The sequence below is a fragment of the Phalangium opilio genome, unplaced genomic scaffold (assembly GCF_054372755.1).
Source record: "Phalangium opilio isolate 3A_F unplaced genomic scaffold, DU_Popi_V2 ptg000013l_1, whole genome shotgun sequence".
NCBI classification, from domain to species: domain Eukaryota; kingdom Metazoa; phylum Arthropoda; class Arachnida; order Opiliones; family Phalangiidae; genus Phalangium; species Phalangium opilio.
Window position 1 is genome coordinate 38,983 of NW_028324148.1, and position 143,218 is coordinate 182,200.

The following is a 143,218-nucleotide window of genomic DNA, read 5'->3' on the forward strand; positions in this document are numbered from 1 at the left end:
TCACGAAAATACGTAGTGATAAACACAACGAAAGGATTATTTCAATACAACAAGTTACCATTTGGAATATCATCAGCGTCGGCCATATTTCAAAGGCATATGGAATCGTTACTACAAAAACACCCCTCCTGCCTCCCGTTCCAAGATGACAACATAGTCGGAGGAAAAGATGTAGAAGATCACAACCGGAAGTTGGACGACATTCTGACAACGCTTGAAGATGCCGGTCTCAAGCTCAACAGAGACAAATGTCGATTTCTACAGTCGTCCATAGATTTCCTCGGATACCGTCTGGACGCCCAGGGACTTCACCCGCAAGGAAGGCAAGTTAGACGCAATAAAAAACGCACCACAACCGCAGTCCGTAGAAGAGCTCAGGTCGTTCTTAGGGCTAATAAACTATTAATCGAGGTTCTTGCCAAATTCAGCCACACTGTTGGAACCATTGTACACGCTACTCAGCAAGTCTACCAAGTGGGAGTGGGACAAGAAGCACCAGGAGACCTTCGACAAGGCCAAAGAAGCCATTCAAGCATCGGACTTGCTCATTCATTTTGACCCCACTCAGGAAATCATACTGGCGTGCGACGCTTCACCAGTAGGAGTGGGTGCGGTTATATCACACAGAATTGGAAATGAAGAACGACCAATTGCCTTTGCCTGAAGGTCCCTTCAACAAGCAGAACGCAAGTATCCGCAGATCGAGAGGGAAGCGTTCGCGTTGGTATTTGGAGTGACGCGCTTTCGGGATTATCTACTGGGACGAAAATTTATCTTGGTGACCGACCATAAACCCTTGGTCTCAATCTTCAACGAAAATAGACAGATACCAGCGATGGCGGCCGCCAGAATTCAGAGATGGGCGTTGTTGTTATCTGCATACGAGTACAAGATTGAGTACAAGAAGGGTTCTACTCATAACAACGCCGACGCACTTAGCCGACTTCCGTCAGAACAACCGGAAGGAGAACCACCGCTACCCTCTGAATTGGTCTTATTACTACGTACGAGAACAAATGGCTTGCTGGATGTCGTGGGGGTACGCCGAGCGACGCAAAAGGACCCCATCCTATCACAGATTATGACGTATACCAGAGAGGGCTGGCCACTCAACACATCCAGGATCACAAAGGATTTCCAGAGATACCACCATAGACGCTACGAAATATCAATAGCCGACGACGTACTATTGATGGGAAATAGAGTAATCATACCGAGGGACGAGAGATCTAAGATACTGGCGGAATTACACAGTAGCCACCAAGGTGTCCGGTCAATGAAAGAGCTGGCACGCTCAAAAGTATGGTGGCCAGGCTTGGATCAGGATATAGAAGACGTGTCGCATTCATGTAAAACCTGCCGATTGCTTGCACCATTGCCCAAGCAAAAGTATTCACCGTGGCCGACAGCAGATAAACCTTGGCACAGAGTACACATAGACTTCGCAGGTCCTATAGAAGGACATTATTTGCTGATTACCGTGGACTCGTTTTCCAAATGGTTGGAAGTAGACATCACAAAAAACACTACGTCGGCGACGGTAATAGATTGCCTCAGAGGGCACATAGCGCGCTTCGGAATCATGATTCAGTTGGTTAGCGACAACGGCCCGTGCTTTACAAGCGGCGAGTTCAAACAGTTCATGGAGGAGATGGGGATTAATCACACTACAACGGCACCATACCATCCAGCGTCAAATGGTCAAGCGGAGAGATCAGTTAGGACAGTAAAAACGGCACTGAGAAAAATTACGGGAGGAACGTCCGATGAAACAGAACTGATTGCCAACGCTCTGGCCAACTGCAACGAAGGTTCCCTCAAATTGAAACTATCTCGCTTTCTACTCAACTATCGTAGAACACCGGTAAATGGGGGAAAATCACCGGCAGAAGTGATGTTCAACAGAACAATAGTAAAGGCTTTAGACTTATGTCATCCTAGCAACGCGACAACGTCAGGAACATCAATACGCGAACCGGGCGAAAATAGGCAACGTATCTTAGCAAGAAATTTCGGGCGGGGTCCAAAGTGGATCGAAGGAACCGTTGTGAGACGTATGGGCAAAATGATGATGGAAATCGAGACCTCCGATGGAATCATACGAAGACATCGCAACCAGACTCGAAGCGTTTGGACAAAGAGGAACGCAGCAGCAGACTCGGCGTCGTCACCGGAAAGCCGCTCAAGCGTTCCAAGGAAAGAAAATCCCGAATCAATGCCTGGCAAGGATCTAGACCCGGAAAACTACCCAATTGTCACCTTTGGAAGGTGGCAAGAAGACACGCCAACAAGTTGTCACCCACGGAAACAGAGTCCACCCACGGCCATTTTGCCTCGATTACCTATTGCACCAACGGAGCCACATGCAACCAGTACATCCGAAGAACGTCCAGATCAACCAGCAACCGCACATCATCATCAATTCCCGCGCCGGAGCAACAGACAACGCCAACCACCAGACAGATTAGGATTGTAACAAAAAAAAAAAAAAGGGGAAAGTAATGTAGGGTTGTAAATAGACATAGAATAGGTAAAGTAATAATAGGTCAATAATAGACAAACAAACATGTAAAAAGATAAGCCGAGATAAGAGACTGTATAAATAAGGAGTTGGGGACGACACTCGTGGGAGAGTGGAACACGCGAGGACGACGACTGTTAATTGACGACAGATCAGATATTGACTGAATAAAGTAAATTATAATAAATACGGGATGTCTTTTATATGCCTAGTTTTAAGCCTAACAATTCAAAGCTTCGAGAGCTAGGACTTTCACAGGGTTATAATACAAAGCTTCGAGAGCTAGGACTTTCACAGGGTTATAATACAAAGCTTCGAGAGCTAGGACTTTCACAGGGTTATAATACAAAGCTTCGAGAGCTAGGACTTTCACAGGGTTATAATACAAAGCTTCGAGAGCTAGGACTTTCATAGGGTTATAATACAAAGCTTCGAGAGCTAGGACTTTCACAGGGTTATAATACAAAGCTTCGAGAGCTAGGACTTTCACAGGGTTATAAAACAAAGCTTCTAGAGCTAGGACTTTCACAGGGTTATAATACAAAGCTTCTAGAGCTAGGACATTCACAGGGTTATAATACAAAGCTTCTAGAGCTAGGACATTCACAGGGTTATAATACAAAGCTTCGAGAGCTAGGACTTTCACAGGGTTATAATTCAAAGCTTCGAGAGCTAGGACTTTCACAGGGTTATAATTCAAAGCTTCGAGAGCTAGGACTTTCACAGGGTTATAATTCAAAGCTTCGAGAGCTAGGACTTTCACAGGGTTATAATTGAAAGATTCGAGAGCTAGGACTTTCACAGGGTTATAATTCATAGCTTCGAGAGCTAGGACTTTCACAGGGTTATAATTCAAAGCTTCGAGAGCTAGGACTTTCACAGGGTTATAATTCAAAGCTTCGAGAGCTAGGAATTTCACAGGGTTATAATTCAAAGCTTCGAGAGCTAGGACTTTCACAGGGTTATAATACAAAGCTTCGAGAGCTAGGACTTTCACAGGGTTATAATACAAAGCTTCGAGAGCTAGGACTTTCACAGGGTTATAATTCAAAGCTTCGAGAGCTAGGACTTTCACAGGGTTATAATTCAAAGCTTCGAGAGCTAGGACTTTCACAGGGTTATAATTCAAAGCTTCGAGAGCTAGGACATTCACAGGGTTATAATTCAAAGCTTCGAGAGCTAGGACTTTCACAGGGTTATAATTCAAAGCTTCGAGAGCTAGGACTTTCATAGGGTTATAATACAAAGCTTCGAGAGCTAGGACTTTCACAGGGTTATAATACAAAGCTTCGAGAGCTAGGACTTTCACAGGGTTATAATACAAAGCTTCTACAGCTAGGAAGTTCACCAACCATAACGGTATACTAAACTTTTACAGCTATTTTTTTTTAACGAAACATAATCCTTTATGATACGAATAGTACGATTCTCTGTAAGATGCCTCGAATCTGTCTTGAAAAAGTTTGTTTCCGAACGCTAAATCTAACTGGCAATGATAGTCAGTTGAAATTTTCTCTTCAAGACCCGGCAGAAGAGACATGTTAAAAGAATCAAAGAACATTTTCAGGGCCGTTTTACTTTTTAAAAAATTTATATTAAAATCTCCAACTACAACTGTCGGAACAGAGGCATCGTATCTAATATCGAATAAAGGATTAAAATCCTCAAAAACTGATCTCAAACTCGCTCCGGGCGATTTGTACAACAAAACAACAGTCATCGGTTCATTTTCAATGGAAACATCCAACCAGCAACGTTCCACATGCGAATTTCTGAAAGGTCTATCGGTTCGCAAAACCCTATTATCCAAATCGTTAACTACATTTTCGGGTGTGTCATTTAAATAAATGGAAGAACCAAACGCAATTCTACGTGCCGTTCTTGGCAGATAAATACCGCCCACTTCCTTAAAAGATGGCACACTAAAATCATCGGTATCTTTCTTCCACGTTTCAACAAAGCATAATAACTGGGCATTTTTTATTACCGTGTCTGCTACAATATCTTCCAAATGCGCGTTTAAGGACTTCACATTATGAACATAAATGTAAACCCGTTCGTTCAAAAACGGTAATACAATACTCTTCGTATCCCGTAATCTTTTAAGTTCCAATTCTACTTGTTTGTTTTAAGGCGCATTTGGAACTTCAAATTTACCCTCAATATACAAACCGGAGGCGTTTCTAGCCCTACTACAAGCAACATATAAGTGAGTTCTTTCCAATTTCTTTCTGGGATTACAATGCACTACTACGGAAGAGTACATATCGCCTTGACTCTTGTGTATCGTAATAGCCTCGGAAATGACCAAAGGAAACTGTCTCCTAGAGACTGAAACATTATTTTGCCTCCATTTTCTACTAAATGCCTTAATAACCTTCTCGACAGGAGTCCAAGTCCTGTTATAGTTATTCTGCTCGTACAATCCAAGACACTTTTGTCTCAACAACTTTCCTACATTAGCATCAGCAAACTCAATCCAAACCCTGAACGGAATTTGTTCCCCGAGCCTATTAGTACCGTACTCTATCTTTCTTAACCAACCTGTCGCACCATTCGTTAGTCCATCAGACGTATCGACATTATTAGTCATCATATATCTCGCACCACAAGCGAGTGTTAGTTCTTTAGGAAGACCATACGTATCTGACGTTGCTAACGTTTGAACTTGGGAAAGAATGTTACTTTTAACTTCGCTACTAAGATCACCATTTACAACATCTACTGAAAATGAAATACACTTTTCCGTACTCATTTTTAATAGAGTCTCTTGGTTAAATTGGTTGACTTCAACGTTAGTAGGGAAAAGATGTATCGCTTCTTTTGGCGGTACACGCTCTCTGTTTACTTCCAAACTTACGAATAAGTCAATATCATCCTGATTCATAGTTCCCACAGCCATTCTATTGAAAGCTTCCACAAACCTCTTATCATCTTTTTGCCTCATAATTTCTTCAAACTCACTAAATTGGAATTCCTCCCATATTGGGTTACCAATTAAAGACGCATATGGATTGTCACTATCACTTTGACTTTGAAAAGCGAAATGATCCCGGACGGGTCTAAGTTGGTTAAAATCTCCAACTAAAAGTACAGAGACACCAACAAAATAAACTGGGCAACCCATTATCTCTTGCATTCTCGAGTTAACTCGGTTAAAAACCTTCGCACCAACCATTGATATTTCGTCAATAATTAACAACTTCACTTGACCATACATCAATCTACAATTGTGAAGAGTTTCACTTTCTAATCTGGAAATGTTTCCGGCAAATTGACTAACGGGTAGACAAAAGGTACTATGCAAAGTCGCCCCACCTATATTAAAGGCAGCCTTGCCCGTAGGTGCGCATCGCAGAACTTTAACCTCCGAGGGATTAGACCCTGGTTGCTTATTGTAAAATCTAGTAACAGATTCAAATATGGCACTTATTAGAACGCTTTTTCCAACACCAGCGCCTCCTGTAACAAATAGCCGTAAAGGCGTTTCTTTGCACTTTAAATGGTGCAGAACTTCATAAAATATTTCTCTCTTTTTCAAATTAAGCTTTCTAACAAGGGCATTGTATTCTGAATCATTAACTAACGTGACTGATGGAGCAACAGTTTTTTCCGCATTACCATCAAGAATATCTCTGTTAATATTTCCTATTGCCTCTTCCACTGTATTAATTAGAAATTCAGAATCTTCAACAATTAAAGACCTATCTATTTCATTTTGTAGTTCCAATTCAGGTTGGATATTAGTAAGATCAGCTTCAATAGCTTCACTTTCGAAATCTCTCACAGCCTGTTCAATAGCTACTTCGTCAATTTCATTATGAAATTCTTTTCTAGATTCCGTTATAATCTCAAGTCTAAGCTCATACTCAGATTTCACATCCTTTGTCAAAATATCTCTACTCTCATCACGCCAAGTTTGTTCGCGATAAAACTGCTCGGGATCTTTCACTAAATTGAATCTACGATACCGTATAATTTTAGAATGACCACGTTTTCTAATGAACCCTGAATCATTTTTCAGTTTTAACCATTTACCACATTGAACTTCATCGTTCTCACCGTCATCAATATGGCTTTGAGTTTTCAGAACTCTACGACTTCTGGAAAATTCATACCAAGCCGCAAATTGAGCTAATGTTACTGCCTCTAAATCATCTGGCCTTTGAGCATAATGGTCTAACATTCCATAAGCGAAAACATCCAAACTATCTTTGGACAATTGTTCAAGCTCAACTTTGCTTTTGAGAATATGAACACGATTTTCGGGCACATTTGTATTAACATAAATGCAAGCCCGACTACACCTGGACACTGAAATTTGTAAAGCACTATAAGCCGCTTCCTGCGCGCTTACCTCGTGCGCGTTCAAAAACTGATTAGCAATCGCCTTCAACTTTTGCTTCACCGTGCATTTATCTGACTTCGCTCGTTTAGCAGCTTCACGCAGAAGCATGGACATACCACGCTGAGATTTCCCTATATAGGACACGATATACATAACCAGAGCGTAAGGATCAAGAACAAACTGAATGTCCATATTCGCTTGCCAAGTGCACGGGTTGTACGGATTAACCCTAGTATCTTTAGGGTGTCTTTTCAATAAAACCACTTTCCTTTTGATATCATACGTAATGGCTTTAATATAATCATCTTCAGTTATACGCAACTTTTCCAACAACTCCTCAAAACTATCTACCCACAATTCTTTTTCTTTCGATTGCAAAAGCTCACGCAATTTCTTGGAATTGTTCTTACACTTAAGTTCTTTGTCAAGAGTACCGGGTTCTCTTAAACTCGGATCATAAATAATAGTTCTAGGCATGGGAGGAAATGGAATTCCAAAACGACAAACTGAACTATCATTAACCTTCTTCCTACACGTTGTCGTGTGTTTATGCATTTGCAATGACGTTAACAAATCCCCATTATCATCGTTCAATTTCCCAGCGCAAGAAATAACTTTATCAATATATTCCTCTACCTCTTTAACATTTGACAAGTCATCTTTAAGCTTAGACGCATCTTTAATCCATATCAACCCATGTTGATGAGGAGAGCCTCTTTGCTGTATTTCAACTCTGAAGTAATAATCTTCAATAACACCAAGAGGGCCTAGCTTTTGCAGAGCTTTAAGAAGAGCCCGAAAACGGTGGTCAAAATATCTAGCACAAGTAACAGGATCATCCTGAACCAACTTTGCCTTTTCCGAAAAACTTAAATTGCCAATATCATCATTCGCTAAGCGATCCTGACCCGAAGTCACCCTCAATATGTTCAAAAGCTCAGGCCATTTGCCTTCCGCAGCTGAAAACGTTATAAAAAAGGTAGCCGTACCAAGCTGCCTAATCATAGCCATTAACTCTTTCTGCCTATGCTGCCAATATGAAGGCGACCCCAGTAGCAAAATCGACGTTGGGCCAACGGAGTCGGCTCGAGATTCAACCGACACTGCCCTATACTGCCGCAAAATGGTCGGTAGACTTTCCTTTTGACAGTCGAAATGTCCTACCCGAAAATGGGTCGGTCCGGCGGTTTTCCGACCTTTTCAAACGTGCACGAAAAATTTTCGGGATTTCCAAAATGAGGTTTCTTTTTTTCCCTTAATTAGACAAGTAATTAATTAGAAATTAGTAATTCTAATTAATTAGTTTGATAAATAAATGGCTAATTTCTAATTTAATTTAATTAGTTTCTATGTTTAATTGCTAATTGGTTAATTAATTATTTCATAAATATTTACCTAATTGCTAATTCTAATTCAATTAGTAGTCAGCTAATTAGCACAGCTCTGGCTATTTCGAGAACTGCTCTACCGGGAACTGCTCATACGAGGTACACCCTTTTTATGAATAGTTGTCGGTACAAAAATTTATAAAATTCGTCATTTCAACCCGTAATTCGAGTAATTAAGAAGTACATTTCTAGAGAAATGTTTTAAAATTGATTGTTACTTTATTTTAAGAATTAAAGCAAAGTAATTTTTAACTTCTTCGTAAAGTAAGGTTTCAGAGGTAAGCATTTCTTTTGCTTCCTGGTAAATCAAGATGATAAATTGAGAAATTTTGCCAGCACTTTAACCGACTCTAAAAAGTAAGCGTGGCCAGCTCTTACATTATCAAACAAAAAGTCGGCTTTGTTATCTGGTTATGGTCGAATTATTAATCTAATTGGGGTCGGCTTTATCGACTGTTATTTGTCGGATTTATGGCTTGTTTGTGGTCGGCTTTATGGCTTGTTTAGGGTAGGCTACACGACTTGATTATGGTAGGCTTTACGATTTGTTTATGGTCGGCTTTATGGATTGTTAATGGTCGGCTTTATGGATTGTTAATGGTCGGCTGTAGAATTTTTTAAAGGTCGGTTTAGAGATCTTTTACTGTAGGTAATGCGAAGTGTCTCTGATGATTCCCTCCCAGTGGACCGATATCCCATTCAACCGAAACCAAAGAAGGGAGATCCCATTGGACCGAATTCCGCACCATGGGCGGTTTACGAAAAGTGGAGATAGCCTTGAAAGACTGCACTTAACGTTAGTGTACACTGCAGTTATCTCCGATAAAAACGAAGTAGCTATGAGTTAACCGTGGAAATGGTTTTAAAGGCTTATGTAACCGTGGAAATGGTTTTAAAGGCTTATGTAAATTTAAGGTAAAGCTAAAATAGGCCGTAAACCGTAACATTTTCATTAATGTTACTTTAAAATGATACTTAAAACAAGAGATTTATATTTATATCAAGGTGAATAAATATATTACACCATATTGTTGATTCTAAGATTTTATTTTATGTTTTGTTTGTAATACAAATCCAAGTATCTTTGATTTGTCTTAAAACATAAGAAAATAATATATAGCTCCCTATAAGTATGAAACGTAGTACATTTTCATACTACAGCATTTTCTCCCAAATTTGGCGCGCTTACGCTTTTACGCCCCGTGGGAGAAGTTTCGGTACTACGAGTAAAAGGGGGGGCGAAACCATCGCCGCCACCTAAGGGGCCCGCGAAAGGCACGATGAGCCGGGGAAATATCGCCGCGCAAGTAGGGACACAAGATACTCCTTACCTCGTACCAGTGTAGGCGAGGTTCGTCAAAATTTCGCGCGATCTATTAATTTATTATGATAATTTTGCAATGTACTTAATCAGATATAATTATCATTATAATAATTTCAAGACCTTTAACTATTTAATTACGATATAAAATTTGAAAATTTTCTAAACAAATATTTCAACTTTTTAACGCCAAAAGCTCTTAATAGGTGGCATTAGAAACGTTTTACAAATTGCAATGGAAGAAAATGCTGTTTACATGGCTTAAATGGAGAGTTTCATACTTATAGGGAGCTATATATTATTTTCTTATGCTTAAAATAACGAAATTTGAAATGTTTAGTATTGGTCGGAAGGTAGTCGGATATGTCGACCTCTCGAACCTTGTTGTAAATTTGATAAAAAACCTATGTTAGTTGGCAAGGCGTTGAGCAGCCGACCTAATCCTTCCATACATTAACTGACTTAAAATGTAACTATCAGCCAACTCTATTTGTTTGTTCTTTACGTCCGATTTCAAAGCGAAGCTAGTAACTGAAGTTGGATAAGAGTCGGACTTTAGTTGTAAGTGGCGATTAGACCATAAACCGACGAATCTACCTCGAACCGACTCAAACGCTTCATTATAAATAAATCTGAAATCTTTAATATGATCGGTAGGTAGTCGGATATGCCGACCTCTCGTCCCTTGTTATTTTGATAAAAACCAATGTTAGTTGGTAAGGAGTTGAGCAGCCGACCTAATCCCTTCTTACACCAACCGACATAAAATGTAACTATCAGCCAACTCTATTTGTTTGTTCTCTCGTCCGACTTCAAAGCGGAGCTGGTATCTGAAGTTGGATAAGAGTCGGACTTTAGTCGTAGGTGCTGACTAGGCCATAAAGCGAAGAATCTACCTCGAACCGACTCAAACGCGGAAGAAGCTTCATTGCAACGAAATCTGAAATGTTCAGTGTGATCGGTAGGCCGTCGGATATGTCGACCTCTAGACCCTTATTGTTATCTTTTATTTGATAGAAACGCATGTTAGTTGGTAAGGAGTCGAGCAGCCGACCTAATCCTTCATTACATTAACCGACTTAAAATACAACTATCAGCCAACACTATTTTATTGTTCTCACGGCCGACTGCAAAGTTGGATAAGAGTCGGATAAGAGTCGGAATTTAGTCGTAACTACCGACTAGACCATAAACCGATGAATCAACCTCGAACCGACTCGAACGCGGAACACTCGTGTTACTGGGGGAGGACTGCAAATTTTCTAATACTCTAAAACCATCATCTTGCTTAATAATTGAATCGAGTGCACCAGCAGACGATAAAAACCCAGCAGTGTAGTTTGAGCCATCTTTTCTCTTGGTTTTTCTCATACAAACTTGTATGGAATCTCTAACTTTCATAGTTTCCAACTTAACAAAAGTGTAAAACAATTTAGACGGATTTTTAGCACAACGCCTATCAGTATTACGAAGCTCCCACTTAGCAATATCCCCAAAACTACCTTTAACCTTAAGGTCTCTCTTCTGACCCACATAAATACTGGGGAATGACAATTCCTCCGCGTCCTCGTCATAAAGTAAAGACATTGGAGTTTGACCTTCACCAGGAGCAAGCTTAACATGCATGGTATTAGTAGGTAGGAAATCAGACAATGACACTAACAACGTGTCTTGATTCCCAACTGGGAATGAATTAACTTCGTTGGATTCATTCCAAATTTCATCGCTATCATTCTCATTCTCTACATTCATTGACCCTTTTGGGTTTTCACTTAATGTATCACCATGGTTTAACTGACGGTCATTTTCGTCAACAATAAATTCAAGTTCTTCTGGAGTTGGATCTAATATATCGCTCCTAACGGTTATCCCATGCTTAATATACAACGGTGTTTTCACCAAAACCTTAAGAGCTTCGTGCATTTTTTTCGGCCTAACAGTTTCGTACAAATAGGGTGTATTATATTGCATTCTCCTCATAAACTCAATTTGAATAGTATCTGTTTCACGAGGTAACCGTGGTAACACTGACACTGTAGACTCTACATTTATAGGAACGTTGACCACGTTTCCCTTAATCCCCCTTTGTTGATCACAACCTAACCTTCTTATTCGCATAAAAGGTATTCTTGGTGAAATCATTCTTTCCTCCAAATTAGACAAATTAACTAGTTCTACCGGAATTTCAGGAAACTCAAAACCATTTTCCCTGGAAAACTTGGGGATTTCGTTTTTCTTTACAGCTTTATTACAAGCACTGCATAAAAATACTCTGTCACTTAGCTCACGACGGTGAATACCAGGGACAGCCAAAAACACCGCAGACTTAATTAAGCTACCAGATGCTTTAAAAAAAGATTTGAAGATCCTTCACATGGCCACGTTGGACCTTCTTTTATGGTATCAAAATACGTCTGCTCTACAACTGAAGGATTTGCCCTCCTTTCTGCCACAGATAATCTGTTTCTCGAACGTTCAGAGTTCCTAAACTCGGCATTTGAACGACTTTCAGCCTTAGCCGACTGATTTTTAGCTGCTTCAGTGTTACTTTACTCTAAATCTTGGCGTTTACTAGCCTTATTCATCTGATTTCTTACACGTTCTGCTTCAACATAATCTAAATCTTGGCGTTTACTAGCCATACCCAACTGATTTCTTACACGTTCTGCTTCAACGTAATCTAAATCTTGGCGTTTACTAGCCTTATTCATCTGATTTCTTACACGTTCTGCTTCAACGTAATCTAAATCTTGGCGTTTACTAGCCTTATTCATCTGATTTCTTACACGTTCTGCTTCAACGTAATCTAAATCTTTGCGTTTACTAGCCTTACACAACTGATTTCTAACACGTTCTGCTTCAACGTACTCAGCATCTTGGCGTTTACTAGCCTTACTCAACTGATTTCTAACACGTTCAGCTTCAACGTACTCAGCATCTTGGCGTTTACTAGCCTTACTCATCTGATTACTAGCACGTTCTGCTTCAACGTACTCTAAATCTTGGCGTTTATTAGCCTTACTTAATTGATCCTTAACTCTTTCGCCTGCTCTATACCATTCATCAAGCCTTTTCATTCGCTTGGTAAGTACACCAACCTCATTTTCCCTTTCACGATATGACTCATTCTCTCGCTTCTTTGCCATAGATCGCGCCTCCTTCATTCTAAACTCTTCATTTTGTCTCAAAATTCTCATTCTCTCTAACGGATACACATTGCCATGAGACGTAGAAGGTAATTGTTCATCTTTCGCTACCATTGTAGAACTAACCGATTTATTATTAACCAAATTCATAGGTTCGTCGGTAGTAATTACCCCGACTCTTACAGAGCTTTCACCTGAACTTACATCTAATACATTATCCTTAGTACTACCGTGGCCAACAGGCGACTCAATAGAACTAACAAACAAATTAAGACAAGAAGTACTAGAAGCTTCACCTTCAGCCTTAGCTTTTTTCTGAGCTGCTAGAACTCTTGTCCTTTCATTTTCTCTCTTCTTAAACTCAGGGTCTGACCTTTTTGCCCTCATCCTTTCCCTCGCTTTACGCTTTCGCATTTCATCCTTACTTTCAACATTATCTTCCTCCATTCTATATAAAAAACGTCAAATACTCACTTAAATCCACAGTACTTCCAACTTTCAACAACAATAATTCCAACTTTCATTAACAATAATTTACTAGTAGTTTTATTGACAACCTACTAGCATAGAAATTCTTATTAAGAATAACTCCGGCGGATTAAAAAGATCTATTTACAACTAGGTGGGCGTATCAACCCTGCCGTCTCGTTAAATTTAAAAAATATTTTTTATATTTTTGGTTTACAGATATATGATTTTTAGTCAAACAAACAAGAAGCATAAACACATCAGTGGAAGCTTTACTAATATTCAATTCATATAAAACAATTTTGCTTACAATATAATGTCTACAAATAGCTTCAAAATGTCTTTTTTAACGCTGGCTAACAGTTTGCACAGTTTCGCAAAGCAATCTTGTAACTAAAATTCATATCATTTTTTTAATAAAGAAAGTCTATTTTGGCCCGAGAAACAGGCTAAAAAAGCAACGGCCTTAATTTTTTAGATTCACACAGAAATGATTAAAGTTATTCGGTTTTCCATTGTCTGCTAGCAATCTACCAATATGGAGCAATATTAAAGGAGTTATTATTAAAATAAATAAGATTTCTAATGACATTTTCGTTCTCACTCCAGTGACATTACTCCAAAGAAAATCGCAATGGAAAAAGGCATATGTTGCTATTTTTTTTGGAGATAAGGCACGTAAAATAAAAACACAAGTTAAAACAATCACGGAGTATGGACGGAAGAATATAACCTTTGACCTTTTTGCATTGTGTTGCATTATACATTTTGTCGTTGATTTCCCGTATTATGAAAGACCAACCGTTTACGGTCATTTGAAAGAGAGCCTGCGCTTGTCATTTATCCCAAAATTAACTTCACTACATTGAATTTAGTAACTAACGATATCAATAAAAAGCACTCGTCTCTACCTCCTACCGTATTTCAGAGAGTCACACTTGAAACTTCATTTTATCATTTATCGCAAATCAATTATTCAATTCTGTTTTAAATAACTAACGGTATCAATACTCGTTCTATATTAACTTTGAAACAAGAATGAAAACTTCAAAGCTATGATCCGATAACGATTTGCCCTTTCACTGATCTAATTGCTACCATGATGCTTTCTTTTATTATAAAATCTAAGTCTGATTACTTAAACGTGTATTTAACTTTCAGCTCACTCTGAACCGTTAATGTCCCTTATTTAGAGACACGATAATCAAAACCCAAAGTTTACTCCACCTCAGGTCTCTATTATTTACTCATTGGTTCGCTAAGCCTATTGCGGATCAAACTTGATTTACCCGAAAGAATCCAGGCCATAGCTTACGTCTTGAAATAATAAAACCAAGGATTATTCTATATACAGATGTAGTATAGCTTAAGTAATATGTAAACAGCCATTTCAAAAAACAATATTAAAAAACATCCTTGCAATATCAAAATGAAACAGAGCTTTAAAGCTACAAAAGTACTAAATGCATCGTAATTACGAAAAAGATTTCCACATATTCACTTTATATTATGGAAAAAGTGAATATTAAGGTTCTGTAGGATTTCTTAACACATCAAAACAAAGCGAACTGCTAACTCGGCGCACTAGTCTGACAACGGACAGACACACACAGACAAAAAAATAGACTGCTGTTTAACTCTTTCCGTATTAATTTTGAATTGAGAAAAGAGATTATCTTAAATATTAAAATAAATATAATTAATATTTAATATTTTCTTCGTTAGTTGTTCGCCTTATTGAGCGTTACATCGTTTTAAAAAAGAATAATTAAACAACCTTGAGAGACTTGACTAAGATTGACGTTTGAGTTGAAGGATATGACTGTTTTTTCGCCTTACTCAAATAGGTAGTATATAAAGGATTCGAATCGCAGCTGTAGATAAGAACATCGCAATTGCGTGAACCTTGGAGGAAGACCCCTCCATTGGAAGGCTAGACGTTTCTCGTAACCCTAGCCGATCGCCGCGTATGTCTTAACCTTAAGGATGATGGTGGTGTTAGAAGCCAGGTGTGCAGACTGGTGTCCATGTGGGATGGACAAAAAAAAAGACCAGAAGATGGTGGTGTTAGAAGCCAGGTGTACAGACTGGTGTCCATGTGGGATGGACAAAAACAAAGACCAGAAGATGGTGGTGTTAGAAGCCAGGTGTACAGACTGGTGTCCATGTGGGTTGGAAAAAAAACAAAGACCAGAAGATGGTGGTGTTAGAAGCCAGGTGTACAGACTGGTGTCCATGTGGGTTGGACAAAAACAAAGACCAGAAAACGCTGGTGTTAGAAGCCAGGTGTACAGACTGGTGTCCATGTGGTATGGACAAAAACAAAGACCAGAAGATGGTGCTGTTAGAAGCCAGGTGTACAGACTGGTTTCCATGTGGAATGGACAAAGACGAGAAGGTGGTGGTGTTTAAAAGCCAGTAAATACAGACTGGTGTCCATGTGGAATGGGCGAAAGACTAGAAGATGGTGGTGTTTAGAAGCTAGTAAGTTCAGACTGGTGTCCATGTGGGGTGGACAAATGAACAGAGTTGTTAGACAGGCAATGGAGTAATAGCCTGTAAGTGGAATACAATTTCCGGGACTGTAAATGCGGTCTGGAAATTGAATACACGTTTGCTCCGATTTGCAAACTGCGAATGCGGTCACGTGGGTGTAACAACGGACAGACAGACAGACAGACACGTCGAAATTGAACCTCTCCGTGGCATACGTCACTCGGAGAGGTAAAAAGTGTCTAAGGTGGATTAAAGCCTGATGATAGAGTAGAGTTAACACCCGATAACATTAAAAAATATCATTCTTTCCCCAAAAATCTTACCATGGAGAAAGGGGGGAGGAGTCGAATTGAGTAGCGTTTCTCGGTCACTATGCGTAGTAAGTTTCACCCCCAAGTGGGAGAAAACTGTGGGGGATGGAATGGGGAAAGATTCTTGCACACCGTGGTAAAACCGCCATGATGCTTTTTTGGTTACATTTATCACGCCCTCTCTCGACAATGTCTCGACTTTGCAAATTCAAAATATAGTGGCAGCATGGTTCCAGTCTTCCATCGTTTTAGATAATGACTTTGGCTGGTTTAACTACATTATAGTAGGATCATGGAGAATTATGTGATTCAAAGGACCATAATTATTGTAAGATCACTAATTTAAAAAAACCCACAAAGGCGCAACAAAGAAAGATTGATTCAGGTAAGAATTCTCTTAAGCTTTGGTTAATATGATGTTGGAGAAAGAGGGCTGATGTGTCACTTGTGTTAATACTTTTGCAGGTATTAAGTTTGATAAAAAATTCTTGAAAGAAAACTTAGCAAATATTCTTTCTAATGCTTCGAACTTAAATAAGGTTACATATATTGGGAGATCAAAATCTGTTATTGTAAGTATTAATGGTAAAGGAAATGGCTGAGGCACCGAGCTACATTAGTTGAGCTACGCGGCGACGCTAAGTGATTCCAACTATCAACATAAATATGAGTTGATTCATTTCAATACTTTATAGTATTTAATGTCTAATAGTCATTCAATTGCAGGATGCATTAGAAGAAATACGAAAAACTAAAATTAGAGAGTTATCAGAAGAAGCATTTGATAAGTTGTCCATTTTCGCCGATTGTAAAACTGGGTTGCTCGATAAAAACCGGTTTACAGCCAAAAGGCACGAGCTTTTGACCTCTGATGAGTTTAAAGATGATTTAAGACAGTCGTTTTATCCAATGGAATCATTCAGGAATCTTAGTCACAAAGATACCTAGTGAAAACAATTTTTTCCCAACGCCTATTTAACGAAATACATTCCAGTTCTTTGGAAAAAAAGAAATCTCTGTCCAGTGTGGATCAGCACTGTGCAGTAAAGCAACCACAAAGGAAGATTTTAAAGCTTGATGAAGCAAGAAGTAGAGAAATGAAAACAATTCATCAGATAGCTGGATACGCAGTAAAATCAATTAATTGGTTTATACGAGTGCCCGAAGTTCTGGGCAAATTGTTTGGTTAAGAAAAGCGAGGCTAAAGAAATATACCACGGCTGGACTACCAAGCAGGATAGAGGGGGCCTATTATACCTTTCAGCACCAGCATTTCAGTTTTTTAAGCACGTATGCGGTCTAATTGCCCATACCGTTAAAACTGAGGCGCATTTAAAGGACAATGAAACATAAAAATCTAAGATTACCGACTATTTGGAAAATGATATTTACGTAATGCAGACTTGGGAACAGTTATGGGCCGATGGAAAAGAAATTCGAAAGCTGCCAGGAAAAAGTGTTTCTCAATGTTCATTAATTGTTATTGACAAGAATGGTTAAGAACGCAGTCCAGATGTCGAAAAAGGATTGCTTAACCAGCAGTGGCATTCGGAAAGAACTGAAAGTTTTATGTTCCCAGAAAAAAAAACCAATAGTTAAAAATATGTTTATTTCATATTATTTTAATTCTCGAAAAGCATCTCGAGCCAATATCCTTCTATTAATTCTTTTTTTGGTCGCTGTGCAATTTCCATTTTTAGCTCTTGGAATTAAAGATTTCATTAGTTTAAGCTTTTTCGATCCTTGTCCATACTGACTAATTGTTGGGTTTTCACGAGATCCGCATGACCCTCGCTGCCGGCTAAAGTAATTTTCCACCAAATCTTGGTTTAGTTTCGCCGTTAAAACGTAAGGTGCTCCTTTTTGGAGCAAAAACTATACAACATCAATAGTTGCGTATACTGAAATGGTCGATTTAAAATTGAAATATATTAATAGTAAAGTTTGTGGTAGTATTAAATATTTTAAACACAAACCAGTTATTCGAATACCCTCCAGAGTTTCCCTGCTAAGGAGCATTTTTGATCGGTCAAAATCTTCATCGACATCTATTTGATTTACCTCGGCTTCCCACTCATCTAAATAACCAAGAAATTCCTCTTGTAGCCACTAAAAATTAATGAACGTCAGAATGAATGGATGTTTAATTTTTCACTGATAATTGCAGCAAAGAGAATGGATAAATAATTCTTAAGTAATGGCGTGTTCAAGGGATTGGGTAACTTAAAACATTTTCTCTAGGAATCACCCTTATTCAGGCAAACAGGTACCTTGCTCTCATTCTCTTTGATAATAGCATTTAGTACTTTTTACCTTAAAACGCCAATCATCTAATCTCTTGAATGGTTCCAAAGCTGGCTTTTTCTTTGTAAAGTATGTATGAGTGTTCGATACATTTAGGATGTCAAAGAAAGTATCGAACAGTCGTAAAAATTTGACAGTTTCTATTGCCTCTTCACCAATCAGTTCTTCCACGGCGTTGGCAGTGGTGGTGCTCAGAACTTGGGTTGCAAGTTTTACCCTCATGCAACTGTGCGGATTTGGATGAACATGATTATAAGTTAATTTAGGTGCTAATCGTAGTAGAGAATTTGAATCTATTTCGTATGTATCGGCTATGTGCTTCCATAGGAGAAGCCTGCTATTCTTTTTTAAAAGTTTAATTGGCTGAAAAGTACCATCCTTGTGTTTTTTCATTTTTCCGCTGTTGTTAAGGGCAGTTTTTGCGGTTTTTATATTGTGACATACGTCAGAAACGAAGTAAAGTTGTTCTCCGTTGTTGAATGGATTTTTGGCTTGATACCCTACTCTATGATTCTTCAGTTTTTGAACACCTTCTGTGCAAAGTTTTATTAATTTCATATTGGTTGAAGCTTTATCGCATACCACTGTGAGAATTCTAAATCCAGCTGCCTGTAGGTTTTCAATAGCTTCCCAAAGTATCGAGTACAGATCATCTGCGTGTAAATTTCCACAAGGAAAAAAGGCGTACGGGTATTTAAAATTTGTCGTCAAACCTCGCACCATCAACTGAAGCACGTGATTTGCCAAGGGTATATTTCCATCATCTGTGGTATCATTTAAGCGATTTTCTAACTCCGATACTTCATTTCTAAATTGGTTGAGCTTGATACCTCCAATTAATTCACCCGTGCTACTGTTGAACACTAAATCCTGTTTGATTGGAATTTCATCCAGCACTAGCGAAAAATACTTTTGGTGTTCCTCTAAATTGACTATATCTATTTTTTCCATCATTTCCAAAAGAACAGCGTCATTAAAGCCACTTTTAGTTGTTAGGTCTACAGTGTAATTGTATAGCGTTCTTTGCGAAGGCAGGGAAAATGCTTGACGATTAGCTTCATAGCCACTAGGTGATTTTGCTTTTATGGAAATGCACCATTGGATGATTGCTGGGTGCCATTTTCTTGGTCTGGATTTTTTGTTTCGAATTAATTTTAATTGCTCGCGCATCAATAGCTTTTGAAAAACTGATTTGCTTTTTTAATGGATTTTTTGCAATAATTTCTTCGAAATCCCGACTCTCTTCTTCAGACATAAAAAATCCATCCTTTTTGAAGCTTTTCTTCACTTTTAAATCCAGCGCTTTAACTTTCTTCTTTAAAGCTTTGTTTCTTGTATTTACTATCAGGAAACGATTTTTGATATTATCTGTGGTCATATAACGTATATTAGTATTTTTCAAACTATGTACTTTTTCTCTGTGCTTTCGATTATGCAAAACAGTCTTTGTAATTCGACATGATGGGCAAATTCTTGTACGTTGGCTAAGAAATAATTTTTGACATTTTTCCGATCTAATCGATTGACTAGTGGAGCAAACATATGCGGGTTTTAAGGATTTCTCTTTGAAACGTGCAAACAATTCACCTTGTATACCTTGACAAGTTTGCCAATTTTCTATTTCATACAATAAGATGTTTAACTCCTTGATACATGAAACAGAGCCACCAAAGTCAACTGAGCTTGACGAAAATAATATATGAGCAGGTGATACTAATGTGTTGCAAAAATACACACTAGGGATTTGAGAATGCGGTATTTCTACCGTAACAAAGCCATTATTCTCACTTCTTCTAAACTTCAAGCATTTTATACTAAGTAAATGGCTCTCTGATTCTTTTAGAATATCCATAGACCAGTCACAAGTATCTAAATTTTCTAGCCGATGACATAAAAACTCCTGTGCAAGTTTCTTCAGAGGATGTAATTCCACCGATGTGTAACACAGCGATGTTGAATTCATAGCTACGTGTAGTGCCATTAGGACTGTTCACGAGCCGAGCTGAGCGAGCTTTTTAAAAGCTCGGCTCGGCTCGATCCTGGCTCGATTAATATATACATGTTTAAAAAAATTGCTACTACGAACGACTATAAATGCCATCCCATGCATGTTTAGAAATGTAGTGGTTCAATAAAACCCGCTCTTTAAATTATGTTCAAGGTTAGAGACGAGAGATTTTTTCCACGCTTTATTTCATGGAAAATTACAACGGAACACTATTGGTGGAGAGAATAAAGGCTAAAAGGAAAGCACTATATCAGTCACTCAGTTCGCGAGTCGTAGTGGCTCGAAGCCTGTCGGCTCGACCATAAAAAAGCTCGCTCGTTAATTAATCGAGCCGCAAAAGTGGCGGCTCGGCTCGGCTCGAACTCGGCTCGCTCGTCACGAGCCCGAGCTGGCTCGAGCTCGTGAACAGTCCTAAGTGCCATACCTTTTGGTGTTGTAACCAATGGCATTGTTGATGTATCCAGCGTAGCTGGGGGAGGTTTTAGGGTTTCCAATGTCGTAGCTGGGTAAGGTAATAAAGTTTCCTGGGTAGAAGCAGGAGATGTTATCATTTCTGACGTGGTAGTCGTTGGCAATATTACAATATCCAAAGTTGATGCAGGAGATGTTTCCATTTCTGGAGTAGCAACCAATGGCGGTATCACAATATCTAAGGTAACTGAGGGAGATGTTATTATATCTGGAGTGGTTACCGGTGGATTTATCACACTATCACACTATCTAACATAGTTGCGGAAGGATTTACAGTTGCCAAACTGATAGCTAGGGGTGAAATATAAAGGTTTAAAACTTAAAACTGTTGATCAAATATGTGTAAATAACTCACCTTTGCCCAGTGGTCTTTTACAATAAGTGTGATCCAACGCAACAGGGTTCTGTTTATAATGTGTTTAAAGAGTAAAATTAGGATAAAATGATTTTGGGTTGCATTAATATTTAAATTTATCGTGACCTTCTGGGCGGATTTAATCGGGCCATGATATTCCTCAGTGGGTTCATCTTCACCTTCGACGTATTGTAAATCCAAACGAACTGAGATCTGTTTATTTTGTAATGTTATGCATGTGATTCAGTCCAAAAATTTTGGACTTACGTAGTTAAAAATATTACCTGTTGGGTGTCTTTAGTTGGATCAGGAAATTTTTCCGTTGGTCCGTTTCCACCGATAAAATGTTTGGAACACACATAATGATGTGTTTTAACATCATCATGGGTCTTTATATCCGCACGATCAATTGCCTTAACCCATCTTATACACTTATCGAAGTTTCTCCTCGGTTTCGGTACAGGATAATATTTTATTCCCTGACTACGCGAATGCTCAGTTGTGTTGTAGTTTTTGCAGCTTTTATACACGCAGTATATGCCATATTCAAATAATACTCCGTTCCTCCGTTGAAATGTACGCGCCACGAAGTAGCAGAAGTCAATTAAATTAAACCCGCCACCATGGTGCCACAGACGGCGCCAGCTACCTAGGTCACGTGTGTTTACCACGATATGGGTGATGCGACCCCCACTATTTCAACCCACCCCATCCTCCCGTTTTTGTGGGAAATTATATCGCGGTACGGGGCAGAGTTCGGCTCAAGATTTCGACTCCTCCCCCCTTTCTCCATGATCTTATTTTTTTACGCCGCCTACATAAAGGCGGTGTTGCTTCTAAGGCCTAAGCTAGCATGAAAAACCCGCTCTTTTTTGAATTGGGACTTGCGTGGTCACGTGATGCGCGTAACCAAGGTCACTAGGTGCGCGTGAACGAATCTCCCATGGGAGAGGCCGAAACCTGAGCTCTAAGAACGGGCAGTCGAAGACTCCTTCACCCCTATATCCTCCTAGATGCGACGCTCTGCGGCCGCCACGTGAACGAAAATCTTATTTACTCTTCTTTCCGGTTTTTTCCCGGAAGCGCGTGTAGTGGAAGCTAGCCAATGATATCGGAGCTATTTAAGCAGCCGAATATTTCGCTCAGTAGCCTCGGTTAAGAAAACAGTGAAGAGATCAGTGGATTGGATTTAGCTCAGTTGTATAATTTTCTGGTTTCCAGTCACAATAACAACTCTTATCTTTAGCATTCTTGATCAATATCGGTAAATTGCATTGAGTTCGTGCATTTTTTTGTCTCAGTACTGACACAAACGCCATGATTTAATGTTAAATTGTTAAAACATAAACATTCACGACTAAAACAACACTCCCTTGGTGAAAAAGCAGCCGACGACTCGAGGTTGAGGAGCCGTACGAGCGGGATTTTTTTGTCGACAAGAGAGAGCGCAACATTCGGATTTTTCCCCGCGCGGGCGAAATGAGAAGAAATCGCTGGATACATTACGCCTTTGGAGCCTGAGTAAATTATAGGGAGCTAACATATTATTCACTCATGATATTCTACAGGGCCGGTAGGCCCTTGTAGATATGACTTGATACCCGTTTGTAATGCTAAACGAAAAAATCACCTTTTTAGGGTTAGCGTCCCATAGAAAAAGCATTACATTTTACCCGGTTTTTTGGGGAAATTGTCATAGGCGATACGGAAAAACTACAGCGAAGTTAGTTTTCGGAATACTTTCAAATTAACAAGCATTTACTAAATGAGAAACTTACCTGCTTAGTTTTTAAATAAATGAAGTCTAATTTTTGTAATTTAACTAATTAATTATGCCTCGAATTCCCTATTTCATAGCAGACGACAGTAAGAAAGTTTATTTCATAGCAGCATAGCCCACTCGATCCTCGCACCCGGACGCTGCGCTGCTCGAGCGCTAACGCCGCGAGCAGCTTGCGTCGTGATGCGCGTGATCGAGTGGGCTATGATAGCAGACGACAGTAAGGCAACGCTAATTAATTTTTTGATATTTCATCCGAGCTTTAACACCTTTATTTGGATTTTCTAATGAACTATAACGCCCTTAAAAACCAAAATTGTTTTATCAGGTCCAATTTTCGTCTAAAAAAGTTATTCAGGTAAATAATTACAGTTAATAGAGGTTTTAATATCGTTTGAAGTAATTTTTCGACGTTTGTTTTGGCCAAGGCTTAAGTTGAATTTTGGTAATCCTGTGCAATATACTCTTTATAGCGTCTTTCGTCCTTTAAGATTATAAAAAAAGCTGATTTTCAGCTCTGTTTTGGAATTTGATATAGTCTGCTTCGTTTCATACTAGAAACATATCCTAAGTTCCTATCCCTAGGTTTTACACTACTAAAATACTACTGGAAAGATGACAAAAAGTGTTTTCCCTTGGCAGTCAACACTTCCATATGAGGTATACAGGGTTTCATTATTTTTAATTATATATTAATTTTATTTTGGCTATTCTCAGTGAGCATTCATATGTTAGAACGCAATTTCGGATTTTTGTGGTCTCCCAAGTCTCCAAAACTGTAAGTTTAACATTTTAGGGCAAATTATTATAATAATCAAGAATATGTATAGATCATCAAGGGTATAAATAGGCAACCTAAGACCCATTAGATTTATGATGTAATAGATCATGTTAGGTTTAGATACAGGGTTAAGCTTATGTTAGGCTAGGTTGTTATGAGCGGCTAAATGTTCACCTGTTTTTGGAATTATCAAGTTTTATCAACTGAATATATTTCCCCGTTTCCAAAATTTTACTAAATTGGATTTGTTTCTACCCCTGATTATTGCCACAAATTTTCCAAAAAAAATGGTATTTTAGTTTTTTTTCTACCCTAAAAAGAGGCGCACTTTTAGCCATTCGTAGGTTGCCTTTCTTTTAGCCATAATCAATGCACCCATGATCTTCTTAGAGGGAATTTACATAGGCTGATTGCACGAATGATTTTACAGACATCTTCTTAAATAGATTAGAGCACATTCCTTTTTTTGTAAAGTTTAACACACGTAACTTTCTCAACACACTTATTTAAGAAGTAAACAGTTCTACGAAATTAAATAGTTAATAATTTTACGATTTTGAAAAGGCTATTAATTTTAATTATTACTCACTAAAATCTCGTGCCATCATTATCAATAATGTATGACAAACCAAAGATGATTTCGATTTATATTTAGGTAAAATAGTAGTATTAGTCCTCCACGGATTTTTAAAAGTTTGTACTCATTTCTGATAGTAAATGAGGTGAGGAACATGATGCCGTTAAAAATTTCTACCGCAAATGATTTTGAAGTTTTTCCCCCCCTTTCAAAATATGCCAATATACTATATGAAAATTGCAATATTTTGGAAGAGGACAAAACTAATAGAAACTGAACGTAACGTAACGTAAAGTAACCTGAACCTAACCTGAACCTAAAATATCCCAAACATAATCTAAACATGTGTATGCGCCCCAAATATCAAATATAAAAACGACCATAAGTAATATGTGCTACCTTTTTTAAAAAAAAAACATTTGCGGTGAAAAATTTCGACGGCATCGTGTTGCCCACCTCGTTTACTATAGGAAACGACTATAAACTTTTTTAAATCAGTGGAGGACTAACACCCGGTTTTCACTGAGCGAATTTTGGGCGATTTTCCCATATTTTCGCGGAAAAGGAAAAAATTATTCCTTCTTTTTTTACGAAATTCGCGTTTTGGCGTCGAAGGTCCTATTTCTATTTTTGCGGTTTTTCTCAGAGCGCGGATTTTTCTTCCCGTAGAGGCAGACCAATCACAGCCGGTCTTAAGGTCACGTTGTAGCGCAAGCCCGGTTGTTTCGTTTTTAGTCGCCATTTTTAAAGTTGTGATAAGGCGAGAGTCAAGGAAGTTAAGTTTAAGCTATCGTGGTGATATATTGATTAGAGAACTCGAAATGACCAAAATTGATTCCGAAGCGATAGTTGAAGAGGTTCGAAAATACCCATATCTTTGGGATAAGAAAAACGTGAGTTACAAAGATATTGTGATGAAAGATAATCGGATGAGCTCCATCGCTACTTTGCTAAAATGTACAAGTACGTATTTGTATTTTTTATTTCTTAATATTCATATCAATAATTTTTATATGTTTCATTAGAGGAGGAACTGACCCTTAAGTGGAAGGGACTAAAAGACCGCTATCTCAAAATGAGGAGGGACTTTCTCAAGAAAAAACGCAGTGGATCTGGCAGTGACGATATAGCCAAACCAAAATGGAAATTATATCCAATATTGGATGGATTTCTTGGCCCAACTGTAGAGCCTCGAAGGTTGTGCTATATTTTAATTACGGACTGGCGTTATTTAATCTGATACCGATGCAAACAAAATATTGATACTTGAGCCGATATCGATAGTGCCCCACTTTTATTATTGGGAAACGTCGGGTATCGGTTCATTGCTAATATTAAATGCATAATAATTTAAATAATTTCATTTGGACGATTTCTTTAGAACTGCCAGTAATTTTGAAGCAATGAAATGTGATAATGATGATTGTGATAAGCCTGATAACGTGGATGAAGGAACTCAGTTGGAGGATGGTGAGGAAGCTAATGTGATTCTTAACAACCTGGCGAATGGAGGACTGTCTCTGTATGTGGTTTTTATTTCATTTATTTTTCTTAACCATGTTTAGCTTTTGGTTTCAACGCTCTTTTGGCAAGGCCATTCAAAGACTCTAACGCTTAATAGCACTTAGTAATATTTAATCTTTTGAACAGGGACCGTGATTTAACGGTTATAGAGGGAGATGAGGAACAATTAATTAATTCGGATGAAAGTTTGCCTTTAAAGACAGAAATTGAAAGGGTTCAAGTGATTAAAAACTCTAGTCAATCCCAATCAAATTGTGATACAATTAAGCCACCAAACGCCAAACGGAAGAAGGTGAACGATGTGGACTATAAAATGATATCATTTTTAGACGCTGCAACTAAAAATATTGAGAAAAAAGAAGAAAAACATAATGAAGCAAATGTTTTATACTTCAAAAGCTTATTGTTTCGGTATGAGGGTCTTGACAAGAAGAAACAGATTAAATTAAGGTATCAAATGGAAAAACTGTTCTTTGACGCAGAAATGTCAGAATAAATGTTGAAACCTTAATTGTCAATCTTCCTCGCGAGTCATTTTTAAATGCGTCACCTAAATTTGTTTTAAAAATTACTTGTTAGGACACTTTAGTTTTCCTTAAAATGTGTTTATTGTTCCTAGTAAAGTTAACTACGTTCCAAAATAAAAGTTTAACTACACAACTGTTTACAATCACAAAACATTGCTCATTTTAATGTGGCTCAAAAAAAGTACAAAGTTTCTTATTGTTTGTTCGCTTGCTCGACTTGACCAGGTATGGCTCCTTCGTTGCAAAAATAGTTTGCTAAAGTATCTCTTAATATACCAGAAAATCGACTGTGTCTATTTGGTTGATTACGTTCAGAAAAATCTTTGATCGCGCAAAACCCTAAATTTTCTCGCCAAGTTCCATGCCTCAATATGCTATTTTCATCTTTGTAATCTGCAAATTTCTCTGGGGCATATTTTCTTGCTGTTGAAGGCTTGCCATTTTCATCCGTCATGAGGTAGTTATGAAGACATATTGTTGCTTTAACTAGTCCATCAATATTATCTGGCGTTCCATACTGAGTACGAGAAAATATCCTCCAACGTACAGCCAAGATACCAAAGGTATTCTCTATCACCATTCTAGCGCCACTCATGCGAAGATTGAATATTCTTTTATTCAAATTTACTTTGCCAGGATACGGCCTCATTATTTCACGAGACAGAGGAAATGCCTCATCTCCTACAATGAAGTACGGAAATCTTGTTTGTGAGAAGGGCAAAATTCTTCCTTCAGGAATATTTAGTTGGTTGTTTTGCATTTGCACACCAAACTCTGAATTTCCAAAAATGCCTCCATCACTTTGGCAACCATAGCTGCCCACATCCACCATCAGAAAACGATAATGTGCATCGCAAAGAGCTAGCAACACAGTGCTGAATGTTCCCTTGTAGTTGTAGAACAATGATCCTGAGTTAGATGGTTTAGCTATTTGAACGTGTTTACCATCTATTGCGCCAATACAATTAGGAAGACTCCATTGGCTTTCAAACCCTTTTGCCACTTCTATCCACTCCTCTTCTGAAGAGGGCATCTTCACATACATAGGAGCCATGGTTTGCCAAATGGCATTACACGTATCTTTAATTATGTTGGAAACAGTAGTTTTTCCCATTCGGTAGCTGTAAGACATGCTCACCTGCATATCACCACTTGCCAAAAAGCTAAAAGAAAATAGTATCAATATAGAAAGCAATAACCAATGCATACCATCAATAAAAATACCGTAGAGTGAGAGCTAATCGTTCTTCAGGTGCAATACAATATCTAAAGTTTGTATCCGCTTTTGTTATTTTGTCCCGAACCAAAAACAACACGTGGTCAAATTGTTCCCGAGACATTCGAAAGTACCTAATGAATATCACATTTTCATAACTTGCATCATTCTCTAAATAACCATAGCATGACCATAGCCAAGCTAAGCTGACAAGCCAAGGCTTAACTTACTCAAAGTGTTTTTCCTGGTCAGAATGCCTCATTTCCTGTACGAGATTCGCAAAATCTCCTTGACGAGACCTTCTCGCATATAAATCACGAACCCAGAATCGTCTAGTGTATTGTTTTTTCTTCCATTTTCGATATAATAAGTAAACTTTGAGCGTATTAATAACTTCAACAGTATTGTCGTCCTCCATATTACTCCAAGTACTCCAGGTCAGTTCAGTTCCAATTTCCAATTCCATATAGCAAACTTAATCACGCGCATTCGTCGAGTGATAGAGGTGGCTATGCCATACGTTTTTCCTTTTCGGCTTTTACGCAGTGAAAACCCAAAAGCGAAAAAAAGAAATACGAAAAAGAATTTTACGCTTTTCGCTCATTTGGCGAAATTCTAAACTCGAAGGAAATCGCCCAGTGAAAACCGAGTGTTATACTACCATTTGGCCATATTTTACTCAAAACCGCTAACTAATAGCATTTTTGGTTCCTTAGATTATAGGGACGGGGAATGACATTTTCAGCCTGTTAAGAGTTGACTACTGCCTTAAGACTGAAGTGACAGATATTATACAAAAACGTCTTTGTTTGGACCAAGACCGAAAAAACCAACGATATGAGTGAGGTTTATCAATTGACTGAAGTTTCAGATATTGAAATTTTTCTTTAAGTATTTTTAGTAGTTTAATCACTATTTAATTAAATCAACTGATTTTTCTCTTAATCGATCTATTCCCTCTAAATTTATTCAAAAAATTGCATATCTCCGCTTTTTCAAGAACAATTCCATTTTCCGAAAACATTTTATCATGAAATTAATTATTTTGAAGGGATTTCGTATCGATGTTCCTTAACTTGTAAGCACCTTGACGGACATTGGTTTAAATGTTAGTGGCTTGAGAAATTTTCCAGTTTGCACCAAAAAATGTTTTTCAACGGTTACAATTTGTTGAGAAGATAAAATATGATTAAGAGTAATTTATTTTGCTCGGACTAATAAAATAATGTCGTTTATCAAAGGAAAAGGAACAACCTTTGTCCCATGTGGTACCTTTTAGTAGGTAGCTCTCCTTTCATGGACGGGAAAAATATTTTATAAGCATAAAAACAACCGAAGGTTAGTGTAAAGATTCCATAAAAAGAAAAAATTCTCAGTACTGTACAATGTCATTTTATATTCTTTTCAGGGGAATTAATACATAAATCAATTCACTCTAAACGAGATATGATATAAAATTTTGCGGTCATCCGTGCTTGCAGTGTATGGGTGCTCTTCTTAGAAATTCAGTAGAATATTTCAAATATTAATTATTGATCCCTCTAAACGTACTCCCTTCAAAATAATTAATTTCATGATAAAATGTTTTCGGAAAATGGAATTGTTCTTGAAAAAGCGGAGATATGCAATTTTTTGATTAAATTTAGAGGGAATAGATCGATTAAGAGAAAAATTAGTTGAATTAATTAAATAGTGATTAAACTACTAAAAATACTTAAAGAAAAATTTCAATATCTGAAACTTCAGTCAATTGATAAACCTCACTCATATCGTTGGTTTTTTCGGTCTTGGTCCAAACAAAGACGTTTTTGTATAATAATAGAAACGCCTTCAACGTGTATATACACAATAGCAAAGGTAGTGAAGTCCCACCGAACACGACAATAATGATCCCAGTAAATGGGGTGAATAGGGGTTTGAAATGGGCAAATAGTGACAAGAAATGGGGTAAATAAAGACTTGAAAAGAGGTGAATAGGGGTTTTGCAATGGTGTAAATTAATGCAAAATAGCACTTGCTATTTTGATATAAGTTAGTTTGTTCATACAATGATCATGAAAGCAGAGTGGCGCAGTGGAAGCGTTCTGGGCCCATAACCCAGATGTCCGTTTATCGAAACCACGCTCTGCTAAACTAATGCAAAATAGCACTTGCTATTTTGATATAAGTTAGTTGGTTCTTACAATGATCATGTAAGCAGAGTGGCGTAGTGGAAGCGTGCTGGGCCCATAACCCAGAGGTACGTGGATCGAAACCATGCTCTGCTAAATTAATGCAAAATAGCACTTGCTATTTTGATATAAGTTAGGTTGTTCATACAATGATCATGTAAGCAGAGTGGCGCAGTGGAAGCGTGCTGGGCCCATAACCCAGAGGTCCGTGGATCGAAACCATGCTCTGCTAAATTAATGCAAAATAGCACTTGCTATTTTGATATAAGTTAGGTTGTTCATACAATGATCATGTAAGCAGAGTGGCGCAGTGGAAGCGTGCTGGGCATATAACCCAGAGGTCCGTGGATCGAAACCATGCTCTGCTAAATTAATGCAAAATAGCATTTGCTATTTTGATATAAGATAGTTTGTTCATACAATGATCATGTAAGCAGAGTGGCGCAGTGGAAGCGTGCTGGGCCCATAACCCAGAGGTCCGTGGATCGAAACCACGCTCTGCTAAGTTAATGCAAAGTAGAATATGCTATTTTAATATAAGATAGTTTGTTCATACAATGATCATGTAAGCAGAGTGGTGCAGTGGAAGCGTGCTGGGCCCATAACCCAGAGGTCCGTGGATCGAAAACACGCTCTGCAAAATTAATGCAAAATAGCACTTGCTATTTTGATATAAGTTAGTTTGTTCATACAATGATCATGTAAGCTGAGTGCCGCAGTGGAAGCGTGCTGAGTCCATAACCCAGAGGTCCGTGGATCGAAACCACGCTCTGCTAAATTAATGCAAAATAGCACTTGATATTTTGTTATAAGTTAGTTTGTTCATACAATGATCATGTTAGTAGAGGTGCCCAGTGGGCAGGGTTGGCAAAAATTAAGTTTTTTTTTAAAAAAACAAAAGTTGTGTTTTTTATTGTTTAAAACACGATTTTTTGTTTTAAACTGTTTTTTAAACAAGTAGAAAAAACAGTAAAAAAACACACAAAAAAAACTAAATCGGGTAAACCAGTGATGCCTTGTACATTACGAACAATCGAACGCAAGTTAAGTACCAACATTCCTCAGCGGGGGTAATAATGTCTGCTTGAACCGCGATTTACGTTCCGGAGTAAATGATTTGAATACTAGGGGAAATGTTTTTTAAAAATTTTTGGCTTTTTTAGAATTGTTTACAATTTCATAATTTTCGTGTTATCTATCCGTAGTGTGAAACGGATTACTCCTCTGATGACGGTATAATAGTTTACCGAAACTAGTCGAATTCATTATTATTTAATACTCGTTTTAAATAAAACATTTCTTGAGCACGGATATTTTCGTTGTTTTATCCTTTAAAAATTAAGAAAGGGAATAGCCAAAAACTTGCTTATAAAACCATGACTTACAATTAACACGAGTACACACTTGTTCCCGCTCCTGGAAGGAAACTCCATTACCTGCCGCTACTACCGCTACCGCCTGCTACTACTGCCGCCAGCTATTGCCACTGCTACTGCCGTTGTAATTATTTTTGGAATATATTCGTTATTAGGGATGAAATTAAGACTTTGGTTTCTGAATACTGTCTTCTAGTGTAATCGTTTTTCTAATAATTTAAACATATTTTATAAAATGCAAATTATCTGATTTCTTTCGTTTTGCGTTTAGAACCATGGAGACGTAAGTAATATGAAATTGAGAGAATGAGATAACGGGGGTCTGGGGTCCGTTTACCGAGACCCCAAAATGACTACCGGCGTGTCAGTGCTCTTTTTACGGCGATACCCTTGATCCCCAAACCGTGCTTTTATATATGGAAAATCAAAAATTTCAACGCCGTGATAATTCTTCGCAAATACCGATAGCATTTTATCAGTCAACGACATAAAATCACCCCCAATTCGAACGAGGAACCCAAGAGAGCGAAAATTTTCCCGGGAATTTGGTGTATCCAAAGGCGGTAGCGTGAAAAGTTTATTTCTCGAGATTATTTATAAATAGATTGTTTATCCATTGAAATGGAACTAATACAGTAAAGGGTGGAAGAATGGTTTTCAGATATTGCGATGGGGCTCTGTAAAATTGTAGACTTATGCGAAAAATCTTATTGACACCTTTGAGTGTAAAGTAAACAACCGGGAGTATAAAAAGACATGTCATTGAAACTTGAATTCATTCTCTGGACTTGTAAAGAACTAAAAATGTACGTATACGTTATGTATTTAATAAGAGTTTCATGTTTGAATTGTTTTAACTCGGAATTTCTATGCAGGCACACCGCCAAGATATTTCCAATTTCTACACTTAAAGGAATTAGCGTGACTCCAAACTGTAAAATTCAGTTGGGCTGTCTGAATGGAGGTCCCTTAATTACTTTGACCGAACATGAATTCGGTGAACTCTACCAGGAGCGTGGGGAAATTTCAAAGTTCTTTGACGGTGAAACAGTCTTTCCATCTGCCTGGTTTTTCGAGGGATCACAACAGGGTTGGCAAAAATTAAGTTTTTTTTAAAAAAAACAAAAGTTGTGTTTTTTATTGTTTAAAACACGATTTTTTGTTTTAAACTGTTTTTTAAACAAGTAGAAAAAAACAGTAAAAAAACACACAAAAAAAAACTAATTTTAAACATGTTTAAATCACTCTTCCAGATCTAATTGTCTATATCGCCGGTCTCCATTTAAGCCACTACTCCCGCTAGCGCAAGGCGCTTATTTTAACAACCTACTTGATTAAAAAAAGGTCTTGCTTTGGACCAAGACAGAAAAAACAAACGATAACAGTGACGTTTATCAATTGACTGAAGTCCCGATATTGCAATTTTTCTTTATTTATATTAATTTAATCCTTAATCAATATTTAATTCAATCAACTGATTTAACAGTTAATCGATTTATTCCCTCCAAATTGATTGAAAAAACTACAAATTTACGCATTTTCAAGAACAAATTAGATTTTCCGAAATTATTTTATGATATTAATTATTTTGAGCGTTCAATATTGAATAAATTTAGAATTTCAAGTTGTAAGAAATTGTCCGTGTGGAATTAGAACCAGGGACCACTTGAACCCAAAGCAAGTATTATACACCTAGACCAACGAACCACGAAACGTACAGAGAAGTAAAACACGAAAATAAAAATACTCCTAAATTTATAATATGAAGCTCTAAGACGCGACCTTCCGGGATTTAACCTGGTACCACTCTCCACCAGCGCGAGTATCATACCCCTAGACCAACGTACAACGAACATGTACTGCAAAGTCAAACAGGAAAATCAAGAGCTCCTAAAATTTAGAATTTGAAGGTGTAAGAAAGGGTCCTTGTCAGGGTTGGCAAAAACTCAGTTAAAAAATTTTGTGTTTTTATTGTTTATAACACGATTTAAAGTTAGATTTTCGGAAAACATTTTATCATGAAATTAATTATTTAAAAGGGAGTACGTGTTGAGGATACAATATTTAATATTTGAAAAATTCTACTGACTGTTTAAAAAAGAGCAAACGATCTTTTCAAAAGGAAAATATAATTTTTTTAATAGCGGATACAAAATGAGTGTGATGCGTAAATTTGTACATTTAACCCCTAATGTCTAAATGCCTGATTTCTTTTGTGGCCACTATTCAGTCATTTCCGCTTCCGTACTTCCGAGTTTCTTGGTCAGAACTCATCATACATTTGAAACTTCACCACCCCTTACTTATTCGTAGGAGCTCATGTTTTCCGTTATCGGATTAGGCGTATTAATTTTAGCACTGTCAAAGGCCTGGCTTTATAGATTACGCGTAATCTTTTTAGAACAGTAAAATGTACCAACAGTGTAGAGAAACCACATAGGAAAAATGTTATTGCTTTGCTTTAAGTAGATGACAAAATAAGTTATCCTTAATCATATTTCTGAATATCAGTCTTCAATACAGATTGGTAATGGATAAAACAACTGGTAGGGTCTCCAAACAATTAAACACACATTTGAAACAGTCGAATAATTGGAAGGTTTCGACTGGAGCTTATTATTTCTATTATTTAATCTTTTCGCTCATTTTCAAATAAAAAAAAGAGTTAAAAATATTCGAAATTTTCTCTATAAAAAAACATGTTTTAAACTTTTTGTTTAAAACGTTTTAAACAAATTAAAGTTTTTTTTCATGGCTGTTTAAAACAAGTTTTAAACCAAAGTTTAAAACAATTTGTTTAAAACTTGCCAACCCTGCCAGTGGGAGCCTGCTGGACCCATAACCCAGATGTCCGTTTATCGAAACCACGCTCTGCTAAATTAATGCAAAATAGCATTTGCTATTTTTATATAAGTTAGTTTGTTTATACAATGATCATGTAAGCAGAGTGGCGCAGTGGAAGCGTGCTGGGCCCATAACCCAGAGGTCCGTGGATCGAAACCATGCTCTGCTAAATTAATGCAAAATAGCACTTGCTATTTTGATATAAGTTAGTTTGTTCATACAATGATCATGTAAGCAGAGTGGCGCAGTGGAAGCGTGCTGGGCCCATAACCCAGAGGTCCGTGGATCGAAACCACGCTCTGCTAAGTTAATGCAAAGTAGAATATGCTATTTTAATATTAGATAGTTTGTTCATACAATGATCATGTAAGCAGAGTGGTGCAGTGGAAGCGTGCTGGGCCCATAACCCAGAGGTCCGTGGATCGAAAACACGCTCTGCAAAATTAATGCAAAATAACACTTGCTATTTTGATATAAGTTAGTTTGTTCATACAATGATCATGTAAGCTGAGTGCCGCAGTGGAAGCGTGCTGGGTCCATAACCCAGAGGTCCGTGGATCGAAACCACGCTCTGCTAAATTAATGCAAAATAGCACTTGATATTTTGTTATAAGTTAGTTTGTTCATACAATGATCATGTTAGCAGAGGTGCCCAGTGGGAGCCTGCTGGACCCATAACCCAGATGTCCGTTTATCGAAACCACGCTCTGCTAAATTAATGCAAAATAGCACTTGCTATTTTGATATAAGTTAGTTTGTTCATACAATGATCATGTAAGCAGAGTGGCGCAGTGGAAGCGTGCTGGGCATATAACCCAGAGGTCCGTGGATCGAAACCATGCTCTGCTAAATTAATGCAAAATAGCATTTGCTATTTTGATATAAGATAGTTTGTTCATACAATGATCATGTAAGCAGAGTGGCGCAGTGGAAGCGTGCTGAACCCATAACCCAGAGGTCCGTGGATCGAAACCACGCTCTGCTAAGTTAATGCAAAGTAGAATATGCTATTTTAATATAAGATAGTTTGTTCTTACAGTGATCATGTAAGCAGAGTGGTGCAGTGGAAGCGTGCTGGGCCCATAAACCAGAGGTCCGTGAATCGAAACCACGCTCTGCTAAACTAATGCAAAATAGCACTTGCTATTTTGATATAAGTTAGTTTGTTCATACAATGATCATGTAAGCAGAGTGGCGTAGTGGAAGCGTGCTGGGCCCATAACCCAGAGGTACGTGGATCGAAACCATGCTCTGCTAATTTAATGCAAAATAGCATTTGCTATTTTGATATAAGTTAGTTTGTTTTTACAATGATCATGTAAGCAGAGTGGCGCAGTGGAAGCGTGCTGGGCCCATAACCCAGAGGTCCGTGGATCGAAACCATGCTCTGCTAAATTAATGCAAAATAGCACTTGCTATTTTGATATAAGTTAGTTTGTTCATACAATGATCATGTAAGCAGAGTGGTGCAGTGGAAGCGTGCTGGGCATATAACCCAGAGGTCCGTGGATCGAAACCATGCTCTGCTAAATTAATGCAAAATAGCATTTGCTATTTTGATATAAGATAGTTTGTTCATACAATGATCATGTAAGCAGAATGGCGCAGTGGAAGCGTGCTGGGCCCATAACCCAGAGGTCCGTGGATCGAAACCACGCTCTGCTAAGTTAATGCAAAGTAGAATATGCTATTTTAATATAAGATAGTTTGTTCATACAATGATCATGTAAGCAGAGTGGTGCAGTGGAAGCGTGCTGGGCCCATAACCCAGAGGTCCGTGGATCGAAAACACGCTCAGCTAAATTAATGCAAAATAGCACTTGCTATTTTGATATAAGTTAGTTTGTTCATACAATGATCATGTAAGCTGAGTGCCGCAGTGGAAGCGTGCTGGGTCCATAACCCAGAGGTCCGTGGATCGAAACCACGCTCTGCTAAATTAATGCAAAATAGCACTTGATATTTTGTTATAAGTTAGTTTGTTCATACAATGATCATGTTAACAGAGGTGCCCAGTGGGAGCCTGCTGGACCCATAACCCAGGTGTCCGTTTATCGAAACCACGCTCTGCTAAATTAATGCAAAATAGCACTTGCTATTTTGATATAAGTTAGTTTGTTCATACAATGATCATGTAAGCAGAGTGGCGCAGTGGAAGCGTGCTGGGCCCATAACCCAGAGGTCCGTGGATCGAAACCACGCTCTGCTAAGTTAATGCAAAGTAGAATATGCTATTTTAATATTAGATAGTTTGTTCATACAATGATCATGTAAGCAGAGTGGTGCAGTGGAAGCGTGCTGGGCCATAACCCAGAGGTCCGTGGATCGAAAACACGCTCTGCAAAATTAATGCAAAATAACACTTGCTATTTTGATATAAGTTAGTTTGTTCATACAATGATCATGTAAGCTGAGTGCCGCAGTGGAAGCGTGCTGGGTCCATAACCCAGAGGTCCGTGGATCGAAACCACGCTCTGCTAAATTAATGCAAAATAGCACTTGATATTTTGATATAAGTTAGTTTGTTCATACAATGGTCATGTAAGCAGAGTGGCGCAGTGGAAGCGTGCTGGGCCCATAACCCAGAGGTCCGTGGATCGAAACCACGCTCTGCTAAATTAATGCAAAATAGCACTTGATATTTTGTTATAAGTTAGTTTGTTCATACAATGATCATGTTAGCAGAGGTGCCCAGTGGGAGCCTGCTGGACCCATAACCCAGATGTCCGTTTATCGAAACCACGCTCTGCTAAATTAATGCAAAATAGCACTTGCTATTTTGATATAAGTTAGTTTGTTAATACAATGATCATGTAAGCAGAGTGGCGCAGTGGAAGCGTGCTGGGCATATAACCCAGAGGTCCGTGGATCGAAACCATGCTCTGCTAAATTAATGCAAAATAGCATTTGCTATTTTGATATAAGATAGTTTGTTCATACAATGATCATGTAAGCAGAGTGGCGCAGTGGAAGCGTGCTGAACCCATAACCCAGAGGTCCGTGGATCGAAACCACGCTCTGCTAAGTTAATGCAAAGTAGAATATGCTATTTTAATATAAGATAGTTTGTTCTTACAGTGATCATGTAAGCAGAGTGGTGCAGTGGAAGCGTGCTGGGCCCATAAACCAGAGGTCCGTGAATCGAAACCACGCTCTGCTAAACTAATGCAAAATAGCACTTGCTATTTTGATATAAGTTAGTTTGTTCATACAATGATCATGTAAGCAGAGTGGCGTAGTGGAAGCGTGCTGGGCCCATAACCCAGAGGTACGTGGATCGAAACCACGCTCTGCTAAATTAATGCAAAATAGCACTTGATATTTTGTTATAAGTTAGTTTGTTCATACAATGATCATGTTAGCAGAGGTGCCCAGTGGGAGCCTGCTGAACCCATAACCCAGAGGTACGTGGATCGAAACCATGCTCTGCTAATTTAATGCAAAATAGCACTTGATATTTTGTTATAAGTTAGTTTGTTCATACAATGATCATGTAAGCAGAGTGGCGCAGTGGAAGCGTGCTGGGCATATAACCCAGAGGTCCGTGGATCGAAACCATGCTCTGCTAAATTAATGCAAAATAGCATTTGCTATTTTGATATAAGATAGTTTGTTCATACAATGATCATGTAAGCAGAGTGGCGCAGTGGAAGCGTGCTGAACCCATAACCCAGAGGTCCGTGGATCGAAACCACGCTCTGCTAAGTTAATGCAAAGTAGAATATGCTATTTTAATATAAGATAGTTTGTTCTTACAGTGATCATGTAAGCAGAGTGGTGCAGTGGAAGCGTGCTGGGCCCATAAACCAGAGGTCCGTGAATCGAAACCACGCTCTGCTAAACTAATGCAAAATAGCACTTGCTATTTTGATATAAGTTAGTTTGTTCATACAATGATCATGTAAGCAGAGTGGCGTAGTGGAAGCGTGCTGGGCCCATAACCCAGAGGTACGTGGATCGAAACCATGCTCTGCTAATTTAATGCAAAATAGCATTTGCTATTTTGATATAAGTTAGTTTGTTTTTACAATGATCATGTAAGCAGAGTGGCGCAGTGGAAGCGTGCTGGGCCCATAACCCAGAGGTCCGTGGATCGAAACCATGCTCTGCTAAATTAATGCAAAATAGCACTTGGTATTTTGATATAAGTTTGTTTGTTCATACAATGATCATGTAAGAAGAGTGGTGCAGTGGAAGCGTGCTGGGCATATAACCCAGAGGTCCGTGGATCGAAACCATGCTCTGCTAAATTAATGCAAAATAGCATTTGCTATTTTGATATAAGATAGTTTGTTCATACAATGATCATGTAAGCAGAGTGGCGCAGTGGAAGCGTGCTGGGCCCATAACCCAGAGGTCCGTGGATCGAAACCACGCTCTGCTGAGTTAATGCAAAGTAGAATATGCTATTTTAATATAAGATAGTTTGTTCATACAATGATCATGTAAGCAGAGTGGTGCAGTGGAAGCGTGCTGGGCCCATAACCCAGAGGTCCGTGGATCGAAAAAACGCTCTGCTAAATTAATGCAAAATAGCACTTGCTATTTTGATATAAGTTAGTTTGTTCATACAATGATCATGTAAGCTGAGTGCCGCAGTGGAAGCGTGCTGGGTCCATAACCCAGAGGTCCGTGGATCGAAACCACGCTCTGCTAAATTAATGCAAAATAGCACTTGATATTTTGTTATAAGTTAGTTTGTTCATACAATGATCATGTTAACAGAGGTGCCCAGTGGGAGCCTGCTGGACCCATAACCCAGATGTCCGTTTATCGAAACCACGCTCTGCTAAATTAATGCAAAATAGCATTTGCTATTTTTATATAAGTTAGTTTGTTCTTACAGTGATCATGTAAGCAGAGTGGTGCAGTGGAAGCGTGCTGGGCCCATAAACCAGAGGTCCGTGAATCGAAACCACGCTCTGCTAAACTAATGCAAAATAGCACTTGCTATTTTGATATAAGTTAGTTTGTTCATACAATGATCATGTAAGCAGAGTGGCGCAGTGGAAGCGTGCTGGACCCATAACCCAGATGTCCGTTTATCGAAACCACGCTCTGCTAAACTAATGCAAAATAGCACTTGCTATTTTGATATAAGTTAGTTTGTTCATACAATGATCATGTAAGCAGAGTGGCGTAGTGGAAGCGTGCTGGGCCCATAACCCAGAGGTACGTGGATCGAAACCATGCTCTGCTAAATTAATGCAAAATAGCATTTGCTATTTTGATATAAGTTAGTTTGTTTTTACAATGATCATGTAAGCAGAGTGACGCAGTGGAAGCGTGCTGGGCCCATAACCCAGAGGTCCGTGGATCGAAACCATGCTCTGCTAAATTAATGCAAAATAGCACTTGCTATTTTGATATAAGTTAGTTTGTTCATACAATGATCATGTAAGCAGAGTGGCGCAGTGGAAGCGTGCTGGGCATATAACCCAGAGGTCCGTGGATCGAAACCATGCTCTGCTAAGTTAATGCAAAATAGCATTTGCTATTTTGATATAAGATAGTTTGTTCATACAATGATCATGTAAGCAGAGTGTCGCAGTGGAAGCGTGCTGGGCCCATAACCCAGAGGTCCGTGGATCGAAACCATGCTCTGCTAAGTTAATGCAAAATAGCACTTGCTATTTTGATATAAGTTAGTTTGTTCATACAATGATCATGTAAGCTGAGTGCCGCAGAGGAAGCGTGCTGGGTCCATAACCCAGAGGTCCGTGGATCGAAACCACGCTCTGCTTAATTAATGCAAAGTAGCACTTGATATTTTGTTATAAGTTAGTTTGTTCATACAATGATCATGTTAGCAGAGGTGCCCAGTGGGAGCCTGCTGGACCCATAAACCAGATGTCCGTTTATCGAAACAACGCTCTGCTAAATTAATGCAAAATAGCACTTGCTATTTTGATATAAGTTAGTTTGTTCATACAATGATCATGTAAGCAGAGTGGCGCAGTGGAAGCGTGCTGGGCCCATAACCCAGAGGTCCGTGGATCGCAACCATGCTCTGCTAAATTAATGCAAAATAGCATTTGCTATTTTTATATAAGTTAGTTTGTTCTTACAGTGATCATGTAAGCAGAGTGGTGCAGTGGAAGCGTGCTGGGCCCATAAACCAGAGGTCCGTGGATCGCAACCATGCTCTGCTAAATTAATGCAAAATAGCATTTGCTATTTTTATATAAGTTAGTTTGTTCTTACAGTGATCATGTAAGCAGAGTGGTGCAGTGGAAGCGTGCTGGGCCCATAAACCAGAGGTCCGTGAATCGAAACCACGCTCTGCTAAACTAATGCAAAATAGCACTTGCTATTTTGATATAGGTTAGTTTGTTCATACAATGATCATGTAAGCAGAGTGGCGCAGTGGAAGCGTGCTGGGCCCATAACCCAGATGTCCGTTTATCGAAACCACGCTCTGCTAAACTAATGCAAAATAGCACTTGCTATTTTGATATAAGTTAGTTTGTTCTTACAGTGATCATGTAAGCAGAGTGGTGCAGTGGAAGCGTGCTGGGCCCATAAACCAGAGGTCCGTGAATCGAAACCACGCTCTGCTAAACTAATGCAAAATAGCACTTGCTATTTTGATATAAGTTAGTTTGTTCATACAATGATCATGTAAGCAGAGTGGCGCAGTGGAAGCGTGCTGGACCCATAACCCAGATGTCCGTTTATCGAAACCACGCTCTGCTAAACTAATGCAAAATAGCACTTGCTATTTTGATATAAGTTAGTTTGTTCATACAATGATCATGTAAGCAGAGTGGCGTAGTGGAAGCGTGCTGGGCCCATAACCCAGAGGTACGTGGATCGAAACCATGCTCTGCTAAATTAATGCAAAATAGCATTTGCTATTTTGATATAAGTTAGTTTGTTTTTACAATGATCATGTAAGCAGAGTGACGCAGTGGAAGCGTGCTGGGCCCATAACCCAGAGGTCCGTGGATCGAAACCATGCTCTGCTAAATTAATGCAAAATAGCACTTGCTATTTTGATATAAGTTAGTTTGTTCATACAATGATCATGTAAGCAGAGTGGCGCAGTGGAAGCGTGCTGGGCATATAACCCAGAGGTCCGTGGATCGAAACCATGCTCTGCTAAGTTAATGCAAAATAGCATTTGCTATTTTGATATAAGATAGTTTGTTCATACAATGATCATGTAAGCAGAGTGTCGCAGTGGAAGCGTGCTGGGCCCATAACCCAGAGGTCCGTGGATCGAAACCATGCTCTGCTAAGTTAATGCAAAATAGCACTTGCTATTTTGATATAAGTTAGTTTGTTCATACAATGATCATGTAAGCTGAGTGCCGCAGAGGAAGCGTGCTGGGTCCATAACCCAGAGGTCCGTGGATCGAAACCACGCTCTGCTTAATTAATGCAAAGTAGCACTTGATATTTTGTTATAAGTTAGTTTGTTCATACAATGATCATGTTAGCAGAGGTGCCCAGTGGGAGCCTGCTGGACCCATAAACCAGATGTCCGTTTATCGAAACAACGCTCTGCTAAATTAATGCAAAATAGCACTTGCTATTTTGATATAAGTTAGTTTGTTCATACAATGATCATGTAAGCAGAGTGGCGCAGTGGAAGCGTGCTGGGCCCATAACCCAGAGGTCCGTGGATCGCAACCATGCTCTGCTAAATTAATGCAAAATAGCATTTGCTATTTTTATATAAGTTAGTTTGTTCTTACAGTGATCATGTTAGCAGAGTGGTGCAGTGGAAGCGTGCTGGGCCCATAAACCAGAGGTCCGTGGATCGCAACCATGCTCTGCTAAATTAATGCAAAATAGCATTTGCTATTTTTATATAAGTTAGTTTGTTCTTACAGTGATCATGTAAGCAGAGTGGTGCAGTGGAAGCGTGCTGGGCCCATAAACCAGAGGTCCGTGAATCGAAACCACGCTCTGCTAAACTAATGCAAAATAGCACTTGCTATTTTGATATAGGTTAGTTTGTTCATACAATGATCATGTAAGCAGAGTGGCGCAGTGGAAGCGTGCTGGGCCCATAACCCAGATGTCCGTTTATCGAAACCACGCTCTGCTAAACTAATGCAAAATAGCACTTGCTATTTTGATATAAGTTAGTTTGTTCATACAATGATCATGTAAGCAGAGTGGCGTAGTGGAAGCGTGCTGGGCCCATAACCCAGAGGTACGTGGATCGAAACCATGCTCTGCTAAATTAATGCAAAATAGCATTTGCTATTTTCATATAAGTTAGTTAGTTCTTACAATGATCATGTAAGCAGAGTGGCGCAGTGGAAGCGTGCTGGGCCCATAACCCAGAGGTCCGTGGATCGAAACCACGCTCTGCTGAGTTAATGCAAAGTAGAATATGCTATTTTAATATAAGATAGTTTGTTCATACAATGATCATGTAAGCAGAGTGGTGCAGTGGAAGCGTGCTGGGCCCATAACCCAGAGGTCCGTGGATCGAAAACACGCTCTGCTAAATTAATGCAAAATAGCACTTGCTATTTTGATATAAGTTAGTTTGTTCATACAATGATCATGTAAGCTGAGTGCCGCAGTGGAAGCGTGCTGGGTCCATAACCCAGAGGTCCGTGGATCGAAACCACGCTCTGCTAAATTAATGCAAAATAGCACTTGATATTTTGTTATAAGTTAGTTTGTTCATACAATGATCATGTTAACAGAGGTGCCCAGTGGGAGCCTGCTGGACCCATAACCCAGATGTCCGTTTATCGAAACCACGCTCTGCTAAATTAATGCAAAATAGCATTTGCTATTTTTATATAAGTTAGTTTGTTCTTACAGTGATCATGTAAGCAGAGTGGTGCAGTGGAAGCGTGCTGGGCCCATAAACCAGAGGTCCGTGAATCGAAACCACGCTCTGCTAAACTAATGCAAAATAGCACTTGCTATTTTGATATAAGTTAGTTTGTTCATACAATGATCATGTAAGCAGAGTGGCGCAGTGGAAGCGTGCTGGGCCCATAACCCAGATGTCCGTTTATCGAAACCACGCTCTGCTAAACTAATGCAAAATAGCACTTGCTATTTTGATATAAGTTAGTTTGTTCATACAATGATCATGTAAGCAGAGTGGCGTAGTGGAAGCGTGCTGGGCCCATAACCCAGAGGTACGTGGATCGAAACCATGCTCTGCTAAATTAATGCAAAATAGCATTTGCTATTTTGATATAAGTTAGTTTGTTTTTACAATGATCATGTAAGCAGAGTGGCGCAGTGGAAGCGTGCTGGGCCCATAACCCAGAGGTCCGTGGATCGAAACCATGCTCTGCTAAATTAATGCAAAATAGCACTTGCTATTTTGATATAAGTTAGTTTGTTCATACAATGATCATGTAAGCAGAGTGGCGCAGTGGAAGCGTGCTGGGCATATAACCCAGAGGTCCGTGGATCGAAACCATGCTCTGCTAAATTAATGCAAAATAGCATTTGCTATTTTGATATAAGATAGTTTGTTCATACAATGATCATGTAAGCAGAGTGCCGCAGAGGAAGCGTGCTGGGTCCATAACCCAGAGGTCCGTGGATCGAAACCACGCTCTGCTTAATTAATGCAAAGTAGCACTTGATATTTTGTTATAAGTTAGTTTGTTCATACAATGATCATGTTAGCAGAGGTGCCCAGTGGGAGCCTGCTGGACCCATAACCCAGATGTCCGTTTATCGAAACAACGCTCTGCTAAATTAATGCAAAATAGCACTTGCTATTTTGATATAAGTTAGTTTGTTCATACAATGATCATGTAAGCAGAGTGGCGCAGTGGAAGCGTGCTGGGCCCATAACCCAGAGGTCCGTGGATCGCAACCATGCTCTGCTAAATTAATGCAAAATAGCATTTGCTATTTTTATATAAGTTAGTTTGTTCTTACAGTGATCATGTAAGCAGAGTGGTGCAGTGGAAGCGTGCTGGGCCCATAAACCAGAGGTCCGTGAATCGAAACCACGCTCTGCTAAACTAATGCAAAATAGCACTTGCTATTTTGATATAAGTTAGTTTGTTCATACAATGATCATGTAAGCAGAGTGGCGCAGTGGAAGCGTGCTGGGCCCATAACCCAGAGGTCCGTGGATCGCAACCATGCTCTGCTAAATTAATGCAAAATAGCATTTGCTATTTTCATATAAGTTAGTTAGTTCTTACAATGATCATGTAAGCAGAGTGGCGCAGTGGAAGCGTGCTGGGCCCATAACCCAGAGGTCCGTGGATCGAAACCACGCTCTGCTGAGTTAATGCAAAGTAGAATATGCTATTTTAATATAAGATAGTTTGTTCATACAATGATCATGTAAGCAGAGTGGTGCAGTGGAAGCGTGCTGGGCCCATAACCCAGAGGTCCGTGGATCGAAAACACGCTCTGCTAAATTAATGCAAAATAGCACTTGCTATTTTGATATAAGTTAGTTTGTTCATACAATGATCATGTAAGCTGAGTGCCGCAGTGGAAGCGTGCTGGGTCCATAACCCAGAGGTCCGTGGATCGAAACCACGCTCTGCTAAATTAATGCAAAATAGCACTTGATATTTTGTTATAAGTTAGTTTGTTCATACAATGATCATGTTAACAGAGGTGCCCAGTGGGAGCCTGCTGGACCCATAACCCAGATGTCCGTTTATCGAAACCACGCTCTGCTAAATTAATGCAAAATAGCATTTGCTATTTTTATATAAGTTAGTTTGTTCTTACAGTGATCATGTAAGCAGAGTGGTGCAGTGGAAGCGTGCTGGGCCCATAAACCAGAGGTCCGTGAATCGAAACCACGCTCTGCTAAACTAATGCAAAATAGCACTTGCTATTTTGATATAAGTTAGTTTGTTCATACAATGATCATGTAAGCAGAGTGGCGCAGTGGAAGCGTGCTGGGCCCATAACCCAGATGTCCGTTTATCGAAACCACGCTCTGCTAAACTAATGCAAAATAGCACTTGCTATTTTGATATAAGTTAGTTTGTTCATACAATGATCATGTAAGCAGAGTGGCGTAGTGGAAGCGTGCTGGGCCCATAACCCAGAGGTACGTGGATCGAAACCATGCTCTGCTAAATTAATGCAAAATAGCATTTGCTATTTTCATATAAGTTAGTTAGTTCTTACAATGATCATGTAAGCAGAGTGGCGCAGTGGAAGCGTGCTGGGCCCATAACCCAGAGGTCCGTGGATCGAAACCATGCTCTGCTAAATTAATGCAAAATAGCACTTGCTATTTTGATATAAGTTAGTTTGTTCATACAATGATCATGTAAGCAGAGTGGCGCAGTGGAAGCGTGCTGGGCATATAACCCAGAGGTCCGTGGATCGAAACCATGCTCTGCTAAATTAATGCAAAATAGCATTTGCTATTTTGATATAAGATAGTTTGTTCATACAATGATCATGTAAGCAGAATGTCGCAGTGGAAGCGTGCTGGGCCCATAACCCAGAGGTCCGTGGATCGAAACCATGCTCTGCTAAATTAATGCAAAATAGCACTTGCTATTTTGATATAAGTTAGTTTGTTCATACAATGATCATGTAAGCAGAGTGGCGCAGTGGAAGCGTGCTGCGCCCATAACCCAGAGGTCCGTGGATCGAAACCATGCTCTGCTAAATTAATGCAAAATAGCACTTGCTATTTTGATATAAGTTAGTTTGTTCATACAATGATCATGTAAGCAGAGTGGCGCAGTGGAAGCGTGCTGGGACCATAACCCAGAGGTCCGTGGATCGAAACCATGCTCTGCTAAATTAATGCAAAATAGCATTTGCTATTTTGATATAAGATAGTTTGTTCATACAATGATCATGTAAGCAGAGTGTCGCAGTGGAAGCGTGCTGGGCCCATAACCCAGAGGTCCGTGGATCGAAACCATGCTCTGCTAAATTAATGCAAAATAGCACTTGCTATTTTGATATAAGTTAGATTGTTCATACAATGATCATGTAAGCAGAGTGGCGCAGTGGAAGCGTGCTGGGCCCATAACCCAGAGGTCCGTGGATCGAAACCATGCTCTGCTAAATTAATGCAAAATAGCACTTGCTATTTTGATATAAGTTAGTTTGTTCATACAATGATCATGTAAGCAGAGTGGCGCAGTGGAAGCGTGCTGGGCATATAACCCAGAGGTCCGTGGATCGAAACCATGCTCTGCTAAATTAATGCAAAATAGCATTTGCTATTTTGATATAAGATAGTTTGTTCATACAATGATCATGTAAGCAGAGTGTCGCAGTGGAAGCGTGCTGGGCCCATAACCCAGAGGTCCGTGGATCGAAACCATGCTCTGCTAAGTTAATGCAAAATAGCACTTGCTATTTTGATATAAGTTAGTTTGTTCATACAATGATCATGTAAGCAGAGTGGCGCAGTGGAAGCGTGCTGGGCATATAACCCAGAGGTCCGTGGATCGAAACCACGCTCTGCTTAATTAATGCAAAGTAGCACTTGATATTTTGTTATAAGTTAGTTTGTTCATACAATGATCATGTTAGCAGAGGTGCCCAGTGGGAGCCTGCTGGACCCATAACCCAGATGTCCGTTTATCGAAACAACGCTCTGCTAAATTAATGCAAAATAGCACTTGCTATTTTGATATAAGTTAGTTTGTTCATACAATGATCATGTAAGCAGAGTGGCGCAGTGGAAGCGTGCTGGGCCCATAACCCAGAGGTCCGTGGATCGCAACCATGCTCTGCTAAATTAATGCAAAATAGCATTTGCTATTTTTATATAAGTTAGTTTGTTCTTACAGTGATCAGGTAAGCAGAGTGGTGCAGTGGAAGCGTGCTGGGCCCATAAACCAGAGGTCCGTGAATCGAAACCACGCTCTGCTAAACTAATGCAAAATAGCACTTGCTATTTTGATATAAGTTAGTTTGTTCATACAATGATCATGTAAGCAGAGTGGCGCAGTGGAAGCGTGCTGGGCCCATAACCCAGATGTCCGTTTATCGAAACCACGCTCTGCTAAACTAATGCAAAATAGCACTTGCTATTTTGATATAAGTTAGTTTGTTCATACAATGATCATGTAAGCAGAGTGGCGTAGTGGAAGCGTGCTGGGCCCATAACCCAGAGGTACGTGGATCGAAACCATGCTCTGCTAAATTAATGCAAAATAGCATTTGCTATTTTCATATAAGTTAGTTAGTTCTTACACTGATCATGTAAGCAGAGTGGCGCAGTGGAAGCGTGCTGGGCCCATAACCCAGAGGTCCGTGGATCGAAACCATGCTCTGCTAAATTAATGCAAAATAGCACTTGCTATTTTGATATAAGTTAGTTTGTTCATACAATGATCATGTAAGCAGAGTGGCGCAGTGGAAGCGTGCTGGGCATATAACCCAGAGGTCCGTGGATCGAAACCATGCTCTGCTAAATTAATGCAAAATAGCATTTGCTATTTTGATATAAGATAGTTTGTTCATACAATGATCATGTAAGCAGAATGTCGCAGTGGAAGCGTGCTGGGCCCATAACCCAGAGGTCCGTGGATCGAAACCATGCTCTGCTAAATTAATGCAAAATAGCACTTGCTATTTTGATATAAGTTAGTTTGTTCATACAATGATCATGTAAGCAGAGTGGCGCAGTGGAAGCGTGCTGCGCCCATAACCCAGAGGTCCGTGGATCGAAACCATGCTCTGCTAAATTAATGCAAAATAGCACTTGCTATTTTGATATAAGTTAGTTTGTTCATACAATGATCATGTAAGCAGAGTGGCGCAGTGGAAGCGTGCTGGGACCATAACCCAGAGGTCCGTGGATCGAAACCATGCTCTGCTAAATTAATGCAAAATAGCATTTGCTATTTTGATATAAGATAGTTTGTTCATACAATGATCATGTAAGCAGAGTGTCGCAGTGGAAGCGTGCTGGGCCCATAACCCAGAGGTCCGTGGATCGAAACCATGCTCTGCTAAATTAATGCAAAATAGCACTTGCTATTTTGATATAAGTTAGATTGTTCATACAATGATCATGTAAGCAGAGTGGCGCAGTGGAAGCGTGCTGGGCCCATAACCCAGAGGTCCGTGGATCGAAACCATGCTCTGCTAAATTAATGCAAAATAGCACTTGCTATTTTGATATAAGTTAGTTTGTTCATACAATGATCATGTAAGCAGAGTGGCGCAGTGGAAGCGTGCTGGGCATATAACCCAGAGGTCCGTGGATCGAAACCATGCTCTGCTAAATTAATGCAAAATAGCATTTGCTATTTTGATATAAGATAGTTTGTTCATACAATGATCATGTAAGCAGAGTGTCGCAGTGGAAGCGTGCTGGGCCCATAACCCAGAGGTCCGTGGATCGAAACCATGCTCTGCTAAGTTAATGCAAAATAGCACTTGCTATTTTGATATAAGTTAGTTTGTTCATACAATGATCATGTAAGCAGAGTGGCGCAGTGGAAGCGTGCTGGGCATATAACCCAGAGGTCCGTGGATCGAAACCATGCTCTGCTAAATTAATGCAAAATAGCATTTGCTATTTTGATATAAGATAGTTTGTTCATACAATGATCATGTAAATAGAGTGGCGCAGTGGAAGCGTGCTGGGCCCATAACCCAGAGGTCCGTGGATCGAAACCACGCTCTGCTAAGTTAATGCAAAGTAGAATATGCTATTTTAATATAAGATAGTTTGTTCATACAATGATCATGTAAGCAGAGTGGTGCAGTGGAAGCGTGCTGGGCCCATAACCCAGAGGTCCGTGGATCGAAAACACGCTCTGCTAAATTAATGCAAAATAGCACTTGCTATTTTGATATAAGTTAGTTTGTTCATACAATGATCATGTAAGCTGAGTGCCGCAGTGGAAGCGTGCTGGGTCCATAACCCAGAGGTCCGTGGATCGAAACCACGCTCTGCTAAATTAATGCAAAGTAGCACTTGATATTTTGTTATAAGTTAGTTTGTTCATACAATGATCATGTTAGCAGAGGTGCCCAGTTGGAGCCTGCTGGACCCATAAACCAGAGGTCCGTGAATCGAAACCACGCTCTGCTAAACTAATGCAAAATAGCACTTGCTATTTTGATATAAGTTAGTTTGTTCATACAATGATCATGTAAGCAGAGTGGCGTAGTGGAAGCGTGCTGGGCCCATAACCCAGAGGTACGTGGATCGAAACCATGCTCTGCTAAATTAATGCAAAATAGCATTTGCTATTTTGATATAAGTTAGTTTGTTTTTACAATGATCATGTAAGCAGAGTGGCGCAGTGGAAGCGTGCTGGGCCCATAACCCAGAGGTCCGTGGATCGAAACCATGCTCTGCTAAATTAATGCAAAATAGCACTTGCTATTTTGATATAAGTTAGTTTGTTCATACAATGATCATGTAAGCAGAGTGGCGCAGTGGAAGCGTGCTGGGCATATAACCCAGAGGTCCGTGGATCGAAACCATGCTCTGCTAAATTAATGCAAAATAGCATTTGCTATTTTGATATAAGATAGTGTGTTCATACAATGATCATGTAAGCAGAGTGTCGCAGTGGAAGCGTGCTGGGCCCATAACCCAGAGGTCCGTGGATCGAAACCATGCTCTGCTAAGTTAATGCAAAATAGCACTTGCTATTTTGATATAAGTTAGTTTGTTCATACAATGATCATGTAAGCAGAGTGGCGCAGTGGAAGCGTGCTGGGCATATAACCCAGAGGTCCGTGGATCGAAACCATGCTCTGCTAAATTAATGCAAAATAGCATTTGCTATTTTGATATAAGATAGTTTGTTCATACAATGATCATGTAAATAGAGTGGCGCAGTGGAAGCGTGCTGGGCCCATAACCCAGAGGTCCGTGGATCGAAACCACGCTCTGCTAAGTTAATGCAAAGTAGAATATGCTATTTTAATATAAGATAGTTTGTTCATACAATGATCATGTAAGCAGAGTGGTGCAGTGGAAGCGTGCTGGGCCCATAACCCAGAGGTCCGTGGATCGAAAACACGCTCTGCTAAATTAATGCAAAATAGCACTTGCTATTTTGATATAAGTTAGTTTGTTCATACAATGATCATGTAAGCTGAGTGCCGCAGTGGAAGCGTGCTGGGTCCATAACCCAGAGGTCCGTGGATCGAAACCACGCTCTGCTAAATTAATGCAAAGTAGCACTTGATATTTTGTTATAAGTTAGTTTGTTCATACAATGATCATGTTAGCAGAGGTGCCCAGTGGGAGCCTGCTGGACCCATAAACCAGAGGTCCGTGAATCGAAACCACGCTCTGCTAAACTAATGCAAAATAGCACTTGCTATTTTGATATAAGTTAGTTTGTTCATACAATGATCATGTAAGCAGAGTGGCGTAGTGGAAGCGTGCTGGGCCCATAACCCAGAGGTACGTGGATCGAAACCATGCTCTGCTAAATTAATGCAAAATAGCATTTGCTATTTTGATATAAGTTAGTTTGTTTTTACAATGATCATGTAAGCAGAGTGGCGCAGTGGAAGCGTGCTGGGCCCATAACCCAGAGGTCCGTGGATCGAAACCATGCTCTGCTAAATTAATGCAAAATAGCACTTGCTATTTTGATATAAGTTAGTTTGTTCATACAATGATCATGTAAGCAGAGTGGCGCAGTGGAAGCGTGCTGGGCATATAACCCAGAGGTCCGTGGATCGAAACCATGCTCTGCTAAATTAATGCAAAATAGCATTTGCTATTTTGATATAAGATAGTTTGTTCATACAATGATCATGTCAGCAGAGTGTCGCAGTAGAAGCGTGCTGGGCCCATAACCCAGAGGTCCGTGGATCGAAACCATGCTCTGCTAAATTAATGCAAAATAGCACTTGCTATTTTGATATAAGTTAGTTTGTTCATACAATGATCATGTAAGCAGAGTGGCGCAGTGGAAGCGTGCTGGGCATATAACCCAGAGGTCCGTGGATCGAAACCATGCTCTGCTAAATTAATGCAAAATAGCATTTGCTATTTTGATATAAGATAGTTTGTTCATACAATGATCATGTAAATAGAGTGGCGCAGTGGAAGCGTGCTGGGCCCATAACCCAGAGGTCCGTGGATCGAAACCACGCTCTGCTAAGTTAATGCAAAGTAGAATATGCTATTTTAATATAAGATAGTTTGTTCATACAATGATCATGTAAGCAGAGTGGTGCAGTGGAAGCGTGCTGGGCCCATAACCCAGAGGTCCGTGTATCGAAAACACGCTCTGCTAAATTAATGCAAAATAGCACTTGCTATTTTGATATAAGTTAGTTTGTTCATACAATGATCATGTAAGCTGAGTGCCGCAGTGGAAGCGTGCTGGGTCCATAACCCAGAGGTCCGTGGATCGAAACCACGCTCTGCTAAATTAATGCAAAGTAGCACTTGATATTTTGTTATAAGTTAGTTTGTTCATACAATGATCATGTTAGCAGAGGTGCCCAGTGGGAGCCTGCTGGACCCATAAACCAGAGGTCCGTGAATCGAAACCACGCTCTGCTAAACTAATGCAAAATAGCACTTGCTATTTTGATATAAGTTAGTTTGTTCATACAATGATCATGTAAGCAGAGTGGCGTAGTGGAAGCGTGCTGGGCATATAACCCAGAGGTCCGTGGATCGAAACCATGCTCTGCTAAATTAATGCAAAATAGCATTTGCTATTTTGATATAAGATAGTTTGTTCATACAATGATCATGTCAGCAGAGTGTCGCAGTAGAAGCGTGCTGGGCCCATAACCCAGAGGTCCGTGGATCGAAACCATGCTCTGCTAAATTAATGCAAAATAGCACTTGCTATTTTGATATAAGTTAGTTTGTTCATACAATGATCATGTAAGCAGAGTGGCGCAGTGGAAGCGTGCTGGGCATATAACCCAGAGGTCCGTGGATCGAAACCATGCTCTGCTAAATTAATGCAAAATAGCATTTGCTATTTTGATATAAGATAGTTTGTTCATACAATGATCATGTAAATAGAGTGGCGCAGTGGAAGCGTGCTGGGCCCATAACCCAGAGGTCCGTGGATCGAAACCACGCTCTGCTAAGTTAATGCAAAGTAGAATATGCTATTTTAATATAAGATAGTTTGTTCATACAATGATCATGTAAGCAGAGTGGTGCAGTGGAAGCGTGCTGGGCCCATAACCCAGAGGTCCGTGGATCGAAAACACGCTCTGCTAAATTAATGCAAAATAGCACTTGCTATTTTGATATAAGTTAGTTTGTTCATACAATGATCATGTAAGCTGAGTGCCGCAGTGGAAGCGTGCTGGGTCCATAACCCAGAGGTCCGTGGATCGAAACCACGCTCTGCTAAATTAATGCAAAATAGCATTTGCTATTTTTATATAAGTTAGTTTGTTCTTACAGTGATCATGTAAGCAGAGTGGTGCAGTGGAAGCGTGCTGGGCCCATAAACCAGAGGTCCGTGGATCGCAACCATGCTCTGCTAAATTAATGCAAAATAGCATTTGCTATTTTTATATAAGTTAGTTAGTTCTTACAGTGATCATGTAAGCAGAGTGGTGCAGTGGAAGCGTGCTGGGCCCATAAACCAGAGGTCCGTGAATCGAAACCACGCTCTGCTAAACTAATGCAAAATAGCACTTGCTATTTTGATATAAGTTAGTTTGTTCATACAATGATCATGTAAGCAGAGTGGCGCAGTGGAAGCGTGCTAGGCCCATAACCCAGATGTCCGTTTATCGAAACCACGCTCTGCTAAACTAATGCAAAATAGCACTTGCTATTTTGATATAAGTTAGTTTGTTTTTACAATGATCATGTAAGCAGAGTGGCGCAGTGGAAGCGTGCTGGGCCCATAACCCAGAGGTCCGTGGATCGAAACCATGCTCTGCTAAATTAATGCAAAATAGCACTTGCTATTTTGATATAAGTTAGTTTGTTCATACAATGATCATGTAAGCAGAGTGGCGTAGTGGAAGCGTGCTGGGCATATAACCCAGAGGTCCGTGGATCGAAACCATGCTCTGCTAAATTAATGCAAAATAGCATTTGCTATTTTGATATAAGATAGTTTGTTCATACAATGATCATGTAAGCAGAGTGTCGCAGTGGAAGCGTGCTGGGCCCATAACCCAGAGGTCCGTGGATCGAAACCATGCTCTGCTAAATTAATGCAAAATAGCACTTGCTATTTTGATATAAGTTAGTTTGTTCATACAATGATCATGTAAGCAGAGTGGCGCAGTGGAAGCGTGCTGGGCATATAACCCAGAGGTCCGTGGATCGAAACCATGCTCTGCTAAATTAATGCAAAATAGCATTTGCTATTTTGATATAAGATAGTTTGTTCATACAATGATCATGTAAATAGAGTGGCGCAGTGGAAGCGTGCTGGGCCCATAACCCAGAGGTCCGTGGATCGAAACCACGCTCTGCTAAGTTAATGCAAAGTAGAATATGCTATTTTAATATAAGATAGTTTGTTCATACAATGATCATGTAAGCAGAGTGGTGCAGTGGAAGCGTGCTGGGCCCATAACCCAGAGGTCCGTGGATCGAAAACACGCTCTGCTAAATTAATGCAAAATAGCACTTGCTATTTTGATATAAGTTAGTTTGTTCATACAATGATCATGTAAGCTGAGTGCCGCAGTGGAAGCGTGCTGGGTCCATAACCCAGAGGTCCGTGGATCGAAACCACGCTCTGCTAAATTAATGCAAAATAGCACTTGATATTTTGTTATAAGTTAGTTTGTTCATACAATGATCATGTTAGCAGAGGTGCCCAGTGGGAGCCTGCTGGACCCATAACCCAGATGTCCGTTTATCGAAACAACGCTCTGCTAAATTAATGCAAAATAGCACTTGCTATTTTGATATAAGTTAGTTTGTTCATACAATGATCATGTAAGCAGAGTGGCGCAGTGGAAGCGTGCTGGGCCCATAACCCAGAGGTCCGTGGATCGCAACCATGCTCTGCTAAATTAATGCAAAATAGCATTTGCTATTTTTATATAAGTTAGTTTGTTCATACAATGATCATGTAAGCTGAGTGCCGCAGTGGAAGCGTGCTGGGTCCATAACCCAGAGGTCCGTGGATCGAAACCACGCTCTGCTAAATTAATGCAAAATAGCACTTGATATTTTGTTATAAGTTAGTTTGTTCATACAATGATCATGTTAGCAGAGGTGCCCAGTGGGAGCCTGCTGGACCCATAACCCAGATGTCCGTTTATCGAAACAACGCTCTGCTAAATTAATGCAAAATAGCACTTGCTATTTTTATATAAGTTAGTTTGTTCTTACAGTGATCATGTAAGCAGAGTGGTGCAGTGGAAGCGTGCTGGGCCCATAACCCAGATGTCCGTTTATCGAAACCACGCTCTGCTAAACTAATGCAAAATAGCACTTGCTATTTTGATATAAGTTAGTTGTTCATACAATGATCATGTAAGCAGAGTGGCGTAGTGGAAGCGTGCTGGGCCCATTACCCAGAGGTACGTGGATCGAAACCATGCTCTGCTAAATTAATGCAAAATAGTATTTGCTATTTTGATATAAGTTAGTTTGTTTTTACAATGATCATGTAAGCAGAGTGGCGCAGTGGAAGCGTGCTGGGCCCATAACCCAGAGGTCCGTGGATCGAAACCATGCTCTGCTAAATTAATGCAAAATAGCACTTGCTATTTTGATATAAGTTAGTTAGTTCATACAATGATCATGTAAGCTGAGTGCCGCAGTGGAAGCGTGCTGGGTCCATAACCCAGAGGTCCGTGGATCGAAACCACGCTCTGCTAAATTAATGCAAAATAGCACTTGATATTTTGTTATAAGTTAGTTTGTTCATACAATGATCATGTTAGCAGAGGTGCCCAGTGGGAGCCTGCTGGACCCATAACCCAGATGTCCGTTTATCGAAACCACGCTCTGCTAAATTAATGCAAAATAGCACTTGCTATTTTGATATAAGTTAGTTTGTTCATACAATGATCATGTAAGCAGAGTGGCGCAGTGGAAGCGTGCTGGGCCCATAATCCAGAGGTCCGTGTATCGAAACCACGCTCTGCTAAATTAATGCAAAATAGCATTTGCTATTTTGATATAAGTTAGTTTGTTCATACAATGATCATGTAAGCAGAGTGGCGCAGTGGAAGCGAGCTGGGCCCATAACCCAGAGGTCCGTGGATCGAAACCACGCTCTGCTAAGTTAATGCAAAGTAGAATATGCTATTTTAATATAAGATAGTTTGTTCTTACAGTGATCATGTAAGCAGAGTGGTGCAGTGGAAGCGTGCTGGGCCCATAAACCAGAGGTCCGTGAATCGAAACCACGCTCTGCTAAACTAATGCAAAATAGCACTTGCTATTTTGATATAAGTTAGTTTGTTCATACAATGATCATGTAAGCAGAGTGGCGCAGTGGAAGCGTGCTGTGCCCATAACCCAGAGGTCAGTGGATCGAAACCACGCTCTGCTCCGATTTTCCAACCCGGAGCGTTTAGACAAACAGAGACACACAAACACAGAGGGGTCCAGTGACGTCATAATCACTCTTAGAGGTAAAAAGAAATCAAGGAGAGTTGAATTGTTCACGATGGTTTCCCGAAATTTCGCCACTGAAATTAAACTTCAATCGTGTCAGATAAAATCACTTGATTCTCTTTTTCACCCTCCCTTTAAGCGAGTGAAACCCGGATATAAGAGAGCCACCTTGGTATACTCTCATTTAGCAGAAACCCATTGAACAGAAATTACTTTCCCAATAAGACGAGCTTTTCCAATGGACAGAAATTCCATTAAGATGAATCGTTCCAATGGACAGAAATTCAATAGAAGAGCAATATAAATAAGTGTCTTGGGTTCAAACAAAGGAAGAGATTATTGTAAGTGTCGTAAAAATCTTAGGTTAGATTTCTGAACTAAAGATGAATGTTTCAAATGATGCGTCCTTAAATGTTCATTTCCCAAAGGCATTTAGTTACTACGTTATCATTTGTTTTTAATTTAGTTCTAATGGGATTCTGTCCAACGAAACGCTTAATTTAAAATATCTCCGCGATATTTTATTTTTAGGAAATTAACATTACAAATGACATAAAACGAACCTTAGAGTTTATATGTGGGTTCTATTAGGGCTTTATGGGTTTTATTTGTTTAATATCATAAGCAGTTGCGTCCATGGTAGAAATTGGTATTCAAAAGCCACTGATTAATAAAAAAAAGTTTTAAAATGTTTCATAGAAAATAATAAATATTATAAAATAATAGTTTTGAAGTTGAAACAATAAATATCTAACAATTATCTTTAAAATAAAATTATTATATCATTCAAATTCATCAAAATTTAGATCTTGGCGATGGGTTTTAACATATGGTATTTTTAGTGGGGTTTATACGGTGGCTAAAACCTAATAAAACCCGTGTGTTTTTTAATTCGAACCTTTGTTTGTATAGATAGTGTATTTTTTTGGGAGGAGGGTTCTAGATTAGGACGTTCTTTAAGGGGCTTAATGGTTGGACAAAAAACCACTTGTAACGCGTATTTATATCCTTAGAGCAGTTTATGACAATACGCAATGAACATACAACTTTGTCATGTAGATAGCCCCTCTGGCAGAAAGTTGTTATACATAAATTTACATATAACGGAACGTTAAAAGCAAAACTAACCAGTCAGATAATTTCTAACATAATCTACGTGAGACTAAACAATTATTTTAAATCTTCATGAAGGATATTTTACTACATAGATTTAAGATGAAATGAGAGTCGGCAGGTTTTACACTATCGTGATTTTGAACTTGTTGAAGAGAGAAGAAATGCGATAATAAGATATTTCAGATTTTGAACAGAAAGCTTTCGTGCCTCTCTTTACATTTTTAGAGGAAGCTTCGTGATGCTTGAACTTGAAGTACGAGTAGTACCCGAGTTTTGTATCACACTTTCTAAACGTAATGGGTATACTCGGGAGAATGGAGTTCATCCTACGCACCACTTGTGAAAAAAATTAAATCTTGTCATCATTTGAAACAAATTTTCTTGGTGCTGCGTACAGAGTGATCTCGCGTGCGAAGCAAATATTTTGGGTGTGTATAAGCAAAGAGGGTAGAAAGAGGGGGAGTAGAAGGCTTGGCTGGAGTGTTCTCGCTCTCATAGTTTACCTCTAAGCTTCCGGTGTGCGCGCGCATCTTTCTCTGCCCTCTTATTGGTTGAAATACGATGAACCGGATATTAGAGCGCCAGCGAAACTAAAAAATACCTTTAGTGTGGACGGACCATTACAGGAGGATGGAAATTTTTTTTATATTTTGTTCATGGAGGTAGCTCTGTTTCATATTTTCGTATGACAGTCTCACGTTTGATTATCTTTTAGATAAAATTCATCACAGATTACTTCGAAATTGGATAGACTTCAATCTTATGCTACTTTATTGTGTTTCTATGCTTTTTTGTGTATTTAGTGCTTTTATTATGCGGTTTTGTGTTTTTTGCTGTTTTATTATGTTTACGCTGTTCTTTTGTGTTCCTATGTTGTTTTATCGTTTGGGTTTAATTCTGTTTTTTTATGATGTTTTATTGTGTTTTTTATGATGTTTTATGGTGTTTCTATTGTTTTATAATTTGCTTTTAAGCCGTGTTATTATGTATTTTTATGCTGTTGTACTGGATTTATATGGTTTTTATTTTTCACCAGCCTCACACACACAGACATGCCTGTCGATTTTAGAACCTCTCCGTGACACACGTCACTCGGAGAGGTAAAAACACGAAATTTAGCACTTAAACTTAATTTTTCTCAAAAACCTTAAATTTCTTCCTAGAAAAAGGTTTATATTTTGATATAAAACCGTTCCAAACGTAACAAACGAATATTTTATTTCAAAAGGATGGCGACAAAATGGCTAAATTTTAACTCCATGTTATTTCTAGGGGAAAATTTAACTTTTTCACCTAAAGGGTTGATTAATTTTATGGAAATGAAAACCACCCTTAGCAACTTTATTTTTTATACAATAAACTAATGGGTTGATCTTTTTGAAATTTTAACCTCATATTGAGGGCCCAAATTGTAGTTCTGTGAAATTTTTTCGAAAAAATTAATACAATACGAAAAAAGTACATCCAAACAAAAAACCCTCCTTTTACATTAAGAGCAGTATGAAGTCTTATCTAAGAGAGCTACCGCTCTCCTAGAATTGTATTACCATATGTTGAGAATTACAGCTTTGAATAACAATTCTTTCTTTCAAATTTTAGGGTAATCATTTTCGAGTGGCCATTTTTAATGATGGCGTCGATAATTTAGACTTGGGGATTTCTTTTTTTTTTGGTGTTTATTACGTTAATGAAAATAATCTAATCAATATAGGAATTTCGAAAACATTTTTGTATTTGAAATATATTTAGAATTTCTAGCAGTCATTTTCCAATATGGCGCCCAAACTATAAGTAGCATATCTTCAATATTCAATAGTAATGTTTGCACGGTCTTTAACATAAATATTACCAATGTTCATAATTTTTGAATAATACACTGCATCTAAATGACATTCTCGGCGGCCATTTTCCAACATGGCGGCCAAGCTATCAGATGAATCAATTCAATATTTTCCTATGAGTTTCACACAGCTCTGATTATAATATCAATAAACTTTCATAAATTTCCAACCAAATGGTGAAATATACTACGCCTAGCATTCACGGCGGCCATTTTCCAATATGGCGACCAAACTATCGGACACAGGGCTGAAAATCTTGTAATTCTGATCATAATTTGTAACAACTTTCATAATTTTTGAACAAGGATTTTTGAAAATGGCCCCCGGGAATGCCAGCTTCAATGTATTCCAATACATTGAAGCTGGCATTCCCGGCGGCCATTTTCCAAGACGGCGGCTAAAGCTCGCGCTCTACAGCAGAGGACTTTAACATATTTTTTCTTGGGTCAAAAATAACGCATGTACCAATTTTCATCTTTATGTTCAAATGTTCTAGGTCAAACCCTAAAAATCTTGGGCTAGAAGGGATAGGAAGACATAAGTTGCGAGATTTTACGCTTCTTCTCTTACGCCGGTGTGAGCGGAAATTTTACCCCACCTTTTTCATGTTCGTCATTGCTCTCGGCTTTCCAATTGGATCCCGTGGGGATATGTCATACAGACGCGAATGACGTATTCGGACTAGAGAAAAAAACAAACCTCAAGCAATGAAAACAGAAAATGAAGGCTTCCCGCGATGATGAAACGGTACGACGGTTATATTTGAGAGACTTTTACCCTGAAGGCTCGTTTTCATAGAAGCTAGAAAATTCGAAAACGCTCACGCTTCGCGAGCTTGAATGCGCGCGGTATTTTTTTCGATCGTTTCCGCTTTCGCTCGAAATTTTCACGCAACTCGCGCCTATGAAAACGAGCCCTTACTTATGGCTCCGAAAACCAAGCTAGGCTGGACAATTCAAGGGTCGAGTAAAACTTTATTTAAACCTGCCAGAATTAGCTCAATCAAAATCCAATTCAAACAATGTTAGTAAAATAAGGACAAAAATAAGTTAACCAGACGTTAGAAGCGTTTTGGAATCTGGAAAACATTGGGATTTAAGAAAAGGAGCAGTTATGAGCAATTTTTTAGGGGAAATTAAATTTAACGAGGGTAGATATAGTGTTAAATTACCTTGGATTGTGAGTAAGGAAACATTGCCAGATAACAAAGCCGTAGCTCATAAGAGAATGCAAGGTTTAGTGAAGAAATTTGATTCAAACGCGAAATTTTATGAGGATTATAAAGATGTAATCAGTGAGCATTTAGCTAGTGGAATAATTGAGGAGGTTCCTAAAGAACAATTAGATATCAATTTGCCAGGAACTTATTATATTCCCCGCCAAGGCTTAATTAGATAGAATGTGCAGACAACAGAAGTAAGAGTTGTTTTTGACGCTAGTTCCCACGCGCATAACGCACTTTACTAAAGGACTGTCTTGCGCAAGGTCCAAATTTGTATCCAGACCTTTTGTTACTTTTGTTGAGATTTAGAAAAAATAAGATATCAGTGGTGGCCTACATAGAAAATTCAATTAGATAAATCAGAGAGAGATTCGACTAGATTTTTACGGGTCGTCGAGAAGGACGGGACAATTAGTAACTCACAATTTAGAACAATGAGAATGACCACAGTCACATTTGGGGTAAAAAGCAGTCCTTTTCAGTTAACGGCCACACTGAAATACCATCTCCAACAATGGTGGGGAAATTGACAATAGAGTGAAGGACAAGCTTAACAAAGATGTTTATGTTGACGACTTTGTAACAGGTGCAGATGGGGTTAGGGAAGCCTACGAAATTTCTATAGTAGCGGTAAAAACAGTTATTTTAGATGCTATGAAATTTAGAAAATGGAGCTCAAATTCTCAAGAATTGATTCAATTGTGGAACGAATGTGAAGATGAAAATCTATTCAAAAAGGGGATTTCCCAAAAGGAAACCAAAATTCTAGGAACTAAGTGGGACCCTACTGCAGATAGCGTTAGCATAGATCTTAGCACTATAATCTCAATTAGCGAGGAGGCCAAGAATACAAAGCGACACATGTTAAGTATAATATCGCAGGTGTTCGACCCCATGGGCCTACTTGCCCCCTTTGTTGTAAGAGGAAAAATGCTCTTTCAGAGTTTGTGGTTGCAAAATGATAAGATAGGTTGGGATTCCGAAACCCCCGCTGATATTACAGAAGGATTTCAAACATGGTGTTCAGAGCTCCCAACTTTAGCCACACTCAATTTAGCTAGAAATTATATCGCGGAAGCAAATGGGGAAATCAAGAACCTTGAAATAAACTGTCTCTGTGAAGCAAGCTTAAAGGCATTCTCAGCCGTAGTTTACGCTAGGTATCAAACAATTAACAATTCAATGAGCACAGCTTTAGTCGTGGAAAAAACTAGAATTGCACCAATTAAAGGACAGGGAAGTCAGGAACAATCCATCCCCAGACTAGAATTAATGGCATGTTTGATTGGCTCAAGGTTAAACAATTTCATTAAAGAAACATTTGAGAACAAATTAAACAAAATTTTTTACTGAACAGACTCGACCGTGGCATTAGGTTGCATTACTAGTGTAGAGAAGAGTTGGAAACCTTTTGTTTCCAATCGCGTGGACGAAATTCAGAAATTAACTAATAAAATTCAATGGGGTCACTGCATCGGATTAGAGAACCCCGCAGATTGCCCAACCAGAGGTATGAAAGCAAAAAAATTAATTGAAAGCAACCTTTGGATGAGGGACCCAAATTGGTTAGGGAAATCTGAAAGTTTCTGGCCCAAATTCATACCGGAAAACAATTTAGACTCCGTAGCTCATGAGAAACGCAAGCTTACCCTTGGGATTAGTATTAAACCCAAATTAGGAATTCAATACATAATTGATTTAAACAGACACAATTCAATCAGCAAAAGTTTTCGCATAACAGCGTATGTGTTTAGATTCTTAGCAAAGGGAATAAACAAAACTAAGGGCCCTATCACTGTATTAAACAGTGCAACGAGAAGAGTTTCGGGAAGGGCTAATAGCCCTACAAAATGGGGAAATTCAAGGATAAAATTCTTCGAGAATTTTATCCTTGAACCGAATTCTGCAAGAAGGCATGATCTGCGTAGGGGGAGAATAGGAAATTCCTATTTTAGCTTTCAAGAAAAACACCCCATTATTATTGATAACAGTCACAAATTTACGAGATTAGTTATGATAAGAAGTCACGAGCAAGTTTTACATAACGGAATTAACGACACAATTACACAAAATAGGGAGTGGTACTGGGTACCTGCTAGTAGACACTTAGCTAGGAATGTAATCAATGAATGCGTAAAATGCAAAAGAACCATTGAGAAACAAGCTGACAGGCCCACAGCACCCTTTCCCGCTGACAGAATCTCAGAAGCACCACCCTTTTCAATAATGGGTATAGATTTTGCAGGACCTCTTTTTATTAAAAATGGGAAGGGAAACGAAAAAGTTTATATTTGTTTAGCAACTTGCGCGATCACTAGGGCAATCCATCTAGAATTGGTTCCATCGCTGAGTACTGACGAATTCATCATGGCTCTAAGGAGAATTGTTTCGAGGAGGGGATTGCCTAGCACAATTTACACGGACAACGCGTTGACATTCAAAAAGGCTAATAGCGAGATAAACAAAATTTTTCACAATTTAAAAGAAATCAATTAAGGGAATATTTTGGGAATCAGGGGATAGTTTGGAAATTTATTGTTGAGCGAGCTGCGTGGTTTGGCGGTTGGTGGGAGCGGCTTGTACGCTCCACCAAAACAGCTTTAAGAAAGACCTTGGGACACGCAACTGCAAGTACACTGAATTAGAAAAGACTTTTAGAGGTCGAAGCTTAGATTAATATTAGACCAATTTCTTACGTATACAACAACATTAATGAACCTAAACCTCTATCACCGGCTGATTTTCTTATTGGGCAAAGATTAAATTTTTTACCACCACTAAAATTAAAAAATGAAAATGTACCAAAACCTCGCGCTCAATTAACTAAACGGCTAAGATACTGCGAAGAACTTTTAAACCATACATGGAAAAAATGGCGACACAATTATGTCATTAGAATTATTACGGTCCGCTCATCACGTGAAATTCTGTAAAAGTGAAATTCAATTCAAAATCGGCGACGTGGTACTCATTCAAGAAGATAAATTACCAAGACATATGAGGAAGATTGGACTTGTTAATGAAGTTATTTACGGTCGCGACGGGAAAAACAGAATGTGCGTGATTAAAACCCCAAACGGCAATATGATCCGTAGATCAGTCTATTATTATAAAATTTAGAATTAAATTGACAATTAACGCTTTGTCTATCCTAGTAATACCTATGGTATTAGGGGGAGTGTTGAATAATACACAAATCGTCTCTAAAATTCTAAAATCTTAAAATTAAAATTAAGCCTAAAATTAATATTACACCTAACATTCAAAAATTAAAATTAAAATTACGTTTAAATTTCTAGTAAAAATTAAAATTAATAGAAACTCAATTTAGTTAAAAATAGGCCTTAAATAAGAACATGCTATAAAACAAGAAGTCTAAAATTAAGAAAAACCCCAAGAACTCAAAACAAGATCCCACAAAAGTATTTTTTACCGAACTTTTCAATTGTAAAGAATGGAAAATTTAAACTGTGAAGAAAAACATGTAATTGTAAAGAAGCACGCTTCTAGAATTTTGTCAACAACAGGGAGAGGCAGGCTCGCAAATACCCAAGAATGCTCGTAGCTGATTGGTAGTTCACTATCAGCCTTGGTCGCAATACCCCAAAAAGCCCGTAGATGATTGGTCGAAGCTTTGAAAATCGAGCGTGCCTCTCTCTCAAAAACTTATAAAACGTTCTCCTTTTAAATTTAAAAGATACAATTTTTACAATTCCCGTTCAATTGACACAATTTTATGCGGTCCTCAATTTCCAATTTTCGGACGAAGTACGACTCAATTATTGTTAAAGTCTTTACCAATATGGTTAAATTCAGTCTTTTTTTACAAAATAAAGTTAGTTTTTTATTAAGTTTAAACCAAAATAGCGCATCAATTATTTCAAATTATCGCGCTTCAATTCAAGCAATTTAAATTCAATTAAGGACGTACGTTTCAATTCGACGCAGTATTTTGTTTCAGTCCGTAATACTGATATCAACGTAACGCACCTAGCTCTCCCACAATTAAAATTTCACTACGGTCAATTATTACGCGCGGCAATTACTACCATCGTGTTATTACCTTCGACTTTTGCGTTTTCTCGCGTGCTTGTGAACGCGCCTTTACGCCTCATCACTAAGCGCAGCAACCAAGTCCGAGGAAAGTAGATCCTTTTCCAAGCGACTGAAAAGTAAAGCCCGGCGAGTGGATCTAGTTTTCCCAGCACCTCTAATCACTGCTTTCAATTTAGAATTTATAGCTGATCCAATTGGAACTGGTTGAGGTGGCTATTAAAGACTGAATCGGGTAAACCAGTGATGCCTTGTACATTACGAACAATCGAACGCAAGTTACGTACCAACATTCCTCAGCGGGGGTAATAATGTCTGCTTGAACCGCGATTTACGTTCCGGAGTAAATGATTTGAATACTAGGGGAAATGTTTTTTAAAAATTTTTGGCTTTTTTAGAATTGTTTACAATTTCATAATTTTCGTGTTATCTATCCGTAGTGTGAAACGGATTACTCCTCTGATGACGGTTTAATAGTTTACCGAAACTAGTCGTATTCATTATTATTTAATACTCGTTTTAAATAAAACATTTCTTGAGCACGGATATTTTCGTTGTTTTATCCTTTAAAAATTAAGAAAGGGAATAGCCAAAAACTTGCTTATAAAACCATGACTTACAATTAACACGAGTACACACTTGTTCCCGCTCCTGGAAGGAAACTCCATTACCTGCCGCTACTACCGCTACCGCCTGCTACTACTGCCGCCAGCTATTGCCACTGCTACTGCCGTTGTAATTATTTTTGGAATATATTCGTTATTAGGGATGAAATTAAGACTTTGTTTTCTGAATACTGTCTTCTAGTGTATTCGTTTTTCTAATAATTTAAACATATTTTATAAAATGCAAATTATCTGATTTCTTTCGTTTTGCGTTTAGAACCATGGAGACGTAAGTAATATGAAATTGAGAGAATGAGATAACGGGGGTCTGGGGTCCGTTTACCGAGACCCCAAAATGACTACCGGCGTGTCAGTGCTCTTTTTACGGCGATACCCTTGATCCCCAAACCGTGCTTTTATATATGGAAAATCAAAAATTTCAACGCCGTGACAATTCTTCGCAAATACCGATAGCATTTTATCAGTCAACGACATAAAATCACCCCCAATTCGAACGAGGAACCCAAGAGAGCGAAAATTTTCCCGGGAATTTGGTGTATCCATAGGCGGTAGCGTGAAAAGTTTATTTCTCGAGATTATTTATAAATAGATTGTTTATCTATTGAAATGGAACTAATACAGTAAAGGGTGGAAGAATGGTTTTCAGATATTGCGATGGGGCTCTGTAAAATTGTAGACTTATGCGAAAAATCTTATTGACACCTTTGAGTGTAAAGTAAACAACCGGGAGTATAAAAAGACATGTCATTGAAACTTGAATTCATTCTCTGGACTTGTAAAGAACTAAAAATGTACGTATACGTTATGTATTTAATTAGAGTTTCATGTTTGAATTGTTTTAACTCGGAATTTCTATGCTGGCACTCCGCCAAGATATTTCCAATTTCTACACTTAAAGGAATTAGCGTGACTCCGGACTGTAAAATTCAGTTGGGCTGTCTGAATGGAGGTCCCTTAATTACTTTGACCGAACATGAATTCGGTGAACTCTACCAGGAGCGTGGGGAAATTTCAAAGTTCTTTGACGGTGAAACAGTCTTTCCATCTGCCTGGTTTTTCGAGGGATCACAACAGGGTTGGCAAAAATTAAGTTTTTTTTAAAAAAAAACAAAAGTTGTGTTTTTTATTGTTTAAAACACGATTTTTTGTTTTAAACTGTTTTTTAAACAAGTAGAAAAAAACAGTAATAAAACACACAAAAAAAAACTAATTTTAAACATGTTTAAATCACTCTTCCAGATCTAATTGTCTATATCGCCGGTCTCCATTTAAGCCACTACTCCCGCTAGCGCAAGGCGCTTATTTTCACAACCTACTTGATTAAAAAAAGGTCTTGCTTTGGACCAAGACAGAAAAAACAAACGATAACAGTGACGTTTATCAATTGACTGAAGTCCCGATATTGCAATTTTTCATTATTTATATTAATTTAATCCTTAATCAATATTTATTTCAATCAACTGATTTAACAGTTAGTCGATTTATTCCCTCCAAATTGATTGTAAAAACTACAAATTTACGCATTTTCAAGAACAAATTAGATTTTCCGAAATTATTTTATGATATTAATTATTTTGAGCGTTCAATATTGAATAAATTTAGAATTTCATGTTGTAAGAAATTGTCCGTGTGGAATTAGAACCAGGGACCACTTGAACCCAAAGCAAGTATTATACACCTAGACCAACGAACCACGAAACGTACAGAGAAGTAAAACACGAAAATAAAAATACTCCTAAATTTATAATATGAAGCTCTAAGACGCGACCTTCCGGGATTTAACCTGGTACCACTCGCCACCAGCGCGAGTATCATACCCCTAGACCAACGTACAACGAACATGTACTGCAAAGTCAAACAGGAAAATCAAGAGCTCCTAAAATTTAGAATTTGAAGGTGTAAGAAAGGGTCCTTGTCAGGGTTGGCAAAAACTTAGTTAAAAAATTTTGTGTTTTTATTGTTTATAACACGATTTAAAGTTATATTTTCGGAAAACATTTTATCATGAAATTAATTATTTAAAAGGGAGTACGTGTTGAGGATACAATATTTAATATTTGAAAAATTCTACTGACTGTTTAAAAAAGAGCAAACGATCTTTTCAAAAGGAAAATATAATTTTTTCAATAGCGGATACAAAATGAGTGTGATGCGTAAATTTGTACATTTAACCCCTAATGTCTAAATGCCTGATTTCTTTTGTGGCCACTATTCAGTCATTTCCGCTTCCGTACTTCCGAGTTTCTTGGTCAGAACTCATCATACATTTGAAACTTCACCACCCCTTACTTATTCGTAGGAGCTCATGTTTTCCGTTATCGGATTAGGCGTATTAATTTTAGCACTGTCAAAGGCCTGGCTTTATAGATTACGCGTAATCTTTTTAGAACAGTAAAATGTACCAACAGTGTAGAGAAACCACATAGGAAAAATGTTATTGCTTTGCTTTAAGTAGATGACAAAATAAGTTATCCTTAATCATATTTTTGAATATCAGTCTTCAATACAGATTGGTAATGGATAAAACAACTGGTAGGGTCTCCAAACAATTAAACACACATTTGAAACAGTCGAATAATTGGAAGGTTTCGACTGGAGCTTATTATTTCTATTATTTAATCTTTTCGCTCATTTTCAAATAAAAAAAGAGTTAAAAATATTCGAAATTTTCTCCATAAAAAAACATGTTTTAAACTTTTTGTTTAAAACGTATTAAACAAATTAAAGTTTTTTTCATGACTGTTTAAAACAAGTTTTAAACCAAAGTTTAAAACAATTTGTTTAAAACTTGCCAACTCTGGATCACAAACGAAACGAGTTGACTTGTCCGAATTTCAAGATACCAGAATCATTATCATCCGAGAAATGCGATTGGGTAGCGGTGTGAACTACGGTAAACACTATCCTACGAAGGTCGGTTTTGCCATCTCAAAACCTCTCTGGCTTGCTTTATTGGAGAAATACGACGAAGTTACAACGTTTCTAGGTGAGGCTAAACGGGTTCACGAGAAAATTCAGAAACGTGTGCTAGACCAGTTAAGGGAAACAATTTCTAAAACTTGTGACGGATGTGAGTGGGATAATTCTTCCCAAGTAAAACACGAATGCATAATGTGTGACTAGAATACACGTGTTGAAATGAATTTTACATTAGCTATGAGTAAAATGAGTTATTCCGAGATTACAAAAGACTTTACCGCGAATACATTTCTGGATGAACAATTCTGCGAATATATGCTTTGTAATATTGCTTGTAAATCGAAAAAATTACTATTAAAATCTGAAGATGTCACACCCTAATAAATCATGATTGGTCAAATCGAATGTAATGTCAAAGAATATTTGTAATAAAAACAACTTGATTCTTAAAAAGTGATTCCTTCCTTAAAATGGACTTCAGCTTACATCACCCATTTAATGGTCTCATAGCCGGGGCGACACAATCGGGAAAATCATACTTTGTAGCTAACCTTATAAAGTATAAAGATATATGTATATCACCCTCTCCAGATAGGATAATATGGTGTTACACTGAATATCAACCGAAATTATTTAATTCGGTATTAGATCACACGCCTTCCGTAGAATTTCACGAAGGTATATTAAATGTGAATATATTAGACCCCAATATCAAGAATTTTGTTATACTTGACGATTTACTTTGTGAAATATCTAATAACAAGGATGTAACTAATTTGTTCATACGGGGATCGCACCATAAAAACACCTCTGTTTTTATTTTGATGCAAAATTTATATTACCCTGGGAAGGAAATTAGAACATTAAATTTAAACGCCCACTACTTGATAATATTCAAATCTCCTCGAGATAAATCGGCTATATTTCATTTAGCCAAACAGATTTGTCCCACTAATAGTAAATACGTCATCGACGCGTTCCATCAGGCAATTGCTAGATATTTTGGGTATTTATGGGTTGATTTAAAGCCAACGACGTCAGATGATCACAGACTACGGACGGGACTCATACCGGGCGAAGAAGCCGCAGTCTTTATTCCAAAATGAAAAGGGTGCATACGCATCAACATTTCTTAAAGTATCAGACTACTTGTACACTGTTAAAAAAAAGGTACTTTGCTGGTTTCAAATAATACCTTAAGGTTATTTTTCATCTCTTTTGAGGTGTTTTGTTAATTTTAAGGTGTTTCTTGTGCGACCCGGCGTTTATTAGCACTTCTAAATATTCCCACCATTTAAAGGAGTTTTTTAATACTTTTCGAGTGTTTATTGAGCTACATGGTGTTGATTAGTGCTTCCAAAATTACACGCCATCTAGAAGAGGGTTTATAATACTAATAGATGTTATGTAATCTTTAAAAGGTGTTAAAAAGCTATTTTTCGAGTATGTTTTTGCTATCAGATATTAATTGGATTTAAAGGTAGAAAAATGCGCCTAAAATTATGTGTGATACAAAAAATCTCGACTAAAAGCGGTTAAAATTAAGTAAAGTACGTTAGATATATTGAAATTCAAAACAAACCGCGAAATACCGGCTATCTTGTTTTCCCCATTTTGACGTCGGTAGGGGACCTTGTTTCCTTTTTCCATTGGTTGTTTGGAAATAGGAGAATGTAGGGAACTCTAGACGACTGTATAGTAGTTTTTACCTTCACTGGGAAGCGACGCATATTTGAGAAGACCTTTCTAAACATAATTTTGATTTTTCATGTTTATTATCCTTTGTTCCCTTAACTCTTGGTTACGTTGTAGAGTAAGGATGATAGCGATTTGTCAAAATTGTTACAGGTAATGGCCAAAACACCACATTTTTACGCTTTTTTTGGCAAAGGCTTAGCTTCCATGTTTCCATGTATAATTATGGTATGGCTTTATTTTAGCCTAATGGCCCTAATCTAAGTTTTAACATATTTTTATTTGTAATTAAACATAGTGAAACTATTACTTTGAACACCAAAATTACAGTGAAACTAAATACCTTCCTTTATAACTCTCAAGGCATCCGTATCGAAATGAAAAATATTAATTTGGCGAAAATGCAAAATAGTATGAAAACTACTTTTAGGTGTAAATCTCCTATTTTTCCGTTTGAGAGGAGGGTAGCGGGGGTAATGTAGGTGTTTCGCTCGTGTTTTTGCTAAACGACTGTAGAGGGGGCAGTGATCGAAGCGGCGCCGAAAACTAATAATATATTTTTTATCTAGAAAGAACTAAAGCGAATACCCCACCCCCTCCAAAAAAAACGGGTTTTCTATCTTCGATAGGTAAAGACACTTTGATATATTTCGGGCTCTTGGCCCATTGGGTCCAAGAGGTCACGTGTCGAATGAAGCAAACTATTCTTACGCGTGATGTAGGAGTTCTGCCCGTGGCAACTAAGAAGCTTGCATACCAAATGCGTGACGTACTGTAAAAAAGAAAGAGGACAAGGGGTTGAATTTTTTTTTTCGGGGAAATTCGGGCGGTGTCCGCGTCGTTGTGAATTAGGAATTCGGTACCTAAATTTGGAATCGACGGAAGGAGAGTGGAAAATATACTTTTAACAGGTAATTTGTTTCCAATTAATATTTCCTTATTTGATAATAAAGTGGTTAATTAAAAACTTAATTGAAATTGGATATTTTAGGTGTATTAAACCTGCCAGAGTACGTCCGATTTCAGGTAAGGTTTAACTATACCGTGAATAAGCAATTTTTTGGGTTCCTGTGGGGGGAATGTCGAGCTAGGGTTTTAATTACAACTGTTCATATAATCAATTAGAGGGAGGTCTTAAGGCATTTTTATAGCCGCTTTTTATGGACTTATTGAGGCCAAAATTTAACCTTCCCTTTAACACTCGGTTTTTACTGGGTGTTTTTCGTGCGTTTTTCGCAAAATTTTGCGGAAAAGGAAAAATGTTTCCTCTTTTTTTTTTGGAAAATTTCGCCATTTTGCGTTGCGGGTCCTATTTCTATTTTTGCGAATTTTCCCGAGCCGCGTTTTTTTTCTCCCGTAGGCACAAACCAATCATTGAGGGTATGCTAGTCACGTGGTTAACACTGAATGAATGAATGAATGAATGCTTTATTCGCTCTCTTTACACTGAGCGCGTGTTTACTAGGGAGCCGCCATTTTGAAATTTTCGGTGTTTAACCAAGGCTTAACCCGTTTACGGTAATTTGATTAGAGAACTGTGATGTTCTACCAACTCAGAACTATCATTTCAAACTTTCCCAGAATAATCTACAAAGTTTCAAAAGGTTTAATTACATTAAGTAATTAAAATCATAGTTGAAACTTGGGTAGATGCGTATTTTACTCTCTTCTGGTTAATTTGAATAATTTTCCAAAATATGTATTTATTAACCATTTCAAATCACTACTTAACATTATTAGTTAAAATTATCCAAAGTTACCACTGGAGGAGAGGAAAATACGTGTCTACACAATTTTTGGTCAAGTTTGAACTACGGAAAGATAATGTATATTGGAATTAAGATTTCCAACTTTAATTGCATTTAAATTAAGGTACTAACTTTTTTTAAAGTTTAACATGTTGGTCTTGTGTTGTTAAGGTCCTGAATATCTTTTATTGAAAACGAATGGTTAAAACAAGTTAAACTCTGAAAGCATAAAAAAATCCACTCCCTCGTTGGTTCTCGCAGTTTACAGTAACATCGAACTTTTAGCCATTTATTTTGGTCCAGCCAAGTATTGAGAGGCGATGTATCAGTGCTCTCTCTGTTGTGTGAAGAGACAGACGTGTTCAAAGTTATTAGCTCATATCAGAAACCTCCACGTCCATGAACCCAATTTAAAAATTCGGTGTTTCATTGATAATTGTTCGAACTGTTTCAAAAACTATAATGCATACAGGAGTCATCTACAACGGAAACATAAGGATCACCTCAGTGCTAAAAAAGCTGATGAATCGGACTATGTCTCAGAAAATATAGTTAACACAAATAACACTAACGTAGGCAATGGTATTTTCAATTCAGAATACGAGGAGCCTTCCATTAATTTGGAAGGTAAATTAAACACGCTTCAAAAGAATGTAGCTCTTATGATACTTAAGATAAGGGAAAAACACATGTTACCTCGTGCAATCGCTTCTAGCATATCAAATGATTTAACTACTGTTCTTGAAAGCACTGATGATTTGTACAGAAACAAATTTCAAAGCGCAGATATAAGTGATAATTTACGATCGACTATAACTGAAAATATTAAAAGTGAATACAGGCTGAATCAGTTCTGTAAAAGGAAACTTAATCTAATTAGTCCAATTGAGTTCAATTTGGGATTAAGCTTGAGAAATGGAAAAACCTTCAAAGACAGTTTTCATTACGTTAGCTTACTTGAGCTATTGAAGAGGTTATTGTCTTTTGATGATGTTTGGGAAGAAGTTATGCAATATAGAATCACCTCTGAACAACGAAATTCCCAAATATTATCTGATTACAACGATGGCGAACTTTTTAAAAATAGCTGTGAGAGTAAACTAGATGAAACATTTTTGAGGCTGCACTTTTACAGTGATGAGTTAGAACTGAACAACCCGTTAGGCTCCAAAAAAGGAAAACACAAAATCTCCGTGTTTTATTTTGTAATTGGTAATTTACCACCCAAGTTCAGAAGCAAACTAAATTATATATACCTTTCTACTGTTGTTCGATGGCCATTCATAAAAAAATACGGGTATTCGAAAATACTAGAACCACTTATTATGGATTTAACAACATTACAAACTGAGGGAGTGTACGTTCAAAACCGGGGTTTATCAGTGAGAGGTAAACTTGCCACAGTTTCGGGAGATAATTTGTCAGCTCACGCTCTTAGTGGTTTCATGCAATCTTTTACCAAAGGTAGAATTTGCCGTCACTGTATGGCATCACGAAAAGAAATAAGCATAAAATTTGAGGAATCCGAATTTCAGTTGAGAAATGAAACTGTTCATAAATATCATGTTGATGCAGTTATGAGAAATCCAGCTAACGCAAGTATTTACGGAGTTAAATGTCAATCTCCGTTTCAGAATATTCCAAATTTTCGTGTCACTGAAAGCTTTCCGCCCGATATTATGCACGATCTTTAAGAGGGTGTGATACCTCTTGTAATACAAGCAGTGTTGAGAAATTTAGTAGAGTCCAAACTACTAACAATAGATAAAATTAATGAAGCCCTGACCAATTTTCCATACGGTTGCTTGGAGATCAATAATAAACCTGGGGAAATAACTCGGGGAATGATTATGGATGACAAACATTTTGCTGGATCGGCCTCGCAAAAATGTTGCCTTTTATACATGTTAGCATTTGTTTTGGGAGAATATATTCCATGTGGAAACGAGTCATGGGATCTGTATCTTAATTTGAGAGAATTAGTAGATATTATCGTAGCACCTTTGATAGATAAATCTTGGTTACCTTATCTAGAGGAACAAACAAAATTTTTCTATCAAAAACTAAAGGAATTAGCACCGAATAAATTTACCCCTAAAGTCCACTATATTATGCATTATTCGAGTCTAACGTTAAAATATGGGCCTTTAAGAAGATTTTCCTGCATTCGATTTGAGGCAAAACACCAATATTTCAAAAACATGGCAAGCATCAGTAGAAATTTCATTAACATTTCCAAAACTATGGCAGAACGGCACCAGTATGCTCAATGCTTTGATTTTAATGTGGAAAAGGGGCTTAATTTAGAAACCGATGAAATTAATTGCAAAGCTATTTCTTTTAAAAGTCTTCCCGATGGCTTAAAATTGAAAATTAAAAATTTGGAATTTCTTTTATTCAATCCTGAAACTTATGTTATAATCAAAGCTTCAGAACTTAAAGTTAATTCGATTTGTTATAGACCAAATACATTTTTAACACTAAGATTAGTTCACGGGGAAGACATACCAATTTTCTTGAAAGTTACATATCTCTTGAAAATAAATTATTCTTGGGTCATATGTGGGAAGGTTTGGGAACCTGTAAGTTTTAATTATCATCTTCATGCTTATGAAATTAAAGATGGTAAGACCTGGGAAATTATATTTCCTGAACAAGAAATAGATTTCTCATTTATGACTCCCTATATTGTCAATAAGAAAATTTTTCTTAGTCCAAGATATAAATTATGTCACTCTTAATATTTTTATCACTTCACTATACAATGTGTATGTAAAAGACCTCTTTTTGTCAAAATTTGTTGAGATTGTGACGAAATTGTAAAACTGCTTAAACCTAACTGAATTTAATTGTATAATATCATGGAGAAAAAACTTTGAAAATATGAAAACTTTAAGCTTGTGTTGCATTTTGAGGCATTCTGGCAAAATAGCTTATCAAATTAAATTGAATCTGCTTAGACGTTTAAAGATATAAATGTGAAATAGACCTGTATAATGTTAGCACATCCGTCACGTGATTCTTAAAAGCGGCCTTTATCTTTGATGTTATATTTTTGTAATACAAGTAATTTAGTGTAAAATCTAATCGGTGGTAATCTATAGAAATACCGTCCTTTAAAGGCTACTAACTGACTATCGGGCATGTAAAAGTCGAGAAATGTTAAAAGTAATTTTGTATTATAGATAAAGCATGAGGTGTTACTATACTATCTTCCATGAATTCCGAAGAGAAGTTCGTTTTAACGAACCATTCACATACGAAAACCTTGTAAACACCATTAAAGGTGTTTTCAACAAAGATGTAAGATTAATTCAAGTGTTTTCCGAGAAATGGCAAAACTGGCTTGATCTCAATGAAATCGACGAAATACCGGAAGATGGCGCTAAACTAAACGTACTGGGTTTCGAGGAAATAATTGCTTCGTGTCCGTCAAAATCCGTCAATCTAAATAGGTATGAAATCATTCGTTTCAATGTTTGATTAGATTCCGCCCGTAACCCGCACAGAAATGTTTCTGTTTTCAAATTTTAAACATAATTAAGTGTACATCAAATTTTCCATTAGTTCACCAAAAAATGATGATCATCTGAATGAATCAGTTTTTACCCACTCTGAAAATGAGATTATTGAAGATCTCAATGTCACAATTGATGGAGCTCGTAGCATACCTTTACCACTGACATACAAAGTCCCGCCTTTACCATTTAGAATTAAAGAAATGATAGATGCAAAAAATCCTTTACTCTTTGAGGGAAAATTTAAAAGCCAAATAGTGAACCTCTTGTTTGAAGATTTGAGACAATACAAAACGTAAATACATAATACAGTTCTGCTTGGTTGGGGGGTCCTTTTTTGGTTTTTACAGATCAGAACTCATTATTTACACACACAGATATCCAACACACGAAGACTACGTTAAAGTGGTGTCAGCGCTAGTTCGAGAACATCGGTTTTTAAAAGACAGAACCAAAAATAGCACTGGATATGTAAGCATTTTCACATTTATACTAAAAAGATTCAGTTCCATTATTAAGACATTTTAATTTTACATTCCCAGGATACGTGGTTGGAGAGTCTGAAAAACAAATACAAGAGAGAACGCAAACCACTAAGTCATATTAAAATGGTAGCAGAACAACAGGCCAAACACGGCAATAACAAAAGGCAAAAAAAGTGTTCTGATCTTACCAACAATACAGTTAAGATCATGAGAGTCGATCTATCAGTAAGTTGACATATTACAATATATATTGAGTAGCCTGGTTAACGCGTCTTATATAATCAAGAATTTAGACGATTCTGGAGAGGATGATACGAGTTTGGAACAACACATCAAAGTGCTTGTATTTGAAAATACAAAGACTAGGCCAAATCTTTCACTTATCGACGAAAAAATGGAACGCACCTTTGTCTTTAGGCAAAAATTAATATTAAAACAACCTATCCCTGAAATTTTGGAAAAGTTTCCAAACCTTCAAAAACAAGATGAGGTAATTTATAAATTGCGCTTCGAATTTTGAAATATAAGAAGGTATAGTGGTTAGCAAATATGGAAAGGCGACAGTATTAGTTACGTATCTTGAAGGAAGGCTAATGCCGATTTCTACGCCTTAGGGTTTATGGAGAATCTAAATCCAAATTGATATTAAAATTCCTTTAATTTTCTTAATTATTATAAGTAAGTATTGTTTTATCACGTCTAGTTGCTCAAGGAATTCAACAGAGTAGTGAAAAATCAGCCAAATCCGTTGGAGAAAGGGAAGAAGTTTTTAAAAACTCATGCGCTTAAAATTTTATCTATGGCAAAGAAAACTCAATTTTAAAAAATTGTTATCAATAAGCTGGAAGAACAAAAAGATTTGGTAACGACTGAGAAGTTCTCTGGTAAGTGTACATTTTTTATTTTTATTTCCTCCCATTATGAAGAGCTGGTTATAAATTCTTACATGGCATATTGAAGCTGAATGTTGCATTGCGTCATTACATTTTCTATCACCAATCAATAATTCATTTCTTGAAGCCAACAATGGTATTATATAGTAATATATGAATTTAGAATTGCAGATAGAAGCATGTTGCTTGATATTGCCAATTCTACTGAAAGAAAACCCAGAAGAGATGTTTACTTTCACAGTAAGTTTAAAAATTCACAAGTTCTTTTAAAAATTGTACCTTTTAAAAAGTCAGTGAAACGACAATGGGTAGAAATTCCACATTAAATAATATAATAAATAATATAATTTGTGTTATATACCTTTTCAAGATATTCTTGTTACTTTTGCAGACACCTAAAACCCCCAATCCAATATTGAAATTGGAAAAAGAAAACTTCTTCACAACCAGTGAGGTTCATGTAGAAGGCGTGAATGTTTCCTGTCCTGATATTTTCCAAGGATTTGTGTCTATGTTCATGATATATTACGTGTTTCAAATTGCGTATCCAAAATCAGTTCAAAAAACTCTCGAGTTTATGCAAAAACTAGTATTTGAAGTTCCACCCGTAAACAAAATTTCCATACCAGTCAAAAATGTATTTAACAAAGTTTCCGCATATATTGTGTAAATTTTGTTTTCACTCACTCAATGTTTTATTGGCGGATTGTTAAGCTTGTCTAAATTTATTCACTTGACAACGATTACTATAGTCTTTTGTAAACGAAGTAACCTTTAAAAATCACAATTTTACTCCATTGCATTTTAAATGAAAAGTTTTGTAAGCAGGTTTAATGTCAATAAACCTTTATGTCTGATAGACCTCTTTTTTTCATTAAGGAATGTACATTCACCATAAAGGTGCACCAAAACACCTTATCCTTAAAGCTCTAACATAGACTATAGGTACCTATAATGACTTGCAAAGTGCGAAATAGCACTTCAGTATAAAAGTACAAATAATCACTTACAAGGAGCAATATAACACCTAATCTTAAAGGAACTAATATTCACTCACAAAGTACGGAGAAAAACCTCTCCCTAAAGGTATCGATGTGTACTTTCAAGGTGCTACAAAGACAGTTTCACTACAGGTATCAAAAACTACTTTAAAGGTGCAATGAAGCACCTTGTTTTTAAAGTACTAATAATCACTTCGGAGGAGCAAAATAACACCTCTTCCATAAGGTGTCTAAAAGCTTTTGTAAGGTGCAGAATATCCCCTCTTTATTGGGTATTTAAAAACACTTTGAATTCAAGGTGTTTTTAAGCACCAAAAGAGGTGTCGCTGGTGATGCAATGAGAAACACCTTAAAAGGTGTGAATTCGTACTGATTTTTTTAACAGTGTAATGCGTGTCAGAGAAAATACGCTATCAAACACGCTAGTAATGACTCTATCAAGGCTATAGTGGAATGTTGTATAAATGTCCTACGCGGTAACGTGAAGTTATCAGATGACCAGAAGAAACGATTGAAGAAGCACTGTCTAATGTTACGGAAGTTATCTAAACAAAGCACTGTAGCAAAACGAAAAAAGATCCTTATTCAAAAAGGGGGCTTTTACCTCTTTTGTTAGCCCCTCTCTTATCACTTGTTAGCAGTGCTGCTGGTGCGGCTATAAGCAGAGCAATTAAGAATGGCTAGAAAGATGATTTTGGTACCTGAAGAGGTTTACCGTCGATTACACTCGCAACCAAAAGTTGAACTTGGTGAAAATTTGGATACGAAGACTGTTTTGGATGATAGCAAATTGAACCAGACGCAAAAAGTTAACATGTACAATCATTTACTAACGAGTGCTATTAACAAAAGAAAAAAGAAGAAACCTGTTAAACAACAGAAAAAGAAAGATTGGTATTCTGAAATAGCCATGACAATACCGGATTCTCACCTCAAACCGGCCATTGCCTTATACAAGTGGATTGATATCAACTCCAAGATTAATTGGTCCCCCAACGGGGAACTTATATACAGGGGACAACCAATCGTCGGGTCGAATATTATGGATATTTTATACCAAACTGTTAAAGCATATAAAAGCAAATCGAGATACAATGTCACTGGATTAGACAAATTTTACGATCTGCTTATAAAAGAAAATGTACCCAAAACTCTTGTTAAAGATAAGTTCCCATTTGAATACTCTACCAGTGGTGTACCTCTGGATGTATCAAGTACCTCCCTAGATGTACCAAACATCGATTACACACCCCCAACCCCGGAATCTATGTATGGTAATGGGTTTCGTAATTGGATAAAGTTAAAATAAAGAATAAAAACCAACACCCCGTTTCATTTCTCTCACAAATTACTTTAGAGTTATCATGGTAGGTTGTAACGACCCTTCCCCCACAGGGTTTCTAGCCTCCCCATCCATTTCATACTTAAGTAATCCCAAAGTAATTACGACCCTTTTGATATTATTTCTTATTATAATTATCGAACTATCTGATTTCGCTTACTGGTATACTCAAAAAACCTTAAACTGCACGACTAATGGATAAACTAGAAGAAATATACTTCAATGAAAAAGATCCAGGAAGCTTCGGAGGTGTGCAGGGTCTATATCGCGCTGCCATAGCGAAGGGGATTAACCTTTCCTTAAATGATGTTGTTGAGTTTCTACAACGTCAAGATACGTATACATTACACAAACCCGCAAGGCGCAACTTCAGACGAAACAAGACGATAGTGTACGGTATAGATGAACAATGGCAACTCGATCTGGCAGACATGCAAAACATCAAACGTCATAATGATGGTTATAGATTTCTACTATGCTGTATTGACGTTTTCAGTAAATTCGCCTTCGCCGTTGCTATTAAAGACAAGAAAGGATCTACGATGGTTGCGGCGTTTAGATCCGTTTTAGAGTCTGGTAGAAAACCCAGGATTGTGCAATCAGACCATGGAAATGAATTTTTAAATAAGGAACTACAACGCGAATTGAAGTGTTTGAACATCATGTTTTTCGCCACACACTCGGAGGTGAAATGCAGTATTGTTGAACGGTTTAATCGAACATTAAAGGAGCGGTATTTCACACAAAACTATACATATAAATATATCGACGTATTACCTGAATTATTAGAAGCGTATAATAACAACTACCACAGATCGATTAAATGCAAACCCATTGAAGTGACAGAGGAAAACGCGAAACAAATCTGGTTCAATTTATACAGGAAAGTTAACTTTTCACCCCAGTTTCATACCCATTTGAAATTGATGATTTAGTTAGAATAAGCAAAAATAAAAGAACATTTGAAAAGGGGTATTTACCCTTTTATACCGGAGAATTATTCAAAGTAACAGAACGGATCCCGAGAGACCCACCGGTATAAAAACTGAAAGATTTGAACTCCGAGCTCATTTCGGGTACGTTCTACAAAGAGGAAATACAGAAAGTAGGCAAGGACTTGGAAAACTGTACATTTAAAATTGAAAGAGTAATACGAAAACGTAAAAAACCAGACGGTTCTAAAGAACTACTCGTACGGTGGCGAGGGTATAGTTCCGAATTTGATTCCTGGGTGCAAGAAGTCGACGTAAAATGAGTTTCTATATTACATTACCTTCCGATTCCTCCGCGCACTATTTCAAAGGAAACACTATAAGCAAGTTTAGAACGTATCTACCAGAACCTATAATACTAGAGGGATTTCACGAGGTTGCTCTGGCTGAAATAAGCTATCCTAGAACTTGGAATAATGTAAAAAGGGAATGCGCAGTTCGCATTTGGGATAATTCGTTCGTAGGTGTTGCTTCGGATGCAATGGATGAATTCCCAGAAGAGGGATCTGGTTTTGGTGAAAGTGGACAGACAATTAACGGAGTGAATGAAAACCGGGATATATCGATAATTATACCCCCCGGATATTATGGTTCCGTAGAGGAATTACTCGAAATATTGTCAGCCGACGACGATGCTGGTGCTACTGAAAAAATAAAATCTAGGGTCGAGTTTTCATACAACAAACCAAATCGACGGGTGATGGTCGAGTTAAAAGGGACGAACCAACTTTATATCCCAAGCGAAATTGCCGTTATATTAGGGTTCACGAGGAATTCCAAAAAAGACTTCACTGTGGTCACCTCCATGACAGCCCCATTCAGTTGTGATATGGATGCTGGAATGCACTCCATATTCGTGTATTCTGATATAATTCAATCTCGATCGGTAGGAGACTCCGACGTCCCTCTCTTGAGAATTATAAGTATCAAAGGGAAAGATGGTGACACGGTTGAAAAAGAGTTTGCTAAACCACATTACATGCCAATAGCGAAAAACAAGTTCCAGACAATTGAAATAAACATTATGATTGAAATGGGTAAACCGGTTAAGTTCGAACGTGGGAAAGTTCACGTCACTCTACATTTCAGGCCTAGAAGAACTTGGCACTTGTTATAAGAACTACGTTGAATTCAACCCCCGCCCCATTTATGACGTGATTGTCAAAGTGTAAGGATGTCTCCACATAATACGGGTCACGTTTCTGTTAAGGATTATTAGGATTATTATCTAAATCAAATTGGACATGGATCCATCCCAGTATATAGAGGTTTGGCCGTGCAACGTGGTTATGGTCTGGGGTCAATTATCTCCTCAGCGTTCAGATCAGCCATGCCATTACTTAAAAGGGGTGCCACGTTCCTAGGTCGAAAGTTTTTAAACACTGGCGCGAAAATTGCGACGGATTATACAAGCGGTGTACCCATTAAACAATCATTGAGAACTAGGGGTAAAGAAGCGGGTAGGGAAACATTGAGAAGGGCGGCCGAAGAAGTGTCCAAGCTAACTGGAAACGGACGTAAAAGGAAACGCAAAGTGTCACCCATCATCAGTTCTGTTCGAACTAAGAAGAAGAGAAGGTCATCATCTTTACACCCGGATATATTTTCATAATGTCGCTCGCACACCCAAACTCTATGAACAGCGTCAGCTCGGAACTAAATGTTTTTCACGTACCCTATACCCAAACTGGGATAATAGGAAGTCAATGGTTGGAGTATAACCCTACCTCCAACGTAGATGAAAATCAGGCTATTATATTTCCCGTCACCGGGAACTCCGAGTGATACATGGATTTGAAAAACACACTCCTGCAAGTACAAGTAAAAGTGGTTAAAGCTGATGGGTCTCTACCTAAAGCCGCTGTGTACGATGCGAATGGTGATATAACTACTCAGGCGGATAAAGTTGGACCCGAAAACCTATTACTCTCCAGTCTTTTTAGTGAACTACACGTATCATTGAATGATAGATCAGTTACATCATGTCCTCAACAATACGCATTCAAGAGCATGATTCAAACACTATTGACATTTGGTGGTCCCGCGAAAAAGAGTTTTTTGACCGGGGCACTATTCTACAAAGATACGGCGGGACATTTTGACGACTTTTCCGAAAAGGAAGGGTTTTTGAAACGGAGTTCATTCGCCCAAAATGGGGTTATAGACTTGATTGGTGTCGTACACGCCGACATTTGCCAGCAAAACCGCTTCATCCCTAACCTGGTCGATGTGAATTTTAAATTTATCAAAAGTCCCAACGAATTCTGCTTACATGCGGATGGAATTAAAGCGAAAGTTATATTTACCCACGCTTCGTTATTCATAAGAAGAGTTAAACTAACCCCCGAGATTATGATATCACACGCCAAAACCCTGGAATTGGCCACGATGAAATACCCCATAACACGTACGGAATGTAATACGTTTTCCATATCTCAAGGAAGTAAAATAGCAGTCAAAGACAATTTATTTAGCGGTCAACAACCGAATAAAGTTGTAATTGGATTTGTAGACCAGAACGCGTTTTTGGGTGATTATAAAATGTCGCCTTTTAATTTTAAAAATGAAGCGGTGACTCAAATCACCTTATCCGTTGATGGGGTTAGCGTACCCCATAAACCCTTAAACCCCAACTTTAAGGATAACCTATGTATGAGATCGTACGCCAATCTCTTTCTTCAAACTGGACAATGGAATATCGACGAGGGTAATTTCATTGACCGTGACGAGTTCGCCAATGGTAATGCTCTTTTCGTATTCGACTTGACCCCCGACCTGAATGGTAGTTCGACTGAAAGTTTCAACTTTATAAAGAACGGTAGTGTCCGATTGGAGTTAATATTTGCCGAAGCGCTACCGGCTACAATTGCCGTCGTTTACTATTCCGAGTTCCTATCTTTGATTGAAATTGACAAAAACCGAGCTGTTCTATTCGATCAAAGCTCATAATGGACGCCCAACAACTTGAGAGAATATTAAGGCGCGACCCATACGCTAAAAATCTGTTTAGGGGTATTTTTGCGGCGGATAAACTACCACTAACTGTTAAAACGTTTCCCTCTCTGTACATTGTGAATACTGACACCTCAAAAGGGGGAGGAGAACACTGGACGGTTATATACATTTCGAGGAAAAAGAACACTGAATTCTTTGAAAGCTATGGAAATCCTCCGGATTTATTTAAATTTAATGATTTTGTAGAGCGAAATAGCCTAACTGTTACGTTTAATTCACGTCAACTACAGGGGGAATTAAGTCAAACTTGTGGTGGGTATTGCGTTTACTTTTCATTGTATAGATGTAGGGGAGTTAAAATGTTTGATATAATAAAACGATTTACTAAAAATAAAAATGTTAATGATCGTATGATTGCCGAATATATGTACAAGAATTACTCAATAAATCTATCTTTTAAAACATTTTATTTTCCATTTAAATTGCGTATGTTTTTCGATAGCTTTGGCTTGTCGCCATATTTTATAGCTATGTACAAAAAGATTCAATAAAATTCTGATTTTTTAAAATTTGTTTTCATTTATTCCATTGCATCACATTTTTTATTAAAAGTTTCAATGAAATAATGACCATAAGCCAATGTTCGGATACCGTCAGCGAGTATGTATTTTTTGTTGTCGCAAGGTGATAAGGCTTTCTTTGTTTTTCTTACTGTATAGAGATTGTGCTTATCGCTGAGAATCCTTTTCATAACGCAAGTAGTCTCTTTTTCGTCGAATAAACCTTCGCGATAATCAGAATGGGTAATGGAACGCTTCACAACACGGCGACATATCCCCTTTGCCGTTTTCTTCTCCCCAACCTCGGATAATATTGAATAGAGCTTCGGTCTCAACCCCACGAATTCTAATTGAAAGGATATTAATATAATTCGTAAAGTTAAGAAATTATCCCGTCAAAAATAACCTTTGATAATCGCTCCATTCATCTCATCCTTCATTTTTCCCAGAACTTTTTTATTTTTATCGCTGAAAAGTGGGTGTGATTTGGGGTATCCCGAGAAATCAAACCAATCACAATGTTTCTGGATGTCGCTGTACACGTCTTCCGTTCTTATGTCGTACATAAGACTATCTAAAATGTGGAAATTATCTTGTTTAGTTCGAAATTTGTTTGCATTTTGTTAACTCACCAGTGTCGGTAAACTGTAATATCGCCTTATCGCCGTATTGTTCTGTGATAAAGTCATAGTGGAATCTGTACAAGAATAATTTTGAGAGATCCAAAATGGAGAAACCAGTGTAGATGGGACGATTCAGGGTTAGAGATTTTTTGGTCATCTGAATGCCGACCAGTTAATTATGGTAAATAATAAATTTTTCAAATGTCGGGGATGAAGCTTTTTTGGTCGCCATTTCAGCTGTTTGAACCATGGCAAAATTAATGCGATTTCGCATATTCTCCATAGTCTTCCCGAAAACACTATGAGAATAAATGTTAGTTGAGGTCTTACAATAAACACGCCGATTTATACCTGTTATTCATTAATTTAAAAAAATCTTTTTCGAAGTCGTTGGTAGCGTTCTTCCTTTTCTCCGTATTGAAGTCAATGTAGGAACTTAGCCAAGGTCCCTGACCAAACGATAATATTCTATGCACCGCGGTTAATTTCAGTCCCTTGGAAACGTAATATTTTAGGTTCCTATAATGCACCACATAGTTTTGTTTTGTCTCCAGGGTTGGCACGAGCTTCGGTAAAGTATCTTTTATAGGGAGTCCATTCTTTGCCATGAGTAATTTGTAGCATGGGGAAAACATGTCAGACGTTATTTTCTTCGTCTCGGGTGCGAGCGGGAAGCAGTTATGAGAACGATGTAGTTTTTTGGGGTATTCCAAGTTAACCTCTAGAATAAACCCGTGTGTGGAGTCGTCGGTCAAATTCAAAATATGCTTCTCGGTGTAACCGAGAAGATCATCTGTGTCCACCCATTTGAAGTTGTTCATTGGCAAATAGTCCCTCATAACAGTACCTAATTAAAAGTTTAGTTTTCATCTAGTAAATTTATAGGTGGATTAGTTACCATATAAATTATTCAAATCCAAATATATACTATAGTTGCTCGGTTTGGAGGGATCGAAGCTAGGAAGATACTTGTTATTGGCTTCGACGTATCTATTGCTAATTAGAGACACACCCCCTCGAATCCCGCGTTCTAAAAAAATTTAATTTAAAAAAACCATGTAACAAATAATGACATTGAAATAAATACCAATAAATAGATGCATGTCTATATCCAAAAGCAAGTCCAAATTTACTTTCGTCATCAAAAGGGCAGCCTCCCAAGCTAATCCCGGACCCGTATAGGAATGCGCGGGATCTAGTCGGTAATAATCGAGACACATTGTTCTAAATTCCTCAAAAACGCACGCCAACTGTAATGTGTCAATTTGGACGTATGTATCGTGGAGATCGCCTAGAAATTCCATTTTGTGATAATTTGTAATACAAATATTAAATTTAGGTCACTACCTATGTTTTTGATATCGAATTTTTTCCAGACGTTTTGAGTGTGAAGGTAATTTTCATCGGAAATATGCTCGTCTGTTAAAATATTGTAAAAGTCCTCTTTGGGTGGGAGTTCAATTTCCTCGAATCGCGCTATCGAATCCATGTAGTCATAAGGGAAAGACAATTTCTTGAGTGTCAAATCAACTTGCTCAGTGTTGTAAAATGAGCTGAGGATACGAAATTTATCCACCCCGCCCATAGCTAGATTTTGCACCAGAGTGTCTAGAGACGCGCCCATAAATCTTAGTGAATCTATAAATTGTAATTTCCCGAGACCAAAAGCTATGTAGGTCTCAGTAGTAAACCACCTAAAATATGGAGAGTTAATTAGGTCATTTAAGTGTGCCGCCAGCCTTCTAGCGCGCTAGACTCGCGCGTGTATACTCGCGTGAGTTTAGAATGGGGGAACACCGGTTTTTTATCCGGGGGGGTTTCTCTGAGTTCGTTTATTGGTCGAGAGTGGGGGTCGCCAATTGATTAGGTCTTTGTTAATTGGTTAAGGGCGGGAACTTCTTTAGTCGTGACGTAATCGTCAGATAGAGTTTGTCTGATAAGACATTACTCTCTTTATCTCGGTTATTCGCCTTGAAGAGAGCAGTGACTTCTAATGGAGAATAAGGAGCATCGAAAATATTCCCCGGAATGTCCGCTTGTTAAAGGGTTTTCAACATGTAACATACCTATAAATTGTTCTAACGACGAGTCTGGGAGAGATGTGTCAGTAACGGAGAAATACGTTTCAAGTGCAAACAAATCCAAGACTAAAGAATATTGTAATAATAGATGTTGTATATTGCGGGTTATACAGGTTGGAATCAAATATTCTTTTATAGCTGGAACATATATTATTCTACTTCCTATAACTGTACCTGTAGGAATTATTTTGGGAATGTTGACGATGAACCCAGTAGTTGCGCTTTTTGGTCTCTATCCTTTGATTTTACCATATTCACTATTTCCTGACATATATATATAAACAAACGAATATGTCAATGGTGTAAAAAACCAATCAAATTTTGAAATAAAATGTTAAAAACAATGTACTGATTACATCATGGTTAAATTCTACGATAATGAATCCAAAAATTTGGAAATAATTTTAAAAAGTTCCCCTCTATATGCTTAAACGGTTTTTGGACGTGTCTGTACTTGTCTTTAGTCGTGACGTAATCGCCAGACTTAAATAAGAGTTTGTTTGATAAGAGAGCGATCTCTCTTTATCTCGGTTATTCGACGAACGCCTTGAAGAGAGCAGTGACTTCCGAGGGAGATCTTACAAAATGCGTTATATAGTGACGTATCAACGATTCAAAGGGCGCGAGGATTTCCAATATATGGTCGCGTATCTTTTAGATCAATGCGCTATGTATACAATATGTTTCGAACACCGAGTATCTGAAAATGGAAAAATCGCTCGTGTTACGAAGAAATGCCCGATGTTTAAAGATAGAGAGCCTCAAGAAAAAGATATCGAGTACCAGAATCAGACGGAAATTTTGAAACGATTCATATTACCTAGGAGTACCATTATTTTGGAGGAATTAGATGACGGACTGTTATTTACCCGATTGGGTCACGGTATAAATCAACCAAGAGCCAAAGCCCCGGAAACGGATTCACCGGCGCCATTGTGTTTAGAAGAAAAAGCTGAATTTTACGGAAATGACTTTATAAAATACATACAGGAACAAATGAGTAAATTCGGTACTCCCGATAGTTTTTATCATGAACATTTACCCGTTTTATTTCCAAGTATATGTTAATGTAATCTTCTCTAAAACGTAGGAAGCGATTAAGGTTGCTCTCGGTGTAGTGGTTAGCGCGTTTGTTCGCCAATCAATAGATCGCGAGATCGAACCCCGCTCTAACCATCACATCGAGTTCAACCTTTTATTTCTAAATAAAATTGGATAACGTGTAAATCCTCATTCATTTTTAAATAAAATATCAATTATGTCGGTCAATTCTTTTTTCGTTACTCTGTTAAGTGATAAAACTGATGAATATCCCGATAATTCACAATCGTCTTTCACGGTCAAATTAGGTAAACCAATTATTCTTTCAAACGAATGGGAAATTGGTTTATCGGAAATATTAACACCGAAAATTTCAACCGTAATAGACAATACCTGTAACTCTTTCGAAATACAGGTACCTGAACGATATTTAACGAATGATGGCTGGGACATTAGAAGAGTGGAGTTAATACCGCAAAAGTACGAAGGTTCGAAAGATAAAAATGGAAACGCCGTATTTTTTTCAATGCAGAATAAACTGGTGCGTGACTTAACCGTTCAGCTTGAAAAACAGAATTTTCCCGTGAAAATACAGGTTATAGATATGTCAGTCCCGACTGGGCCTCCTATCAAGAGAGTTAAATTATCAGTCGATGCCGGTCACCAGGCCAGGCTAGCTCCTGGCCCTCTGGCTCAGGTTTTAGGATTCGAAACGGACGAGTACATTACTGGGGAATACATTTGTCCCATTCCATTGTCTCAACAAGCTAGAAATATTACGATAAACTACACCAATAATTATATCGAGATAAAATTGAAAAAAACTTTAAAACTTCAAAATCGTATGGTAACGGTAAAGATTCCTGAGGGACCCTATAGCGTCGACGCCCTATTGGAAGCTATGAATAGAGCGATACCCGAAGCTCATCAATCTCGGTTTAATTTCTCATTAAACGATAACGGTACCGTTCGAATAACGACTGATAAGGAGTGCACCGTGCTTTTTAGAGGCGTTCGTAACAAATTAGGTTCTATGTTAGGATTCGGTGACCAAACTAATCGTCTATTAGGGTCTGCAAACGCCAACTTCAAACCGGATTTAGTCAGTCAATATTTATACGTTTACACTGATCTGATATACCCCCAGTTTATAGGCTCTGGTTTCAAACCTCTTCTACGCGTCATTCCCACTAAAAACGATACGTCGGAGAAAATTATCACATACGATACTATAGACTATTATCCTATAAGATCCAACGAAATAGAAACTATCAAAATTGATATTAGAGACGAGGCCGACGCTCCTATATCCTTTATATCGGATCGCATCATTATCAAAATTCACTTTAGACGACATGTCTCGACCTAATAGGTACGTGTCCTACTATCAGGAACAGTTCCTCGGATCTCCACCAGGTGTATTAGTGCAAAAGGGATCTGGGTTGGGCGGAATTTTTAAAGCTTTGATGAGAATGTTAACTCCTCTAGCGAAACCGATAGCTAAGAGCGTGGGTAAAGAAGCTTTAGGACTCGGTGGTAGGTTTATTCAAGATTTAAGCGCTGGAGAAGAACCCAAGAGAGCGTTCAAAAGGAATCTAAAAATAGCCGGCTCAAATTTAATTCATAAAGCGGGTGATAGTCTGGCTAATTCTCAGTACGGGTCTGGTATTCGACGGAAACGTCAGAAGATACGCAAGAAGAAAAGTAGATCAAAGGCCGATTTTTTATCATAAAACAAGATGGCCCAATTCGAAGGGATGATGGGGGAATTAGACCTATTCGCGACACCCCCTTTGAACGCTAATATTATAACTAGTAGCGACGAAAGTTATCAACCTTTAAGTTCCGTAACGGATAGTGGACCTTTGGAATTTTTTGTCCCTGGCACGAGCGAACATTATGTCGACCTTTCTAAAACTAGGTTAAGGCTGAAGGTCAGGGTGCTTCATTTGGACGGCACCGAAGTACCAGCCGCTGAAACCAAAGTAGCTCCGGTTAATCTTTTACACGCCGCCCTCTTTTCCCAAATAGACGTCTTTTTAGGAAACACGAGCGTTCAGTCCCCTAACCAAGGAGCCCCTTATATCGCTTATCTCGAGAATTTATTAAATTACGGTATAGATGCTAAAGAAAGCCAACTAAATCTAGGGTTGTATTATAAGGATAATCCGATCGATCCCGATACCGCCTGGGTGGCAGCCAATAAAAATCTTACTACCAATGGGATATTAAGAAGAGCCGAGAGAGCCAAGGTATCGAGTACGATAGATTTATACGCCCCGTTACACGTTGATATTTGTCGCTTAAATCGTTTCCTATTGAATAATGTAGACGTTAGATTTAGGCTTATTCGATCTAAACCAGAGTTTTGCGTAATATCGAAAGAAGCCGCTGATAAGAAATATAAAGTGGTTATCGATAATGCCTCATTGTACGTTAAAAGACTAAAAATAAATCCCGAAATAATGTTAGCCCACGCTACGGTATTAGAGCAAACCAGCGCCATCTATCCTTTGAATCAAACAGTCGTGAAAACCTTTTCAATTCCAGCTGGAATGAACGACGTTAATCGAGAAAACGTCTTCTTAGGTAAAATACCTCAAAGAGTAATCATAGGTCTAGTTCGAACCTCGGCCTTTAATGGTAATCATTCTTTAAACCCCTTTAATTTTGAAACCTTTGATCTTAATTACCTATCCGTCAACGTCGGTACCGATACCTATCCTTCGGAAGCCTTTACGCCTGATTACGAAAACAATCTATACACTCGAGAGTACATGTCGTTATTCACCTCTCTAAACACATACAGAAAAAACAAGGGAAATTTTATCACGTACGAAGAGTACAAAAAAGGTTACGCTTTGTATTGCCTAGATTTAAGCCCGGATGAAAATGCGGGGGCTAGTCATCTTTCTTTGCCCCGACAAGGAAATCTACGTATCAATATGAAATTTAAAAACAATTTACCACACAATGTCACGTGCATAATTTATTCCGAATTTGAAAATTCTATCATGATAACTAGGGATCGCTCGGTGTTATTTAATCCCGAGTAAAAAGGCTCTATATAACCTCTGATTTAAGAAGCATTCTCTCATAACCGGTTAGAGATGAATCAAGTACACTACCTATCGGAGAAGCAAAACATTTACGTTGGAAGCGGAATTCTTCCCGTCTTCAATGTCAAACGACTCGATACTAAAACCGAAGCGTCTTTCGACAGTTGTATTTGGAATAGTATATGGACTTTCGAAGCGGATATTGACGCTTTCTTTAACGGAATAACGGGACGATTTCTGACTTGGTTAGTTGACGGTACTCAGAGAGTTAAGCTAGAATGCTTCGTATGTCAGAGAGGAAAAATAGTTGATATTCGTCAATATATTAGAGGATCGAATAATAGATATAATATTCTATTCTCAACATCGAAAGGATTTTCATTAAATAAAGACAGTTGGTTAAGGTTAAAGAACTTGAAAAATGTTATTGGTAGCGAATTAAAGCGAAAAGAAGAGGCCAGAGAAATAATGAAGAAAATTATCTTGGACAGTTTGACCAATATTTTATTTAATTTCACTGATTCGTGCGAAAATATCAGCTGTCACAACGAAATCGCCCACGATATCACTTGTTTACCCACGGATACTAATTGGAGCGAGAGAGTGGAGAAAAACCTAATTAGAGCTATTCCGTTGCTTAACTATGAAAGAATTCTAGAATCCTTTGTCGAGGAATACGGAGATTACGAAGACGACGTCTCAATTTTATTTAACGATATTCTCGGAAACTTTGTCGGTCTAAAAACTGAACTAATGTACGGTTAAAATATATGTCACTCTTATCTCGCGTGTATTGGGTCATGGATTACTCTAAGGCGTCTGAAAATATTCCGAGAGGATTTGAAATCGTTGGAATGCGTTACCTCGGAGAAGAGCAAAATGAATTTAATATCGAAATTACTCGATAAACGGTGCCAAGGGACCAGGAGATATTCGCCAGAGAACAACCACTACCGAAGCTAATGTCCTAAATGATCCAGTGTTTAATGACGTATCTATTTAAAATATATTCTTGGAAATTTTGTCGGTCTAAAAACAATGTATTGTTAATTTTTAAGTAACCGAATAAAATATAAATTACTCTTATTGTTGCGTTTCCTATACCTACGTTATATATCAATTTTTTTTCCTTATTTAGAAAATATTCCAGAAAATTGTATCTCTCCCTCTTATATAATACCCTACAACTACGTTATATTATCAGATATCATTTTCGATCTTGTTTAGAAAAAATGTCTCTCTCAAACGCGTACTACGACCCCGAAAATCCCTCCTCTTTTTCCGGATTGGATAAATTAACGAAAGGAGTTCCTCAGTCTTCGAGGAAAGAAGTTGAGAGTTTTCTATTAAAACAACCCACTTATACTATTCATCGTTATCGTCGATTAAAGTTTCCTCGCAATAAAATTACAGTGACATCTATGGATGAGACTCATCAGGCTGATTTAATAGTTTTAGATAAACTTTCCAGATACAACAAGGGTATGAAATATTTGTTAAGTAATATAGATGTTTTGAGTAAATACGCCTACGTTATACCTATTAAAAACAAGACTTCCGCGGAAGTTATAAGAGCTTTTAAAATAATACATAAAGATGTTGTACCCACGAATATAAATACGGACGCTGGCTCTGAATTTTTAGCTAAACCAGTTCAGCAATATTTTAAAGAGAAAGGTATTCACCACTACGTAGCTTACGGGAATAAAAAAATTGCGATCTGCGAGAGATTTAACAGAACGGTTCAAGAGAAAATACACAAATTCATAACTAGCGCTGATACTCGTAGCTATCTGAGTGCGTTACCAAAAATAGTTAAGGCTTACAATCACTCGATACACCGCTCAACTGGTATCGCGCCAGTCAATGTTAATCTACAAAATGAGCATAAGGTGTGGTACCGTCTTTTCGGTACCATTAAACCTGGGACAAAACCAAAGCTAAAAGAAGGTGATTTAGTAAGGTTGAGTAAATTTGAAAAAACCTTTTCAAAGGGATATAAAGGCTACTTTACAAAAGAGATCTTTATTATTGATAAGGTTTTATACCGTAATCCTCCAGTATACGTCGTTAAAGACAAAAATAACGAGATAATTAAAGGAACGTTTTACGAATACGAACTATCTAAAGTGATATGAATACGTTACAAATAAATCAAATATTATCATGCGACCAGAGGACAAAACCCTACTACCTAGGTACTTTTCCTAGAGACATGCTTCCCAGGAAACCTAGAAAGAAGAAATTTTGTTTTGTTCTGAACACGGAGAGAGCCGAGGATCCTGGACTTCATTGGGTAGCCATTTACGTTGAAAACAATGAAGGTAATTTTTTCTGCAGCTACGGGCAGAGCCCGGAGACGTATAAAATTAACCTGGCCAAATACGCGTCCAGATGGATCTATAACGATAAATTAATTCAAGATATGTTCTCCCTTTGTTGCGGACCTCATTGTATATTCTTCCTTATTCAAAGATGTCTAGGAAATTCGTTTCATAGAGTTCTGAAAATGTATGAAAATAAAACGGAAATTAACGACGCCTTATCTTTATGGAATATCTGCCTTCACTTGTTAAGACATAGATATGAAAAATGTAACCAATAAAATATTAAAGTTGTAATGTTTAATAATCAGATACACTTGTATTGAATGCGAGAATAAAAATATTTATTATTCGATTATAATTTTTTATATAAATTGTAATTATCATGCTTTTATATAAATTGTAATTATCATGCTTTTATATATACTCAAATACATGCTTTTATATAATCAGATACGTGTTTTTCAATATAATGAGTTAGATGCTTTTAATGTAATAATCATTATTAAGGTTATTTTTTTGCCTTTCTATAAGTTACCCATTCGATCTTAGATTCGGGCTTTTGAAGCTCTTTCAAGCTAGCTTCGCGATCTTTTTTTATTTTGGCTTGTGTAGGGTACGGTTTTGGTTTCGTAGATGGAATTTTCGCGAGTCTTTTTTTCGGCGAAGTCTCATCGTTAGGGTTAAGTTTCCGGAACTTTGAACCAGAAGCGCCCTTCGTTGATAAGGCCTGTTGAGACGTCACGGGCTGATTCGGTACCATGGGTGTTAAAACTGGCATACTAGGCGTTTGAGACGTCCCGGACTGTTTCGGTACCACGGGTCCCATGGGTGTTAAAATAGGCATACTGGTCGTTCGAGAGAGAGACGCTGGCGTAGTAAACGATATCGCCGGTGTTTGACCCATTGCTGTACTACTCATTATAGGCTGTGGGGTAGTCAGACTCGAGGAGATATTAAAAGGGATACTTTGGGGAGGGGTAGCGACATTAGTAGGGACAATTTGGGAGGGGGTAGAGATATTAATAGGTATATTCTGGATAGGGGTAGGCCACGATGGAGGAATCCAAGACGAGGATGAAGGACTTAGAGGCTGTATTTTACTCGACACTCCGGGTGCTGGAAAAGACGAACTCGTTGTAGGTGGCAAGATAGTAACGCTTGGTGGCTCCGCTAAACTCTTTAAAGATAAATATTTCTGAAGAGTTAAAAGGTACTCCTTCAATTTTTCCTCGGCAGAACCAGGCTTTCTCAGTACCTCTTTAATGGCGTTGTCTAAACTGTTAACTTCCTTTTGATTGTCCGTCAGTAAAGCCGCTGGTACTAAAACGCACTTTTTCATTATCTAGTAAAGACCGAAGCTATTGTCGGTATTAACATTGAAAGCAACGCCGGCCAGAATCCTCCTACCTGTTTAATTAACACCTGTCGCCTCTTTTTGTCGCTTAAACCTCTCTTGGATAAATACCTTATTACGTTTTTGTAACGTTGAAGTCTTTTCTTTTTATGACGATTCAATGGAATACCGCCGTTCTTCAAATTATAACAAATACCGCTTATACAATCCAATTGGGGTCGCGTACACTTTGATATTAAAAGTTTTCTTTGTTTCACACCGCTTTTACGCAAGAGATTTAAAAAGGGTAATTGATTCCTAACCGACACGGGTAAAGGCATGTCTCGAAATGAGGTTAAATAAATTGAGATTTATATTTTATGGATTATTATTTTCTAACGTAGATTACCATCGGTCCTTCATTGGGGAATATATTGGACCTAAGTCTTAAACTATTATCGGTACTTTGTTTTAGATCTATTAAGATATAAGAATACGCTTTTTCGGTACACTCTTCGTACGCTTCCGTTAGGCGTTTGGTGTCTGTAGGAAAAAGCTGACGACTTAAATAGCGAACCTGGTTATTATCCCTAGGATTTTTAAACATAACGATATAAGAACAGTTCAATGATATATTTCTAGAATATTTACCTGGGTTAAAGACATTTTGAGACAGCAGCACGATGCTTAAAGATAAATGATGACTCCCGACACAAAAAAGATTACTTATAAACTCCTGTTTGGTACAGGTGTTAGCTAGATCGTCTAGGATTAAAAGATTATTTATTCGTTTATCAAAAAAATCAGGATCATTAGGAATTAGTCCTTCGTGGAATTCAATAGGTAAAAAGAGTTTCAGTTCATCAAAAATGTCCTGATAAACGCTATAGCAATAGACTATTCTATCAGGAGGTTTGTCCATGATAATGTCTTTATATTTGAGTAAATTTATTACCCACGTTGTTTTCCCCGAGCTGCTTGGACCAGCCAGTAAAATGGTCATCGGTGTTTCTAAGCGGAGGCGATACTCTAACCCGTTCTCCATTTTTAAAACGTTCTCTAATATCGTCTATGAATTCGTAGTTGACTCGATCTTCGTACGGTATCACTCTCACTTTAACAAGGTGGGAAAACGTGACCCGATGTTTAGTGGTCCGTTTTCTCATTTGACGTGGCAGACGGGTCTTGATGATTTAAATATCTTTAACATATAAGCCCAAAAACTAGATAAGGAAGGTACTTGCCATTGGAACTTTACATTTTAGAAGAATAACATCAATTTTTAGGGTACCCTCAAGTATAAGATTACGCTTAGACTGCGCCACCTTTTCAATACTAGCTAGTAACCGATCAGAAGTTAATTCATTTATAGCCATGAATCTTAAATTGATAGGGTTCTCTAAAGCGTCAGAGCTCAGGGCGAATCTTATTAAATTATATTCTTCAGCATTTCGCGTAACATGAGTTATGAGAGAATTCAAAATTTGGGAAAGTTGATCGTGAATATTTATTAACTTAAGTTCTTCTAAGTTGCGGAATTTAACGTTATATTCGGTTGTAACGCATCTATATTTCCTAGATACACGGTTTGATGTTTTATCTATCGTATAATATAGCTCTGGTCGAAATTTAGTAGCTAAATCGACTGGTTTAACCTCATCGTCTGACCATGAAGTGTCCGACGATGAAGTGTCCGACATTTTTTTTAGCGGGAAAGCACTTCAAATCAAACTATATTTCTTTCCGAAAGCAAATGAATACCAATTTTCCCAGAAATTTAATGATCCAATGAAAATATTTAGTACTCACCAATCTTAAAAACTAGTTGATAGTATCGTTATTTCGACACGAATGAATTTCATCCGTTAAAACCGCTCTTTTATATATTTTAACCGTTAGAACTCACCTTCTATTTAGATCTTGGAACAATGTTACGATTAATATCTTCCCCGATAAAACCGTTTTCGAAGAGATGATTATAGAACCGTATGGGAAAAGGAAAAGGCATGGGCGTTACTAACCAATAATAAAACCCAGGCCTTTTCCTTCTCCTCAATGGAACCTTTTCTGGTTACGAGGCTCGAACCGTAAAAATGAATCCATTGTTAAGATATTTAAATAGCACCATGTTGGAGTGATTAACTGTTAGAACGCATCTTCTATTGTAGGTCTTGGAACAGTGTTACGGTTAATGTCTTCCCCGATAAAACCGTGTTCGAAGGGATAATTATTTGAGGGACTATGCCAATCAGTAGTTTGTTCGCAATCGTCAGCATCTTTTAATGAGAATAATGGTTGTAAAATGCAGTTGGAACACCAGCTTTTATTATAGTTCCAGATATAATTGCGTAGCACGTCTTTACTATTAACCTGATAGTGATCAGTTACTTGTTCATATTTAGCGTTTAAACAATCGTTTAAACTATGATGAAAATAGCAAGCGGGACATATTCGTCTATAATTTTGCGGGCAACCACAATAGCATATTTTTACGTAATATTGGTAATGTAAATGATTTTGTTCATTTGATAAGATAAATGGTGGCGTTTCTATCCGGTTGCGATGCACTAGTTCAAATTCTTCGAACGTTAAGGGACTGAATTCTTCGAACACTATTTCTCTCTCTATAGACGATTTTGATATACTTATATCCAAATCTTCGAAAGTTCCAGGTGCTCGATGTTTATCTACTTCGGCGGCTTTAAAAAAGACTGATTCTATGTGTCCCCAAAAGGTTTTCGGTATGAAATTTTTTACATCGTTAAAATTAAAATATCTTTCATTATGAAACTTATATTTAAAAACATGCATTAAATTATTTATAGCGATATCTTGTAAAGATGTTACTTTAACGTCTTCTATTTTTTGTTTTTTTCTCGGGGATTCTATTATATTTTCTTCTTCCATTTCGGTCTCTTACTTTGATTCGCTGTATAAAATAACTATTTCCCTTTTACTAAATTTTCCAGTCCATTTGAAAAGTACAAAGTACTCACCTTTTTATAGAAATGTGTTATCGCAAATTGTTAGTAAAGTATTTTTTCGGTACGAATGAATCTCGTCCTTTAAGTCTGATCTTTTATACTAAATGAGCGTTGTCTTTTCTAGCTTTAAGTCAAAGATATCTATCCTTTAATGTAAGGGTATGAATAGCTCTTTCTGATTACACTTAAGCGGAGTCATATTACTTATTATCGCTACTGTGGGGGTATGGATTCAATAATATTAATTTTTTTAAACCTTCAACCATATCTGCTTCTCTTTAGTTTTATCCAACTAGTTCGAGTTAAACCTTGGGTCAAGATTAAACTTAGTTATAAACAATTTATAAAATTTTCCCATCGCCGATGAACGCCTTTATTTTTTCATCATTATATCTGTACATATACAGTGATATTAAATTTCATCTTTTATTTTTCCAAGTCTTCAACCATATCTCTTTATTTTATCCAACTTGTTCATTTATAACCATAGGGCTAAATTTTGTTATCGACAATTTATAACTAACTTGTCCTATCGCCGAAAAAAGGCCTTTATTTACGTTATTATATATGATAAATAGGGATTCTCTTCAACACAGCGCTGTCAATACCATTAAACGTATTCGCGACATCTTGTTTAGTCAATTTTCTGATAGTAATATCTTCTAGCGCAATGACCGAGTAACGGATAATATGTAGGAGTAAAGAAAATTGTCTCGAGTGAAATTCGAGACGTTAACAGATAATACATAAGCGAACACTCTCTTAAGTCTGGCGATTACGTCATGACTAAAGACAAGTACAGACACGTCCTAAAAACCCCTAAACAATTAACAAAGACCTAATCAATTGACGGTTATAGAATAGATTACATTAACGACTACCGGGAAATAAAAAGGATAAATATTCCTCGTAGATACTATCGAGAGTCCCTAATTTCCTCAATTCTTCCCGTAAACATTTTATAAAGTCATTTCCGTAAAATTCGGCTTTTTCTTCTAAACACAATGGCGCCGGTGAATCCGTTTCCGGGGCTTTAACTCTTGTTTGATTTAAACCGTGACCCAATCGGGTAAATAAAAGTCCGTCATGTAAATCCTCCAAAATAATGTCACTACTATCAAATATTAATCGCTTCAAAATTTCCACCTGATTCTGGTATTCGATATCTTGATGTTCAGGAGGTTTATCTTCATATATCGTGCATTTCTTAGTAACACGAGCGATTTTCCCACTTTCAGATACTCGGTGTTCGAAACATATTGTATACATAGTGCATTGATCTAAAAGATACGCGACCATATATTGGAAATCCTCGCACCCTTTGAATCGTTGATACGTCACTATATAACGCATAGTGTGTAAGAAGAGATCCATTAGAAGTCACTGCTCTCTTCAAGGCGAATAACCGAGATAAAGAGAGTAATGTCTTATCAGACAAACTCTAACTGACGATTACGTCACGACTAAAGAGAGACAAGTTCACGCCCTTAACCCTTTAACCAATTAACAAAGACCTAATCAATTGGCGAACCCACTCTCGACCAATAAACGAACTCAGAGAAACCCCCCCGGATAAAAAACCGGTGTTCCCCCATTCTAAACTCACGCGAGTATACACGCGCGAGTCTAGCGCGCTAGAAGGCTGGCGGCACACTTAAATGACCTAATTAACTCTCCATATTTTAGGTGGTTTACTACTGGTCTCAGTATTGTTTGGGATGACTGTTATATTTTCGTCCTTGAAAAGACCAATCTTCTGGAGGATCAGGTGGGAATCGTACCTAAATAGGGGGACATGTTATTTATGATTATGGCTCCTCACCTATGTTATTTACCTGGATAAGTTATGCAAAACTACAGGTATTTTCTTCCCAAGACGCATCTTTAGGTTACAGCTGTTATGAGCACGTCCACGATAACGGCTTAAAATTAATGGATATTAAATTCGATACAAAATTAGGTAGTTTATGAATTTAAACTCATCTGATAGATAACAGTGATCGTTTACACCCCAGTCCGAGTCGGTTAATATTTTAGTACAAATATAACAGTGGGTCGCCTTCTTAATGGCTTCCAATTCATCCCGAGTTAGATTCATTGGAATGTTTTCCTCAAGGGCTTCACTTATTATCTCTGCTTCTATCAATAAACTTTCTAGAAATATTTGGGCGGCGTCTAACCCACGATATGTAACGGGTGGCTTGGGATTCCCTAGATAAAATTATTAGTACTCAAAAGAAACCGCGATAAGACCTTAGAAACGCACCATCCGGTCCAATCACTACGTAGTTAAAACCACAGGCGACGTGTTCCGAAAGCTTCGTGGTGGAGGAGAGAATTTCGTTGTTCGCGCAAGTTTGATAACGATTTAAAATGCTTTCAAAATCAGCGTAAATAACGAAGGGGCACTATAGGAAATAAATTAAATAATTTAACAATTTTTATGTGAAATTGTACTAACTCACCTTTTGCATCCATTCAAATTTATCAAAAGATAGAACGGGGTTTTTGTGTGGCATTTTAATTCGTTGGGGTTTATGTATAGAGCAATGTTTAACGTGCTCTGAATGATTATTTTCTGCATTACATGCGGTAAACCTATGTAAACACCTTCTACATATGACGGATTTACCATTGTGGTTCGTGAAATGTGACAAAAGTCTACTAAGACTTCGGATGAGACAATAATGCTGTTTCACTCCATTGATTAAAAGTAGTAGATCAATCTCGCGGCTTTTATCCACCCTTTCTTCACTAATGTAACGAGGAAAAACTTCCTTTTCCCAAGCAAACACGTTAATCGAGAGATTATTCTTCATCTCGAATTTTTTCAGTTTATGTGGATTAAGCGTGAAAGGGAAAGAAATTTCCGAGCAGTCTATTTCATCCGCGAATTGGGTGTACTTCGACACCTGATTTGGGTTTTCATCAGCTTGGTGTAAATGAGCCAAACATGCCCACTTAAAACACATTTCATCGTCGGATTTTACATTAATGACACTCATGGTGTTTCTAACCCTTTCCGGCATAGGAATATAACATCCCCCAACTAGGGGTAGATATTTAATAACATCCAATTGCATATATAAAATACGATCAATAACCCAGTTGCTGCCTAGCTCTTGGAATTCCTGCATTTGACTCGTAATGTGTTGAACGCAGGCATCTATTTGATTTTGAAACTGCGCCGCCAAGAGAGTGGAAACAGTTTTACTTCTGATGAAGGGAATATGCTCGATTTCATCCCCGTTATTCAATACTTTAGTGTATCGCACTCGGATTAAAATGTTCCACATGATCCCCTTCCTTTTGAATAGTTGTTTCTCCAAATACGTTATTAAACTAGGTGTTAGGAGTGTGATAAAGAGCTCTAGATCGGTTTGGCAATCTTGGGGGTTGTATCTCGCACTTAGCACCGCATCACCCAAAGCCAACATTTCCTCGGCGCCATCCGAAAACGTGTTCTCCGTAGTTGAAGGAGATACCGGGTCGGATGTTGATACATGGGGTACCCTATCGTGGATAATAGTATGACGTTTAAGCCATTCTTTTCGAGCAAAACTTCTACCACAAGTGCAGCACGTATATTTAACCCCATCATGTTGTTCGCGAATGTGCCTTGCCAGCGCATTTTTTCGGGCAAATTTTTTATCACACGTACTACACGAAAACATTTTTTGAAATTTAAAGTTTATAACTTCGCGGACTTGGATTTGAAGTAAAATGAAATAAAAATAACCAAGCCTTTTATAGGAACCCCAGCCGAACAAACACTCGAAATTCTGTTATCTATATGGGAAATTAATGACTGCCAGTAAAGTAAGGGTGGATTCACACACTTTTATTTTATTTAAATTCAAATGTTTTTATTATTATATTTATGTTATTGATTTTGTACATCCAAATCGTCTACGGGGTCATCCAGAATTTGCTGTATGATTTGCTGAAGGTCGATTTGACGTTGGAGTTCATCGGTTTCAATGACTGGCTTCATTCTCCTCGCTCGCGTTTTTGGTTCTCCGTCAGTGGGGTTTGAGGCCTTGGTTCTCTTACGTGCAGGTGTGGTGGAACTACCCTCGGGGGTAGGCGGTGGTGTCGATGATGATGGTGGAGCTTCAATTCGAGACAGGATGGGTTCGGGTACTGGTGGAGACAGGGGCGATGCTTCATCCGGCTGGGGGCTAGCAGGAACATCTTGGTTGATGATGGGTATAATCGTGGCTACATCGATGTCAAAGAACCTTAGGACATCCTCCACCTCAGATTCTCCGTCTACAGGAAGATGGACTTTCTCCACCTAGTTTAGAAAATCAAATTATAAAGACAGTCAAAATATAATATTGATAATATTAACATACCTTTATAAACTGCTGACTTTTTTTTAAGTCCGCTCGTCCTTATATTCTCCAAGTTGGCGTGATACGGAAGATTTACCCGAATTTCACGCTTACTTTCATCGTGGAAAATACCGTTATGCCACGTCCCGTGGTACTTGGAAACAATTACTTTTAAAACTTCAAAAGTGAATAAAAGGTTCGGAGCTATTAAACCGAACGTTGCCGTATATACGATGCTACATAAAGTAGGACGGATTGGTTTGGTCTCCATTTTTAGTTTTTTCTTTTACTTTACGTAGTTGTTAGAAGGAATGGTGCTTTTAAGAAATTTGAAACAGCTATTTATACCAAATAATAATGAACTTAAGGGAATTACTTCCAGATATGAATTTTATTTTCAATTGGTGTACAAACACTTCAATTATTTTTTATGAATTTTATTTTCAATTGGTGTACAAACTCTTCAATTATTTTTTATCCATAAGTGTAGCTTATATGCTTTAAATAAACAACAATGGACGTGATCCCCGTGGTATTTACAATTTAAATTGGGGCTTTTTGTGCAATTCTTTAATTTGGGACAAAGCAAAGACTCGGCGTTTTCCACGTCAACCCCGAGGTATTTCGAGAGTATAGTCGACTTTTCAAGTCCCTTCGTCCAATAAACGCTGGCTACACCCTTAATCTCCTTAAAAATATGGGGAATGTCGCTATACTCATAGTCACCGTCATCCCACTCCAGGGCGCAAATATTCCTAGAAATCCAGGAATTTGTCCGTTTTTCTCGGGGAGTCAGTTGGCTGTATGGAAACGGTGGTTTAAAAGCGAACACCCCATTTTCATTAGTTCCATCGACGTAGTACGCCAATTCCTTTATGATGTACCCGTTCTTTACCCGTAGGAAGCTGACCTCAAGAATGCATGTCTTTTCCGTACAGTTCATCATTTTAAGTTCTATTAGTGTAAAGTATCAATAACAGTTCTAATGATATTGCTGTTATAAGATGTTACTTACATCGGCAGGCCAACTTGATCCCTAATACCGTCCTACCGCATTTCTCTTCTCTTTTATACCCCCGTTTGTTTACTTTAAACTCAAAGGGGTCAATAAGATTTTTCGCATAAGTCTACAATTTTACAGAGCCCCATCGCAATATCTGAAAACCATTCTTCCACCCTTTACTGTATTAGTTCCATTTCAATAGATAAACAATCTATTTATAAATAATCTCGAGAAATAAACTTTTCAAGCTACCGCCTATGGATACACCAAATTCCCGGGAAAATTTTCGCTCTCTTGGGTTCCTCGTTCGAATTGGGGGTGATTTTATGTCGTTGACTGATAAAATGCTATCGGTATTTGCGAAGAATTATCACGGCGTTGAAATTTTTGATTTTCCATATATAAAAGCACGGTTTGGGGATCAAGGGTATCGCCGTAAAAAGAGCACTGACACGCCGGTAGTCATTTTGGGGTCTCGGTAAACGGACCCCAGACCCCCGTTATCTCATTCTCTCAATTTCATATTACTGACGTATAAAGTGAAGTTTTGCAATTACAACCGTATTTCGTGCTCTGACTGCGGATCTTTAATCTTTCAAAACCATTTGATGTTGCTGAGAAGGAACGTTGACGGGGTGACTAAGAACGACATAAGGTGTGGACTACGCTTGTTCTTCGTGCCGCATCCACAAGTACCCCCGGCCGGTCTACTTGGATTTGATCGGTTGCGACCACTAACCTGGGAAGCGTTGCTGGAAGCAATCGAGAGCCAGAAGTACCGACGTCCACTGTCAGCAACGAGGGAGCACAGGCTTTGCTACGAGACGCAGATTCAGATAATTTAACAGATTATGAAATTCGAGGAGAGCGGTCGCTCTCTTAGATAAGACTTGATACTACCACTAATGCTAAAGAGGGGTTCTTTGATTGACCTTAACTTTTTTCGTATGGAAAGAAACTTATTAAGAGACTGGAAGAATTGAAAGAACAACAACGAATTTCAAATGATGATAGAGGGGAGCCTAAATGTTCCTTAAACCTCGTTAATCGTACAGATGAATCTACAAAAGCCGAGATCCTTTGGCTCTTAAAAATTGTTGCCCAAGGCTGGTCATTTGCATATTGTGAAGGAATTACGCTATTGTTCAAAGCGATGTTTAATAACTCTGTTCCGGAAGGATTCAGCTTTAGCTCCACCAAAGTTACCTATCTGATTACTGATGCAATTGGACCTTACGTTCATAAAAAATTATTGAAGACGTGAACAGTTCTAGTAATCGGTTCTATACGCTTCATTTTGATGAAACTACAAATTCCCAAAATCACAAGGATTTAATGATCGATATCCGGTACTGGTCTCAGTAAGTTAATGAAGTCTCTTTGCAGCACTTACAAACGTTTTTTTAAGGGTGATGCTCAAGGAGTGGATTTGGCAGGAATGATTTTTCAATGCATCGATTCAAATGGTTTACAGGCGAAATGTAAAAGTGACCTTACCCAGCCTAGCTCTCCTTTGCAGTCTGATGCTCTAGCGTTGGCTTAAAAGGCACTTGTAAATTCCTCTATCTCCAACTGGAAAATAATGGTTATGCTTATCCTTTGACGAGGAATTTTGATAATTGGAAAGCAGAAAAAGATCAAAGAATCACAAAATACCACCCTATTTTTAAACTACATTGGGTTCGGTTGAAAAGAACACCGAGTTGGTTCAAAATTACCATACAAGAGTTCTAAAATCCACTTATTTTGGTTGGTAATTACTACATACTCGGTTGAAAAGAACACAGAATTGGATTGAGAACTACGCTCCCTTGGGTTGAAAATAACTTTATAATTGTTTGAAAAGAACACTTAATTAGGCTGAAAGTACCTATCCTTTTGGTGGAAATTAACATACAATAGGTTAAAAATTACACTGGTTTTCGTTGGTAATTACTCCATAATCAGTTGGAATGAAAATTAATGTATATTGGGGTGAAAAATCACTGTAACATTATAGTTCTATAACAACGCTCGGTACTGCATAATCGGTTGAAACGGACAGCACTCGTTTATTGCCAAAAATCACTGCATATTGGATTAAAACTAAATACAATTCTACGAAAAATCACTGCATATTGGATTAAAACTAAATACAATTCTACGAAAAATATGTTAATGTTTGTTATTACATAACCACATTTGAAAATGACCTAACTGTAGCAAAAAATCTCTTAACTGATAGGCTTGTTCCCGTGAATTAAAATTTTGTTAATTGTGAAAATTGGACATTTTGGTGTTAGTAGAAACATTTTATCGAAACACTTTTTTTACATATCTCAAGTGGAAAATAAAAAATATTTTTAGTCCAAAAACGTCAGCCTCATAGATCTTATGACATTGCAAACTTCTTTTTCTTCTTTGCCATAAATTTTACTAGCTCCCACACACGTTTACATTTTTGGGGATATCCCAAATCCAGTACATAGAACAGTTTAAAGCAGTTATCTACGGCCTTATTTAAAGAGGAGCGCGCAAAGAATATACTTTCCACAACCACATAACACAACGAAAGGGTAAAAGGGGTCACCAAATGTGACGACATGTGGTTCTCCATTTCTGTTTTTGTTTACATACTCTTCAATGGATTCAATCTCATCCTAGAAAGCTTTCAAAATGGAATTGTAAAACTAAAATAGTCTCATGCAAATAATTCAACGTTACTACATTGAACATACCTTAACATTTACTATAAACAACGGTATGGCCTGTAAGAACGTTTTCGAGCGCCATCTTCCGAAACATTTTAGGTCCTAGAATTTCGGAATAAATGAGAGAAAATATATAATTGGGCTAATTCGAGATATGATTATTGAAGACAGTACGCGTACCGAAAGTGTGCATCCGTTTTTGTGTACATTTTTTAACTATGACCTCGCAAATAACGTCGTCCTCTTCCGGAAAATATTTCTACCTCAATTTTCTTAAAAGTAAAAAAATATAAATTCAAACGTGCTGACGAGACACTCCGTGTTACGCATTAAGTCAATTATGGAACAATTTTATAGGTTGACTACTATACTTACGTCAAAAACGGAGATGAGATTAAATTTTATCGGAATAAGCCTTATAAAAATGATTGGGCCCTTTAAAATACAGTTAATACTTACTTATCTTCGCCAATTTCTTCGTCGGAAGAATGCGCCGATGGTTTTGACCTTATAATAATATTCGTTTAACATTCTTAAAGTGAAAACGAATAGAAAGAAGTGTCTTAAGCGACGAAGGATATAACAGATTAATGGATCGTACCTTTTGGCTGGTTTTGCATTGTCAAAATCGACGCCGTCCTCGTCGCTAGAATCGAGAATGATGTCGTCATTTTCAACGTACTCGTTCAAAAGAGCGTTGAGTTGTTGGATAGTGAGTTTCAAATATTGGGAGGTCCTTCTTTTGTCGTATGAAAACAATTTCATAGCACCCTTCGCCTTTTTGAGTCCATAGTGCCTAAGAGAAAAGAAAAAGAGACGTTTTGGAACGAAACCCGATAAATTAAATTAAATAGAAAGAAATATAAACTAACCACGAAAAGCGCGTTTATATGTCTAAATTTTCGGATTAAGTAAAATTCAAGAATTATACGATTAAATAAGAAACCAAAATATTCATATTTTTTTTTGAAAGAATTTGTACTACAAACATGGGCCGAGTAATTAAGCCAAAAGGTAGCGAAAATAGCCCCCAACCGTAGATAAAGCGCTACGATAAATTTTGGTGGCTCTTAGCTCTGGTTCTACTTGAGATACGGGGATGCCCCTTGAATATGTTATAGTCCTATCAACCCCTCATCCAACGACACTAAAGAGTTGTAATTGAGACAAACAGGGGCGGCGGAGTTTTTAAGAAAAATGTTCGAAAACGTACCCCCGTAGGAAAAGCGTTAAACTAAACTCCTCCTAGAGATACGGGGATGCCCTTCGAGTATGTTACAGTGTTATTTGCTCCACCAACCCCCCCCCCATCCAACTGTACCGAAGACTTGGAATTGTGACAAACAGGGAACGAGGGATTAAAGCGAAATATTCCCAAAAACATACCACCCGTCCGTAGGAAAAGCGCGAGACTAAAATTTGGAGGCTCGTAACTCTCGTTCGACTGGAGGTACGGGGATGCCCTTCGAGTACGTTACGGTGTTATTACAACTCCATCCAGCCGTACCAAGGACTCGGAATCGTGACAAAAAGCAGGGGCCGAATAATTAAGCAAAATGTTCACGAATGTAGCCCACGACCGAAGGAAAAAAGTGCTAAGTTAAACTTTGGGGGCTCGTAATTTTGGTTCTACTAGAGATACGGAGATTCCCCTTGAATTTGTTGTAGTTCGAATTTGCCAGCCATCCATCGATACTAAAGAATTGTAATTGCGACGAGCAGTGGCCGAGTAATTAAGCGAAATGTTCACGAACGTAGCCCTCGTCGGTAGGAACAGCGCTAAACTAAACTTTGGAAGTTCGTAACTATGGTTCTACTTGAGATACAGGAATGCCCCAACATGGTAATGTATCATTCTGGCCTGCTTTTCTAAATCATGTAATGAACAACCACTCTTGAAAGTATTTTTCGGGGAAATCTTTTATACAATTTGAGCCCTTAAGTAATATGTTTTTTGGCCTAATGCAATCTTATTTTCGCACAACACTAGTATGAGAAGGTAGCCTTTTTTGACATTGCACACATATCTCTTTTAAATACGCCATGCACCTCTGTTCAATTTCACTTTTACTAGCCTCAGATAAATTGAAACCGATTAACTTATCTTTAAAAACCAATCCAAAATCCACATGTTATAATGGCTAGAAAACTGAGGTCATTTTTCAGCATCTAAGGTGACTAAGGTGTTTGCATCTATGCGTGATTTAAAAACCGCTGGCTTTGATATCCTTGCCATAGTTAGTTCAAAGAACTGTTAAAATTCCTGGAATATTTTAATATGATCTCTTGATCTTATTCGAATTATTTTGTAATTCTCCTCAATTCTTTTAAAATAGGACACAAAAATTCTCGATTTACAGGATATCTATACATATCATGCAAAATTGGTGCCTCGTAAAATTTTTCTCTAGTATTTACAATGCTAAAATGGCATTTACGCGAATCGTATTGAGCTAAAATTCGTTCCACACAGTCTGCCAATACAAGCCACTGAGTAGCTGATATTGATAAGAGTTTAGGTGTAGTTTCTCCTTCATTAATCGTTCCGTAAACTTCTTTACACTGAATTTGACGGTTGGAACTGTGGCAAAACCAGTTATAGCTATTTTTAATTAAAAATATCAGAGAGGATGGTATGGCCTCAAATCCTTTTTAGCAACTAACTCTAAAGAGTGGCAAACACATTTAACTAAAATTAAATCTGGGAATGGTTTTCTTAAGTGCGTAAATACTGAGTGATTAGCGCCACATAGGGTATTAGCTCCATCTGTTCCTATTCCTATCAAACTTTTGATATCTAATCCATTCGTTTTTAAGAAATCTAGAGTAAGACTGGTTAATGCAATTGAAACCCCTCCATTACAGTCAAAAGTGCCAAAAACGTGGTATTGAACGTACTTTTGACTAGAGCTAAAATATTTTATAGAGAGACATAATCGGGTCAGTCCAGGTGAAATCAGGCAGTGTCCCGACGGCACCATCACCTATTTGAGGAAACTTTAACCAGTTGAAATATAGACTATTTCATCGGGAAATCCAAGTTTTCATGTTAAAATTCAATCTAGATTTTAAGATATGAATAATTGAAAAACAGTCACATGGGGGAAGGAAACTTTTCACCCCCAATTCCAGCGATTTTGACAGCCGATATCTAGGTAATAAAACCAAATATAACCTTACAATCTTTTTTATTCTTCAAATGGGTGGTATAGCCTAGATTAAGCTAATAATAGTTTGCGAAGAACATTTTGTTTTATTTCTATAAATCATCAAAGTGCTCTTTGAATTCAATCAAACGCGAAAAGTAGCCTATAACTTCATATCTCCCGATTCCAAAAACCAAGCTAAAATTAATCAAAGATAATGCTTTCTGGTAGTAATTGAACCGGGGAACACGAATAAATTTCTAGATTTATGGTACGACCAAGGGATGCGGTGCCATTTGCCTTCGAACACCGCCAAGATTTGAAAAATAGTAAAAACATGGTGGTCTTTGAAGCCGTTGCAAGGTACCACCACAATTGAAATATGTACCAAAGTACAAACTATCTGAAAGCCCTTGTTTTAATCTATAACATATCAAAAATCCAAGGATGATATAGAATTCCTTTGTATGTACACGCGACATCAAATCTGAACGAAATTCTGAAAAAAGTTAAAATTTTAAGTTAGCCAAAACAATTGGAAAATGATTATGGATTAATCAAAAATGTCTTGATTAGAATCAAGACCTGAAAAGTATGGATAAGACTGAGGTTATCACTTGACTGAAGGATCAGATATTAATTTTTCTTTTTAATTGAAACTTAAAGGCATGCTTAAGAAAAAACAACGTTCCATTACCGTTTCCGTTGAAAAAAATTATTTTACTGGTAATCAATTTTAAAAATTTACTTATCTCGGCTTTTCGACCACAATTCCATTCCTCGAAAACATTTTATCATTACATTAATTACTTTTGAGAGAGTACTTGTATGGATTTGCGTTTTAAAAGGTTATTAAGGACGTTCCATCCCCATTCGTCCCGGCACGCTTTGCAGTGAAACATTTTAATAATTCTAAAACCAATGACGACAAATTCAATAGGGACTGTAAGATTTTTACTCGTGGTTTTGCAAAATGATGTGATATCAAGTGTACTTTAGTCAACCGTCGTATTGTTCTTTCTCTTAGTTCAGGGCATGATCAGTGTTACTCCGCAATTTCTCTCTCGAGTTTCTAACAATGGTTAGAGACTATTTGATATGGCACGTCACAACGTTATATACATTTGTAAATTCTAAGTAGCACAAAACGAAAAAGAATTCAATTTATTTTATATTTTGGTTTGAAATAAATAAACTCATGATAGTAGTTATAAAGAACTGAAACTCAAGGGAATGACACCGGTAATGAGCAGCAAAATGAGAGGAAAGTTTGCTTCAAGTTAGCAGAGGGAGTGGTAGTGAAAATAGTAATCTGGAATTTTGTTCCTTCAAATCTTAATATAATCTTGAAAAATTCAAGTGAGGTGAAACATTGATTTGGCGTGAACGAGTGGTCCGTGAAAATAGCAGATAACAGCGAAAAAATTCCCTTGGATCATAGCAGCTTATGTCGTTAAGCGTGCGGAATCGAGTGGGCTACGCCTGGCACCGAAGTCCTCCCAGCATCCTCAGCATTTAGATGATGCATCACAAGGAACACTGGGAGTTTCAGTGCCACAGGTTGCACATGATGATATTTCATCTCCAGTTTACATAAATTCTCCCTGGTTTTAATAGTAGCGGGTAAAGCTCAAGTTTGTTCAGGTCCTGTTTGTCTCGAAAGGGTTATATGGTGCTTTTAAAAATTTAAAGGCTGTTTACATGGCTAAAGAGACCACTATTTCAGTTTTTCTAGTTGTTTTTTAGCTTAACTTGACACGTTGTCTCCCAAAAGTAATTAATGTAATGATAAAATGTTTTCGGGGAATGGCGTTGTGGTCGAAAAGCCGAGATAAGTAAATTTTTGGAATTGATTACCAGTAAAATAAGTTATTTCAACGGAAAACGGTAATGGAACGTTGTTTAACTTAAGCATGCCTTTAAGTTTCAATTAAAAAGAAAAATTATTATCTGATCCTTCAGTCAAGTGATAACCTCAGTCTTATCCATACTTTTCAGGTCTTGATTCTAATCAAGACCTTTTTGATTAATCCATATTGCGTTCATAATCATTTTCCAATTGTTTTGGCTAACTTAAAATTTTAACTTTTCAGAATTTCGTTCAGATTTGATGTCGCGTGTACATACAAAGCAATTCTATATCATCCTTGGATTTTTGATATGTTATAGATTAAGACAAGGCCTTTCAGATGGTTTGCACTTTGGTACATATTTAAATTGTGGTGGTACCTTACAACGGCTTCAAAGACCACCATGTTTTTACTATTTTTCAAATCTTGGCGGTGTTCGAAGGCAAATGGCACCGCATCCCTTAGTCGTAGCATAAATCTAGAAATTGTTTCGTGTTCCCCGGTTCAATTACTACCAGAAAGCATTATCTTTGATTAATTTTAGCTTGGTTTTTGGAATCGGGAGATATGAAGTTATAGGCTACTTTTCGCGTTTGATTGAATTCAAAGAGCACTTTGATGATTTATAGAAATAAAACAAAACGTCCTTCGCAAACTATTATTAGCTTAATCTAGGCTCTACCACCCATTTGAAGAATAAAAAAGGTTGTAAGGTTATATTTGGTTTTATTACCTAGATATCGGCTGTCAAAATCGCTGGAATTGGGGGTGAAAAGTTTCCTTCCCCCATGTGACGGTTTTTCAATTATTCATATCTTAATATCTAGATTGAATTTTAACTTGAAAACTTGGATTTCCCGATGAGATAGTCTATATTTTAACAGGTTAAAGTTTCCTCAAAATTGGTGATGGTGCCGTCGGGACACTGCCTGATTTCACCTGGACTGACCCAATAGTTTTTCTGTGCTGATGTCCGTGGACTCGTCAATTAAAAGAAAATAGGGAGAATCTCCTATGTCATCTAAGAGCTGATTCTTAAAATTTAATGGCAATAACATTTTTTATAAGTGTAATGCACTTAGTACGGTGCATTTTAAATTTAGTTGCTCCCAACTCATCAATCAAAATAACTCCCAATTCATTAATTTCCGTAATAGCGGTATTTTTTGCTATATAAGCGAAAATACTTATTTCTAGCCTTTTTTCGTTCTCAATTCGATCCTGGGAGGCTATTCTCTAAAAATCGAAAATCATTCGGATCACTCCGAATCCTTATGATTCGGATCGGGCTCATTCGGAGTGGACCGAACAAACCGTATTCTCTAACCCCAATCCTTTTCGTCATTCGGATACTTCGAAAATTTTCTCTCAATCCAAATGGACGTCCCTTCCTCTTAAGCCACGTGGTACTTTTTGACGCCCACTTTTTCATTATTGGACAATTTTATTTGGCGCGCTTTCAAATTGAAGGGATGGAAACTGGTTTTTCCCAAGGAGTGGAAATTTTGGGAAATGGTCTTTGTATTGGGAACACATTCAATACAAAGCAAATTTTCTCTTTTTCGATTTCTTTTCTTAAGATAGAAACAAGTTTTTTTTTCTTTTTTTATTTATTTATTTTTGATAAAAAATTATTTGTTCTTATATTGCTTCATAATATTCTTTTAAAATGGGTATTAAAGAACACGCTAAACAACAGTTAATATACGTCGAATTTTGAATGAAACTTAGCGCAAGTTTTAGTAGGGTTAAATATGAGGCAATGAGAACCTAGAATAACAACGTTAATTAATCGCAAATTATAATCCAATTGCGTGGATCTCGTGAGATTATGATAAATTCATTAATGTAGATCATTAGCCCTCTATCAATGGTTACACACCTACCAAAATTTAATAATTTAAATGGATGCTAAACGAAATAACAAAATTTAATCTAGCAATTATTAATAATTGATGCAATTGGTCCAAAATAGGTGTCTCTAACTTAGAAGCCCCGGTAGAAAAAATATTAAAATGAACAATTAAATCTGTGTTAAGTAATTGAATCTCGCGAAATGATCCCTTAAATGTAGGATAAATTCAAAGACGTTTTTTTACCTCTAAATCTACCAGAAAGCCGTCGATCTACCTTGTAGATTTCGCCAAGGCCCGCCAAGGCCTAAATCCATTTCCCGCTTTAACCTAAAATTATGCCCACGCTTGATTTTAAGTCTCGAAAAGCCCTTTGAACTCGTAAATCGCGACGGGCAATGCGATTACCATGTTCAAATCGCAAACGATGAAGCTTGAGTTGAAAAAACAAAAGCAGGCATACTAAATAAAAATATGAACCGCAGTCAAGGTGCCAGCGAAAAGGTACGGGGAAAAATACTAGAAAACTCCGGCGAAAGTTCCGCGAATCTAAGATTGATGGAGGGAAGAGAGGCGGTAAAATATCCGAATGCTCGACTCGGCCGTCGCTTACGGCCGCCGAATGATTCGGAGAGGTTATCACCGTATGATTAGGATAAGGTGCTTACAGAATACGTTTTATTTTCATTCGGAGAAATTGACTCCGAATGAAAAGATTCGGATCGAAATTCCTCCAAAAGGACCTTAGAGAATAGCCTCCCTGGGTTCAAGTCGAACTAGTCCCCTCGGCCGTTTTGGCAAACATAGTAGAAACATGCTGAATGGTGTGGGGATCTCCACCGGAGGGGTCTTTGCCTCGATATTTATTGGTTTTACTGTGGTCTACAACATCCTTATAATGGGCACAGATCAGACAGTCGCACCAAAGGCATTTAGCGTTTTCGTCTCCTTCCTTCCCTGATATAAAATCTATAGCAAATAAATTGAACAGGGTTGGCAAGTTTTAAACAAATTGTTTTAAGTTTGGTTTAAAACTTGTTTTAAACAGCCATGAAAAAAACTTTAATTTGTTTAAAACGTTTTAAACAAAAAGTTTAAAACATGTTTTTTTATGGAGAAAATTTCGAATATTTTTAACTCTTTTTTTATTTGAAAATGAGCGAAAAGATTAAATAATAGAAATAATAAGCTCCAGTCGAAACCTTCCAATTATTCGACTGTTTCAAATGTGTGTTTAATTGTTTGGAGACCCTACCAGTTGTTTTATCCATTACCAATCTGTATTGAAGACTGATATTCAAAAATATGATTAAGGATAACTTATTTTGTCATCTACTTAAAGCAAAGCAATAACATTTTTCCTATGTGGTTTCTCTACACTGTTGGTACATTTTACTGTTCTAAAAAGATTACGCGTAATCTATAAAGCCAGATTTATAGATTCAATAAAATTTATTCAATATTGAACGCTCAAAATAATTAATATCATAAAATAATTTCGGAAAATCTAATTTGTTCTTCAAAATGCGTAAATTTGTAGTTTTTTCAATCAATTTGGAGGGAATAAATCGACTAACTGTTAAATCAGTTGAATGAATTAAATATTGATTAAGGATTAAATTAATATAAATAAAGAAAAATTGCAATATCGGGACTTCAGTCAATTGATAAACGTCACTCTTATCGTTTGTTTTTTCTGTCTTGGTCCAAAGCAAGACCTTTTTTTAATCAAGTAGGTTGTGAAAATAAGCGCCTTGCGCTAGCGGGAGTAGTGGCTTAAATGGAGACCGGCGATATAGACAATTAGATCTGGAAGAGTGATTTAAACATGTTTAAAACTAGTTTTTTTTGTGTGTTTTTTTACTGTTTTGTTCTACTTGTTTAAAAAACAGTTTAAAACAAAAAATCGTGTTTTAAACAATAAAAAACACAACTTTTGTTTTTTTTTAAAAAAACTTAATTTTTGCCAACCCTGAAATTGAATATCAGTACGTGCATTTGCACAAATAATCTCGATTAAAGGGACACGAGCTAGAGCGGAGGACTCAATTTGAAAAACGTAATTGTGGCGAGAGAGTGGAAAATTCTAGGAGAGCGGTCGCTCTCTTAGATAAGACTTGATACTGCCTCTAATGCTAAAGGAGGGTTCTTTGATTGGCCGTAACGTTTTTCGTATTGTGTTTGCTGCTTTGAAATTTTGCCAGTGAACTAAAATTTGGGCCCTAATTATGTGGTTAAAATTTCAAAGAGATCCAACAAATAGTTAATTCTATAAAGAAAAAAGTTGTTAAGGGTGGTTTTAGAATCCATAAAATTATTAAGACATTTGGTGAAAAATACTATATTGTTCCATAGAGATAACATGGGATTTTTTTGAAAAATGACCTTAATTGGGATCGTGTATAAAGAAAACTAATCATTCGTTACGTTTGGAAACCATCTTAAATGAAAGATAACAGTCCATAGATGTGCCTTTTCTTAGTTTCATTAAGATCAATTAAGTTTAAGTATTGATTTTTATCATTATTAACACATACTCTGACTTACGTTGTTTTTGGTATTGGAAGTACGGCGTTTTAACACTGTTAGAGACACGCATTTTAGCCCTAATTTTTTATATTGGACTTACGGCGTTTTTGTCGTGATTCACGCCGTTAGAGGGATATTAAGCAAGAAAAACATGGCGTTTGAGCTCTTGTAGGTGCTTTGCCCGGGTTCTTGTGTTTACTTGTGGGTGCTTGTAGGTACTTGTGGGTACTTGTGGGTGCTTGTAGGTGCTTGTGGGTACTTGTGGGTGCTTGTGGGTACTTGTGGGTGCTTGTGGGTACTTGTGGGTGCTTGTGGGTACTTGTGGGTGCTTGTGGGTACTTGTGGGTGCTTGTGGGTACTTGTGGGTTCTTGTGGGTACTTGTGGGTTCTTGTGGGTTCTTGTGGGTTCTTGTGGGTTCTTGTGGGTACTTGTGGGTGCTGGTGGGTACTTGTGGGTGCTGGTGGGTACTTGTGGGTGCTGGTGGGTACTTGTGGGTACTTGTAGGTACTTGTGGGTACTTGTAGGTACTTGTGGGTACTTGTAGGTACTTGTGGGTACTTGTAGGTACTTGTGGGTGCTTGTGGGTACTTGTGGGTGCTTGTAGGTACTTGTGGGTGCTTGTAGGTACTTGTGGGTGCTTGTAGGTACTTGTGGGTGCTTGTAGGTACTTGTGAGTGCTTCTGGGTGCTTGTGGGTGCTTGTGGGTACTTGTGAGTGCTTGTAGGTACTTGTGGGTGCTTGTAGGTACTTGTGGGTGCTTGTGGGTGATGGTGGGTACTTGTGGGTACTTGTAGGTACTTGTGGGTACTTGTGGGTACTTTTAGGTACTTGTGGGTACTTGTGAGTACTTGTGGGTACTTGTGGGTGCTTGTAGGTACTTGTTGGTGCTTGTAGGTGCTTGTAGGTACTTGTGGGTACTTGTAGGTGCTTGTAGGTGCATGTAGGTACTTGTGGGTACTTGTAGACACTTGTGGGTACTTGTAGGTGCTTGTAGGTACTTGTGGGTGCTTCTGGGTGCTTATAGGTACGTGCTTGTAGGTACTTGTGGGTGCTTCTGGGTGCTTGTAGGTACTTGTGGGTGATGGTGGGTGATGGTGGGTACTTGTGGGTCCTTGTGGGTACTTGTAGGTACTTGTGGGTACTTGTGGGTGCTTGTATGTGCTTGTGGGTGCTTGTAGGTGCTTGTGGGTACTTGTGGGTGCTTGTAGGTACTTGTGGGTACTTGTGGGTGCTTGTGGGTACTTGTGGGTGCTTGTAGGTACTTGTGGGTACTTGTGAGTGCTTGTGGGTACTTGTGGGTGCTTGTAGGTACTTGTGGGTACTTGTGGGTGCTTGTAGGTACTTGACCCGGGTGCTTGCAGGTACTTGCCCCGGGTGCTTGCAGGTGCTTACCCCGGGTGATTGTAGCTACTTGCTCCGGGTGATTGTAGCTACTTGATCCGGGTGCTTGTAGCTACTTGCTCCGGGTGATTGTAAGTACTTGATCCGGGTGATTGTAGGTACTTGATCCGGGTGCTTGTAGGTACTTGTGAGTGCTTCTGGGTGCTTGTGGGTGCTTGTAGGTACTTGTGAGTGCTTGTAGGTACTTGTGGGTGCTTGTAGGTACTTGTGGGTGCTTGTGGGTGATGGTGGGTACTTGTGGGTACTTGTGGGTACTTGTAGGTACTTGTGGGTACTTGTGGGTACTTTTAGGTACTTGTGGGTACTTGTGGGTACTTGTGAGTACTTGTGGGTACTTGTGAGTACTTGTGGGTACTTGTGGGTGCTTGTAGGTGCTTGTAGGTGCTTGTAGGTACTTGTGGGTACTTGTGGGTACTTGTAGGTGCTTGTAGGTGCATGTAGGTACTTGTGGGTACTTGTAGACACTTGTGGGTACTTGTAGGTGCTTGTAGGTACTTGTGGGTGCTTCTGGGTGCTTGTAGGTACGTGCTTGTAGGTACTTGTGGGTGCTTCTGGGTGCTTGTAGGTACTTGTGGGTGATGGTGGGTGATGGTGGGTACTTGTGGGTCCTTGTAGGTACTTGTGGGTACTTGTAGGTACTTGTGGGTACTTTTGGGTACTTCTAGGTACTTGTGGGTACTTGTGGGTGCTTGTATGTGCTTGTGGGTGCTTGTAGGTGCTTGTGGGTGCTTGTAGGTACTTGTGGGTACTTGTGGGTGCTTGTAGGTACTTGTGGGTACTTGTGGGTGCTTGTGGGTGCTTGTAGGTACTTGTGGGTACTTGTGAGTGCTTATGGGTACTTGTGGGTGCTTGTAGGTACTTGTGGGTACTTGTGGGTGCTTTTAGGTACTTGCCCCGGGTGCTTGCAGGTACTTGCCCCGGGTGCTTGCAGGTGCTTACCCCGGGTGATTGTAGCTACTTGCTCCGGGTGATTGTAGCTACTTGATCCGGGTGCTTGTAGCTACTTGATCCGGGTGCTTGTAGCTACTTGCTCCGGGTGATTGTAAGTACTTGATCCGGGTGATTGTAGGTACTTGATCCGGGTGCTTGTAGGTACTTGATCCGGGTGCTTGTAGGTACTTGATCCGGGTGCTTGTAGGTACTTGATCCGGGTGCTTGTAGGTACTTGATCCGGGTGCTTGTAGGTACTTGATCCGGGTGCTTGTAGGTACTTGATCGGGGTGCTTGTAGGTACTTGATCCGGGTGCTTGTAGGTACTTGATCCGGGTGCTTGTAGGTACTTGATCCGGGTGCTTGTAGGTACTTGATCCGGGTGCTTGTAGGTACTTGATCCGGGTGCTTGTAGGTACTTGATCCGGGTGCTTGTAGGTACTTGATCCGGGTGCTTGTAGGTACTTGATCCGGGTGCTTGTAGGTGCTTTGCCTCCTCCATAGGATTAACATTACACTAAATTTTGGAAGCTCGTAACTCTGGTTTTATTAGAGATACGGGGATATCCTTTGATTATGTAATAGTCCTATTTTCTCCTTCTCTCTTTTGTTAACATTTGCTCCATGGGATACTCCATATACGGGAAAAACCTGGAAAACTCAGGGAAGTATATGGGGAAAAGCCTGGAATCTCAGGGAAATTTGTTTTCCAAAAGTTGTATGAAGCTTGTTATGGAACATATGTTATAAACTCATGGTTTTATTTATATAAAGTTTTACCAAGAAGCGATATCTAGTTTACTAGGGAGAAGGTATTAGATGCCTAAGTATTCGTGCGCCATAGTCCCAGTCCCACTTTCAAAATACAAAGGGGGACGTAAAAGGAGGCCGGGCTATTTCGCTTCTCGGCAGTCGGAAAATACGTAGTTTTCGTCATTCGCGTCGCGTTTACGTGAGTTTTCTGGTCCGTGACCAAATAAGCATTTTTTAAACTGGACATTAGGCCAGTGACTTTCCTGACTTGGAATAAATAAACTGGTCCGTTACCATTGACCAGAGCACGTCGTCTGCTAAACTAAAGAAGTGGATAATTAAGTTATTAGAATTTTAATGTGTGGAGTCTGATTACCCTTGAACTTTCTTAGTAGTATCGTGGACCACTGACCCCCCTCCGATTTAATTTTTGAACTGGACCAGGGAATTTTTAAACTGGTCATTTGCCCTGTGTCACCGCCTTATTTCCCACGCTGGCGCGAGTTGCTTTGCGTTGTCGAGTGCGTGATGGAGTTGGCTATGCCTGGAGTCCCAACCTTGAAGGAGAGAGGAATGGAGTAGAAACACCCATACCTATAGCGTTGCCTCTGTACCCCCACCTACGGCAACACAGTCCTCTCAGCATCCTCAGCGGTTAGGTAGGGTCGTACTGGACGAAATTGTAAAGGGTGCTCCCTCTATCTTCAAAATAGAAGCTAGTTCTCATACAAATAAAATGGCGCTCCGCGGCAGCACTTAGCAATCGCCTACCGAAGGGTAGGGGCGTGCGCGAGGTACATAGGGAGAGATACGGTGCCGCAGGTCGCCCATCATCATTTCCAATCCATCTCAACTCCCTTATCACTGTCCCAACCTATGCGACTTCCAACCACTAGCATAGCCCACTCGATCACGCTCTCTTTTCCCCGGCTACATATTTTGAAGATGGCACTTTTTAGGCGTATTAACAATCTTGGATCATCTTTGTGTACTTTTAGGGTAGCCCTGCAAATATTTTGTTTAAGGTTTTAAGCTTAATATCAAACAAACGTTAGTTTATGCTACAAAAAAAGTGTGAAATTGAAAATCTCGGATCGTCTTTATGAAGTTTTAAGGATATCGGAATTTCAAATTGGGCTTATGACAATTTTGAGCTAAATGATAAACGGACATAAATCAGCATTTTTAAAAATTTTGTAAAATTGTCGATTTGGTCCTATTTCTGGAATTTTTAGGGGGGCGCCTCGCGTTTCAATAAATGATTGTAAAAAATTGTATTATGTTAATTACAATAAGAATACAAACTTTTATTGATTTACGTTTTTTTTGAAGTATCATTAGAAATAAATGTCTGATTGAGCTAAAGTTATGGTCCCCTATATATATATGTTTCTGCTTCGTGCAGATTTTCAAAAAGTGAAACAGTTTCTTAACATTCTTAATTAAAATGAAGACTGAAGGAACAGATATTAATCAAAAATGTCTTGATTAGAATCAACACATAAAAGTATCGATAAGACTGAGGTTATCACTTGTCTGAAGGATCAGATATTAATTTTTCTTTTTAATTGAAACTTAAATGCATGCTTAAGAAAAAACAACGTTCCATTACCGTTTTCCGTTGAAATAAATTATTTCACTGGTAATCAATTTCAAAAATTTACTTATCTCGGCTTTTCGACCACAATTCCATTCCCCGAAAACATTTTATCATTACATTAATTACTTTTGGGAGATAACGTGTCAAAATAACCTATAAAACAATAAAAAACTGTAATAGCGGTCTGTTAAGCCATGACAACAACCTTTTAAAAGTTACAAGGGCTATATAACCCATTCGAGACTAACAGGACCTGAGCAAACTATAGCTTAACCTGCTACTAGTACGAAGAGGGAGAATTGATGTAAACTGGAGTTGAAATTTCATCATGTGCGACCTGCGGCCCAGAAACTCTCCCATAGTCTCAGTGTGTGTAGAACATAATGTTTTTCGCTGTTATCTGCCAAAATCAATCTTTCTAGGTAGTTCCGCCTCCTCACTTGAATATTTCATGATATATTAAGGTTTGAACGAAGAAAATTCTAGATTACTATTTTCACTACCATGTCCCTCTTCTAACTTGAAGCAAACTTTCCTCTCTTTTTGCTGCTCATTACCAGTGTCATTCCCTTGACTTTCTGTTCGTTGTAACTACTATCATGAGTTATTTATTTCAAACCAAAATATAAAAAAATTTATTCTTTTTCCTTTTGTGCTACTTAGAATATAACGTTGTGCCGCGCCTTATCAAATAGTCTCTAACCATTGTTAGAAACTAGAGAGAGAAATTGGGCAGTAACACTGATCATGCCTTGAACTATGGGAAAGAACAATACGACGGTTGACTTAAGTACACTTGATATTACATCATTTTGCAAAACCGCGAGTAAAAATGTTACTGTCCCTATTGAATTTGGCGCCATTGGTTTTAGAATAATTAAAATGTTCCACTGCGAAGCGTGCTGGTCACGAATGGGGATGTAACGTCTTTAGGAACCTTTTAAAACGCAAAAACCATACACGTACTCTCCCAAAAGTAATTAATGTAATGATAAAATGATTTCGGGGAATGGAATTGTGGTCGAAAAGCCGAGATAAGTAAATTTTTGAAATTGATTACCAGTAAAATAATTTATTTCAACGGAAAACGGTAATGGAACGTTGTTTTTTCTTAACCATGCATTTAAGTTTCAATTAAAAAGAAAAATTAATATCTGATCCTTCAGACAAGTGATAACCTCAGTCTTATCGATACTTTATGTCTCGATTCTAATCAAGACATTTTTGATTAATTTTATTATGTTCATACCTTTCAAAACGGATCTGTTAGCCATTTTAAGTTTAATTTCTTTTGTATTTCGCCCATTTTCCCATGTTTCTCGACGTACGTAAATCCAAATAAAATTGGAAATAATTTAACCAAATCAAATAATACTAATTTTTAAATGTTTAAAACTCGAAAAACACAAGACTCCAGTCGTCACAACGTTATTACTATTCGTTTAAGTAAGGATATGGTGGTATTTTCGCGAGTGCAGGTAGGTTTCGTCCACCTCTACGAACAAACCTGATCCACCAATTTGTACTCTGTCTGCCCTAGGGTGTTTATAATTGGATAGCTATATTTCCGTCGCAAGTCCTTGTTATGATGTTTCTCGCCCTAGTTATTTTTCAAAATTGAGTGCAGAACGCGTAAAGGCGCGCAGCTGTCTTAATGGTGGTTAGTAGAAGCAAAAAAGTACATTCAAATTAACACATGCGTGGATTTTCTCTTTGGCAATTACTCACTAGAAGCTTCGTAACCTCCGTCTGGGCATTCATTGCTTCAGTTTGTGCCTTCAATGCCTCAGTTTGAGCCATCATCGCTGCAGTGTTGGCATTCAAGGCTGCAGTATGGGCCGCCATAAAATCGGCTTGGGTTTTTAGGGCCTCTGCCCTTATGCGCTGTTTATACCACTTGTAGGTAGCCATACGTTTCAGAGTGGACGTTTGCTGCCTCTCCTCCAATAACGCCTTAACGGCACAGGTCATGTCCTCCCTGAAGGTGTGTTTTCTACCTCGCATGCTTGGCAATTCAGCTAAAAAAACGCAAAGTTAAGTTCTTATGATCCATGCCAATGAAACTCAACCAGCTGGTGAAGTAATGAGATGATAGACACACTCTCTGCGTAAGGCATACATTACTTAACTAGGAATACTTTAATCGAATTTCTCGAATTTATTACTTTGCAGGTGAACATCGCCTATTGCAATCAATAATTGGTACACCCTGAAACATGCCCTTATGTTGTAATACACAAAATGGGTGCAATGAACGTAGTACAGTGGGGTTTATGGGCGAATTGGAGTCAAAGATGTTGTATAACGGATAACGTTGTGGCCTAATATGAGTTTTTTAACTATGCCTGCCATAGTATATTTTCGACTCAAAATGTGAAATAGAATTTACTATACTTCGGTTCAACCACCGATGTTGGAGCACCCAGTATGAATTAACTTACATATCGACTCATTAATAGCTCGAGCCGCAGAGTATGACATAGAACTGTGTCATGGTAATGACCATAAGACTACTTACAAGAGGCGTTTGGCAGGGGTGATTCTCCATCACTGGCGGGCACAATAAGCTGCGGAGGGGGCGTGGAGCACCTCGGCTCAGGAGGTTCCGCTTGAGGTTCGTCAACATCTTTGGTTAGGTGAAATAATTACTATTTTGAGCCAAACGTTTAATACTTCATCTTACCTAGCCAAAAATGGCTTGTACATCTCCAGAGGTTTCGTCAAATTGCACTTTAAAGAAAATAATACTATTTAGTATTTAGGTTGACAATGGGTACGTAATAAAATTATGTTAAAAGAGTTTTGAAGATATCATCTGACACACAGGAATTGTTTCCATCTCCTACAGCCTCAAGGGAATCAAAATTTATATAGTCGTAGTGACTAAATAACAATTAAATCATTATTATTCCAGTTGTTCAGGAAGTCATATGACTAATAAGGTAAGAGATGTTTGAGTCCAACCCACCTTTCTGTCGATTCTTGCTGGACTATTCCACTGGAAGGCGTAATGGCACAATATCTGTGAAATTATTCACTTTTAAAGGGAGAGTGAAAATGAAGCAAAAACAGATTTTTTTATCGATCCTATCTGCCCCGACTCTATTTAGCCCCGAATGATTTTTTATTACTTTGACATTTCTATTTTCAAATTATCACCTACAAGCAATCGCGTAACGCCCTACCTTTTTGTAAAACCAAAATTCCTGTGGCATGCTCCATGTCGAATGAAATCTAGCGCGTGATTTGATAAAATGCGCAAGAAGTCTTAATCATGGCGCACGACATAGAGCATGCCTCTTGCATTGTGCTAACAAGCAGGCAGGTCGTTAAGGGATTGGTCAAAACAGCTGAATTTTCATTGTGGAGTACGGCTCAATCGATGAACCCCTTCGTATGTGAGATGGGCTGAATGATTGGTGGCACCCCTACACGCGGCGAGGTGAACTCAACTATTACTAATCCAATGTTGCAACTCCAAGTTAAACAGCATCTCGCGCGGTCAGTACTTGGGAGGGAGAAACCGCGGGGCACCACATACCATTCACCCTATCACAAACACGAAGAAGAAGTTGAAATTGTCATCTCAGACTGTAGCGACATCCGCCTCGAATTACTTTGTCTAGGTCGGAGGTGCTTATTTGAAATTGTCAAAGACATCTCAAAAGTAAAATTGAATTTTAATATCATTCGTAGGTATTTCTTGGATGTTTCACTATGCATATTGGAATTCTAATTAGTAGATGTAAAAGAATCAATGAAAAGTCACTTGAGGTCCCTATTCAGCCTCCCTTTAAAGGTTCATATTGGAAGTGCAGGGCAAAACATTGAAGCGACGTTAACATTGTTTTTGAGAATGTCTAATCCATGGTGCAACAAAATTGTTGCATTTCCCATTAATAAAACCTCTATGGTGTACCCTATCAGTAAGAACATACAGTTGGACCTTAGAAACTCAATTTGAAAGTGACTCCCAACCATACACGAATATTATGTTACATAGGACTAAAGTTATTCGTTTATAGGATTCTAGGACCATTCTTGGATGGAACTGTGCACAACTCGTAATGACGTTTTGAGAGTTACCTTGCCTTTTGTTAGTTTCTTTTACAATACGGAGGTGACGCTTTTAAATTTTAAAATAATGTACAGTTTCCATTACATTATAGATCATTATGGGACAAGTTCAAATAGGGCGTATGGGACGACTAGGCTCTTTGCGCTGTTATGTTTTGGATACTTACACAACTGGACTAGGTAATGAAGAAGTTCTGTGAGTCTCACTGCACATGTAAATATAAATTAAAAATTGCTAGTCGACAAACGTATGAGCAAAGCAGTATTCAACAATAAAACTAAAAGATTCCAGGGGACCTCTGACGCAAGGTTAGGCCACAAACAATAGTCAATGAAACATTGGAAGGGTATAATTTGACTCTTTGGATGTCCAAAGTGTTCGGGTTTTGAGTATCAAAGCTCATGACGGGGTAGCGCGTGGGAGCGACAATTCTCTACAATGACATCCATAACACTGGTTCTCTTATGCTCGTCTTGGAATTGGAATGGATAATAGATATTATTATTTCGTTAGCCAACATATTTGATCAAACGCAATAAAACATTAACAAGGACTGTTTGTAACATAACAAACACCAATGAGTACATAATTGTACAACTGTACGAGATAAGGGACTTTCCGATGTAATGATTTTCCCATTTTCTACTGTGCATTTTGTATCAATATCTAATTACGTACATTTCAGGCAATGGCTGGTATTGAGGAGCCGAGGATGGTCCTGGCGTGGACTCTTCGAAGTGGTAATCATCCATTCACCCTGTCAGCTATAGTTTGCCACATCTTACGCCTATCCTGTTGACACTTGCCATACTGATATGTTAAAAGTAAGGGCACAGCCTCCAGTTGGGTTATTAGACATTCCATCTCGTCATGGGAATAAGCAACCTTTCTTAATTTAGGTGTCATTGCTCGTATATTTAAATATTAACGCTGATATATATCAGAAATGTATTGGCTAACGAATGAACAGATTATCAATTTATGTATATTTTATTTATTCATTTCGCAATTTGGTCGGTTAGCCTACGACGTGAACATCCATAAAGAAGACGAAATTAAGATTAGCATTTTAAATATTAGTATAGTACATGGATACATTGATTTAACCATTTGGTCGGAAGAATACGACGTGAACATCCACATAGAAGAAGAAATTAAGATTCACATTTTAAAAATTACTGTAGTACTTGGTTACATTTATTTAACAATTTGGTTGGTAAGCCTACGATGTGAACATAAAGAAGACGATATTGAGATTAACATTTTCATTATTACTGTAGTACATGGCTACAATAGTAGCAGCGAGCGAACAGGGAGAAGCCCAGCACCCAAGCGCCCGTCCCAATGGGGCTGGAGTGCTATTTGGTGTTTAAGAGTAGCGCGACCAAAGGTTGACCTAAGCGCAAGTCCCCCTGACTGAGGCTCTCGCCCATAGAGGGTGCAAGGCCCATAGTTGCTTATGGTCTCCGGCAGAAGAAAAACTCCTTGGAGTTGGGTTGCTTGAGAGTGCAGCTTTAAGTGGGTGGTAAACTCCATCTGAGGCTAAATACGACCAAGAAACCGATAGCGAACAAGTACCGTGAGAGAAAGTTGAAAAGAACTTTGAAGAGAGAGTTCAAGAGTGCGTGAAACCGTTTAGAGTTAACCGGGTGGGCCCTGGAAGGTGATCGTCGGAGGGATTCAGTCGGACGTGACCGCGTGCGTTGCTGAGGAAAATCTGGTGTAGGTCCGCAGCGATTCTAACGTGCAAATCGATCGTCACACCTGGGTATAGGGGCGAAAGACTAATCGAACCATCTAGTAGCTGGTTCCCTCCGAAGTTTCCATCAGGATAGCTGGCACTCGGAGAATGCAGTCTCATCCGGTAAAGCGAATGATTAGAGGCCTTGGGGTCGAAAAGACCTCAACCTATTCTCAAACTTTAAATGGGTGAGAAGTCCGGTTTGCTCGACTGAAGCCCGGACGGCAACTTGGATGCGAGTGCCAAGTGGGCCACTTTTGGTAAGCAAAACTGGCGCTGTGGGATGAACACAACGCCGGATTAAGGGGCCCGATACGAGACGCTCATGAGATCCCATGAAAGGTGTTGGTTGCTATAGACAGCAGGACGATGGCCATGGAAGTCAGAATCCGCTAAGGTGTATGTAACAACTCACCTGCCGAAGCAACTAGCCCTGAAAATGGATGGCGCTCCAGCGTCGACCCCATATACGGCCGCCGCGGCCGAATAAACCATGGTGTTTTAAGCCGCGGTTAGTAGGAGGGGCGCAGTGGCGCGCGCCGAAGGTGCCGAGCGTAAGCCCGTCTGGAGCCGCCTCTGGTGCAGATATTGGTGGTAGTAGCAAATACTCAAGTGAGAACCTTGAGGACTGAGGTGGAGAAGGGTTCCATGTGAAAAGCAGTTGGCCATGGGTCAGTCGGTCCTAAGGGATAGGAGAAATCCGTTCCGGGTCGGGTCCTCTCATTCGCAAGTCCCGCTGGCGACCGAAAGGGAATCGGGTTAATATTCAAGAACCCGGACACGGAGGATAGGGATAGTGTTTCCGTAAATCACCGCGCCTCTTGCGGTGTCCGGAGCGCTCCCGTCGGCCCTTGAAAATCCGAGTGAGAGGTCGTGATTTTCGTGCCGGACCGTACCCATACCCGCAGCAATAACCTCAAACTTAATGAGGACAAGAGCAAATATTTCGGCTTCCATCACGCTGGACAATTGAAAAAATACTATAGGGCCGGTAGGACCTTGTAAATATGACTTGATACCCTTTCGTAACGTTAAAGACAAATTCACATGATCTTACCAATTTTCCTATGGAGATTAACATGGGATTTATCCCTACCGCTAACTTAAAAACTACGGCGAATTTACTTTTCGGAATACTCTTAATTTAACAAATAAGTATTCAGGGTTTGCTTCGGGCTAGTTTCATCAAAAACAATTAAGTCTAAGTATGCTAATTTCAAATAATTACACAAGTAGGGCTCTTGAGCTAAACGTCAGGTTAACCGGTTAGCGTGTTGATACCCATTTCTTCAATTTTCAAACAGATCGAGAACAAGGGAGGGCCTAGCTTTGTGCGTGATAACAAGTTAAGTTGACATTTTCAGTTTGCTTCATTCTTTGGAAGTTTCACTTCTTTTTGAGCAGTCGGCGCTTGTTTAGTATTTTACCGCCATAAAATATTTTTTTCAATTTATAAATTTACTGTAACACTTCTGTTAAGAAACACTTTGCTATCAGGTCGAAATATTGTTAAAAAAGCAATTCAGTTATAAAACTAAAGGTAATTGATTTCATTATATTATTTGATACTGGATTTTAGATGTTCTTTAAGACCAAGGCTTAGATTTCTTATGTAGTTTTTCTTGACTCTCAGGACTCGGGAGACGGCGGGAACTCCCAGCTCCAGAGCCTCCAGTGTCGTCTAGTTTCACTTACTCTCTCATTTTTTTGAAGTGAGGGTTATATTCCCACCTTTATGGTTCATAGTCTTGGTTAATGTTAAAAATAGTGATGCTTGTTGAGTTTTAGGATAGCGAAGTGAAGATATGTTTTAGAAAAAAAACGGCTACTTGTAGAACTTTATTTTAAAATTTCGGAAGCTCCGCAGCCGTTACAATAACCGTTTTATATTGGTATTCAGGATAGTGTTGATATGTGTGCGAATAATAAAAAGTGAAACCTACCTAAAGAATAGAGATGGGTCGATACCGATACTTGGCTAAACTGATATATTGGTATTACACTAAAGAATATGAAGTCTATGTTTTTGTTCAGTCTTGTGGCCTTTGGCAACCACATAGCATCCTTCAATATTACCACTGTATGATTTTACTCGTGAAGCCAACTAGGTGGGGCCCACCAAATCTCTCAACAACTGCTGTAAACACATGGGTTGGAACATTGTTTACCTTCTTTATTATGCGCGATTGGACATATGTGCTCACATAGGTTGCAACATTGTTTATCTCGCTTTATTTTGTGCTATTGGATAAAGGTGCTACGTTCAAATGATTCAATAAATTTAGCTCGGGATATGTTGGAAATTGCTATCAGTGTGACGACAAGATACAAAAACTTCAAGGGTATATTTTAATTTCAACTCTTAAATAAACTACTTATTTAAGGTAAGCTGAGGGTAAAGCCTCATCTACTACGTAAATTTCAACAAAATTTATTATATTATCATTAAATCAAACAATATAAAAATATTTTTGAATAAAAACTCGGAACTTTAACGCTACACAAAGAATTAAAAAGGTTGCAATTAAATTTAATATTTTATTGCAACTCTTATTATGAAGTAAATCAACACTAGATAAACCTTTTAATTACACTTTATGAAGTATAATTAGGGTAAATTTAGCTCAAACCTCGAATTTTTGGGTTAATAAATGCATAACGTATATTTAAACTAACAGCTTAAAATTGAAACTACAGTTATCTTTCACTCAGACTCCATTTTCCTATTTAATACTTACAATTATATAAATTATCACTAGAAAGCATTATTCCCAATATTGAAAAGACGCAAAATTTAAAAGTTTGTGGTAAGGAATGTTCCGCTAGGATCAAACGCTGTACTAAGCTTTGCATTTAAGGAGAATTTCTTCTTCAACCTCTGTCATGAACTAAATTCACTCTAGTAAGAGAGCTTAGTAATTATAATTAACGTGAAATTAATCCAAAATAATAATTTTTGGTAAACTGTCACGGTTATATATTTTTATACCCAAAATCAATAGTTCACATTTTTTTGAAATTCCTAGTTTTAGCCAATTATTCCTTTATTTTGTAGTCCCGAGATTTCTTCATTCTCACGCTATGACCAAAACTTCAAACTATTGCCGCACCCTCAATACTAGGCTTCTCGAAGAGCCCCGTTCTACGACTCTTCCATCACCCTTATCTTTCTTTGTAGGCCCAAAAATGTCCAAGCGAATGTTTTTCGGGTTGTGGGTTAGAAATGTGCTTTTGTGTTTAGGCGGCTTAGGCCTTTTGAACTTTATTTTTGTATTGTTGTATTACTTTTAAAATGTATTGGTATTACTCGCGTTCGTTTTAGCGGTGCCACTTGATGGTACCTGGTACCATTTTCTAAATTACTCTCTCTCGGGTGGCCTATGGCATCCATAGATATGCTCTCTGTCTTCTTGAACTTGGAACGTTCACCGCACTCCTGAAAATTCACTAATTGGACTCAAACGCGTTACCTTATTGGTCAAACCGGAAAAGCCCGCGAAAGGAAGAAATATTGAGACTAAAATTAAAAGTGAAAAGAGTTACTTTTTGGAGAGGCCTCGACCTGGAAGGAAGGACGCAAGGGTCCGGTCAAGACAAGGGACTCCGCCGAGCTTTGGAAGGAAGTCCGTTTCACTAAGTACTGACCAGTACTTAGGCGCTGCTTCGGAAGAGCCAAACCAGCGCAAAGATAAACGGGCCGGTATTAACGGTGTGCGTGATTGATTCGCGACTTCACAGTGCGGGAAACGAGATCCATACGAGAGAGAGAAAGCGCCGAAGTAAACTGGTACTGTACATGACTTTTGCTAAAAGACTGTTTCGAGTAATGATTATTTTGAGGGGTTAATTGTGCATGATAATTTTAGATTAGTTTCTATATACCTAATTTTGCATGTTTTATTATTTTGCGGGATTTTAACATTATTTATGTCGGGGATTTATTTCACTTATTCTTTTGTGTTGTTCTGGGCCTTTTTTCCTGACTTAAATTAATGCTATGATATTAAAATTTAATTCGCTTGGACATTCAAACCATTTCTCGTTATTTCACCTAAAATCATACCCCTTGACATTCTTTAGACCCGGTAGATTAGAAATATTTCGAGAAGCCTCGTTCCTTATGCTAGCCGCTGGAAGGGAAAAAGCGGTTACGTAACTGGGGGCCCGTCCGGGATCTTCCATAAAGGTTTCCCTTTATATATATATATATATATATATATATATATATATATATATATACGAGCTTCTCGTGACCTGTCCAACGCCCATGAGTGACATGGATTCGGATAGCGATTCCCATTTTAGTGAAAGTTTTGTATTTTGCCTCGATTGTATCCCTATTTTAGGTCGTCATCACAGTTCCAGATTGTCTACGAGTCTTTCAGTCCCAGGAGCGAGACGCTCGACATTTGCGTTTAGAGACCTCGCGCGCTCAAGCCCTGGCTGATCCCCGCGCTACTGATAACAACCCTAACCTTCCCAATGATCCTGATAATGCCATAGCTCTTCCGGTGCAAAGAAATGGTAACCCTAGTCAGCCCGACCAGACAAATCTTTTGGCCGTGTTAGCCGCCCAAATTAAAGCCCTTACCACCACCATAATGAGCACCAAAATGGCCAACAAAACGGCTACCATAATCGAAATCATAACGGGAATGGGGTTAGGCATGCTGAAGAGGAGGAAGTTGAGGCCACGCCTTCCGCATGGATACCTCAAATCGAGACTCCAAAATATTATGGCAGTGACGATCGATCCCCCTCTCTGGGTGAATTTTTAATTAAGGCTAAAAGCTTACGCATTAGTCGAAATATCCCCATGCCCATTTTCTTAAATCGGTGGGTTTCCACTTTACTGTTTGGCCCCACTTCCGATTGGTGGCTCGAAAACGAGGGGAATTTTGAAAACTGGGATGATTTTGAAGCCGCGATAAGAGATGAATATGGGAATAAGGACGAAGATGATAGAATTCGCGACATGATTGACGCTCGCATACAGCAGCCCAAAAGAGACCTCCCAAGATTACATAAACGCCATGCAGGATCTAATGCGAAGATTAGAAACCCCCCTTAATAACAAAGAAAAGGTTACGAAAGTCTTCAAAAATTTAAGACGTCTCATCCAACAAATTATGTTGCCCAAAAAGTATACTTCCCTTGGGGAATTGATTATCGATGTTTCTCGGGCTGAGAGTTTTCTCGGTGGAGACTCTATGACTTCTTCAACCCCTGTGGCAGCTCCTAGCACCCCCACGCTTACCCCAACGTGGCCCCCAGTACTGGTCCTCGCTTAACTCGGGCCAAAGTAACTATCCGCGCAATAAAAACTGGAACCCCCGTCAAATGCCGCGCCCCTCTAATTTCAACGGGTATGAACCCCCTCCTGGTTGCTTTGAATGCGGAAGTCGATATCACTTCAAAAGTGAATGCCCCCGATTGCCACGTGGAAACTGGCGCGAAACTAGACCCCCCCCCCTAGACACCAGGGAAACGGGAGGAATGGCGGGAACTCGGACCAGGGAGCCGCGTTTGTCCGTCGGTCCCGACAATAAACATCCCAAAGCCGTGCATAAAGGGTCGATTTCCAATTTCGGAAATAAATTAAGATTCTGTTAAGAAGCCATGGGGAGAAAAACTTTTCTTTATTCCTGTAGAATTTGGAGGTATTTCTTGTAAGGCCGTAGTAGACTACGGAGCCACTCATTCGATTATTGACGGGGGACTCAAAGCTCATATCGCTAAAACGGGTTATTCATCTAGCCCCTCGGATGCGATTGTCAAACTTCCCAATAAGAAATTTGTTCAAGCTAATGCAACTGTTACTCTCCCTATTTTAACCCCCGATATAATGTTTGACTGGTCCGCGTATTTTGTAAATAATATTAGTTTCCCCGCTATTTTGGGATTAGAATTTTGGAGAATGGCTGGAATGAACGTTAATTTCGCTGAGCGCACCTATTTCTGGCAAATGCACCCCTCTGAAATACTCTTTTCTCGATGACTGCTGAGAGTGCGAAATTTCCTTAACTAATTTTTTAGTGGATAAGTACTTGTTTTCTTCCGACGACGACTCAGTCGATGCTTAGGTATTGAGTAAGGCTTTTAATACGGTCCCGTTAAATTCAGAGAATAAAAAGCGCCTTTGCCAGGTGGTACATCAGAATAGAACGGTTTTCAGTAAAGAGGCCGGTAGAACCACAAAGACTGAGCATCATATTGAAAAGGAAGGTCCCTCAATCGCTTGTCGTCCCTATAGGTACGCCCCCCCTTTGCAGAACAAAATTAACAGTTTAGTCGAGGATATATAGAACCCAGTGACAGCCCCTGGTGTTCCCCTATATTCCTATTAAGAAAGGAGTTAAACGATGACCATCTATTGGCGGATTATCCACTCCCTCGTATAGACGATATTTTGGAATCCATTTCACGGCCAAAGTTCATAACCCTACTAGACTTACGCTCGGGCTTCTGGCAGATTCCCCTTCACGTAGATTCCCGCGATATGGCCGCCTTTGTAACGGACAAAGGTCTATTCCGCCCGAAGGTACTTATGTTCGGCCTCACTAATGCCCCCCGGAGCCCGGACTTTTCATTAATGATAAATAATCTTTTCCTTAAACTTCGAAAAAGAGGTGTTTTCGCCTATCTCGATGATTTAATCATAGCCACCGACAATTTTGATGAACATTTAAAATTATTAGACGAATTTTTAAGTTTATTAGGTCAGAACGGATTAATCGCAAAGGCTACAAAGGCCAGGTTCTGTAAAACTCGAATATTAGGTCATATTATCTCTGAGAGTGGAATAGAAGTTGACTCCAGTAAAGTGGAGGTTATTCGCGACTATCCCCGCCCAAAATCAGTCAAAGATATACGACGATTTTTGGGAATGGCGTCGTATTAACGACGATTTGTGCCTCACTTTTCCAAAATCCCTGAGCCACTTAATAGGCTTTTACATAAGGATAGAATTCGTCGATGGGAATGGGACGCTGAGCAGTAGCTGGCCTTCTCTCAGCTGAAGCATGATTTATCGACGACCCCTGTACTTAGTTAGTACCCCTGATTTTGACCACCCATTCCTGGTTCGAACGGACGCGTCCGACTTAGGAATTGGTTAATAAAAAGTGGTTAAATGGCAGGTTAGCCGTACCTTAAAGAGAATAATAATGCCGTATTAAACCGGTGCATAGCTGAACTCAGTCATTTCTTTTTTTGGATGCATAAAAACATTAAGTGGTTGTAATGCAGAGCTTCTAATTTTATTTCCCTACCATTTCAATTTCAAAGTTTAGTTACAAATTATATAATTTTATGCAGAGAACATCTTATTTTACACTCTCTATATATATCTACTTTCAAATCTTTGTAAACGTTTTCTTGACCATATAGATATTAAGCCTTGGCTAATGCGCGTTGCTTACTTTAGCATGAATCATGCCGCGTCATACCCTCGTGGCATGAAGTATTAAAAAGAGCGAGGCGTCTGGTGCAAACTTAACGAACCTCTGTGTGATTTCTTTGGGCTTGGAGTCCCATGGCGGAAAATGGCGTGTCAGGTTGCATTAGAGCAAACTTTTAAAATCTATAAAACGTTCATGAACCAGGTGTACAATCAAATTAATAGAGAATTGTCTCTAAAAGAATATAAAAGTGATAAAATCCTAAAATGGAGAAATACTTAAAACTAATACAATCGGTCTAATTTGGATCTATGAAAACTAATTCGGCTAATTTAAATAAAATTTTTAATCCACTTAATTAAAAACACACGTTAATACCTAAAGAAAAATGGCTGGTAACTCTTGATTTTTGGAACTTTGTAGAAGGATCCCCTCCGAAAATGGGAAATTTAATAAAGATGTTATTTACCCAAATGCCTCGTCATCTAATTAGTGACGCGCATGAATGTGTAACCGATTTGCTGAAAAAGCTAGGTTACAGAGTGAAACAATGAGCTCAAAACCAATAAAAATATGTTTGAACTCTTTATTAAGGTTCTTGGGTTAGTAGGGTTACATAATATAATTACAGAAATAAATAATGATAATGCTAATTACAATGAGAGTGATAGAATGGGTAGTGAGAGCGCCAGACTAGGGGTGTGCCTTTTTGAAGTAGCTAATAAAAGCAACACTTACTAGGGTTGAAGTAGAGCCAATTGTCTTCCATCTTAGGCCTACTGAAGTGATGGCACGAACAGAGAGAGTTAACGCGCGGAAACTAGTCATACAGGACTTGATCACTGGATTGCCTCGTAGAAGGTCAATCTACCCTACATCTAAACAGGTCTTAGCTTAGATGGTGAATACGGCCTAAGGCCTACCGCACTAGCTAACTAACACTCTACTAACACCAACAACAATCCATGATAAACTGCCACTCTATCAGGATACTATCATGATGACTAATGAAACAGACTGCTTAACAGACTGCACTAAGATGAAACTTTACACTGACTTAATACACAGCTGACCTGACTTTATATAGCCTTAGCAATAGGCCTGGCTCAATATAGGGGGCGCCCACCAAAGGTGCAATATGAGACGCCACCTATCCCACTCATGTTCAACTAATCTATAATGTGGTTAAAAAAGTCTTAATATAAAAAACTTAAGATTAGAGAGCAAAGGGAGCCGGATGTAAGCTTAGCTGTGTGTGATTGTGAAGGCTCAGTAGCACATCCGCTACAAGGTTATAACTTGAAACCCCCCCTTTTGATTTTTGTTTAATTTTTTATTTTGACCCTTGAAAAGTGTGTGAAAATTTATGAACAAGATTGAATATTAAAATTTGGATTAGAATCTATTTTGACTCTCAATTGACACATACCATCAAACGCGGTCACTTTTGATTCAGAAATTTTATAAGCCCCTCGTTCCCGTTAAAGGAATGGTTCACCCATAAACTTTTTTTGTCTCTTAGCGTCAATATTACTTTTATAAAGATAGTGGTACTACTGAAATTAAATTATTAGCGATAGGTTTCATTTTATAATTAAAATAAAATTTTATATGGACAAAACCCTTAACCCCTATCTCTAAACTTCACTGTCGTGCTTTTCCAGACCTGCCAGATGACTGGCTTGTTTAAATAGCGTTTAGCCAATGAGATTTTAGCACTCTAAGCAGAAGAATTTAGGTCGGGTTTTTTTTGAGTCTGACTCTGACAATTTTGTCTTCAAGTATGTTTAGCTCTCGTCGTTAGTCGTTTCGTTGATCAATTTGAATCAAAATTAATTGCCAAAATGCCAAGTTGTATTATAAAAGACTGTCAGTGTTAACTCTAGGTGTGCGGTTAGTTTTTATACTGTTCCCGATCACTGTAAGTACCCTTATAGTGCATTAAAAATGGTTACGATATGCCAGATTCCCTAGTGTACTAGCTAGACCTTTGCTACGGGCTTGACTACGGCTCTCTCTACGGGCGCTGCCAACGTACCTTGTCGCCGGTCTAGCGCTCAACCGCGTAATAGTCGAGTTTACTTTTTAGTAGAAGCTTGTCCTATAGATACCTCGGCCAATAAGATGGAGGACTGAATTAATATATGAGAGTGACGTATCGTAGTCTCTCTGGCTTTGCGGAAAAGCACCACACAGGCGCTATAGGGTCCTCAATGCAATTAGTTTTTCTGATTTAATTTAAAATATACTTAATGTAAAATATTTTCAACTCTCGAAATCTTGGTTTTGGGTGTAATTAAAGAGATTACAGCAAAAAAAGTTTATGGGTGAACCATTCCTTTAAAAGGCCTTAACTCTCCACAACTGACTGCATTCTAACATCTAGTCTAGCGTTTGCGAGGATGAATCATAAGTGAAAATAGGTAGGTGTTTGTCTTATACTTTAACACCTCTAATGAGAATCTAACACCCCACCTTACCCCCATAAAATCTTAAAGAGCATAAAAGAAAAGGCTTATAAATTGGCGCAGTCGGCAGGATCCGATCCTTCGAAATCTTATCAATATGATGGATTTTGACATGTCTTGAAGAGAGTCAAAGTTGGTTCAATTATTAAAAAACCCTATTATTAAAAACCCCTATATTTTGAGAATATATTGAGAAAAATCGAGCAATCAAAATGACGGACATTACCCATAACTCGTCAGATCTATTATTATATTAATAAAAACTGTCATTGTAGATAAAGACGCGAAAAAGTAAAAGATAAGTGTAGATCATGAATTGTTTAAAGTAACAGATATTCAAATTTTCTCTTTTGAAGACATGATTATAAAACATCAATTATTTGAAAAAATTCTTATCTTAACAACCTCAGGAGAGAAAATGTCTTAGGGCGATGCGCATGCGTTTGAACTAAAATAAATCTATTATAGAACTGTCAATTCAGACTGCTTGACTAATCGACGCCCAGTGAAAATAGAGGAAGCCGTAGTTTTACCAAAAAAATGGACCTGTGCACAAAAATATTCTGTAAGCCTATGCTCAAAAAGAATCCGTTGACCTGTACACACAACGATTTTTAGACCAGTGCAAAAAATATTTTGTAGACCTGCGCCCAAAAAGATTCCGCAGACCTGTTTACAGATTCCTTTAACTTAACAAATACCGAAGACATGTGCACCAACATAGAGTTGTACACACACATGTCATAGAGTTGTGCACCAACACATGTCATAGAGTTTGCACCAACGCATGTCATAGAGTTGTGCACCAACACATGTCATAGAGTTTGCACCAACGCATGTCATAGAGTTGTGCACCAACGCATGTCATATAGATATGCACCAACTCATGTCATATAGTTGTGCATCAACTCATATCCTATAATTGTGCACCGACACATGTCATATAATTGTGCACCGAAACATGCAGAGTTGTGCACCGACACATGTAGAATTGTGCACCGACACATGTAGATTTGTGCACCGACACATGTAGAGTTGTGCACCGACACATGTAGAGTTGTGCACCAACACATGTAGAGTTGTGCACCGACACATGTCATATAGTTGTGCACCGTCACATGTCATACCTACCTAGGTTAATTATCTGTGATGGGTAATATACCTTAATTACCTGTGTTCGGTAATCTAGCTTAATTATCTGTGATGGGTAATATACGTTAAATATCTGTAATGGATAATATACGTTAAATATCTGTAATGGATAATATACGTTAATTATCTGTGTTCGGTAATCTAGCTAAATTACCTGTGTGCGATAATCTAGCTTAATTATCTGTGATGGGTAATCTAGCTTAATTACCTGTGTTCGGTAATCTATCTTAATTACCTGGGTGCGGTAATCAAGCTTAATTACCAGTGTTCGGTAATCAAGCTTAATTACCAGTGTTCGGTAATCTAGCTTAATTACCAGTGTTCGGTAATCTAGCTTAATTACCAGTGTTCGGTAATCTTGCTTAATTACCAGTGTTCGGTAATCTTGCTTAATTACCTGTGTTCGGTAATCTAGCTTAATTAGCTGTAATCGCTAAACTAGTATAATTAGCTGTTATCGCGAATCTGGCTTAATTAGCTGTAATCGCTAATCTGGCTTAATTAGCTGTAATCGCTAATCTAGCTTAATTAGCTGTAATCGCCATTCAGGCTTATCTAGCTGTAAACGCCAATCTAGCAAATAAGCTGTAATCGCTAATCTGGCTTATCTAGCTGTAAACGCCAATCTGGCAAATAAGCTGTAATCGCTAGTCTGGCTTAATAAGCTGTAATCGCTAATCTGGCTTAATAAGCTGTAATCGCTAATCTGTCTTAATTAGCTGTAATCGCTAATCTGGCTTAATTAGCTGTAATCGCTAATCAGGCTTAATTATCTGTAATCGCCAATCTAGCTTAATTAGCTGTAATCGCCAATCTAGCTTAATTAGCTGTAATCGCCAATCTAGCTTAATTAGCTGTAATCGCCAATCAGGCTTATCTAGCTGTAAACGCCAATCTGGCAAATAAGCTGTAATCGCTAATCTGGCTTTTCTAGCTGTAAACGCCAATCTGGCAAATAAGCTGTAATCGCTAGTCTGGCTTAATAAGCTGTAATCGCTAATCTGGCCTAATAAGCTGTAATCGCTAATCTGGCTTAATTAGCTGTAATTGCTAATCTGGCTTAATTAGCTGTTATAGCTAATCTAGCTTATTTAGCTGTTATCGCTAACCTAGCTTAATTAGCTGTTATCCACTAATCTAGCTTAATTAGCTGTATTCGCTATTCTAGCTTAATTAGCTGTAATCGCCAATCTAGCTTAATTAGCTGTAATCGCCAATCTGGCTTAATTAGCTGTAATCGCCAATCTGGCTTAATTAGCTGTAATCGCTAATCTGGCTCAATTAGCTGTAATCGTTAATCTAGCCTAATTAGCTGTTATCGCTAATCTAGCATAATTAGCTGTTATCGCTAATCTAGCTTATTTAGCTGTTATCGCTAACCTAGCTTAATTATCGCTAATCAGGCTTAATTATCTGTAATCGCCAATCTAGCTTAATTAGCTGTAATCGCCAATCTAGCTTAATTAGCTGTAATCGCCAATCTAGCTTAATTAGCTGTAATCGCCAATCTAGCTTAATTAGCTGTAATCGCCAATCAGGCTTATCTAGCTGTAAACGCCAATCTGGCAAATAAGCTGTAATCGCTAATCTGGCTTATCTAGCTGTAAACGCCAATCTGGCAAATAAGCTGTAATCGCTAGTCTGGCTTAATAAGCTGTAATCGCTAATCTGGCTTAATAAGCTGTAATCGCTAATCTGGCTTAATTAGCTGTAATCGCTAATCTGGCTTAATTAGCTGTAATCGCTAATCTGGCTTAATTAGCTGTAATCGCTAATCAGGCTTAATTATCTGTAATCGCCAATCTAACTTAATTAGCTGTAATCGCCAATCTGGCTTATCTAGCTGTAAACTCCAATCTGGCTTATCTAGCTGTAATCGCTAATCTGGCAAATAAGCTGTAATCGCTAATCTGGCTTAATTAGCTATAATCGCTAATCTGGCTTAATTAGCTATAATCGCTAATCTGGCTTAATTAGCTGTAATCGCTAATCTGGCTTAATTAGCTGTAATCGCTAATCTGGCTTAATTAGCTGTAATCGCTAATCTGGCTTAATTAGCTGTAATCGCTAATCTGGCTTAATTAGCTGTAATCGTTAATCTAGCTTAATTAGCTGTTATCGCTAATCTAGCATTATTAGCTGTTATCGCTAATCTAGCTTATATAGCTGTTATCGCTAATCTAGCTTAATTAGCTGCTATCGCTAATCTAGCTTAATTAGCTGCTATCGCTAATCTAGCTTAATTAGCTGTATTCGCTATTCTAGCTTAATTAGCTGTATTCGCTATTCTAGCTTAATTAGCTGTATTCGCTATTCTAGCTTAATTAGCTGTATTCGCTATTCTGGCTTATTTAGCTGTAATCGCTAATCTGGCTTAATTAGCTGTAATCGCTAATCAGGCTTAATTATCTGTAATCGCCAATCTAGCTTAATTAGCTGTAATCGCCAATCAGGCTTATCTAGCTGTAAACGCCAATCTGGCAAATTAGCTGTAATCGCTAATCTGGCTTATCTAGCTGTAAACGCCAATATGGCAAATAAGCTGTAATTGCTAATCTGGCTTAATAAGCTGTAATCGCTAATCTAGCTTAATTAGCTGTAATCGCTAATCATGCTTAATTAGCTGTAATCGCCAATCTAGCTTAATTAGCTGTAATCGCCAATCTGGCTTATCTAGCTGTAAACGCCTATCTGGCTTATCTAGCTGTAATCGCTAATCTGGCAAATAGGCTGTAATCGCTAATCTGGCTTAATTAGCTGTAATCGTTAATCTAGCTTAATTAGCTGTTATCGCTAATCTAGCATAATTAGCTGTTATCGCTAATCTAGCTTATATAGCTGTTATCGCTAATCTAGCTTAATTAGCTGCTATCGCTAATCTAGCTTAATTAGCTGCTATCGCTAATCTAGCTTAATTAGCTGTATTCGCTATTCTAGCTTAATTAGCTGTATTCGCTATTCTAATTTAATTAGCTGTATTCGCTATTCTGGCTTAATTAGCTGTAATCGCTAATCTGGCTTAATTAGCTGTAATCGCCAATCTAGCTTAATTAGCTGTAATCGCCAATCAGGCTTATCTAGCTGTAAACGCCAATCTGGCAAATAAGCTGTAATCGCTAATCTGGCTTATCTAGCTGTACACGCCAATATGGCAAATAAGCTGTAATCGCTAGTCTGGCTTATCTAGCTGTAATCGCTAATCTGGCTTAATTAGCTGTAATCGCCAATCTGGCTTAATTAGCTGTAATCGCCAATCTGGCTTAATTAGCTGTAATCGCTAATCTGGCTCAATTAGCTGTAATCGTTAATCTAGCTTAATTAGCTGTTATCGCTAATCTAGCATAATTAGCTGTTATCGCTAATCTAGCTTATTTAGCTGTTATCGCTAACCTAGCTTAATTATCGCTAATCAGGCTTAATTATCTGTAATCGCCAATCTAGCTTAATTAGCTGTAATCGCCAATCTAGCTTAATTAGCTGTAATCGCCAATCTAGCTTAATTAGCTGTAATCGCCAATCAGGCTTATCTAGCTGTAAACGCCAATCTGGCAAATAAGCTGTAATCGCTAATCTGGCTTATCTAGCTGTAAACGCCAATCTGGCAAATAAGCTGTAATCGCTAGTCTGGCTTAATAAGCTGTAATCGCTAATCTGGCTTAATAAGCTGTAATCGCTAATCTGGCTTAATTAGCTGTAATCGCTAATCTGGCTTAATTAGCTGTAATCGCTAATCTGGCTTAATTAGCTGTAATCGCTAATCAGGCTTAATTATCTGTAATCGCCAATCTAACTTAATTAGCTGTAATCGCCAATCTGGCTTATCTAGCTGTAAACTCCAATCTGGCTTATCTAGCTGTAATCGCTAATCTGGCAAATAAGCTGTAATCGCTAATCTGGCTTAATTAGCTATAATCGCTAATCTGGCTTAATTAGCTATAATCGCTAATCTGGCTTAATTAGCTGTAATCGCTAATCTGGCTTAATTAGCTGTAATCGCTAATCTGGCTTAATTAGCTGTAATCGCTAATCTGGCTTAATTAGCTGTAATCGCTAATCTGGCTTAATTAGCTGTAATCGTTAATCTAGCTTAATTAGCTGTTATCGCTAATCTAGCATTATTAGCTGTTATCGCTAATCTAGCTTATATAGCTGTTATCGCTAATCTAGCTTAATTAGCTGCTATCGCTAATCTAGCTTAATTAGCTGCTATCGCTAATCTAGCTTAATTAGCTGTATTCGCTATTCTAGCTTAATTAGCTGTATTCGCTATTCTAGCTTAATTAGCTGTATTCGCTATTCTGGCTTATTTAGCTGTAATCGCTAATCTGGCTTAATTAGCTGTAATCGCTAATCAGGCTTAATTATCTGTAATCGCCAATCTAGCTTAATTAGCTGTAATCGCCAATCAGGCTTATCTAGCTGTAAACGCCAATCTGGCAAATAGCTGTAATCGCTAATCTGGCTTATCTAGCTGTAAACGCCAATATGGCAAATAAGCTGTAATTGCTAATCTGGCTTAATAAGCTGTAATCGCTAATCTAGCTTAATTAGCTGTAATCGCTAATCATGCTTAATTAGCTGTAATCGCCAATCTAGCTTAATTAGCTGTAATCGCCAATCTGGCTTATCTAGCTGTAAACGCCAATCTGGCAAATAGCTGTAATCGCTAATCTGGCTTATCTAGCTGTAAACGCCAATATGGCAAATAAGCTGTAATTGCTAATCTGGCTTAATAAGCTGTAATCGCTAATCTAGCTTAATTAGCTGTAATCGCTAATCATGCTTAATTAGCTGTAATCGCCAATCTAGCTTAATTAGCTGTAATCGCCAATCTGGCTTATCTAGCTGTAAACGCCTATCTGGCTTATCTAGCTGTAATCGCTAATCTGGCAAATAGGCTGTAATCGCTAATCTGGCTTAATTAGCTGTAATCGTTAATCTAGCTTAATTAGCTGTTATCGCTAATCTAGCATAATAAGCTGTAATCGCTAGTCTGGCTTATCTAGCTGTAATCGCTAATCTGGCTTAATAAGCTGTAATCGCTAATCTGGCTTAATTAGCTGTAATCGCTAATCAGGCTTAATTATCTGTAATCGCCAATCTAGCTTAATTAGCTGTAATCGCCAATCTAGCTTAATTAGCTGTAATTGCCAATCTAGCTTAAATAGCTGTAATCGCTAATCTGGCTGTAAACGCCAATCTGGCTTATCTAGCTGTAATCGCTAATCTGGAAAATAAGCTGTAATCGCTAATCTGGCTTAATAAGCTGTAATCGCTAATCTAGCTTAATTAGCTGTAATCGCCAATCAGGCTTATCTAGCTGTAAACGCCAATCTGGCAAATAAGCTGTAATCGCTAATGTACCTTATCTAGCTGTAAACGCCAATCTGGCAAATAAGCTGTAATCGCTAGTCTGGCTTAATAAGCTGTAATCGCTAATCTGGCTTAATTAGCTGTAATCGCTAATCTGGCTTAATTAGCTGTAATCGCTAGTCTGGCTTAATAAGCTGTAATCGCTAATCTGGCTTAATAAGCTGTAATCGCTAATCTGGCTTAATTAGCTGTAATCGCTAATCTGGCTTAATTAGCTGTAATCGCTAATCTGGCTTAATTAGCTGTAATCGCTAATCAGGCTTAATTATCTGTAATCGCCAATCTAACTTAATTAGCTGTAATCGCCAATCTGGCTTATCTAGCTGTAAACTCCAATCTGGCTTATCTAGCTGTAATCGCTAATCTGGCAAATAAGCTGTAATCGCTAATCTGGCTTAATTAGCTATAATCGCTAATCTGGCTTAATTAGCTATAATCGCTAATCTGGCTTAATTAGCTGTAATCGCTAATCTGGCTTAATTAGCTGTAATCGCTAATCTGGCTTAATTAGCTGTAATCGCTAATCTGGCTTAATTAGCTGTAATCGCTAATCTGGCTTAATTAGCTGTAATCGTTAATCTAGCTTAATTAGCTGTTATCGCTAATCTAGCATTATTAGCTGTTATCGCTAATCTAGCTTATATAGCTGTTATCGCTAATCTAGCTTAATTAGCTGCTATCGCTAATCTAGCTTAATTAGCTGCTATCGCTAATCTAGCTTAATTAGCTGTATTCGCTATTCTAGCTTAATTAGCTGTATTCGCTATTCTAGCTTAATTAGCTGTATTCGCTATTCTGGCTTATTTAGCTGTAATCGCTAATCTGGCTTAATTAGCTGTAATCGCTAATCAGGCTTAATTATCTGTAATCGCCAATCTAGCTTAATTAGCTGTAATCGCCAATCAGGCTTATCTAGCTGTAAACGCCAATCTGGCAAATAGCTGTAATCGCTAATCTGGCTTATCTAGCTGTAAACGCCAATATGGCAAATAAGCTGTAATTGCTAATCTGGCTTAATAAGCTGTAATCGCTAATCTAGCTTAATTAGCTGTAATCGCTAATCATGCTTAATTAGCTGTAATCGCCAATCTAGCTTAATTAGCTGTAATCGCCAATCTGGCTTATCTAGCTGTAAACGCCTATCTGGCTTATCTAGCTGTAATCGCTAATCTGGCAAATAGGCTGTAATCGCTAATCTGGCTTAATTAGCTGTAATCGTTAATCTAGCTTAATTAGCTGTTATCGCTAATCTAGCATAATAAGCTGTAATCGCTAATCTGGCTTATCTAGCTGTACACGCCAATATGGCAAATAAGCTGTAATCGCTAGTCTGGCTTATCTAGCTGTAATCGCTAATCTGGCTTAATAAGCTGTAATCGCTAATCTGGCTTAATTAGCTGTAATCGCTAATCAGGCTTAATTATCTGTAATCGCCAATCTAGCTTAATTAGCTGTAATCGCCAATCTAGCTTAATTAGCTGTAATTGCCAATCTAGCTTAAATAGCTGTAATCGCTAATCTGGCTGTAAACGCCAATCTGGCTTATCTAGCTGTAATCGCTAATCTGGCAAATAAGCTGTAATCGCTAATCTGGCTTAATAAGCTGTAATCGCTAATCTAGCTTAATTAGCTGTAATCGCCAATCAGGCTTATCTAGCTGTAAACGCCAATCTGGCAAATAAGCTGTAATCGCTAATGTACCTTATCTAGCTGTAAACGCCAATCTGGCAAATAAGCTGTAATCGCTAGTCTGGCTTAATAAGCTGTAATCGCTAATCTGGCTTAATTAGCTGTAATCGCTAATCTGGCTTAATTAGCTGTAATCGCTAGTCTGGCTTAATAAGCTGTAATCGCTAATCTGGCTTAATAAGCTGTAATCGCTAATCTGGCTTAATTAGCTGTAATCGCTAATCTGGCTTAATTAGCTGTAATCGCTAATCTGGCTTAATTAGCTGTAATCGCTAATCAGGCTTAATTATCTGTAATCGCCAATCTAACTTAATTAGCTGTAATCGCCAATCTGGCTTATCTAGCTGTAATCGCCAATCTGGCTTATCTAGCTGTAAACTCCAATCTGGCTTATCTAGCTGTAATCGCTAATCTGGCAAATAAGCTGTAATCGCTAATCTGGCTTAATTAGCTATAATCGCTAATCTGGCTTAATTAGCTATAATCGCTAATCTGGCTTAATTAGCTGTAATCGCTAATCTGGCTTAATTAGCTGTAATCGCTAATCTGGCTTAATTAGCTGTAATCGCTAATCTGGCTTAATTAGCTGTAATCGCTAATCTGGCTTAATTAGCTGTAATCGTTAATCTAGCTTAATTAGCTGTTATCGCTAATCTAGCATTATTAGCTGTTATCGCTAATCTAGCTTATATAGCTGTTATCGCTAATCTAGCTTAATTAGCTGCTATCGCTAATCTAGCTTAATTAGCTGCTATCGCTAATCTAGCTTAATTAGCTGTATTCGCTATTCTAGCTTAATTAGCTGTAATCGCTATTCTGGCTTATTTAGCTGTAATCGCTAATCTGGCTTAATTAGCTGTAATCGCTAATCAGGCTTAATTATCTGTAATCGCCAATCTAGCTTAATTAGCTGGAATCGCCAATCAGGCTTATCTAGCTGTAAACGCCAATCTGGCAAATAGCTGTAATCGCTAATCTGGCTTATCTAGCTGTAAACGCCAATATGGCAAATAAGCTGTAATTGCTAATCTGGCTTAATAAGCTGTAATCGCTAATCTAGCTTAATTAGCTGTAATCGCTAATCATGCTTAATTAGCTGTAATCGCCAATCTAGCTTAATTAGCTGTAATCGCCAATCTGGCTTATCTAGCTGTAAACGCCTATCTGGCTTATCTAGCTGTAATCGCTAATCTGGCAAATAGGCTGTAATCGCTAATCTGGCTTAATTAGCTGTAATCGTTAATCTAGCTTAATTAGCTGTTATCGCTAATCTAGCATAATAAGCTGTAATCGCTAATCTGGCTTATCTAGCTGTACACGCCAATATGGCAAATAAGCTGTAATCGCTAGTCTGGCTTATCTAGCTGTAATCGCTAATCTGGCTTAATAAGCTGTAATCGCTAATCTGGCTTAATTAGCTGTAATCGCT

The 143,218-nt window shown here is 38.2% G+C and overlaps 7 protein-coding genes, 1 long non-coding RNA gene, 19 other non-coding genes and 1 pseudogene across 27 annotated transcripts; 24 read left to right on the plus strand and 4 right to left on the minus strand.

Annotated features, from left to right (window-relative positions):
* Positions 1-20,973: 20,973 nt before the first annotated feature.
* On the minus strand, positions 20,974-21,339 carry LOC149705383 (uncharacterized). Its single transcript, XR_016379780.1, has 3 exons — positions 21,264-21,339; positions 21,138-21,186; positions 20,974-21,073 (listed from the first exon to the last, which is right to left on the minus strand). It is a non-coding gene; the product is annotated as an uncharacterized LOC149705383 (long non-coding RNA).
* Positions 21,340-30,009: 8,670 nt separating this feature from the next.
* On the plus strand, positions 30,010-30,081 carry TRNAI-UAU (transfer RNA isoleucine (anticodon UAU)). Its single transcript has one exon. It is a non-coding gene; the product is annotated as a tRNA-Ile (tRNA).
* A 4,629-nt stretch (positions 30,082-34,710) lies between these two features.
* On the plus strand, positions 34,711-34,782 carry TRNAI-UAU (transfer RNA isoleucine (anticodon UAU)). The gene has a single exon. It is a non-coding gene; the product is annotated as a tRNA-Ile (tRNA).
* Positions 34,783-36,749: 1,967 nt separating this feature from the next.
* TRNAI-UAU (transfer RNA isoleucine (anticodon UAU)) lies at positions 36,750-36,821 on the plus strand. The gene has a single exon. It is a non-coding gene; the product is annotated as a tRNA-Ile (tRNA).
* Positions 36,822-37,429: 608 nt separating this feature from the next.
* On the plus strand, positions 37,430-37,501 carry TRNAI-UAU (transfer RNA isoleucine (anticodon UAU)). Its single transcript has one exon. It is a non-coding gene; the product is annotated as a tRNA-Ile (tRNA).
* Positions 37,502-39,333: 1,832 nt separating this feature from the next.
* Positions 39,334-39,405, plus strand: TRNAI-UAU (transfer RNA isoleucine (anticodon UAU)). Its single transcript has one exon. It is a non-coding gene; the product is annotated as a tRNA-Ile (tRNA).
* Positions 39,406-40,965: 1,560 nt separating this feature from the next.
* On the plus strand, positions 40,966-41,037 carry TRNAI-UAU (transfer RNA isoleucine (anticodon UAU)). The gene has a single exon. It is a non-coding gene; the product is annotated as a tRNA-Ile (tRNA).
* A 2,240-nt stretch (positions 41,038-43,277) lies between these two features.
* On the plus strand, positions 43,278-43,349 carry TRNAI-UAU (transfer RNA isoleucine (anticodon UAU)). Its single transcript has one exon. It is a non-coding gene; the product is annotated as a tRNA-Ile (tRNA).
* A 1,832-nt stretch (positions 43,350-45,181) lies between these two features.
* TRNAI-UAU (transfer RNA isoleucine (anticodon UAU)) lies at positions 45,182-45,253 on the plus strand. Its single transcript has one exon. It is a non-coding gene; the product is annotated as a tRNA-Ile (tRNA).
* Positions 45,254-45,997: 744 nt separating this feature from the next.
* Positions 45,998-46,069, plus strand: TRNAI-UAU (transfer RNA isoleucine (anticodon UAU)). Its single transcript has one exon. It is a non-coding gene; the product is annotated as a tRNA-Ile (tRNA).
* A 200-nt stretch (positions 46,070-46,269) lies between these two features.
* TRNAI-UAU (transfer RNA isoleucine (anticodon UAU)) lies at positions 46,270-46,341 on the plus strand. The gene has a single exon. It is a non-coding gene; the product is annotated as a tRNA-Ile (tRNA).
* Positions 46,342-47,221: 880 nt separating this feature from the next.
* Positions 47,222-47,293, plus strand: TRNAI-UAU (transfer RNA isoleucine (anticodon UAU)). The gene has a single exon. It is a non-coding gene; the product is annotated as a tRNA-Ile (tRNA).
* Positions 47,294-48,037: 744 nt separating this feature from the next.
* TRNAI-UAU (transfer RNA isoleucine (anticodon UAU)) lies at positions 48,038-48,109 on the plus strand. Its single transcript has one exon. It is a non-coding gene; the product is annotated as a tRNA-Ile (tRNA).
* Positions 48,110-48,309: 200 nt separating this feature from the next.
* On the plus strand, positions 48,310-48,381 carry TRNAI-UAU (transfer RNA isoleucine (anticodon UAU)). Its single transcript has one exon. It is a non-coding gene; the product is annotated as a tRNA-Ile (tRNA).
* Positions 48,382-49,261: 880 nt separating this feature from the next.
* On the plus strand, positions 49,262-49,333 carry TRNAI-UAU (transfer RNA isoleucine (anticodon UAU)). Its single transcript has one exon. It is a non-coding gene; the product is annotated as a tRNA-Ile (tRNA).
* Positions 49,334-49,533: 200 nt separating this feature from the next.
* TRNAI-UAU (transfer RNA isoleucine (anticodon UAU)) lies at positions 49,534-49,605 on the plus strand. The gene has a single exon. It is a non-coding gene; the product is annotated as a tRNA-Ile (tRNA).
* An 880-nt stretch (positions 49,606-50,485) lies between these two features.
* TRNAI-UAU (transfer RNA isoleucine (anticodon UAU)) lies at positions 50,486-50,557 on the plus strand. The gene has a single exon. It is a non-coding gene; the product is annotated as a tRNA-Ile (tRNA).
* Positions 50,558-50,757: 200 nt separating this feature from the next.
* On the plus strand, positions 50,758-50,829 carry TRNAI-UAU (transfer RNA isoleucine (anticodon UAU)). The gene has a single exon. It is a non-coding gene; the product is annotated as a tRNA-Ile (tRNA).
* Positions 50,830-51,709: 880 nt separating this feature from the next.
* On the plus strand, positions 51,710-51,781 carry TRNAI-UAU (transfer RNA isoleucine (anticodon UAU)). The gene has a single exon. It is a non-coding gene; the product is annotated as a tRNA-Ile (tRNA).
* A 1,288-nt stretch (positions 51,782-53,069) lies between these two features.
* On the plus strand, positions 53,070-53,141 carry TRNAI-UAU (transfer RNA isoleucine (anticodon UAU)). The gene has a single exon. It is a non-coding gene; the product is annotated as a tRNA-Ile (tRNA).
* A 7,073-nt stretch (positions 53,142-60,214) lies between these two features.
* LOC149705403 (uncharacterized) lies at positions 60,215-62,056 on the plus strand. The gene is made up of 3 exons (XM_089865013.1): positions 60,215-60,839; positions 60,918-61,070; positions 61,860-62,056. Exons 1-3 carry the CDS (start codon positions 60,215-60,217, stop codon positions 62,054-62,056), a joined length of 975 nt encoding a protein of 324 aa, XP_089721139.1.
* Positions 62,057-71,263: 9,207 nt separating this feature from the next.
* Positions 71,264-72,295, plus strand: LOC149705404 (uncharacterized). The gene has a single exon (XM_089865014.1). It carries the CDS (start codon positions 71,264-71,266, stop codon positions 72,293-72,295), a length of 1,032 nt encoding a protein of 343 aa, XP_089721140.1.
* An 854-nt stretch (positions 72,296-73,149) lies between these two features.
* Positions 73,150-76,358, plus strand: LOC149705405 (sterile alpha motif domain-containing protein 3-like). The gene is made up of 8 exons (XM_089862074.1): positions 73,150-74,056; positions 74,169-74,414; positions 74,497-74,590; positions 74,662-74,829; positions 74,891-75,094; positions 75,308-75,488; positions 75,661-75,737; positions 75,889-76,358. Exons 1-6 carry the CDS (start codon positions 73,794-73,796, stop codon positions 75,425-75,427), a joined length of 1,095 nt encoding a protein of 364 aa, XP_089718200.1. The 5' UTR covers positions 73,150-73,793; the 3' UTR covers positions 75,428-75,488; positions 75,661-75,737; positions 75,889-76,358.
* A 4,262-nt stretch (positions 76,359-80,620) lies between these two features.
* On the plus strand, positions 80,621-81,781 carry LOC149705406 (uncharacterized protein F54H12.2-like). The gene has a single exon (XM_089865015.1). The coding sequence runs from the start codon at positions 80,621-80,623 to the stop codon at positions 81,779-81,781; it is 1,161 nt and encodes a 386-aa protein (XP_089721141.1).
* A 486-nt stretch (positions 81,782-82,267) lies between these two features.
* LOC149705407 (uncharacterized) lies at positions 82,268-83,127 on the minus strand. Its single transcript, XM_089862091.1, has 3 exons — positions 82,980-83,127; positions 82,754-82,921; positions 82,268-82,693 (listed from the first exon to the last, which is right to left on the minus strand). The coding sequence occupies exons 1-3, from the start codon at positions 83,125-83,127 to the stop codon at positions 82,368-82,370; spliced, it is 642 nt and encodes a 213-aa protein (XP_089718217.1). The 3' UTR covers positions 82,268-82,367.
* A 15-nt stretch (positions 83,128-83,142) lies between these two features.
* Positions 83,143-84,602, minus strand: LOC149705408 (uncharacterized). Its single transcript, XM_089862084.1, has 5 exons — positions 84,318-84,602; positions 84,058-84,261; positions 83,869-84,000; positions 83,322-83,817; positions 83,143-83,269 (listed from the first exon to the last, which is right to left on the minus strand). The coding sequence occupies exons 1-5, from the start codon at positions 84,592-84,594 to the stop codon at positions 83,143-83,145; spliced, it is 1,236 nt and encodes a 411-aa protein (XP_089718210.1). The 5' UTR covers positions 84,595-84,602.
* A 7,042-nt stretch (positions 84,603-91,644) lies between these two features.
* LOC149705409 (uncharacterized) lies at positions 91,645-93,593 on the minus strand. Its single transcript, XM_089865016.1, has 5 exons — positions 93,221-93,593; positions 92,886-93,129; positions 92,734-92,820; positions 92,174-92,655; positions 91,645-91,654 (listed from the first exon to the last, which is right to left on the minus strand). The coding sequence occupies exons 1-5, from the start codon at positions 93,232-93,234 to the stop codon at positions 91,645-91,647; spliced, it is 837 nt and encodes a 278-aa protein (XP_089721142.1). The 5' UTR covers positions 93,235-93,593.
* A 29,570-nt stretch (positions 93,594-123,163) lies between these two features.
* On the plus strand, positions 123,164-124,678 carry LOC149705410 (large subunit ribosomal RNA; annotated as a pseudogene).
* Positions 124,679-143,218: the final 18,540 nt, after the last annotated feature.

Bases quoted from the DNA above. Each gene is read 5' to 3' on its own strand.
- LOC149705409 (XM_089865016.1), bottom strand. The intron at 92,821-92,885 runs GTAGGAGGATTC...GGTCTTTACTAG, and splicing joins GACAGGTGTTAATTAAACAG to ATAATGAAAAAGTGCGTTTT. The intron at 92,656-92,733 runs GTACTGAGAAAG...TTATCTTTAAAG, and splicing joins TAGACAACGCCATTAAAGAG to AGTTTAGCGGAGCCACCAAG.
- LOC149705406 (XM_089865015.1), top strand. From the start codon at position 80,621: ATGGATTTGAAAAACACACTCCTGCAAGTACAAGTAAAAGTGGTTAAA.
- LOC149705407 (XM_089862091.1), bottom strand. From the start codon at position 83,127: ATGACCAAAAAATCTCTAACCCTGAATCGTCCCATCTACACTGGTTTC. The intron at 82,922-82,979 runs GTGAGTTAACAA...TCCACATTTTAG, and splicing joins ATTACAGTTTACCGACACTG to ATAGTCTTATGTACGACATA. The intron at 82,694-82,753 runs GTTATTTTTGAC...CCTTTCAATTAG, and splicing joins GAATGGAGCGATTATCAAAG to AATTCGTGGGGTTGAGACCG.
- LOC149705408 (XM_089862084.1), bottom strand. From the start codon at position 84,594: ATGGGCGCGTCTCTAGACACTCTGGTGCAAAATCTAGCTATGGGCGGG. The intron at 84,262-84,317 runs GTAGTGACCTAA...TGGAATTTCTAG, and splicing joins ATTCGATATCAAAAACATAG to GCGATCTCCACGATACATAC. The intron at 83,270-83,321 runs GTATAAATCGGC...TTATTCTCATAG, and splicing joins TTTAAATTAATGAATAACAG to TGTTTTCGGGAAGACTATGG.
- LOC149705404 (XM_089865014.1), top strand. From the start codon at position 71,264: ATGATACTTAAGATAAGGGAAAAACACATGTTACCTCGTGCAATCGCT.
- LOC149705403 (XM_089865013.1), top strand. From the start codon at position 60,215: ATGAAATTTAGAAAATGGAGCTCAAATTCTCAAGAATTGATTCAATTG. The intron at 60,840-60,917 runs GTTTGATTGGCT...TTTACTGAACAG, and splicing joins CAGACTAGAATTAATGGCAT to ACTCGACCGTGGCATTAGGT. The intron at 61,071-61,859 runs GTATGAAAGCAA...ATATTTGTTTAG, and splicing joins CGCAGATTGCCCAACCAGAG to CAACTTGCGCGATCACTAGG.
- LOC149705405 (XM_089862074.1), top strand. From the start codon at position 73,794: ATGAGGTGTTACTATACTATCTTCCATGAATTCCGAAGAGAAGTTCGT. The intron at 74,057-74,168 runs GTATGAAATCAT...ATTTTCCATTAG, and splicing joins AAATCCGTCAATCTAAATAG to TTCACCAAAAAATGATGATC. The intron at 75,095-75,307 runs GTAATTTATAAA...TATCACGTCTAG, and splicing joins ACCTTCAAAAACAAGATGAG to TTGCTCAAGGAATTCAACAG.